Source organism: Misgurnus anguillicaudatus, chromosome 24 (genome assembly GCF_027580225.2).
Source record: "Misgurnus anguillicaudatus chromosome 24, ASM2758022v2, whole genome shotgun sequence".
Taxonomy (NCBI): Eukaryota; Metazoa; Chordata; class Actinopteri; order Cypriniformes; family Cobitidae; genus Misgurnus; species Misgurnus anguillicaudatus.
The window spans coordinates 27,952,472-28,096,650 of record NC_073360.2 but is presented as its reverse complement, the minus strand read 5'-3'; the positions used below and the strand labels follow the sequence as shown (position 1 = coordinate 28,096,650).

The 144,179-nt window shown below is 37.5% G+C and overlaps 3 protein-coding genes across 13 annotated transcripts in view; 1 reads left to right on the top strand and 2 right to left on the bottom strand.

Annotated features, from left to right (window-relative positions):
• nbeab (neurobeachin b) overlaps positions 1 to 74,253 on the top strand; it is a 359,639-nt gene extending 285,386 nt beyond the window's left edge. For both annotated transcript variants that reach the window (XM_055196954.2, XM_055196955.2), the window contains 17 exons: positions 7,098 to 7,215; positions 9,992 to 10,094; positions 11,142 to 11,257; positions 16,897 to 17,009; positions 26,007 to 26,144; positions 29,337 to 29,456; positions 35,294 to 35,446; positions 44,722 to 44,892; positions 54,897 to 54,986; positions 55,896 to 56,088; positions 58,420 to 58,491; positions 58,904 to 59,059; positions 60,097 to 60,267; positions 70,192 to 70,293; positions 70,396 to 70,592; positions 72,514 to 72,665; positions 72,744 to 74,253. In XM_055196954.2, the coding sequence (XP_055052929.2) occupies positions 7,098 to 7,215; positions 9,992 to 10,094; positions 11,142 to 11,257; positions 16,897 to 17,009; positions 26,007 to 26,144; positions 29,337 to 29,456; positions 35,294 to 35,446; positions 44,722 to 44,892; positions 54,897 to 54,986; positions 55,896 to 56,088; positions 58,420 to 58,491; positions 58,904 to 59,059; positions 60,097 to 60,267; positions 70,192 to 70,293; positions 70,396 to 70,592; positions 72,514 to 72,665; positions 72,744 to 72,834 (2,256 nt within the window). In that variant the 3' untranslated portion in view covers positions 72,835 to 74,253. The remainder of the gene's footprint in view (positions 1 to 7,097; positions 7,216 to 9,991; positions 10,095 to 11,141; positions 11,258 to 16,896; positions 17,010 to 26,006; positions 26,145 to 29,336; positions 29,457 to 35,293; positions 35,447 to 44,721; positions 44,893 to 54,896; positions 54,987 to 55,895; positions 56,089 to 58,419; positions 58,492 to 58,903; positions 59,060 to 60,096; positions 60,268 to 70,191; positions 70,294 to 70,395; positions 70,593 to 72,513; positions 72,666 to 72,743) is intronic.
• Positions 74,254 to 76,986: 2,733 nt separating this feature from the next.
• On the bottom strand, positions 76,987 to 114,730 carry dclk1b (doublecortin-like kinase 1b). Of its 6 annotated transcripts, XM_055196958.2 has the most exons (17): positions 114,370 to 114,697; positions 113,569 to 113,953; positions 111,085 to 111,425; positions 97,224 to 97,323; positions 95,906 to 96,022; positions 88,545 to 88,639; positions 86,274 to 86,361; positions 85,855 to 86,024; positions 85,617 to 85,736; positions 85,069 to 85,215; positions 84,796 to 84,929; positions 84,631 to 84,708; positions 84,249 to 84,345; positions 84,072 to 84,152; positions 83,296 to 83,409; positions 79,014 to 79,087; positions 78,325 to 78,527 (listed from the first exon to the last, which is right to left on the bottom strand). In XM_055196958.2, the coding sequence occupies exons 2-17, from the start codon at positions 113,924 to 113,926 to the stop codon at positions 78,470 to 78,472; spliced, it is 2,172 nt and encodes a 723-aa protein (XP_055052933.1). In that variant the 5' UTR covers positions 113,927 to 113,953; positions 114,370 to 114,697; the 3' UTR covers positions 78,325 to 78,469. The 6 variants fall into 6 exon arrangements, with proteins under 6 accessions (XP_055052932.1, XP_055052931.1, XP_055052935.1 ...); XM_055196957.2 differs by lacking the exon at positions 79,014 to 79,087 and having other exon boundaries at positions 76,987 to 78,527; positions 88,545 to 88,627; positions 114,370 to 114,691; XM_055196956.2 differs by lacking the exon at positions 79,014 to 79,087 and having other exon boundaries at positions 76,987 to 78,527; positions 114,370 to 114,690.
• A 6,349-nt stretch (positions 114,731 to 121,079) lies between these two features.
• On the bottom strand, positions 121,080 to 132,759 carry spartb (spartin b). 5 transcript variants are annotated; one of them, XM_073863554.1, is made up of 9 exons: positions 132,670 to 132,759; positions 130,883 to 131,679; positions 127,822 to 128,088; positions 126,653 to 126,791; positions 125,022 to 125,216; positions 124,051 to 124,209; positions 123,811 to 123,901; positions 123,621 to 123,665; positions 121,080 to 122,718 (listed from the first exon to the last, which is right to left on the bottom strand). In XM_073863554.1, the coding sequence occupies exons 2-9, from the start codon at positions 131,675 to 131,677 to the stop codon at positions 122,517 to 122,519; spliced, it is 1,893 nt and encodes a 630-aa protein (XP_073719655.1). In that variant the 5' UTR covers positions 131,678 to 131,679; positions 132,670 to 132,759; the 3' UTR covers positions 121,080 to 122,516. The 5 variants fall into 5 exon arrangements, with proteins under 5 accessions (XP_073719655.1, XP_055052925.2, XP_055052927.2 ...); XM_055196950.2 differs by having other exon boundaries at positions 132,593 to 132,746; XM_055196952.2 differs by having other exon boundaries at positions 127,891 to 128,088; positions 132,593 to 132,746.
• Positions 132,760 to 144,179: the final 11,420 nt, after the last annotated feature.

The window sequence follows — 144,179 nt, the reverse complement described above, 5'->3', positions numbered from 1 at the left end:
GATTTTAGTTTTTATTCCTATCCCTTAATTATTTGTAGCTTTTTTAAGCTTGACAGCTTGTAGTCACTGTATGTGTTCTTGGTATCCCTTAAACATTTCTAAGAAATTCTCTTTCTGTATTCGATGAAAGATACAGTAAAAAGGGCATATAACATCAGTCCCTCCAAAAAAACGCGATTATGTGATCGCATGATTCAATGCATAATCATCCAAAGTCCGCATATTTATGCGGCGGTCGCATTTTTTAAATATTCCACACACTTTAAAAAATACTTTGCTGCCTTAAAATTTGTTGTTAAATCAACTCAGATTTACAAGTCATTTGAACTTACTATTATTTATCTTGACTAGAGATGAGTTGTTATAACTACAGGTGAGTTGTTATAACTTATAAAATTAAGCTGACTTTTCGCAACTATATTTTATACGTTTTTTACAGTGCACGTTCGCCGCATAAATTGCAGATTTCTGCATGCAAAATATGTGGGGCTTGCATGATTTCATAACCCCTGCATTTTCATAGCAAAAAGTCACATATATCTTAGCAGAAAGCTGAAAAATGTTGCATTTACTTCACACAAGCGCAGCGTCCATTGTTGCCATGGGAACGTTATGAAGTGACGTAATTACGCGACGTGAACATCAACGAAAAGCTGCAAAAGCTGCAAACAGTTTTTGCAAGTTCTCGCAATTTTTGCAAGTTCCCTATTTCATTGCATAAAATTGCATAAAAATCCCGCATATTCCATCGCATTTTTTTAGAAAACGTGCCGCAAGATCAAGGATTTTCACAAAAAAACTCCCTGTTTTTCTGGAAGGACTGTATAATGTTAACATACTAAATTCACTCTAAAAATGGTAGGTTGTGTTCAACCCAGCGTTGGGTCAAATTATGCTAGAAAAGTTTTATATTTGACCCAACTATGGGTTAAAACAACCCATTATTTTGGTAAACCTTTAATATGTTTGATAATTTACCTTCAATTACAACCCAACAGGAACAGGTTGAGAATATGTCCCTATTTGACCCAACACTTGGTTGAAAATAACAGCACTTTTTAGAAGATAAAACATGAAGGTAAATGTAAATGATCACAGAATTTTGATGTTTTCATTAAATATTTCTTTAATTGGCACATATATGTAAAATCCACTTTTACATGGTGTTTGGAAATAAATGTATGTTGGCACAACTACCACACAATAAAAACAATCCACTCACTCCTCCTTTTTAATCCCCATTAGACATGCTGTTTTGATTCTCTTGTTAATGTGATGTCACACAAACAAAGCCCCGCCCACAGCCACAGACTGACTGGTTACCTTTCTCCAAAAGCTTTTCTAAATTTGTTTGTTAGCAAGTTAGCACTAATGCGGCTAAATATACTATTGTCTCTGGCTGTATTCAAGGGAATCAGATCTATTACTAAAAAAGCAGTAGCTCATTTGCATTTAAAGGTACACACATGACAACAGCACTTTTTGGGGCATTTTGTACATGCTATAACAATGATCCATGGGGTTTTGTATGCTGAAACTTCACAGACACATTCAAGGCACACCTGAGACTTATATTACATTTTGTAAAAATGGGCATAATACTGTATGTGCCCTTTAAATGTTCCCATGCACTGATAAACAGGCATTTAGACAGGTTTATGTTAAGTTGAAGCTCTTTAGTACACATATTTTCTTCGCTCACTATTTCTGGTTGAGACAAGTGCTCTCACATTTCTAGACACACACACACACACACACACACACGCATGCATTCAGCCCCAGCACTGGAAGCCTATTAGAGAAATCTGCAGAGAGCCCAGCAGAGGTGCTATGATGGCAGGTTGTCAGTGCGACAGACGACCCCCTTTATAAACATATCAGTCACGCTGGCTGTTATATCCCCGGCCAGACTCTGCACACATTTGACATGGAGAGGGATTGCACTCGCCTGTCTCGTGGGGGTGTGAAAAATTGTGTCCGGTTTAAAAATGACGAATCTTTTTGATGTATTCGCCTCTGTAATAATACTCCGTTCTGAGGGCAGTTTGGGGCACGAGACGTCCTTTGAAGAATAAGGATAGAGAAGAAGATTTGGCTTGGATGTCATTTTTGATAATTACTGTTAAGGGCAGCAAAACGAGAAGCATGGTGGGGTCGTGTTTTTTTGATAGGACCCCCCTCCAGGGGCCAATTGTTTGTTTACCAAAGCTGTATTTTTTATTGCATTCATAACAAAATGTGCATGCGTGCAATTGAATGCTATGTTAAATAATATAATAACTATTATAATATTTCTATTATATTATATTTACTTTTAGTATTATTTTAACAACTGACACTAAGATGTATGCGTTTTATTATTCAGAAACTCATACTGTAGGTGCATTACTTCTGACATGACATGAGTGCAGTAGTAGCCAGAATAGTTGTTTCAATGTTATGCATTTGTTAGGAGCCTTTGTACAACCTTTAACACTTGCATATGCAACAGACATAACCAGCGTAACATGAAGCGGGTAGCTGTCCGGCCCCTGAGTGTGCGTTGACAGGCCGTGAGGAGGAAAGTAAAATCTGGACCCTGTTTCGTGTTCTGTTTCTGTTGCTGGTGTGATTAGATTGGGGCAGAAGCCTCCAGCTGGCAGGCCTGTCTGGGACCCCGGGGCCGCTTGTCCCCAACACTCGTCACCATTGTGACACCACTGACAGGCAGCGGACAGCCCAGCCAGACAGGTTCATTAAGCCCCATTTTTTACAGCTGGTCTCTCCCCCTTTCTCAGTTTCTCTCTCTCTCTCTCTCTCTCTCTCTCTCTCTCTCTCTGTGTGTGTGTTTTCTTACAAAGAAAACAGAAAGAGAGTAACGACTGCACTTTGTCAGAGACCTCTGTGTCTACAGGGCCACTGGCTTGTTGATGTTTGATGTGCCAGCTCTGATGTTATGACAAATTTTTTTCTGATGTGACCTATTTTCAGACACTTTTTCTCCAGCGGTATCTTTTGTTGTCGGGTAACCCTTTGGCCTGTGCTTTGTCACACGAGGAGACAGGCAAGGGCATGTGGAGATGCATATGAATGTGAATGAGTCCACTGCAACACAGAGTTATTTTTTTTTTTTTCATTTTTGTCTGTATTGTTTTATTTTGTTCTTTTTTTTGTTTTAAGCACAAATACTATTATTGATGCGGATTGAAACATACGATTAGGACTAAAGGGGTTGCATACCGGATGCGCCGCGTCGAGTCGCGTCTAGTAGTGTTCTAGTTCTCGAGATGTCTCAGGACCACTTTTTAAACGTCTTGGTCTCGTCTTGGAATCGACAGCATTTTTACTCGGTCTCGTCTCGTTCTCAGACAAAGAGGACTCGGAATTTTATTTCAAGACCGGTCAAGACCACAACTGATGGCACATCACAAATTTATTTTTTATCATTAATTTTATGCAGTTTATTCAGGTTTGGCATATGATGTTAGCATTGTTTAAGCATTGTTTAATTTTCTCCCAATGACAGTTTTTCTAATTTTATTACTAAAAACACCTGCATTGTGTTAAGTGGATGGCAAGCCATGGAAAGACAGTTCAGAATAAATGGTTAAGTTGATTTCAGCTTTTTAGTGTTTGTTCACTTTTATTTGCTTATAGACAAAGATAAAATCCCACATATCTGCAATGACTTTGATTATTTTATCAACTTCTCTGATGGCACACACGCACACACACACGCACGCATACACACACACGCACACATATAGACAAGAAGTGCCTAATTATTTGCAAATTTCACAAGTGTTTTAATGCAGTGACTTGGACTTGTCTTGGTCTTGACTTGGTCTCGGCCTGTCTTGGTCTTGACTTGGTCTCGACCCTTTAAAGTCTTGGTCTTGTCTCGGTCTCGGCCTGTCTTGGTCTTAGTCATGACTTGGTCTCAGTTTAGGTGGTCTTGACTACAACACTAGCATCTAGGACAACTCGGAGGTATCGTCCACCGGAAGTGCACATAAAGAAGCGCAAGCTTAGTCAGATAGCGTCTACTTCAAAATGCAAAATATACGTTAGCAGCCAATGTTAATGATTTGGGACAAATATGATGTTATTTAATGTTAAACTATGTGAGTGGCACTCTGTGGCGCGACAGGGATTTTAACAACTTCCTGAGTTGTAGCTGGGCGCCGCGGACAGGGGCCACCTGCTGGCGCCGGTGTGTGTATACTCATAGAAAACAATGTGTTTGATTTTTTAAAGAACGGCACGACACTGAGCTGCGCGTCCGGTGTGCGACACCCTTTAATATAAGGGAATGTAAATTATTACTTTTTACATAGTATTTACAAGTAATATCAACATTTACACACATGAAGGTGCCATAAAAGAACCATGACAGAAAAACTTTAAACTGAATGGTTCTTTGGGGAACCTTTTACCACCAGTGACACCGGTGACTTCTTTTTTCGAGGGCGCACGATGCGAAGTTCGTCACAACATGTATGTAGCCCGTCTTGTGTGTGTTTCGTAATTTCAAAATGTGTTCGGCGCGTCGAGTGAACCTGTGTGCATCACGTGTCTTGTCAAAATAAGTGCCTGCTGCAGACGCATCTAAAGGGTTTATAATAAAAGAGACGCTCGCGTTTGTCAGATACTCGCATAATCTCATGCGTAATCAGAGCTTACTGTTAAGGGAGTGTCTTGCGTGTATTTTGTAAACGTAAGCGTCTCTTTTATCATAAACGGTTTTGACGCGTGTGCAGCAGGCACTTATTTTGACAAAACACGCAATGCACATGGTTCACATGACGCAACAAACACATATTTTGAAAACACGAGCGACACACATGACACTCCAAACACTTTTTTGAAATAGTGCCCCTCGGAAGAGCAGTCACTAGCCGCCACTGTTTACCACCTTTATTTTTAAGAGTGTACGTATGAAACTTCACCTTGAACATGAATTTAAAAAACTCAATTGTGTAACTTGTTAAAGCTCCCGTTCTGTCTGTGATTTTGAAGCTTTGATTGTGTTTATAGTGGGCAATATAACATGTGTTCATGTTTCACGTGTAAAAAAACGCTGTATTTTTCACACAATTTACTTATCTGTATAGCGCTGTTTTCACTGTCCTCAAAACAGGCTGATGTCTTCCTTGTTATGTGAAGTTCCTCCTTCAGAAATACGTAACAAGTTCTGATTGTGTAGTTTGTTTAGTGTGCTGTGATTCGATAGCAGCTTAGCTTAGCAGAGCCGTTTCAGCCAAAGCTGGTGACTGACGTAAACATGTGGGCGGAGTTTACGAACTGTTTTACTGACGTCATTAAAGCAGGAAATAGAGGGCTGTAGTCCAAACTGACCGTTCGTTGTAGGCTTTTAAAGAGGAATTCTATTGAAGAAAATATATTGCCTGGCAGTGACCTTTGAGCTTTATCATTTCACAGGTATTATTTATGCTATTATAGCAACATTACACACTAACTAAAGCTTAAAAAATGGTATCAGGAAGAACGTGAACTTTAAAGAGAGGTGTGCCATTACTTTTCTAAGTGAATATTTTCATAATAAAGTGGGTGAAATTAGCATGTTTTTATAATATTAATAATCTTTCGTAACATCTTAGCAACCCTTATACTGTAGCTTATGCTGCATTCATGCCGTATCGTAATCATCGTTGCTTTGAAATGACAAAATGTGATGTTTTACTTGAAGCTGATGAAGTTCACAGACTTGAGATTATGTGGTTCTGCATGAAGTTGCAGCGGTCACACAAGTAGAAAAAAAGAAAAGTCGTAATTACGAGTGTTACAAAGATGCAAACACTTTTTACATGATGTAATCTTGTAACTATGGTAATTACGACATGGAATGGTCGCACTCTCATTTTGGTGTTTTTCTGAGACATTATAATGAGATTATACTTTTATGTAGTGTATTTGGTGCTTACTAACCCCCCTTATTGGCACACACAAACTGTGAAGGTTTCCCATTCTTTGCTCCGCACCCTGCCCTTATTTTCTGATTCTCTATTGTTCCCTGCATGTGTCTCCATTGTTCTCTCAGCACGTGAGCTGTCACTAAACCCCTAATGCCAAACCCACAAGCTCCCAGTTTCCTCTAACTGCCCATCTACTAAACTCCTAACAGCCCTGTTTTCCACACAACCTGTCTCTTTCAGCTAAACTCTTGCTGAGGTGTCAAGCAGGGTGCAAACCTAAGGAGAGTCTGTCTGTTTTTTGGTGGTTTATATGGAGTTGAGGGTACCTGCGGATGGTAAGCGTTTCGTTTTAATCCATTTTTAATTGAGCCCCAGAGACTCCCATGTGACAGAAGGCCCTTCCGCGACGGCGGTGAGCACTATTCCAATGAGAAATCAAGCGAGACCGGTTGGGTTGTTTGGGGCTTTTAGTCGCTCTGAACGAGAATTAGCTTCAGGTGCCACAGACACGGTGTCCTTTATTTCGCAAAATCCTTCTTTTTCCACAAATCCTTCCTGAATCCCAGAAAAGGCCCTTATCTATGTGCCACAAGGCATCTTCCATTTGTGCTTGATGTGTGCTAGTATGTCCGTTAAAGCGGTAGGTGGGGAAAATCGAGTCTGGCTTATTCTCATCTGTCAGGATGAAGTTCTTGATCTTGCCTCCGAGGGCCTCGGGGGTCTCGCTGGAGATTCTCACTAATGATCCCCCTCTTGCGCCGGCCCTGTGTTAGTATTGATTATTTACGCCCGCCCGACCCCGCGGGGACTGTGTTCCAACAACATCAGCCCACAGGAGAGAGACGTGTCAAAAAATTGGAGGAAAGGAGGTGCGTTGGGAACTTCCCCCATTATCAACATGAATCGACGCCTTATAGAGATGCATCCATTTTGAAAAAGAAAAACAAAGCCAGTCCTGTCATCTTTTCACTTTTGGCTGCGGTGGATGGCGGCCAACATTTTTGAAGAGACTGGAATGTTTCAGAGTTGCTTCATAGCTAAAAGATTGGAGTGACAATCAAACCATAACTTTGGAATGTGTTTCCTGTGCAATGATCATAACACGTGGCACTGTATTCAATAACTGGTCAATAAGTTATATGTATAAGTAACGTATGTATGTTTTATTTCTTTTTTGCGTAGGTGCTGGTTTACTCAGAGGGGCTTCATGGCAAATGGATGTTCAGCGAGATTCGAGCGGTGTTCTCCAGACGTTTTCTACTTCAGAACACTGCGCTGGAGATCTTCATGGCCAATAGAAGTATTTTAATAATTTTTTTCTGTGTTTTCATTGAATGCAATAACACACTACTAGCTTGGTCAAGTATGCTGGTCAATCAAGTTTTGCTGCTACACTCCTAAAAATAATGCAATGCCATAGAAGAACCATTTTTGGCTGAATGGTTCCTTGAAGAACATTGAACATTCATTGAATCTTTCTGTTTGTTATTTAGTTATTGGACATATGTGACCTGCCTGTAAATGTGCCCAGCTTAAGTCATTTTTCTATATAAAATCAACATAAAGAACATTCTGTAAAATATAACCTTGATATCTTTAATATTGACTGAGTAAGGTCATGTCAAAGATTAAAATCAATATCAAACTTTGATGCTCCTTATCTCATTATTAGATTATAAGACTTTAGACTGGATTGCACAGGCAGGTTCCCATATATATCCAATAATTCATGCACTTGGTTGTCACAGAAACTTGTGTTTAGTATTAGAGTCTGAGAGAAAGATAAAAATGTCCAACAGTGGCAGCAAACACAAGAGACTGTATAGTATTTGTTTTCACTTTTGTAGGTTTCAAGTGACTTGCAATAGCTTAAGTGGACTAAAGTGACATGTTGACATATTCAGTGAATTTATACCAGTTATTAACTGTATGCTAGTCCCAAACTGTCGTTATTTTTTGCCATCATAAAAATGCAGAAGAATACAACTCCTGGATTTACAATTGTACATCATAAAAATCCTGAAACCTTAATACCAAAAATAATTGTATTTGTTAACATTATTAAATGTATTAGCTAATATGAACTAACAATGGGCAATAGTTTGTCAACATTATGTATTCATTATTTATTATTGTTAGTTAATGCCAATACAATTGTTCATGTTAGTTCAATATGCAATTACTAATAATAATAGTTTACTTTTAAATTATGAAATTATGAACTAAAATTATTAAATGCCAGCCTGATCTCACACGAATTCTTATGTATTTCACGATTTGGCTAATTCCTATTAATTCGAGGTGAATCATGCTAAAACGTATGATTATTATAACAATAACAATAATGAAACTCTACGCTTAAGTCCAATGTCACAGGGGCAAAAACAAGTCGTACAAAAATATAAATGTGTTCGTACGAAAATACATACGAATTGGCATTAAATTGCATTGGAAATGCGGCATTGTTTATTGCTACCCTATCTCACGGCAAGTCGTGTTATAGCCACAAAATGCTTAATTCATTTATTTGGTCTATTGACAAGAATTTTCTGTTTTTTGTGCCCTAGGAGCATGAATGCCTTTTTCGTGGCACACAGCACGAATTTCTAGAAACAGTTTTTAGAAACAGTCTTTTTTTTTTAGAAAAAGTCATTTTATAATTTTTTTCCTCATTGTTTTTCCTATTTTTAAATCATTGTCGCTTGGGGTTAGGGTTAGATTCGGGGTTTGTGTTAGGATGTAATTTTATGCATTGGTTTCTACATGTTTTTCATCCGCTTTTAAATCTATTCTCGCCTGTAGTTGGGGTTAGAGTTGGGGTTTGGATGTCGTAGAAAGTGATTCTAACCCAAAGCGACAATGTTTTAAAAAAAATAGGACAAAACAATGAGAAAACAAATTATAAAATTCCACGATACAGAAAGTCGTGTCACATCTGTTTCTAGAAATGCGTGCTGTGTGCCACGTAAGGAATAATTGACGACGGGCCATTGAATTATAAGAAAATAATGCACACCTAGGTGGTAATGCGGCACGACGCGAAGCGGATGTGCATTATTTTCAAATAATTCAAAGGACCGGAGTCAATTATTCCGCTTATACCATGGTTACCACAAACATTGCTCTGGTGCCTATTTTTAAGACATTTGATAAGTTAGGTGTGCGGTTTACAGAAAAATAATCAACACCCATAGAACATTTCTCAGCCAATCAGAATGCAGCATTCAACAGACCCGTGGTATAAGAAAAAGATATTCATGCCCCAGGGGCACGAAAAACAGCGATAATTCATGTCAATAGCATGAATACATTAATCAAAAAATTCGTGATAACACAAATTTCTGTGAAATTGGGAATTTTTTGTATTGTTAGTTAATGTTAGCTACTGCCTGTGATATTCCAATTAAATATCAAAATTACCCCACGATGTACTCAGCCTCAAGCAATCCACATGTCCATCATCTTTTAGACAAACACATTTGGAGTTATTTTAGTAAATGTCCTTGTTTTCCAAGCTTATAATGGAAGAAAACAGGGACCAGGGAACAACTTCTGACTTTAAACCCCCCAAAAATGCATTCATCCTTCACAGAGGTAATAATAAAAGGGGTTAATAATAAGATCTTCTGCGGGTAATTGATGCGATTTTGTAAGAAAACATCCATATTTCAAACTTTATAAACTATAATTACTAGCTTACGGTAATGACGCCATCTCACGTAATTTTACATTTAGCGTAGTGAGCGCTTGTTGCCATGGGAACGTTGCACAATTACTCCTGTGAATCGCGTGACCCCAAGATGCCGTCGTTACCGTAAGCTAGTTTTTACAGTTCATAAAGATTGAAATATGGATATTTTTCTTACAAAATTTGATCATCAATTACCCGCAGAAGACCTTTATTAACTCATTAGAGCCGCGTTGATTACTTCTGTGAAGGATAGATGCACTTTTTGGGGGTTTTAAGTCAGAAGTTGTTCCCTGATCCCTGTTTTATACCATTATAAAGCTTGGAAGAGCAAATTTTGTGTGTAAAAAAAAAACCGTTAAATATGTGATGTCATTTTATTTTTCAGCATCAGTCATGTTTAACTTCCCTGATCAGTCTACGGTGAAGAAGGTGGTCTACAGTCTTCCACGCGTGGGGGTCGGCACAAGTTATGGCCTTCCACAGGCCAGGCAAGTCTGTTTCTAGTTCCTCCTAGAACACCTGCACTTGGTTGCCTTTAAGAATATTGCCCAAAACAATGTTTACAGTGTCTTTTATTTAGTTTAATAAGTCTAGCATGATGATCACATCAACCGTCAAAAACGCTTTATTCTGGATATATTCCTTTGCTGGGTAATTGTTTAGAATAGTTTGCGGTGGAGGTAATGACTTACGGCACTGAAGTTTTTGCTCATTTGTCCCTGACTGAACCTACCAAATCCCTTGCCAACCCACCAAGTCTCTCAGATAAAGTATAGGCTACTCGCACTCAGTTAAATACTTCTTGACCTTTTTGGTGTTGATGGCCAAAAAAAATGAGACTCCCAACTTGATTACATTTATCAATAGTCCCTTGTTGTTATGATCATATTCTGTGGTATCCCTATACTGTGCTTTTTAAGTTTAGATAATTTCCATTATTTTTTCAAATGTTAAAATCAAATGTTTAACTCCAGGGAAGCTGGAAAATTAGTGAGAAAATGAGAAAGCGGAGTGTCCCTTTAATAAATACTGCACTTTCCCTGTCTACCCTTACTACACTTTTACTAATACCTTATATACATTTTACTGCTTATTTATTCATTAAAGAAAAAGTACAGGTAGGGTGCACAAAATTAAACCAATACACATGCAAAAAAATGCAAGGTTTGCACATGAATCTCTGAGAAAGGTTAAATTTAGGCATTGCACCAGAATTATCTGTTGCTCTCAGATTAGTAGCATGTGTGCTGTACATACTTCAAGAGCAAAGACACGCATTATAGTCATCTGCAAAGAATCTCTCTCGCTGGAAACGATGCATTCAGTACACACCACAGTAAAGACCGTGGCAGCTTTGCGTGTCTGCGCTGGTGTATGCCTCTATCTGTTTGTACTCTTTTTGTCTGATTTTGGATGCAAAACGTTACATTGTCATATTCTGAGTTATAAGCCATCTGCTGTCCGCAATAATCCTAGTAAATGAAAACAAATGTGCGGTTGAGCCAGAGCCTTGCTTATTATTGCTTTTTTTGCAGGCGGATCTCTCTGGCCACCCCTCGTCAACTCTTCAAATCCTCTAACATGACTCAACGCTGGCAAAGACGAGAGATCTCAAACTTTGAGTACCTGATGTTCCTTAATACCATCGCAGGTTAGATGTACTCCATTGACAGATTCTTTATTTATATTTTTTCTGCTTCCAAACCATCCTACTTTTGAATTTTTTTTATGCAGCTTCTTAAAGGATTAGTCCATTTTCTTAAAAAAAATCCAGATAATTTACTCACCACCATGTCATCCAAAATGTTGATGTCTTTCTTTGTTCAGTCAAGAAGAAATTATGTTTTTTGAGGAAAACATTCCAGGATTTTTCTCATTTTAATGGACTTTAATGGACCCCAAGACGTAACAGTTAATGCAGTTCAAAATTGCAGTTTCAAAGGACTCCAAACGATCTCAAACAAGGCATAAGGGTCTTATCTAGCGAAACGATTGACATTTTTGGCAAGAAAAATAAAAAATCTGCACCACAACTCCTCGTCTTCCTCCGGTCCTGTGACACGCCAGTGCGACCTCACGTAATCGCGTAATGACGTGGAAAGATCACGTGTTACATATATGAAATGCACATTTCCGGACCATTGTAAACAATAAACTGACACAAAGAAATTCATTTAATATCATTCCACATACAACAACGTCAGAGTGGTCCTCTTTCTCCACACTTGTAAACACTGGGGCGTAGTTTCGCATACGTCCTCCGTGACCTCTTGACATGATGACGTATTACATGAGGTCGCGGTGGCGAGTCACACGACCGGGGGAAGATGAGAAGTTGTGGTTTAAAAGTGCATATTTTTTATTTTTCTTGTCAAAAGTGACAATCGTTTCGCTATATAAGACCCTTATGCCTCGTTTGAGATCGTTTACGGCGCATTCACACGGGACGTCAGCGTTAACGCTTAACGGAAGGCTTGTCTGAAGCGTGGCCAACATCCAATCACAGTGGCCGCTACACATGCTCCGTTCTTCCATAAACGTAATTGGCTGGCTCTGTCTAGGTAATTTGCGTAAGGCGATTTGATTGGCTGACGCACGCGTTGCCGCTTGAAAAGTTGAGAAATGTTCAACTTCTGCCGCGAGCAATGGCAGTGACGAGGCGCCGACGGATCCAGAATTCAGTTCGGCAACGCATGATGTCACCCATTAAAAGTGAATGGGAAGCGTTAACGCTGACGCCCCGTGTGAATGCGCCGTTAGAGTCCTTTGAAACTGCAATTTTAAACTGAATTAAAACTGTTAAGTGTTGGGGTCCATTAAAGTCCATTAAAATGAGAAAAATCCTGGAATGTTTTCCTCAAGAAAACATAATTTCTTCTCGACTGAACAAAGAAAGACATCAACATTTTGGATGACATGGTGGTGAGTAAATAATCTGGATTTTTTTTTTTTTTTTAAATAGACTAATCCTTTAAGGTCTCACCCTGAGATGATTTTAAAACAATATTAATGGCTGCTTTTTCTTCATTATTTCATCCAAGTCATTCATTAAAAAAATGATTTAGTGTTCTAGTAAAAAAAAATGTATGGCACATTTTTATGCTGGCACACATATTTTATTTTTTTGTATACAAACGTAATTGCAAACATTTAAACATACATCTTCAGAAAATGATTTTAAGATCATTAAAACATTTCAGTCAAGTGTTTTGAAACTTTTGAAGCATTTTTCTGTGCCTGTGTTATGCGGTAAAAACATTTGCAGTCTTGCGTTGTAAAAAAGTCTCTGCCACACAATAATTACTGTATTTTCCTCATTATTTATTTAGGAGCTATATTCTCTCTCCTTTAGACAAAGAGCTTTGGACTCCTCTGGATAATTAGTATGGTTGAGCGTATTTAAGTGTGTGCAGAGTTGAAATATACTGTAACAAAGTCTCTGATCTGAACTAGTGAGAACTCACCACACACACACACACACACACACACACCTTCTCTTGACACTGAAATGTGTCATCTCTGCTCGCGCTGCATATTCATGCATATTTATATTTAGCTCCGGCGTGACTTCGAAACATTATTGTCAGCTAATTAGATGTAAGGCAGAGTTGGAACGGGGTAAAATTCATTAAAGGCAAGAGTGGTAATGACCTGGGCTGACAGAGGTGTCAGCAAAGCCCGGGTCCACAGACAGGAAGGAGAGGGGTGTTAATGTGGAGCCGGTCCTCTCCTAATTAAACGCTATTGCAGTGATATTAACATCTTCCACCCGGGTCTCGGTCCTGTCAGCTCAACCTCCCCTCATCTCAACCTTTCTCTTTCACTCGGCCTCTCTTTACAATGTGGCATTAACCTGGTTAATCAAGACTACCTCATAGTAGACCCAGCCTATCTTGAGATTGTTACGCTGAGGGTTTGGGATGGATTTGGTCTGTGTCAGTGTATGCATCTGAATATGAATAGACTATGCATCCCGTATTATTTCTTTTTTTTTATTGAACTATATACTTATTATATAATCCTTTAATTGTCCACATGGCTCAATGTCTTACAACAGTTAAACAGTAGGCCACAACTCCTTTGTCTTCCTGTTAGTGCGTTTTGATACAGCTAGTGTACCGTAAGTTGATTTGGCTATTAGGTACAGTTAGTCAATTCAGCGATTAGCCATTATGGTTAGCTAAAACAGTCAGCGCAGAGCCCCCTCACCGGCACTATCCCGCCCCCTCAGATCACCATAAATGTTGAATTGGATTTTAATGATAAAATTTTATTTAAAAATCACATTTGCCTTGTGTATTGTCTTCCTAAAGTGAATTTTATAGTCTAATTATTTAACAAAACAAAAAAATCAAGTGTGCATGTATTCTACCGTGACATTAATAAACACATGCCCACTCCATGGCTTGTTACACTTCAAGCGGCGCCACTAGAACTGTGAGGCGATGGCGTCAAAGCGCCGCGAGAGCGAGACGAAATTACACTTTGCATGATTTCTCGAATCGTTCTCGCGGTACTTTGACGTCTTCCGGCTGTCAGTTCTTGCAGCGCCGCATGGAGTTGAACAAGCCTTTTGTGTTGATGGCTTGACGCACGTCGACAATGAGCCCGCGTTCTCAGTCTCAGGGGACGTACCAAAGCTATATGTATTTTCTAGCTTGGGGAATTAAATGCATTTTGTGTGATCGCCCCCTCTGGTATTTAAGACGCCCCCTAATCAGCGCTCGGCTGGCGCCGGCACTGAGTCAGCGGTTGCGGATAGCTAAAACAGGGAACTTTTCTGGTTGATACACTTAGCGATTACAGCTAGCTGATACAGTTAAATGTTACTGTCAGCTAAACCAGTTAGCGGTTACAGTTAGTTGATGCATTGAACGTTTTTGGCTAATACAGTTAGCGGTTACGGCTAGCTGATATTGTAGGGTGACCAACCATACGTGCCATTCTTCCCGGACGCTTCCTGTCCAGGATTTCAGGGGGGGTCTTCCGGAAGTCATATTTGTCGACCGCATACGTCATAGAGGATTATTATTATTATTACAGAAAAGCAACCCCTACATTTTAAAGTAAGAATGAAACTACGATTGTATGTCTTATGTTTTTAACTGAAAAATAGCCACAAAATAGCCACAAAAAATGTGATTAATTTATTCGTGTCCGTGGCACGAAATTCAGCTTTTTTCGTGCCTTGAGCGAGAATGTAATTTTATGTATTGTTTTCTCTTTTTTGGCCTATTTTTAAAGCATTGTCGCTTGGGGTTGGGGCTAGATTTAGACTTTTTTATGTTTTTCTTCCGCTTTTAAAACTATTCTCGCCTGGAGTTGGGGTTAGATAAAAATGTAACAGAAAGGGATTCTAACCCCAAGCGACAATGGTAAGAAAATAAATAAAAAAAACAATAAGAAAAAAATGCATAAAATGAAACGGAAAAAAAAAACACAGACACAAAAAAATATTTATAGAAATTCGTGACACAAAAAAGACATTTGTGCTCAAGGCACGAAAAAAAGCTGAATTTCGTGCTATGGACGCAAATAAATAAATCTAAATTTTTTGTGACTATAACTGTCTATAGCTTGTACAGATCTGTGAGACCTGTTAAAGTGGGTGCAGTTTGCTGACATGGTTAGTGGATAAAGTTAGTTGATACAGTTAGTGGATATGGTTAGTTGGTACAATTAGCTGATACAGGTAGTGAGTGCATTTAATAAAGTTGTGGGTGCATTTAATAAATACTTGTTCTGTTAATTGCATCAAAACTAATCTGCTCATTGTATTAATACACTTGATGGCTTCATAAATCATGAAAGTGTTTGTGTCTGTACTCTTTAAGAGCTGACTGTTTAGGAGGTAGATTAATGATGATAATTTGTGATGGGTCTGGTAATAAGCCCACAGACTTTTCACATATGCTAGAATATCAACTTCAACCATCATGAAGGGGTCTAAAAAACCTTCAGAATCTTCAGGAAACTCCACACATCGTCTTTAGATACCTAAAATCATTTACTTCAGTGGGACTCCTTGTGGGTTAAGATAACCGTGGGTGATTTTACCAAGGTTAAGAATCAGATTTCATATCCGACAACCCTGCTCTTTGCGCATTCTCCCACAATTCCACAGGAAATGTCAGATCTGTGTTGTTTTTATTTATAGTTATCCCACTTTAAAGATAAAAATTGCCACTGTATCTCTTTGTTGCTTGCGTATGATAGTGTTTTATAGCCCTCTCTCATAATTGGTTCTCCTGTGGCAGTTTCAACCATCTGAGATCCATATTCCTACAACCAAAGATTAAGAGGGAGAGTGAAAAAATTAGACAAATGCACATCTGGCGTCTCTTGCATTGCTGCATAAGTGCTCCATCATAGATACTTCATATAGATTTCCACGGTTACCACAAATCTCTGACCAATCAGAGAAGGTGCCTGACCGTATCAAACGGAGGCATCAAGGGCACCATGTCAATTTCTAGAAGAAAATGCCTTTAATTACCCCTTTACTTCCAAATTTGCAGCAAGCAATGTGACTTTATCCGTTAAAACAATGTGGTCAAAATATCACATCTTTAAGAAGCCTCCAGCGCTGTCATGTAGTCATTAGCAAGTCCAAGCACATCAATATTTTCTTGTTAATCTTTGCTAAAAGCAAATTATTGTATTACTGTACGTGCCTCAGTATTATGAAAACCTCAGGTATTTTTTTAATCACTGGAAACAATTGAATTTAAAGGTGCAGTGTGTAATTTTTAGAAGGATCTCTTGACAGAAATGCAAAATAATATACAAAACTATACTATCAGAGGTGTATAAAGACCTTTTTATAATGAACCGTTATGTTTTTATTACCTTAGAATGAGACGTTTTTATCTACATACATTCCCCTTACATGGAAGCCGCCATTTTGTGCCGCCATGTTTCTACAGAAGCCCGTAATGGACAAACTTTTTTTACCATTTTGTCCCCGACAATAACGTGTTTTTGCGGTGGTAGGCTTCTCTATGCGTTTTAAAAGCGAGGGGTTAGCAGTGGACTGAGCCGTTGGTTGGAATTCGCAACCTCACCACTAGATGCTACTAATATTTACACACTGCACCTTTAATGTCCCATAACAGTTTTTTTCGTTTTCTTCTTAATTTTTAAAGACACTACCACATTATGAATTAATGGCATAAGATTAACAGCACATCTTTGTTTTTATTGCTAATGCTAATGAAGCCCTGCAAAAATGGTCACTTTAATAAAATGTATTTTGGGTTCCCTGTGTATTCACTTCTTTCCATCTTTCAGGACGGACTTACAATGATCTGAACCAGTATCCTGTTTTCCCATGGGTGCTCACTAACTACGAATCCGAAGAACTGGATCTTACAGTTCCTGGCAACTTCAGGGATCTTTCAAAGGTGCAACGCACACACACAGATGTATAATTTTATATCTTGTATAGATTTTATATTTGCTCATCTATTCGCTTATTGGCATACATTATAAGCTGTTAGTCAAACGTATAGCTATTAAGTGAGAACTATAATCTTAGCTCTTACCCAATCTGCATTCAGCACCAGTAATATCTCCTTTATAATAGCACTGTACTCCTTGAACATGTCAGTATGGGACCAGGTGGGCAGACGAAGACCCCTGGCCCGACTTAGACAGTGATGTATTGTAATATATGCTTGTGACATCCACTCTCTGCTGTTTACCAGCTTGAGTTGCCTTCATTAGCAGGGGTTCACAGGCCTGCGGCGGTCCTGATGCATGTCCTTGGCTAGCCTGGGGCTGTAACCTCTGAAGATTCACCAGTGCTCATACAAAAACAGGGGCTTTAACCTGCCTCCCTAGTGCCTTGCTGTAAAGACCCCGGCCTTTGTTGTATAATGTATGAAGGGGCGGACGGCCTTGTAGATTGAAAGGAGTGAGTGTGTGCTGTTTTTAATAATGAAGTAGGTGGCATTTTTGCAAATATGAGTCTTTTTCCAAAACTGCATCCAAACTGATCTAGCAGATGCCTCCATATGTTCTCAAAGCAAACAATTCCATCTTGCATGGCAAATGCGCGTCTGGGAAAACACAAAGTTGGCCTGCCGGTTCTTCCGAACACACCCTCCGTCAAATTCTCACCTGCGCTATTCCCAGAGCCCCAGACACGCAAACCGTTCCCTGGCGTCCCGTCTCGTGACCCGCCTAGCAGGAAGCAGCTGCCAGTCAAATTGGTGCGAATGCCCTCCAGCGTCGCGGTGATGGGCAGCATTGTGCAGCGCTGCTGAAATATCCTGCTTGATATGTACCATAATTCCCCTCTCAACCCCGCCTACGATACACACCTGAAGTTATTGCACCAATAGCGTGTGCATTCAACTGTGCGCCAAATAACCGAAAAACAGGTCTCTGGGTGCCTCGGGCTAAGACTAGCACATTTTTGCATGGCAGCTACATTGACACGGCCGACAGATTTATTAGAATCTAATGATTATTTCCTTTTTGACTGACAGGTGGCTGATAGAAAAGGGAAGCCGTCTCGCTCGCAGCTATTAATTGGCGCGTGCTAATGCGAAGCCATCATACGCGAGGCTCTCTCAGAGCCAACTCTCGGCCGCGATTTCACGTTCCTCCACTTCTTTTGTGCGGCTTTGACAGGAAATTAGATGAAGTGTCTCCAACGGCTCTTTTTGAGCGGCTACCGAGGTATAGAAGAGAACTGACAGCAAACATAATTACCTGAGTTGTGCAAATCTCTTGTTATGAATGTCTGATTGTTCATGCGAACATAATTCCAGTTGACTAGACTTGAACTTACACAATTATCTCACCCGATACAAATCTTCATGTATCACTCAACAGTTTCTCATAAGTTTATTATTTATTTATTTTTGAATTTTTCACTAAACCTTTTGTAGCACCTTTATTTTAAAAGTGCAAAGAGATGAATTATGGGTAACGCAGACCAGCCTAATCTGACTCCTTTACTTTCAGACATTTTTCCTCTATTGACTCATTTCAGAGACGCATCTGTTTTGTTTTGACCTGCGGGAGCTTTATTGCATTACTCTGAAGCTGTGTGTTGCGCTTTCAGCCGCTTATGAGGACAGTGAAAACAAGTGCAACTCCTCCTGACAGCATGTTGCCGGCACACAGTTCCTTAATGTAATTTTCTCTGATATATGAAATGCAGAATGCGAGTCTCCGGGGTAGATTGTGCTGATAGCGCCGCATGACGGCACTCTGCGGCTTTGCCATCAATAAACGACTACAGAACTCAGGGCTTATCTTTTGAACATGAGAAAGTTGCCCGTGGAAGCGTAATTGTTCTCGAGGTTGTGGTTTGCATGCAGAAAAACAAGGTAAACAGTGTGAGGGGAAGATTGGGTTGGAATATTGTTTTGTGGTTTGTCGTCATTATATTTCATGAGCTTCACAGGGCGGAGCTGTCAGAGGCTATTTTATAAGAAATGACATGTTCTTTTTAGACATTCATTCCGATGCAGTTACATGATTTAAATGCATGTAAACTATAATGACAGACGATTTATATGTCTTATGGTACTTGTTTCAAAATATGTAAGCAAATGGTTACAATCATAAGATGGTATTGCTTACAAATCCACTGATGTTATCTGAAATTTACAGCGTATTGTAAGAGACAAAATATAGCATATTTTTCATTCCAAATTTTCTTTAAAAAAATCCAGATAGTTTACTCACCACCACATCATTCAAAATGTTGATGTCTTTCTTTGTTCAGTCAAGAAGAAATTATGTTTTTTGAGGAAAACATTCCAGGATTTTTTATTTTATTTTAATGGACCCCAACACTTAACAGTTTTCATGTAGTTAAAAATTGTTGTTTCAAAGGACACTAAGTGATCTCAAACGAGGCATAAGAGTCTTATCTAGCGAAACAATTGTCTTTTTTGGCAAGGAAAATAAAAAATATGCACTTTTAAACCACAACTTCTCGTTTTCCTCCGGTCCTGTGACGCGCCAGTGCCACCTCACGTGTCATCACGTTAAGAGGTTACGGATGACGTATCGAAACTACGCACCAGTGTTTACAAGTGTGTTGAAAGAGGACCGTTCCGACATTTTTGTATGTGGAATGATACTAATTAATGTCTTTGTGTCAGTTTATTGTCTAAAAATGGTCCGCAAATGTGCGTTTCATATATGCAACACGTGACCTTTCCACGGCATTACGCAATACCTTGAGGTCACGCTGGCTCATCACACGACCGGAGAAAGAAGAGAAGTTGTGGTTTAAAAGTGCATATTTTTTATTTTTCTTGCCAAAAATGAGAATCGTTTCGCTAGATAAGACCCTTATGCCTCGTTTAAGATCGTTTAGAGTTCTTTGAAACTGCAATTTTAAACTGCATTAAAACTGTTATGTGTTGGGGTCCATTAAAGTCCATTAAAATGAGAAAAATCCTGGAATGTTTTACATATATTTATCATAATTTCTTCTCTACTAAACAAAGAAAGACATCAACATTTTGGATGACATGGTGGTGAGTAAATTATCTGGATTTTTTTTAAGAAAATGGACTAATCCTTTAAGTCTTATTGTTAAGGATGACCTTAAAAGGATAGTTCGCCTCAAAATGAAATTCGGTCATTATTATCTCATTATCAAGTTAGGTTACAAACCTGTATAAATTTTGTTATTCTTCTGAACACAAATGAAGATATTTGTAATCAATCATGAAGCAGGAGCACCATTGACTTCCATAGTACAAATAAATAATACTATGGAGGTCAATGGTGCTCAAAAACCATTTGCTCAAAATATATTCCTTTGTGTTTAGCAGAACAAAGAAATATACAGGTTTGTAACAACTTGACGGTGCGTAAATGATGACAGAATTTTCATTTTTGGGTGAACTATCTCTTTAAATTAAACACATTTTCTCTAGTAGTCAAATTTACAGCTTTTACAGTATGTAACTTTTAAACTGCAACCTCCCGTATTAAGCAAATGGCTTTTTAATTTTTAGATAATTCGTTTATTTAACAGATATTGTGGTTGGATAGGTGTGTCTGGTGGGGATTTGAAAAGACTTGGTTTAATTAGGCCACAAGGGATTTATTTAAACTCTTCATTAAATACTTGAATAAGATGTGTCATATCGTACACGCGTGTGACCTTTATTTTGTGCCTGCAGATATTGTCCTCGTTATGATTAATGAATTGGGAATCAACCATTACAATTTTACACCTCTAATTAGTTCTAATCTTTTGCTCTTTTATATTCTAAAACAAAACAGCTATGGCTGTGCTTGTATGACTTATAACTTACTGTACTCGATCACATGTCGAAAAGACCCAATCTTCCTAAATCCATCTTATAAGTTGGAATTTTAAAAGCACTCTTAATTATAAAGCAATGGGAACTCTGTCATACTGTATGGACGTCTTCCAGTCATGTGCTTTAAACATGTTTTCAAAATTCTCCATCCAGACTTTTTATCTTTCACAGGACATGCAAAAATTTGGTTCGTTAGAAGTTGGGACGCTATAAGCGCATGCTGCATGGTGTTTCCTTCGGGTAGTTTTGGGAACGGGAGTCTGGAAAGCTTTACATTTGCACAAACTCCTGTTTTATATTTAACACTGATTCCCCACAGAGTCTTAAGTAAGACAATTACATGGTTACTTGTTCACCCTATTAAGTGCACTCAGCATGTGATTGAACATTGAATAGGAAATAGTAAATTGTTTTGGCTATAGTACGATTACAATAGATGTTTTTTAACATAAATGTAGTTAGTATATATGATCTGATTATGAGATTAGGAGCAACAAAGTTTGATTTCATTCATTTCAAATTTATTTCAATCTTTGGCATGACTTTACTCAGGCAGTATTAAAGAGATATCACAGTTATATTTGAAGAGTTTGATTCCAAAACGCAATAAATCCATTTTGAATAATTTGGGAAAAATTTTTTTTCTATAACAAGAAAGATGAAAACCACTATTTTCTGTTACAAACTTTCACATAGCATTTTTAGGTTATAATAACATTAAAAATTCAAATCCAGTTGAGAATAAATAATTTTTTGAGGAAAACATTCCAGGATTTTTCTCATTTTGATGGACCCAACATTTAACGGTTTTAATGCAGTTTAAAATTGCACTTTCAAAGGACTCTAAATGATCTCAAACGAGGCATAAGGGTCTTATCTAGCAAAACGATTGTCATTTTTGGCAAGAAAAATAAAAAATATGCACTTTTAAACCACAACTTCTCGTCTTCCTCCGGTCCTGTAACACGTCAATGTAATTGTGTAATGACGTTGAAAGGTCACGCATTACATATATGAAACGCACATTTGCGGACCATTTTAAACAATAAACTGACACAAAGACATTAATTAGTATCATTCGACATACAACAACTTTGGAACGGCCCTCTTTCTCCACACTTGTAAACACTGGGACGTAGTTTTGCATATGTCATCCGTGACCTCTTGATGTGACCTCTTGTATTGCTGCGTGAGGTGGCGCTGGCGCATCACAGGACCGGAGGAAGACGAGAAGTTGTGGTTTAAAAGTGCATATTTTTTATTTTTCTTGCCAAAATTGACAAGCGTTTCACTAGATAAGACCCTTATGTCTCGTGTGAGATCATTCAGAGTCCTTTGAAACCTCAATTTTAAACTGCATTAAAACTGTTAAGTGTTGGGGTCCATGAAAGTCCATTAAAATGAGAATCCTGGAATGTTTTCCTCAAAAAACATCATTTCTTCTCGACTGGACAAAGAAAGATATCAACATTTTGGATGACATGGGGGTGAGTAAATTATCTGGATTTATTATTATTATTTTTTTTAGAAAATTGACTAATCCTTTAACATTATGTAGGATATGATTTTATGTAAATCACAAAAACGTTTTGTACTTTTTTTGTGCAAAGTATTCTAATGTTTTTTTTTTTCTTTTGCATACTTTAGAGTAAATTTTACATTATTTTTACTAAACAACTATATTTCCACAAAACACCTTTACATAACTAAAAACAAAGATGGGCAGTATTGGAGCTCTTCATCATCCACTGAAAAACATTAGTGCTGCCTCTGTTTCACAGTTGCCATGTTAAGCCGGGCAAACGATTTGTGTTATGCCAAGTGCAATATTTCCCCGTTTAAGTGTCTCTTTTTTCTGCCATGAGATGGACTCATCTTGCAGCCAGCTCTTGACTGGTCCCACTAAGAAGGCTTTTACAGCGTGCTAGACATCCTGTGGCTGGCCGCCCAATCATGGTCAGCCCTGGACGTCACATGGCGGGTCATTATCACCTCATAAATCGCAGCAGATCTCCATAAACTTCTCTTTCATTCGCCTTAACCGTGCTAACATCAGTGTGGATGGTCATTAAAAAAGTAAAGGGAATGAAAAGGAGGAATGGGGAGAGTGGGAAGAAAATACAAAGTTATTGTAAAAAAGCAGCTGTATCATCCTATCTAAGTATGCTCAATTTTTTTTCAGAAATCCCAGGAAACCAAATGATAAGTGTTTTGTGGTGTTTTTCCTCAAAAATGCTATACATATCGTTCCTTAAGATATTTATGACATTATGCTAGTCAAAAATTCCCACACTCCTCAAAACAACCAGCTCCTCTCCCACGCTCACACTCTTTGGGATTTACAAGGAAGTATTGATCTTCAGGGCCAGTCTCGTCCTGTTCGTCAATAACACGTAGTATATTAATATTGACTGACTTTGTCACCTGCTACCACTGTTGATTGAAAAGCCATGGAGGCTATTTTTTAGCTTCATTAATGAAGTGATGGCTGTTATGTTAAAAATTGGGAACAGCTTTAATTACGCTGTGCTTCATGAGATGTTTTAAAGAAATATTTGTTTGTGAGATGAATATACAGTAACATCTGAAGTACAAAATGATTTGAATGGCATTTGTAAAATAAATTAGTTTGATAGAGATCATTTTTATAATTCTTATAATTTTGTGCCATAGTGTACATTTTGTTGTTTTACTTTTAAAACCAAATTCCCAAATTTTAGTTTTCGTATTTCAAATTAGATTATAAAATGTTTATTTTTGCACACATCTGTGAATCAGATCAGTGGCTAATGAAAGGCTGGACCTTTTAATGAATGCCAGTAAAGTGAATTATTAAATAAATAAATAAAACACTTGCTATTACATCAGTCTGTAAACAGAAACATTTATGAATAGTGATATTGTGGTTATTTTGCGTCTTTAATGGATTTATTCTTGCACTTCTGTTTCAGTTCCATCCTTTTGTGTTTCGTTTTCAGTGTTTGATGTCCAATAAAAGTATCTGTGAAGAAGCCATTACAAGATTTATACTGCAGCATGCAAATTTATTACAAATTGTTTATGTTGTATCAAGACAGGTTTATCAACATGTGTATGCATATGAGAAAGAAAGATAACAGGAAAGACTTACAAGGTTCAGTGAATGCCTGTTTATTGTAGACATTGTCCAGGATTTTTCTGAGTGTTTTAACTGCAGTGGATGGTCAGGGCAGAGCGGTGTGTATGTACAGGGTGTAAATCAGGTCAGACAAGGTTAAGCCAGGCCACATTACTTTGCTGTCTTTAGCTGAGGTCTTTCAGATTGTCTTGTACACAAACAGAAACAGAAACTCTCAGATTCACATGCAGCTCACATCCAATAGACAAACACAATCTGCATTGAAACTAAATTTGAAGGCGCATGAATATGCAAACTCTGAAAATACACATTAAACATTAATGTCAACAGAAGTGCTGTTTGTAATCCATTTTACTTCCGTAATGTGACACGTTCAAAGTGAAACAGGATGTTCTATAAGGAAAAACATAGGGAAGTATGTATCAGATGTATATAACAGTTGTTGCATGGGAGGGGTTGGAAATTATTGATGACATCATCAGACAAATCACATGATGTGTATTCAGAATGAAAACTATGATCAGTAGATTTTATGTCAATACAAGACTAGACTGCATTGTAAGTTTTTATTGCTTACTTCTGTGTACATCAGAATCCGGTGCACCAGCGAGTACAGATGGATCCATAGAGAAGTCCACTAAATGAACTTAAATGGGGATAGTAATTTAGTGTGACATACAAACATCATGAAAAATATGCTTGATTCACATCAGTGCAGTTCAAAGTTCTGCTTACTGTGGGTTCACACCAAATGCGTTTGAGGCTTTAAATTTGTGTCTAATGTGCGTGCGTAGTTGGGTGCTTGAACATTTGGACATTACTTTTCGCGTGAAAGCCGCACGTGAAATTCTAGTCATCGAGACATTTACGCGAAAATTCGCGTCATGGGAGGGGCTTCTGCTTCTGCGACTCTGCTTGCTTCCTATAATCACGTAACTACCAAAGCAAGCTCCTGATTGGCTAGCGCGGCAAATTTTTCCGCCAAAGTTCACATTTTTCAATTTGCACGTTTCTCTTGCCAACGCTCAAATGAGGTGGAATCGCGTCTACCATGCTAAACGCCTCATTCACGCTGCGAGAACTCCAGACACGCATCAACGCGTCTTTACATTGACTTAACATTGAAATCACTCGCTCTTGACACCTCTTCCACGGATGGTGTGAACTCTGAATTGTGTTACTCCATGTAATGCAAATTTTTCGCTCGAGTTGAATATTTTCAACTTGGGCGTAGATGCGTTTGAGGCGAATAGTGCTTGTTTTTGCGACAAACGAGCCGCAATATCGCGTCATTCACATCGCGTCACGTGTTTACACGTCTGATCTCGTCTTTGCATTGACTTTGCATCTACTTGCGCAAATCATTGAACTCGCGTCTGGTGTGAACCTACAGTTAAGGGGGTCGCACACTAGACACGCAGCGTCGCGCCGTTCTAAAAAAAATCTAACACATTGTTTTCTATGAGTATACGCACACCGGTGGTGCCTGTCCACGCCACCCAGCTATGACTCAGGAAGTTGCTCAAATCCCTGTCGCGCTACTCACATTGTTTAACATTAAATAATGATTTACAGTGGCTGCTAATGTAAATAAGCATTTTGAAGTAGACGCTATCTGATGAAGCTTGCGCTATTTAATGTGCACTTCCGGTTTACGATACCTCCGAGTTGTCCTAGACGAGAATCAACACAGCGCGGCGCTGAGCTGCGCGTCTGGTGTGCGACCCCCTTTAGACTCCATCATCAAACATTCATACAGACTGCACTGCACGCACATACACACACACACACACACACTTGAGCAAAGAAAGCTCTCAGCTCTACAGATATAATGTGTGCTGTAAGTCTTCTTTATGTGACGCTTGGTAATTGTTCGTGTACAGAAACAACACGGCTTCTATTTAATTGCAGGTAAAAGTTTCACATGCACAAATATTTAAACTTACTCAGTTTGATTTGTTTCCAATGTCTTTCCCTAGCCAATCGGAGCGTTGAATCCAAAGCGTGCGGCATTCTACGCTGAGCGCTATGAATCATGGGATGAGGAAACTCCGCCCTGCCACTATTCATCTCACTATTCCACTGCAGCCTCAACTCTTCATTGGCTTGTCAGAATCGTAAGTGTTTCGATTGGATGGATGCAAGGAATATGATTCCCCTTAACATCTGGGAAGTAGTTAACTCAGCAGCTGTGATGGCAGCAAGCCGTATCTGGATCGTATTATGCCTTTTGTGAAATGTTGTGTTTTATTGTGCTGGTTAGTATTTTGTATAAGGAAGTATTATTTCCTCAAATGTAATCTTTTAACTAAACAGCAAAATCAATGTACACTGCTGGTGTATATATGGTGGTACTCGTATATACACCAGCAATGTACATTTAACACTGTGTATTTTCTCAAATATACGTTTTATGTTTAAATTTTGGGAATTATGCTGTCAAAAGTCTGGGTATTTAATAAGCTCTATCATACAACTTGTCAGTACACAGTATACCAAGCCCGGATCACATCATTGTCAATCAAAGCTCAGGTTAGCACATCCTTTCACTGCAGAAACATCTCAATTCACGAGCCTCATGTTCCACTACAGAGGACCAGTGAGAGGATTTCACAGGCTGGTAAACAGGCATATGTGAGAGGCAAGTCAAAAAGCTCTGTGTAATGATTTACGGTCTGGCACGTGACAACTTTATGCGTCTCAGACAGCACGCAGAGCCCTGGGAAACATGTCCATCATTGTCTCCTGCTAACATCCTCACTTATCCTAAGTGTCTAATACAGTGCTGATTTGAGACCAGTGGTGCACAACAGCCTAAAAAATGTTTATGGATTGTTTTGGAATTGAGTGTCTGGATTATTGGGATTTCTTAGTGGTTACATGTTGTGTTTTTGACGTTTGTGACATAATGCATTTTCTTAATTTTTACCAGAACCCAAATCAGACAGATTTTGAAATCTGCTTTTTAACTCTTTCCCCGCCATTGACGAGTTAACGCGTCAATTAAGAGAAAACACTTCGCTGGCAATTACGAGTATTTCCGGCAATCCTTAATATCGCTATTATCCACCAATTGGCGCTTTTCTGCAACTTATAAAACCCGAAAATATTGCCCTTGGGCAAACAGCTGTATGTCCGTTTATGTTTTGAGGATCGCTCTGAATCCAATCTCTATCAAAAGTCCTTCACAAAAATGGAATTATCTCAGCTTTTTGCTCAAAATTTGGTGTTTTTAAAGAAACCTTCCCATATTTGAGAGGGGATAAAAAGATAACTAATAAAACTATTTTTTGATGTTTGAAAGCACACTGCAAAAAAATGACTTTCTTACTTAGTATTTTTGTCTTTTTTCAGTAAAATATCTAAAAATTCTTAAATTAAGATGTATTTTATTGATAAGCAAAATGACCTAGGAAAATAAGTCTGCACTGCAAAAAATTATTTTCAAGAAAAAATTTCTAAAAATATCTAAAAATTCTTAAATTAAGATGCTTTTTCTTGATGAGCAAAACAACCCAACAAAATAAATCTAGTTTTAGACCAAAAATATCAAAAAGTGATTTTGTGCATAAAACAAGCAAAAAAAAAAACAAAAAAAAATCTGCCAATGGGGTAAGCAAAACAATCTTGAACATTTTTCTTAAACACTAAATTCAAGAAAATTTCGAAAAAAAAAATATTTTTTTGCTTGTTTTAAACACAAAATCACTTTTTAAAAAACTAGACTTATTTTCTTGGGTCGTTTTGCTCATCAAGAAAAAGCATCTTAATTTAATAATTTTTAGATGTTTTTACTGAAAACAAGACAAAAATAGTAAGATTTTTTGCAGTGTAGTTTTTAGTCAAAAAATATAAACTTTAAGTAAATTAGTGCTTAAAACAAGCAAAAAAATCTGCCAAAGGAATAAGAAACATTTTCTTGAAATAAGTTTAATTTTTTTCCATAAACACTTAAATCAAGAAAAATGTCTTATTCCATTGTTAGATTTTTTTGCTTGTTTTAAGCACTAATATACTTAAATTTTATATTTTTTGTATAAAAACTAGACCTATTTTCCTAGGTCATTTTGCTCATCACGAAAATACATCTTAATTTAAGAATTTTTAGTTATTCTTACTGAAAACAAGACAAAAATACTAAGTAAGAAATTATTTTTTTTGCAGTACATAGGGTCTGTTCTTTCATTTGATATATTATATGTTTATATATTTATAGAAGAAATTTTTCTGGAAAGCATTAAACTTCATGAAAAATGCTGGCGCTGGCTAGCAACTTTTTTTTAAACGCTGGTGGGGAAAGAGTTAATTAAAGAAAAATAATGGATTAGCTACCCCCAAAATCTCCTTTTGTGTTTTGTGAAAGAAAGCTTTATGGGTTAAAAATGACATAAGAGCAGGTATATGTGTGATCCTGCTTGTGGAGATGTCAAATTGCCCTTCTCTCAGCGTGTGTATAGATCAACGTGTGTATAGTTTTTGGACTGTGGAACAAAACCACATACTGTAATACCCAGAGTAAACCAATGCTGACACAGGGAGAACATGTAAACTTCACACAGAAAGACCTCCTGACCCAGCCAGGGCTTAAACCGGGGACCTGTCTGGGATGGCCACTGTGCTGCCCCAAACATCTATATAGTGTATTTTTTCATCTATCCATTTAAATTTTTATCGCATAATAAAAACATTGCACTTGGTTCTTCCCATGCGACCTATTTCGTTGATAATGATGATTTTGAAGAGTCCCCTGGCAGCTCTCACACCAGACTTGACTGAGGCTGCAGATACCATCATCTTTTCCCCAGGCTTATCCAGCATCTCCATGTCAACTCCTCATACTGCCAACCCAGACTGATGACCCTGAATCTGCCAATTAGAGCCGGAGCTGAGCTCCTCAGCCAACAGGCCATATAATTAACTTCGCCACGGGCACTGTTACAGAAAATGAGCGAAGAAAAAACCCTTCCACAAACTCTTCATAATCTGACAGACGATTCGCTACATTGAGATGTTTGTGCAAACTGAACGTTTCCCAGAGCAGTGCAGAGCACCCCATCAAGAGATTGAATCCAATTACCATAGAAATAAATCTAGATCAATTTACTGGATTTTGTCCGACTGATGTTTTTGCTGATGTATAGCATTAGCACTTTGCGAAAGCGGCACAAAAACAAGTGGCTAATTAGCAGTCAGAATAAACAACTCGCGAGATCTCCACGACTGTTTTCAGACTTTTGGAAAGATGTTTTGGATGAACAAAAGTTTTAGAAAAAAATTGACAATGTTGTTTTGTGTCTGCTCAATTGCAGGAGCCTTTCACCACGTTTTTCCTTAATGCCAACGGCAACAAGTTCGATCACCCAAACCGCACTTTCTCCGGTATTGCCCGCTCATGGCGACACTGCCAACGCGACACTGCAGATGTGAAGGTAAGGATGTGTCATCTAGTGCATTTTTTATTACCCTGCAGCATCTAAACAAGTTTATGTCATTGCAAGCTAGTCATTAGTGTGTCTGGGTGTTAAATGCATGAAGTTGTGTCGACATTACGGTCTACAACTGCAAAGAATTAAATAAACAGTTACTGAAAGAGTTTGTTCAGTTTCTCTTCAACACAGTCAATCAAATAAAACTGGTATCATCCAGTTCGCAAAAAGAAACATGTCGTGTTAACTTTAAATCAAGATTGTACTGTTTTGTTTTACGCTAGCACAACGTAAATGTGTTTTATGTTTTCAAATGTGGGATTTTGTGAAATCAACATTTTTCTCCGAAACGTTTAAAATGAAGTATTGTTTAACGTGTGCATATTTCAAAGTAGCGTCACTTCATCACTATAATGGTTGTTCCCCGTTGCCTGTGAGCCCCTCTCTGCAGCACAGCACGCACACTTGCGCTGACCTAAAAGTGTCATACTTCTCCTGCACACTTCATGACGGGTTAGCTTCGCCCTGGGCAATTAATAAAGCATTAATGACAAAAGCTATTTAAAATGTAGTCTTTTATGTAAAGGCAGGGCTTTTTACTACCCCAGGCTGGGGAACAGCATTCAGCACACGAGGTGCAGGCGATATGCACAGCAAGTAAACGGCCGTACAAAGAAATACTAGGTATGTTAGCAAATAAAGGCCTTTTTGAAGCACTCCAGTGTCTGCGTGGATCATGTTAAACAACGTAAATGGTCGCTAATCTGTTCGGACAAAAATATAAGGATTTTTCTGTCTTTGCTTGTATACCAGTTGTTTTTTATTATGTATGAGCAGCATAAATTTTGTGATGAAATATCTTGTTTGTATTACCTTTTAAACAGGCAAATCTAATGTAATATTTTATGTTAAAACACACATTTTTGTCGTACTCTGAAAAAGACGTTTTAATACCACATTAAACTGTTTAGCATCCATGCAAAACAAAATGGCAAACTGTGCTTCTTTTTGAAAAACCTTTAATATCGTTTAAAAAAAGTAAATAAATAAAAATGCCAAAAGTAGTGATGGGATCCACTGGTGTGTAGAAATGTGTCACATTAAGACTGTAATGATTTTGTTTTTGTTTGCCATTTTGTATTTGCATTAATGCTAAACAGTTTAATGTGGTATTTAAAACTCTTTTTCAAAGTATGACAAAAAAAATGTGTTTTAAAATACTGCATCATTTTATGTGTGTGCATGCCTTTATTGTGCTCATTGTTTGCAGGAGTTTGCCATGTAGCACTTCAATTATCTTTATTACCCATAATTCTCTGCTCCTGAAATGTTGCAATGCAGCATTTACAATTAGGTGTTTAGCCAATGCTGTTATCCAAAGTTTTTTTTACAATTGAGGGAGCATTTAACATTTTGTCTAAGCAGGGAATATATAACGGTTTCTGGCTCTTTGGTGCTTTTAGATTATGTTTCACCCCCTAATCTATATAAATGACTGGATTGCGCATGACGTCACAACTGTGAAGCCACCGCGCCGCCATGTTGGTATACCCAAACATTCCATTAAATCAATGGACGTTATCAGATTTTAATGATAAACATCACTTTACTAGTTTTTGTTTTTATATCTGAAGTTACCCTGTACATTATTACAACACAAACGTCCTAAGCATGTACATAGTTATTTACTGAAAGTTGTACATTTTGCTTTTTTATCAGTTATTATATTCATCTTCATTACAGTATCAGATCAGTGGGCGACCGCAGCATATTATTAATGACAAACGTGCTCATTCTGAAATCTAAATAAATATGCTTTGTAACGTATGTGCATGCAATCATTTGATGGTTTTTTAATTGTTATCTAACATTACAAGTTACCTAAACTTATTTAGAGAAATAACGCTGACCGTGTGGCTGAATGTCAAAAAAAACGTTATTTATACCCGTGTCATTAACAGAATGCACCAGACACACTCACCTTAAAGTTTTTTTCATAAATCTCTTATCCTGCCCGATTAAAACATAAACATGGCAAATAACACCAGAATTAACAATTAATGTATGTACACATATCCTAAAAATGAATCTTGTGTGACTGATATGCTGTAAAGCGGGTGAAATTAGATCATGATTTTAAATGGAAGTCAATGACGCTCTCTGCCGGTTGGGTATACCAAGATGGCCGCTCGAACTCTGCGCTGGCTTCACCTCACGCTGTTACGTAAGCGATCTATGTGCAATCCAGTCATTTATATAGATCAGTGGTTTCAGCTCATGTTTGTCCAGTAAAAGTCAATTTTGCACTACTACTGTTCATGCATAATTTTCTAATGTATCAGTACTAGGGGTGCACCGATATATCTGCCGATGATGCTTGCTTTGCTTCTCAATGAATTACGGTGAAATGCCGCTACATCCAAAAGCCAGAGGGCGCTCTCATGTAGAGAACTCAATATGGGATGTAGACGAAGAACCATATATGACCATAGTATATGTATAATAAAGGCTAGATGTCTTACGGTTGGAGTCTCTGGCTGCGTCCGAAAACTCTAAATTGCTGCCTTCTGAGGCAGCTTTCCAAGGCAGGAAGGCATCAAGGCATGTCCGAATTCAATGTTTGGTTTACTTCCTGTCTCCTGAGATACCTATGCGTGGACATACATTAGGAATGTGATTGGTCGAGCCTGGTCGAGTTCGAAAAAATAAAATGGTGGCCAAGGACGCGACTGGAGCACCAATTGAGTGTAAATAAAGGTAGGTTTTCACTTTTTACACATTTAATTGCATTTGTAGCGAGAAATTAGTATTGTAGTTTTCAAATATGTGATTAGTTATCACAAAGGCGCTCTCTGTTTAAATTTCAAACACGCTGCCTTTGAAGTGTGTCCGAAAGTCTTTCTCTGAGCTGCCTTCATGCCTCCGAAGTCATTTCCCCATGAGGCAGCGAGGCATCGAGTCACTGCCTTGAGTTTTCGGACGCAGCGTCTAACGTCATCACAGGCGTCCATCTTGTCTCAGTCAGCTCGCTCACTCGTAGCATTGTGTTTTAAAGGTGCATTTACTTTTAAATAACCATAACTTGCTCATTTTTCTAATGATTTTCAAATGGTTTTGTTTCTTACAAACATTATTAATGTGGCTATAATTCTGGATGCTTGAACATGTTTCATAAGTATACAGTGTCATAGGTACATATCTGATGTTTATAACAAACCAAACCGTTTGAAAAATGGTAGAAAATTGAGCAAGTTATGGTTATTAAAAAGTACATGCATCTTAAAATATAATGCTATGAGTGAGTAAGCTGACTCAGACAAGATGGCCGCCGCAGACGTCGACCTCCAGCAGCCCGGGCAAGACATCTAGCCTTTATTATACATATCTATATGGCTATGACATGCAGCTCCATATTGCTGTTCTTCAAACCTTTTCAGGTATTTTCATGGTAATAAAGAATATGTATAATAATTATGTTTGACAAGTGTTACTTTTTCCAATGTATGTTATAACGACTCAAACTAACAGTGATATCAGATCGATAAGGACAGACTGATCAAAAGCCGTAGTACATGAAATAGCTGTAGATAATATTGGCTGTGCGATTCAGAATAGTTATCGGCCACGTATTATTAGTGTATATCTGCATTTATCGGTGCACCCCTAATCAGTATTATGCCATATTTCACTATTTATCCCTTTTTAAGTACTGCTGAATTATTAAACGGATAGTTCCAGTCCCTGATTTTGATTGGTCAATAGCCGTTTTATTTACGATAAACACATTTACCTGTACGACCGCTGTACCCAATGGGCAGCACCCTCAGCAACGTAAACATATGTGAAAAGTCGGGCAGGGACTACTATTTTGTCGGGAGTAAGGCTTTTTAGTTTTTCTTCATAACAATTTAGTTGATATTGTTGTAACCATTTTATAATATGTTTTATTTTTATATATTCGATTCTGTATTTACAGTAAAGCTGTTTTGCTGCAATGCGAAATTGTGAAAGCGCTATAGAAATAAATCGGAAATTTTTAATTTTCTTTAAAAATATTCAGTAATAAATATGAAATTTTTAAGATTGTGAGAACCATACATTCAGTCAAATCTGTCCAAACTTTGAACTGCACTGTAAAAAAATGCAGCATTTTTTTTAAATCAACATATATTTTTATGTCACTTTAACTCAAAAAAATTAAGTCCAACCATTTCAACTTATTTTATAAGCCAACTTGTCACAGGTCAAAACTTAAAATAGCAGGTTAAATTGACTTACAAAACCAAGTTGTTTTAACTTCATGTTTCTTTTTTTACAGTGTGGTGCTTTAGATATAGTTACAAGTCCACGGATTGGCATCCCATACAAATGTAAAGAACGTTATTGTAATAATTTGCTAAGTATCAAAATGTCCAAGCATTGTCAAATACTTCAACAAATGCTAGTCACCAGCCTGCTAAGAGCAAAAGAGTAGCTTTCCTTCAAATCCTCAGCAGTTTCTCAATAATCTGTTAGCATAGCTCCGTCTGAAGGAGCAGGATGAGCAGTCTGCCCCGTGACAGCTCTCCAGGAGGGTGTCATTAGGGTGAACAGTGTAAAGTGGGAGACTTGAGTGTGATTGACTTGTCAGCCCATTATGAGGCTGCGGAGGAATTATTGGTCTGTGAGTGAAGACGTGTATCACGACACCAGCTTAAGACTGAACAACTACCTGCAAAGTTTATAAAGCCAGAGTCTTGGGAAAGGATGGCGCTTGGTCCGGCTTATTTGTTGCTTTTGAGGTTAAGTTTAAACTTGCCTTGCTGACTGGATTGTGGCCTTGAAGCTAAATGTTGTCTTTGTTTATGTGGGCTGCCGAAAAATAAGATATTTGAGACATTTGGACTGAAATAGTGTATTTTCAACTACTGACCTATCACCACTAGCAGCTTAAACAAGCAACTTTTATTGTAGACTTGTTTGCCTCATGACCCTACACCAACATTTTTTGGTGGTTTGAAGAACTACGACTGCACCATACACCACTGGGGTTTAGTAAAATGATTTATATTTCAAACTCAAATTTAAAACAAACTTGATCTGTGTTATTTTAAATGGAAAACAACCTGTCATGTTAAATATTTGGGTGCAGAATGAGGTCTTAAATGGTTTTATTAAAAGACAAGCACTTTTGAGTGACACTAAACAGAGATGAGGTCACATTCCTCGTGTGCACACACCCCAATGTACAGAGGCATCTCTCACAGGGAATTATGGGTAATTTGCAGTGATATGGCGGTGAGAACACAGAAACATTAGGAATGTGGCACCCTCGGTAGATAAAAGACTGTCAAGGTCAGGGAAATGAGTAATGCTTATAGTGCATTTTCAGCAGTAAAATAAAAGCAATGGCTGTCCACTGAAAGTCTAAAGCTTTCATTTGTTTCTTTTAAAGTTTGTGGTGAGTATTTCCATCTTCTAGCTGGAGGCACAAAAAGCCAAACTTGCCCCATAGCTCAACAAATACAGCAAATCCGTCCTTCAGCTCACTTTAAACTGACGCAACCACAAGTTTCCTGTCATCTCTCGTGTTTATTTTGTATTTTTACCCTCCCCCATCTTCGTGCGTTCGCCACATTCCCACAGTCTGGGAAAATCAGTGTTAAATGTTCTCTGATGGTCCTTTATCAGTCTCCTGGGCTTGCTTTCAAAGCTTGTCTGAAACTGGGCCAACATTTTATTTCATTGGCCTGTAAAACATGCAGCGTAAAATGTCTTTGTATTTCTGTCTGCAATAAATCAATTTAGGATTGCTGGATATTTAATTGACTGAAACTTGTTTATCTGTCTGTCTGTCTTAGGAGTTAATTCCTGAGTTCTTCTATCTACCAGAGATGTTTGTGAACAGTAATGGCTACTGTATGGGTGACAGGGATGACGGTGTTCCTGTCTGTGGTGTTGAACTACCAGCATGGGCAAAGAAACCAGAGGACTTTGTCAGAATTAACAGAATGGTAAGTCAACTTAAGAACGGCGTATGGTCTGTTTTTTTACATGAACATACGCACACAGTTACAAAGTCGCAAAGTATAGTTTGACTCATACGGATGATTCTCACGAAATCCAGATTTAGAAGGTGTCCAGCATCAGATTTTAAAAAGCCCTTGAAACCAATTCTTTTTGCACATATAAGATTAAGGTCTGAACTTACTATAACCATTATTTTTAGTGGATTAAAAAATATTTCCTATAGAATTATTTAAATTTTTTTAGATTATCATTATAAAACATTATTATTACCGCAACATGATATTACATTAAATAAATGCATTTACAAACTCATGTTTCGGTAATGAGAACTAAAAAGTTGCCTCATACTATGACAAACAAAACTTTAACTTTTATCTGGAGAGAAAAAATAAGAACTGCTTACCTGGTAGCCATCTTGAGTGTCACAGATAATTATACCCCTTCCAACTAATATTTTTTGAAAATATTAGTTCATTGATGGCTTAAACAATGATTGAAAATTGTTGTGGAGGATGACACATTTATATTCCTTATTATTGTCTCTACATTTATAAATGATCACCAAATACCACATGTTTTTTTACTGTAAATGTTTATAGTATAACATGCACTGAAGCTTTTATTTTTTTACATTTTTTAATTATAAATATTTCCATGTCAAAGAACTCAAATCCAGTCATGGGCACGTTGCTGCAATGAAAATTTTGAAAAAAATGGTTTGTATGATGTCATTTGAAATCTTGTGCAAAATAGTACATGAAGAGATGTTTGTAACTGATTGCTTCTTATTTTGATACTCTTACTTTGCATTTACTTTTTTTATCAAAATGTTTCATGACACCTCGTAAGTCTAATTTTGCGAATCACCCATACGTGTACACAGACGTTCAACGCATGCGCTTTGTGAGAAAATGCAATGCATCTCCTGGGCTACACCCTACATTCTCCTGTAGACGCATGCACGGCCTACGGGTACAATTTACGCGAGGTTGGAAAAATCAGGTGGTACGTGTACGGTACGCACACACTCTTCTGATGATGTCATAGACTACTTTAGGGATACAGAGTTCTTCAACCACCACATGGAGGACGTTAAATGGCAATTTTTGTTTATTTTATGTTCTCCCAAGCCAGTAAAGTACAAGGTGCTCACCGGTGCAAAAACAAAAGGAATTCAAAAGGGCAAAAATTATAGGAAAAACACTTCAATATATAAATAAACAATAACCTTGGATCAGGTATAACAATTAAATCAGAATACTAAGCAGATACTGCTTTCACTACCACCCATCATAGACTAGCCTGCCCTAGTGATGGTCGCTTTCGAAGCACGCTTCATGAGGCTTCGAAACTTTTACAAATCTTTTGTTTCGAATTAATTGGTTCGGAGCTTGTTTCAAACTGGCCAAGTCACGTGATTTTAGCAAACAAGGCTTAATTTCGTCATTGTTTCAAACTGTTTCGAAACGTTTCGAAAATCCAATGATTCACCACTAGGGGGAGTTGATCACATGACCAGTGTCTAACATGGTTAGGTGAACTCAAGTAATTTTTATTATGCAAGTTCCTAAAACATGCATCCTTCTGACTAATGACAAAATGTGCATAATTAAAAGGGTAGTTAGTCTTAAAGGACAAGTTCGGTATTTTACACTTAAAGCCCTGTTTTCAGATTGTTTATGATGAAATAGAACGGTTTTGACTGAAATTTCGACATTTGCGGCTGCCCCGAGAATTTTTGGGTGTTTGTGTTTCAGCTCCTACCTTTACAATGGGTTTAATGGTGCACTGGAACAATCCTTTCTAAAATGCATTAAACTTTCGTTTACAAAGACGTGAAACTTATCGAGTGGTCAGGGGTGTTCAATGATATGCTCACACAAAAATCGCGTTAAAAGATGCTTTCCAACAGCTGTTTTAGCATTCGTTGTTAACTTGTGGACCTATTTTTCCAAACGCCCCACACCCGTACATTCTTCCGCTTAGAGCTTGAATAATAGACACTCCAGCCCAGTTGGTGGCGCTAATCCGCCATTGCCAATTGCAAGAATAGAAACAAAGTTCCCGGCGCGGAGTAATACCATACCCCACAGCACAACTAATACAAGTCAATGGAGTTGGCAAAAACTACGATAAAACCTGTTGGAATGCGTATTTTGCAGCGATTTTTGTGTGAGCATACCAGTGAACACCCCTGACCACTCGGCGAGCCCCACGTCCCTGCAAACGAAAGCCCAATGCATTCCAGGAAGGACCGCTCCAGTGCACCACCAAACACACTGTACAGGTAGGAGCCGAAACACAAACACCCAAAAATTCTCTGGGAAGCCGCATATGTCGAAATTTCAGTCAAAACCGTTCTATTTCATCATAAACAATCTGAAAACAGGGCTTTAAGTGTAAAATACCGAACTTGTCCTTTAATGATTCGTTTGCCCTAAATAAAACTAAAAACACATAATTAATTATTTTGTAAAAAAAAGTGTAAAATTTTTTTGTACGGATCTGCTTTTACACTATTTTGACCAGCAGGTGTTGCCAGCGTGTGTAGTGTTTCGAACACTTCGAAAAACTGATTCAATTTTCGAAGCAATTGGTTCAATTGATTCGAAGCTTCGAAAAGCTTTAGGTGTGTTGGACTTTATGCGGCGCTGCGCAGACCGATCGGCGGCTGACTTGAAGCAGTGCATTCTGGTTAGTAATTTTGTCCGACTTCAGCTGGCGCTGCAGGCACGTGACTGTTTCATATGGTTTTTAAGTACCGCGAGAGCGTTTCGAGAGTAGCCGGCTAGCTCAGCCGGTGCAGCTTCTCCAGAGCGGGTGCACGGAGTTGTGATGATGACACAGCTTTACGTGATTGGCCACCTCACTGCTGACAACGATCACGTGCGTTTCAAGTTTAATCCAACCTTTAGATCCACTAATAAACATTTTAAATTTTTGTTTTAAAACAGGAAAAAACACGGTAATATGCATAAATATGTTATATTGTGTCGTGTAATAAAATAAAAATGAAAATAACAAACTCTATCGGTATTTTAATAATATATGCTTGTTTCCCGTTATTTTCGGGTATACAGTATAAGCAGCAAGCAAAATATTCGATATCAAATGTTTTTGGTTGCAACTTTTTATTAAAAGATTTGTTTGTATCAAATTCAGTTCCTCCCTCGACTGGAAGCGGCAAACCTCGCCGATCGGTCTGCGCAGCCCCGGATGATCTCGAACACACCTAATGTTTCCTCATCAGTTCGGCCCACCTCTTTGTAGTGATGGTCGTTTTCGAAGCACTGCTTCATGAGGCTTCGAAACATTTACAAATCTTTTGTTTCGAATCTTTGGTTCGGAGCTTGTTTCAAACTGGCCCAAGTCACGTGATTTTAGCAAACGAGGCTTCATTACGTCATAACTGTTTCGAAACGTTTCGAAAATGCAATGGTTCACCACTAGGGGGAGTTGATCACATGACCAGTGTCTAATATGTTTAGGTGAACTCGGGTCAATTTTATTATGAAAGTTCATAAAACATTTATCCTTCTGACTAATAACACTGCCATTTTGTCTACTTTTTGTCTATAGACAGATTTAATGACAAGAATGTGCATAATTAAAAGGGTAGTTCGTTTTAATGATTTGTTTGCCCTAAATAAAACTAAAAACACATAATAGAGTTTTAACTATGTCTTAAGTTAAATAATTTTTTAAACATATTTTAATGCAAATCTTGCTATTATTTTGTTAAAAAATGTGTAAAAAGTTTGGGCATATCTGCTTTTACACTATTTTGACCAGCAGGGGTCGCCAGCGTGTGTGGTGTTTCGAACTGCTTCGAAAAACTGAATCAATTTTCGAAGCAATTGGTTCAATTGATTCGAAGCTTCGAAAAGCTTCATTTCTCCCATCACTACTTCCTTGTGTCTGAATTTATACACATGGGTACAACGATTTTCCAGCAAAAATTAACCTGGGGAAGTATTAAGGCCATGAGCCATTAAATATCAAATATCAAGTAAAAAGAATTAGAATTAGAAGATCAAGAAACCCCATTTCCTTCCACCCACAAATTTAAATAGCACAGCACAAACGTCATTTCTACAATAATTGTTGAAAGAAAACATCAATAACCTCATCAACACAGTTCCACCCCTTACCCACCATACTTGGTATCTCCCACTCCCATGATGCAACACAGAACAGGTATAAAAAGAACAAAAAAGGCCATTCTGGTCTTTTACTCAAATCAAGATGGCTGCCACCATGTATGCTGATCCAGGTAATAGTCCATAGTTTGAAAAAAGTTTAAATGTCCACTAGGTTTGTGCTCAGCTGTATGTTTGGTGTATGGTGGCAAATGTGTTTGTGTAATCCATCTCTCCCTTTGCTAGTACCTTAAGGTAAATAAAGAGTCTTTAAAAAAAACCAAATATGTGTTCATGTGTTCCTAAAGGGCTAACCAGGGTAATACAGGGAACAGAGGGCAGCTCTGTGACAGATGACAAAAATTGTATTACGCGCACCGTACACGGACCCTTACGTATGTGTAAAAAATGGACTATACTTCGGCCTTTACTACATGGACTATAAAACTTTCTAACGTATACAGCACACTGTCATTAAAAATGGTCCCAGGCTGTAACTGGGGTTGTACTCTTTAGTTTTACTAATATGAACTCTTTAGGTGCAAATGTGTGTTTTACTGCCCCAGTCGCAGCTAGGGAGCCTTTTTTGTTCATTTTATCTGACAGTGTACCACATTTAAGTCCATTTAGAATTTCGGTATGGTTCCCAATAGTTCCCCTGAATATTAAAATGTGAACTAGTCAGGAGACACAAAATCCAATAAGATTTAATATTATCAATGTGCCTAATATAATCTAATGCAATTTGTGATTTTACAAGGCAGTTGTTTCTCATACAATTTTATTTGTATGTTTTTGTATGATGTGCGAAAGCACCTAGTTGCATTGGGTTTTAGAGATGGAGCTTCATTATGACTTTTTCTGATAATCATCCATTTTTGTTTGATTCACTTCATATGAATTCATACAAATTTTCAATGAGATCATGCTGATGTGCTGCCATATTTAAAGCATGATCTGTATGTTTACAGTAACACATGACCGCATTGATCGCTAAACAACCCAAAATAATAATGTTTTCTCTTGTGTTCCCTGAGGTTGAACTCATAACCTTTTGCGATGCTAACGCAATGTTCTACCACTAAGCTACAGGAACAGTCCTATATTTATAAATTCATACATTTTAAATGACATGAGAGTGAGTAAATAATAATACCAGATGATGGTACTGGTAGTACGTGAAACCGGATGGTACTTCCATCCCGTTTCACTGAGATCACCCTCATTCGTTCATTTTTTGATAAAGAATCCGTGTCCTCTGCAGGCTTCTGTTTGCTGCTTTTTCATAGTGAAGGTTGTTACATAGAGCCAGGCTCGATACTAATGTAATCTACCTCTGACCTTAATGATGTCACCCTGCCTGGCCCATGCAATGTCCCTTATAATGTTACCCTAATGCTGGCTTCATCAATCATGATTTGGCTCCTAGAAGACAGAACCTTACGAATATGTGTGCATGTCCATGGGTCCCTGTAGACTAGTTTGGGATAGAAATCTTGTACTGGCTCTTATAATGGTTTTGCGTTGCACATGTATCTATAAAACACAGTGACCCAAAGGGAGATATGGGAATTGTATATGCTTCAGGGTGTGTAAATTGAGAATGTACGTGGTTGTGGACTGTAGAGTCACAGTTCTGCCCTATTGAAGTATTAGGGTTGTGTTTTGGGCCGGGATGTCTGATGAGATTGTGTATGTGTGTGTGCTGCAGGAAACACAATTGACCTTTTCAGTTGCAGTGACAGTGGTGTGGTGTGTGTCTTGTGCACGTGACCTTTCCTCCAGCCTCTCTCATTTTTTTTCTGGTTTAACACATTCAGCTATTCTGACAAACACAAACATCCAGACATTAAACACTCTTTAAAATTTGGGTGCTACACGATGTGATTGAAGAACCATTTTTGGCTGTATGGTTCCATAAAGAACCCTTTAACATCTAATAAACCTTTCGGTTTCACAAACACTTCCTTTACAATCTAAAGAAAGGGTTTTTTAGATTGTAAAAAAGAAATGTAAAAAAATGTTTTTACCTGAAAGATTCCTTGGAGAACCAAAAATATTTCTTATATAATAAAGCAATAAACCCCAAGAAGCAGTGGGTTACCAGTATATAATAGCTAAGGGGCGTTGTTAGGCACGACGCGAAGCGGAGTTATAAAGCTGTTATAAAATGCACTGTAACCCCACTGCTTCGCGGGGGTTATTGTGTTTATAAAACAGTTAATTTATATGCATAACGTTAGCGGAATTTTGTAAAATAAAACACAAATAATTTGTAATTATATTAGTACAAATATTACTCTTCCGCCAAACCAAGTAGTTCCTCAGAATCAAGTGTGACAGAAACGGAGCGCAGTTCCCAACCAACACATACGCAGCAAAGACACAATGAAAATATGATTTAAGACTGTGGTGTTTATTTTTATAAATCAACATTCATCTAATTTATACATTAACATTTATATCGCGCAACTGTTGAAGTGATGATCAAATATGCTTGGAAGCATGCTTAACTCTTTTCTCGTCACCCAGTTTTAGTTTAATGCCTTGCAGAAAAATTATCTTCTTTAAATAAACATAAAATATCAAATGAAAGAACAGACCATCCGCTTTCAAAAAAAAAAAAAAAAACGTTTCATCCTACCTTCATTTGTTCTCTTATCACCTCTCAAATTTTTTAGCTAAAAGCAGAGATAATTCCATTTTTGTGAAGAACTTTTGTAAGATATCAGATTCAGAGCCTGATGAAAACACACTGTTTTCAGTGTTGTTGAGTAAATGCGTCACTCAGTACGTTTACATGCACAGCATAAGCAGATAACTATCAAAAATCTGCTTATTACATATATTTCATGCGTTTACATGCAAATCAATAAGCCGGCTATGCAGACAACTGCGTTTACATGGGACTTGCAGAATTATCAGTTTTCTCGCAGGCAGTGACGTCACCACCTATCGTACACAATAGTCGTTTAAAAAGTCAATGGCATATCTGTCTTAAGCTGTAATGTTGCATCTCTTCTCGTGTCTGCAGAACCTGTAAATGTAACATGAGCTGCTATTTTAACAGTTTCTCTGCCAACTGCTTTAGTCGAGCGGAGACTTTTATGCGTTACTTTGCGCTTCCGTGTGTGACGTTTATCTGTCACACGTGGAGACATGCGCACATGGACAAAACCGTGAGAAAGCCGGTTAAGGTGTTTACATGCCACGCGAAATCGGGGTAATGAGCAAAAAACTACCTGTGCCGATCGGTTTTTGCTTACGCCGTTTATGGACTTTCCCCGATAAAAGAAAACCATTTTACGCGTTTACATGACCCCACTTGTTATCAGTTTATTAAGCATAATCGGCGTAAGACTGTGCATGTAAACGCACTCCGTGTTTAAGTTGGGTAAGATCGCCACCCAGTGGATAATAGCAGAAATATGAATTTGAGTTAGAAACTCCTCAGGGAGAGTTTTATTGATCTAATCTTTATTGATGAGATGACTCAACAACATTTATTGAAATTTATCTGGATATCGCCATAATTGTGCACTTGTATACAAATTAAAAATATGATTAAAGAGTGTGGTAATAATTTATATTATAATAATTTATTATAACATGTTAAAATGGCCACTTTGTAGGCCTGAGCAAAAATGTGCCGTTTGTTGGGTGTGTCTTTTAAAATGCAAATGAGTTGATGAAATGCAAACACTGATCGCAATGATGGTGGTTTGTTGCAATTGAAACTCAATTATTGTGCTGTCAATAATTTTTTCTCTCTTTTCTAAATGTCAGTGCCGTAGTTGGACAGTGAAGATTAAGGGGCGGTATTATTGTAATTGGCCTTGCTACCTACCTCACAAAACAGACAAAATCTGAAAGACCTAATTTTTTACATGCTTGCAAAGAATGGCTTACCCGAACAAAGTTACTGGGCTGGTTTTTTTCACATTTTCTAGGTTGAGAGAAGCACTGGGGACAGAATTATAGCACTTAAACATGAAAAAAGTCAGATTTTCATGCTATGAGCCCATACGAATGCCTACGAACACAAATTACTTCAAAACATCTTAAGTCAATCAAACTATTTGCTATATGCGCTTTACATGATTTGAAATCTGTCAGTCATTCTAAACCTGTTTGACTATCTTTTAAATGAAACCCAAGAGCAGATTTGTCAAACATCTTGCGACACGCCTATGATGTTTCAGTGTTTGACCTTTTATATTTTTGCAGGAGATTCTGTAAAAATATATTTTGAAGAAAATCAGTCACACAAGTCTAGGCTCGGTAAATGATGAGAAAGTTTTTATACCTGGGTGAACTATTTATGTAGACACTGCATAAAAATGATTATATATAAATCAACGTTTAGGAAATATTAAGTGTATTTTATGGTTTCATTGCTTTTCATGGTTTTGGTGCGTTTTAATAGTGTGTCTTTCTATGTCTTTGTGGTGCTCTCTTGTTGTTAATTCCCCTCCTCATCTTTGTGCATCTTTTTCAGTCTCTCTCTCTTTCTTTATCTCTCTCTCTCTTTTTCTTCCTCCTCCAACCGCCATTTCTTTCTGTCTTTCTTTCACTTAGTTTTCCCATCTTTGCATGTGTCACTTGCGATTGTAATGACATGCCCTGCGGGTAACTCTGGCCCTGTGCACTACAGCTCGCTCTGATGCTAATGGCTGTTATTCCTGATGTGAGTGTGTAAATTTCAGCAGCGTGTCCTGAATGTTTTTATGAGAAAAACATAGTGTTTATGTATAGGTTCTTTAACTTTTTTAAATCTTTCATACGTACAGTAAATAAGTTTCTATATCATCGAGCATTACATCCCCAAACAACAAGTTGGAGATAGTTTTTTTACTGCATTTTTCCCATGTGTATGTCTGTGGAGCTTAGAGTCAGATTTTCTTTGCATTACGGTGCATTATTGCTTCAAGAAGACACTTGGGTTTATTCGCTCAGTGTGTGAGAGTTTTTTATGTGTTTATGTTTCAAACCCTCTTATGTTGGTCTCTGGCGGTTCTGCCTTCTAAAGCAGAAAACATTGCCGGGAGTGTATGTTTGTCTGTGCATGCATGTTGTGTATGTGTACCTTTCACCTCTAATTGCCCCGCTCTCTTTGACAGGCCCTGGAAAGCGAGTTTGTGTCGTGTCAGCTGCACCAGTGGATTGACCTTATTTTTGGCTACAAGCAACGCGGGCCCGAGGCAGCGCGAGCGCTCAACGTCTTTCACCACCTGACCTACGAGGGCTCCGTCAACCTCGACAGCCTCGCCAGTGATCCCCTGCTGTGTGAGGTGGGTCGTCCTGGCAACCTCGCCATGACAACAGTGTCCTCACAAAAGATGCTTTTTTGTATTTAGAGTTTGTCAGTAAAAAGTAGCTAAATAAATGTTGCCACTATACAAAACATTTTTTCTTTAACACTAAATTCAAGAAAAATTTGCTTATCCCATTGGCAGATTTTTTTTTGCTTGTTTTATGCACAAAATCACTTAAATTTGATATTTTTGGTCTAAAACCTAGACTTATTTTCTTGTGTCGTTTTCCTCATCAAGAAAAAGCATCTTCATTTAAGAATTTTTACTAAGAAAAATACTAAGAATTTTTTTTCTTGAAAATAATCTTTTGCAGTCTAAACACTAAATTCAAGAACAATTTGCTTACCCCATTGGCAGATTTTTTTTTGCTTGTTTTATGCACGGGATCACTTAAATTTGATATTTTGGGGCTAAAAACTAGACTTATTTTCTTTGGTCGTGTGACTCAACAAGAGAAAGTATCTTAATTTAAGAATTTTTAAGAAAAATACTAAGAATTTTTTTTCTTGAAAATAATCTTTTGCAGTCTAAACACTAAATTCAAGAACAATTTGCTTACCCCATTGGCAGATTTTTGCTTGTGTTATGCACAAAATAACTTAAATTTGATATTTTTGGTCTAAAAACTAGACTTTTAGGGTCGTTTTGCTCATCATCTTAATTTAAGAATTTTTAGATATTTTTACTGAAAACGAGACAAAAATTCTAAGAATTTTTTTTCTTGAAATTAATCTTTTGCGGTCTAAACACTAAATTCAAGAACAATTTGCTTACCCCATTGGCAGATTTTTTTGCTTGTGTTATGCACAAAATAACTTAAATTTGATATTTTTGGTCTAAAAACTAGACTTTTAGGGTTGTTTTGCTCATCATCTTAATTTAAGAATTTTTCGATATTTTTACTGAAAACAAGACAAAAATTCTATTTTTTGCAGTGTGTAGCCTCTTTCACACAGTAATTTCGATAAATTACCATGAATTTACCAGAATGATTTTAGTGACACTCCGTCTTTTTACCAGCATTATTCACACATCAGTATCAACCGGTAAACTCGGTGAGAAAGCGGAAGTTTCCTGTGACGTGCGATGAGCTCAGTGTTGTATTTGTAAACAATGGTGGGTTATGACTTCATATCCACAGTCCGTATTTTGTTGTTTTCACCTCTGTGGCAAACGCTGACAGTCGCGAAATTGCTAACTGGCGCTACCTGCGTCTTGAAGAGCAGTAATAAGTGTACTAAGGACGTCGACAATCCGGCAAATAGTTGGTAAGCTGTTTTAAATTACTTTGGTGAAGAAATGTGGACGATACTTTCAGTTGTGCTCGACTTTTAAACAGCGTGCGCGTGGAAACGTCTGTAAACAAAACGCGTAATCTGTATCAAAACGCTATGATTGTCCCGGAGCTGTCAGCGTGGTCTGACATCATCCATTTTAAATGCCGGTAATCTTTATTTTACGTTACTGGTAATCTTACAACCTCTCTTACTGGTAAATTGGCAGCACTGATTGACCAGAAAGGTTCTGTTCACACATAATTTACCAGTAAATTACCAGTAAAGACTGTATGTGTGAAAGCGACTTATGCAAACTTGAAGTATTTGATTTTTATGAATTAAAATATTGACAGGTTACCGATTTTTGTTTTTACACCTCTTGGCACTATACGTTTTCAAAAGTAATACATTTATGCGTTTGGCACACACTTTTATGCAAAACAACTTTTATCGTTTTTTATTGCCGTGGGCACTAACCTACAACATTTTCATCGGTTACGCAATCCTCTATCAATTGAGCTATAGGAACACAATATTCATAATATCAGCCTTTCATCAACCACAGATCAAGCACATAATAAGCACTGACGTTCTTGCACGAATGAACACAGTTTCTTTTGAATATATCAGATAGACCATCTGTACATGTCAGTCATATCTTCAAATGCAAATGAGTGTTGTGGGAAAAAGAAACTCAAAATGCTGACTCAGACACTTTAAGCTCAAATTAACGAATGAAGTCAAACATGCAAATTAATAATAATATGTAAAAATAAATATACGTATGTAAAGATTCACTGTTGCTTGTAATGCAAAAATTAGGCACTTTCCCCTTCAAGGACTTTTAAGGATTGAGTATTCATTTGAAAACACGTGAAATATAACAAAATAATGAAATGATTGTTGGTATTTATTCATTTAAAAAAATGAATTCACCAAGCAATTACGATGTAAATCAATGTTATTGATTTTCCACACAATACTCTTTATTGATTGGTTGAAGGTTTTGCAATGACTTAATTGTGTATGTGGATATGATTCCAATTTAACAGTAGCAGCTGGTAGGCAGTGTGTTTTTTTTTTTTTTTTTGCAGTGTATGCCCCATCTCTCCCATCCACCTACCCTCTCTCTCACTCACATTCCCTCTATCTCTCTCGCTCCCTGTGATGCCCACCATCTGCTGTCTGCAAAACAAGTCATTTATATACTGTCACTTCCAGGACTGCCTTTATTTGTCAAGTGACCACTATGCAAATCCCTCACTGAACAGGGGGGCTAATTATCAAACAATATGGAGAAAGCTCTGCTCTTCATCATTTACCGCTGCATTCCAGACGAGGGCTATTTTTCTTGCTTTCATGTGGTCGCTTTCTTCGCAAGTGGTCCGGCGCTTTGAGCGCGATGCTGGCTGACAGCCTGGTTTGTTAGCCTCAGAAAAGCCAGAGAAGCTGCTTTTATTTGTCAGTTGTTGACGTTTGAGCTCGTGTTGTGGATCCGCCCCTATTTGGATGAATAATAGAGTTTATAATGCTTATGTCATCCAAGCAACTTGCCTTCAGACGTTTAAACGGCAAGGAATGTTGAACTAACTTGACTCTTTAAATGTGAAACAGAATGCTTTGAATGTGAAACAGAAAACAAGTTATTCAATGCCACTTGAGTATCAAGAACAAATGATTTTGACCTCAAAATACACCAGATTTGCTATTTTTGTGTCTTTTTTTGACCAGGCCGCAGAGGTGACGCAAAGTGGGAGAAACGCTTGTATGCTATCTTGCTTAGAAATGTGACTGTCACCTTCAAGCTATTGATTCATTCCCCAGTGACAGGTGCATCCACCGCTCTGACATTAAGCACTGCAATTACGGTCTTAAAATGTCAAAATGTGGAGTTAAGGGTCATAACTCCTTCCAGAGTCAAATCAAAATGGCAGCAGTTGATGGAGTCTCTGGACTCTAGTTGGTAGGAAATCTGTGTTTACGGAGAAAGGACATCCCACACTGTTGTCATTGCAGCGTTAAGTACAGATATGTATACATTTGGTACCAATATGTACTTTGGAGATACTAATATGCATCTTTGATGTACTAAAGCTTTGTTTATACTCGCGCTTTGGTCCGCAAAGCAAGCCTCCGCGGATCGCGCTCGCGTGTCTCACCAAACGGATGAGGCGTTTATAGTTAACGTGCTAGCTGTTGCACTATTCTTAAATATGTCTTTATTAAACATTATAATTTCATTAACGTTTTTACTAAACAAAGAGTATGCCTACAGACATCTTAAGGTTTGTATTTTATTCCTCGTCCAGTGGTTCATTTAATAAAAATATAAGCCAAACATTCTGAATCATGTAAAAGTGTTTTAAACTGCAAAGTTTCCATACATTACTTCCAGAGTGTCAGATAAATATATACATTGTTTTGCTTGGATTGATCAAAGAGATACGTCACAGGCTTGCCTGCTCGGACAGAATCGGCTCGAGTTCGGTCATTTTTCGTTACAAAAAATGCCGTGCACACCATGCGAAATGGGGTCTCGCGCACGACCGCCCACTCCACGTTGACGTCATTTTTGCCACGCGCACCAACGCGCCTGTGCGGAGGCATATACATGTAAATCTCCCCAAAACCATTTAGTATAATTTTTAGGGTTTCTTCATTGGCTTGGCAAGTGAAATGTGTATTTGAAGAATTTGGTTTGAAAACGCAATGAATTCATTTTAAGCAAAAATGTGTTTTCTATACCAAGAAAGTGACAAGATGAAAACCACTATTTTCTTTTACAAACTTTCGCATAGCATCTTTAGGTTATAATAACATAAAAAGTTCAAATACATAATTTAATTTTCAAAGATATTATAAAAACTGATTCTTTTTTCCGCAAAAAGTTTTTTTTTTCAAAATGCTATAAATCTATTGAATCAATATATAAATGTGCATTCATCTTTGCCATGTTATATTCATTTAGTTGACTAGTGGTATACACTGATTAAAAAACTAAACATTAATGGCATTAATGAAAACACTTAATTTTTATTAAGAACACTGTCATTGCTGCTGTCATCCTTAGGACGTCGTCGCTGAACTTTTTTGACAGCGATCAGTTGTACAGTGTTTTGGTCCTGCTCAATTTTCGTTGGCTTCAAGTAAAATAAGATCCTCTGGGGTCAATGTGTTAGCATGACAGAAGCTTGATGCTGTTTTGTGAGAACAAAATTACGTAAATTATTCGAATTTGATGACTTACGTTTCTTTCCCGCCACAGAAAACCACCACAGGTTTATCAATGGCATCAAAATTACTATTTTGTTTTTGTTTGTTTGTTGATCACGAAGTACAAAGTTGATGAGGAAATCTAGGATTCTGCATATTCAAAGTGCAACCATTATTGTTTACAATGCGTGGAATGGTGCGCTGTGATTGGTTAAGCATATTTATTGCAGAACTGGCATTTGATGCGGTTTAAAAAAAAGATGACAGAATAACACGGCGGATATCGGATTTTGTGTAAAAATTAAGAATTTACTTTTTAATACTGACCTGATACAATACTGATTTTGGCGGTAACTAATAAAAAAGGGGTTTATCACGTTTTGGAACCAAACTTTTCATTTTTAGTGTTTAAATACTCTGTCCTGTCTCAGCTTTATATCCAGACAATAAGTAAGCCTGATTGGTCTGATTGTTTGACAGTAGTTGCCCTTACAAGCAAACTTGCAAAAGAAATACTTTTGAAGATTGATGTACTTTCACACCACTGAAAGGTACTGTAAGTCCAGAGATAAAGCTGTGATTGACAGGTTATGATCAATGTCTTGTGTGCATTTCAGCATAGCAAGGTGGGGCGATCAATGTACAGCTTATGCTGAAGGTGTTGCTTATCAGCCGCAAAGAGCAGAGGCTTAACATGGATTATAGTAATGAAGCTGTCTGTTAAGCCTAAAGATTTCTTATTGTGATAAAATGTGATTTTCTACTGAGCTACAGTAGGATGAGCAACCAATTGACACTGTGGCTGTGTTGACGCATCACATGACATGTCCCACACATAACCTTAGCCGGTGAGTTTGACTCTATATATGAGCTGCCAAAGGTGAAATGTTTGTATTAAAATGAACACATTTCCATGACAGCACTCATCTTTGCTAGTATTTATAAAAAAAATCTGGAATTCCTACTAGTTTCCCAAACCAGTGTTGTCTGTCTATATTCACCAGTTTTTGACTCCTGGAAGACATTCTTTCTTTCCTTCTTTTAACCGCTCTCCAAACTTTGTTGGATGGCAGAAATATAGTGATACTTTCCACATGGCTGCGTTTTTCTCTCAGATCTCCAGATCGGATTACATTATTTGAGCAGACATCGTGACCCCTGTTCCCGAACCTAACCTAAAATAGCTATAATGCCAGCACATTATTATTTGACAGACAGCATTGTAAAACTGCGCAGACTGACATTTAATTGTTGCCAAATGTGATGGCAGTGAGTCATGAGAGTTCTGCTTGTGTTTTTGCTGAAAGGTTTAGGCCCAGATCACTCGCCAAGATCATCTCTTCCTATTTTAGGTATTTCTGTAAGAGTTTATCTTTTAGTTTCTCTCATTTAGCTCACAATGTTATTTTTATTTATTTATGCACTTAAAGTGCTTCTTAGTCAGTGGTTCTCAAACTTTTTTCATGTGCGGCCCCCCTTGTGTACGGTGCATTCCTTCGCGCCCCCCCCCTCAAAGAAAATTTATGACAAAAACTGTTTACATGTTAATTAAACAAAACATATTAAGTTATACAAAGTAGTGCGGTTGGTTAGTAGTAGCCTTATTTTTTTAAGGTTTAATTACACAGAATTCATGATAAATGAATGTATTTTATAAAATGTCATAATACTGGGTCCCCCAGGCACCATCTCGCGGCCCCCCTTGGGGCCCCGGACCCCAATTTGAGAACCACTGTTCTAAGTGACCCTCAGGTTTACAATGAATAAATGAATTATACTTTTGACAAATATGTGACCCGTCACGGAAACCAGTGACACAAGTCAGCAGCACAACTTTCGAGACAACTTCGAGGGTTTTTTTTTCCAAAATTTGTGATTTTCGTTTTATTGCAGAATCTGTTAGTTGAGATCACAAAGAAGCCTCTCCATGTTTGAGATAGCAGTTTTTGTATATTTAAAGCGTACATTTTGCAGTTGAAATCGGCTTGTTTTCCTGGAGATTCTAGCGTGCGTGCAGCGCCGGGCATCGTTGTCTGTGTGTATTTACATACTGGATAAGCGGCTTTTGTTTTTGCCCCCGCCCCCAAAGGGAACAGTCTATGATAATGTAAAGTCGAAGAAATAAAGGTACAAAAGCTGTCAGCTTTTTACACCTGGTCACTTCATGTGTTTTCTCTGATCAGATAGCTATCTGATTTATTAAAACAGTTCCATTTACATTTGGCCACATAAATGTGTCTTGGCAAAACGTATATCAATCCGATCTTTTACTCCTGCACAAAATGCAAATACACTATTTATTACTTAAAAAACTGAAGATGACTCTTACGCAACAAAACGCTTGAAATATTTGCTCACAATGCAACGCTGACAGGAGTTAACTTACAGGCTGTGAGTCTGAAGTGGGAGGAATTATGATAATGTCGGTCTTGTCGACATCACCAATCCCAGGAAGTAAACTATTGCCTACAATCCGTGTGTTTGTTGTAGTCCAAAAAAAGAGAATTACGTTGGAGTACTAATACTAATACACTTAATACACTTAATACATAACTTGTACTAATACACACTTACACACCAAAGGAAATTTAAAAACATGAATCGGACAATATTGGTGCTCTTTAAAATATCTGGCACCTTTACATTTGCATTTGGCAGACACTTTATCCAAAGTACAGTGAGTTTTAGAGTCCTGTAATATCACCTAAACCAAGGCAACAAAAAAGTGTTTACAGTAATTGAAACTTAGGAAGTTTAACTGAGTAATTGATTGCTACTTTTATTTTGTCTTAAGTTTTATGCCTAGTCATATGAATTATGACTTGATTAAGATTATAAATGTTCCAGCAAGTGAATGTCATAGCGTTTTTCAGCGGTTATGTCACATGAGCCAAACCGTATGTCAACAAACCATAAAGAACGGAAATCTCTTATTCATTTTTCACTCCACTCACATCCCTCATAGTTTCATTATGTTATGTAATGCTGACAGACGGATGTCACTGCGTTGGTTATTGATAGGCTGTTTGTATGCGTTTGCTTGTGCATGTGTGTGTAGAGCCCAGGAGATGTGGAGAGTTCGCACATGTGCCACTGTGCACGGTAACATTGACAGGCACCTACAAGCTCCCCTCGGCTGTTGTGTGGCTCTGATCGCATCAATCTTTCTTTGCCGAACCGAGCATCTCCCATAGTCAAACACAACATCTCTCCCTCAGAGCTCTAATGCTTGGACGTCCGCTTTATCAGTGTCACCATACCCTTTATATCTGAATGTTGAACTTGTCATATGACATACAGAGTCCTTTAAAGCCCTATGCTCTGAAGGAAAACACCACCATTTTCAATATTTTACTATGTTCTTACGTTAACTTAGACAAATTAATACATACCTATCTTTTTTGAATGCGTGCACTTAATCTTTGTACAGCGTGTCGTGAATGTGTTAGCATTTAGCCTAGCCCCATTCATTCCTTAGGATCCAAACAGGAAAAATTTAGAAGCCACCAAACACTTCCATGTTTTCCCTATTTAAAGTATGGTGGCACAAAATAAAACGTGGTGATTTTTTAAAGGTGCAGTGTGTAATTTTTAGAAGGATCTTTTGACAGAAATGCTAATTAATATACAACACTATATTATCAGGGGTGTATAAAGACCTTTCATAATGAACCGTTATGTGTTTATTACCTTAGAATGAGACGTTTTTATCTACATAAACCGAGGGTCCCCTTACATTGAAGTCGCCATTTTAGGCCGTCACGTTTCTACAGAAGCCCTTAGCGGACAAACTTTTTTACTAAGTTGTCTCCGACGATCACATGTTTGTCCGGTGGTGGCTACAGTAGCTCTTCTTTATGTGTTTTAAAAGCGAGGGGTGAGCAGTGGACTGAGCCGTTGTTTACAATTCACAACCTCACCACTAGATGCCGCTAAAATATACACACTGCACCTTTAAGCTGATAAAAGTGAGAACTATATTGTATGGCGGAAAAGCACTTAGTTTGCAGCACTTCCACCTTGGCGCGCAGTTACATCATCACTCCTGACTACTCCCCCTCTCGCTCAAACTTCGGTCAATATTACTGCACCCGAGGTGGAAGTACTGCAAAATAAGTGCTCTCCTGCCATACAATATAGTTTTCATTTTTTATCCACTTAAAAAATCGCCACGTTTTATTTTGTGCCACCATACTTACTGGTGTAACTACTCATGTAACAATCTTTAAATAAAGAAAACATGGAAGTGTTTGGTGGCTTCTAAATTCATCCCCGTTTGGATCCTAAGGAATGAATGGGGCTAGGCTAAATGCTAACACATTCACGAGGCGCTGTACAAAGATTAAGTGTACGCATTAAAAAAAGATAGATATGTATTAATTCATCTTGTTGAGGTAAAAACATAGTAAAATATTGAAAAATTGTGGTGTTTTCCTTTAATGCTATAATATTGGATGGATGGTAGACTGTCGCTTTGGATAAAACCATCCAAATGTATAAATGTAAATAAAAATGTAAACATCCCTTGACTCAATAGAGGCTCTAATTTGCATTTATGCATTTGGCAGATGCTTTTATTCAAAGTGGCCTATGCATTTCTATTTTACAGGTTTGTGTTTTTATCACATTATTTAGTATATCATTAGAAATAGTACTACCAGATACATGCATATTACTGTGTGTGTGCATCTTTGCTACAGCGTGTATTTGCTCTTTCTGCCCTTTGTCTCTGGCACAATAACATTAGAGAGGGAGGGTTCTGCCGCAGTCCCGGCTGCGCGTCAGTCCAGGTTAGCGTCTGCTTGGCGAGGGAGGGGTGGGGAGGTGCTGTACGTGGGCCCTGCTCCTAGAAATGGGAACAGTTAACTGAAGCATGTTAATAGGGAAAGGCCTGTCTCTTCTATACTAACACTCGGATGACTCTACAGGCTTTGGCAAAGCTGGAGGGTGGGGGGGTGGAGGATTTGCTTGCATTGTCAAGTAACGCATTGACCCATCACTTTGATGCCTATCGATAGTGACAGCCTCCTCTTTCTCTCTCTCTCTCTCTTGCTTGCTCTCACTTTTTTCTCTCTATCATTTGTCTTTTTGTTTCTCTTACATTCTTTCTTTTATCATCGTTTCTTTTTCGATACATTTCTTTGACTTTTGTTATCTTCTGCCTTTTCTGCATTCCTTTCTCACCTTTGATTCATCTTTAATCAATCTATGGCTCTCTCTCTCTTTCTCTCTCTCTTTCTCTTTCTCTCTCTCTCTTTCTGTGCATGTGTGTGTCTCTTTCTCCCTCTCTTTTGTTCTTTCTTTCCTCCATCTTTCTCCTCTCTCTCTCTCTGCCATGCTTGATTTTCTCTATCTTTCTCCCTCTCCCCTCACTCCTTCATTTCTCTCCGTCTCTCTCTCTCTCTCCGTCTCTCTCTCTCTCTCTCTCTCTCTCTCTCTCTCTCTCTCTCTCTCTCTCTCTCTCTCTCTCTCTCTCTCTCTCTGCTGCAGGCCACAGAGGCTCAGATCCAAAGCGTTGGACAGACGCCATCTCAGTTGCTCATCGAGCCACATCCTCCTCGCAGCTCCGCCATGCACCTGGTGAGAACTGTGTGTGTGTGTGTGTGTGTGTGTGTGTGTGTGTGTGTGTGTGTTAAAATCAGTGTGCTTGTGCACATGTGTGTGTGCCTGATTATTTCAAACAAGGTAGTAATGATGCCCGACCTTCAAACTGTTCCCAACGCCCAGCACAACAGCTTTACGTTCACACGCCCCTAAATTTTGGCAGTTTTAGTTTTGTGATCTGCTGTGGATTCACGAACATACTAAGTGAAACATTGAGTTTAAAGCATTGTCTAGCCACAGATGTCTTTGAAACTTATTCCAGGTACTCATTGGTCTTTTGCACAGCAACATTCACCAGACACGCGCACTTGCCCTTGCACAAATACGTAACGTACAGACTGGCATACTTCTGAGAGCACACGACTCCATCACAGCGGTCCTAAAGAAGTTATGTCGGGAGAACAGTGCTCCCTACTGGCCATATAAATAATTACAACCTCTAATGCCAATGAATCTTATCTGAAGCATCTCATCGGCACTGATATAGATGTCGTTTTTGGATGTTTGGTTATATTTCAGCCATCTTCCCAAAGTTAGATTTGGTAAAGCTGTCTATAAATAAGTCAATTGACTCTGTGATCAGCAGCATGTTCCTCAAAAGCAAAAACATCACAGGAGCAATAAAAAATTTTTAATGTTGGATTATATCTTTTATTCATTTACTAAACTGATTTTAATCGATCCTTCGCTCATATTATAGTTAGCTCCATACTGATCCATCCAGCCAATGCTCTTGTCATCAATTGATGATTTATACAATGATAAAGAATATCTGTTTTTATTTCATCTACCTTCTTTCAAACCTGATTTACACTACTGTCCTCTGAACTAATGACTCTTTTTATTTCTCCCTTCCTCTTTTCTATCCTTTGCCTTCTTCAACAGTGTTTCCTTCCACAGAATTCACTCATGTTTAAAGATCAGATGCAACAGGACGTCATCATGGTGTTAAAGTTTCCCTCAAACTCCCCAGTCACTCACGTGGCGGCCAACACGCTGCCTCACCTGACCCTCCCCGCCGTCGTCACCATCACCTGCAGCCGACTCTTCGCCGTCAACCGCTGGCACAACACTGTGGGTGAGTGACAACCGCTGGGTTTTGGGGCACTGGTTCTCTTCTTTATCTGGCTATTCTATGTTTGATATTTATGTTTTTACCTGTCTGTTTCTGCACACACGTACAGTATAAAAACATGATACATGCAGCAAGAGGTTCTTTAACCTTCTAATGCTGCGTTCACACCAGCCGCGGTAGAGGCGGCAAAAACGCGCTATTTGCACGTAGTTAGATGCTTGAACGTTTGAGTTTACTTGCTTCATTCGCGTGTGAAATTCTAGTCATTCGAGACATTCACATGGAAATTCGCGTCATGGGAGGGGCTTCTGCGACTCCGCTGAGCTTGCTATAATCACGTCACTACTACAAGTAGCAAGATCCTGATTGGTTAACGTGGCGCAGAAATCCACAGAATTTCAGATTTTTTAACTTGCGCTTTTCCCGCGGCAAAGCTCAATTCGTGTGGAACGCGCAGCGCAATTCGCGCCACGCGTACCGTGCCGCAGGATGCCTAAACGCGTCTTTGCATTGACTTAACATGTAAATCACTTGCGCTTGCCGCATCTACTGCATCTGGTGTGAACCCTACATAAGACCCGAGCTTTGTTTTGGCTTGCATTTTGGATTTCTTTCAGCTCTTTCGGGTTAGGAAGAACCAATAAATATAACAACCAAATATTTTTCTTTGAACATGAAGCAGTGTAAGTGTCCACGTTTGTGTACAACAGGTTCCAGTTACACAGAATTAAGTATTTAAGTATTATTTAATTATTATTATTATTACAGGTCTTTGGAGGTTAATAAAACATAGTTTAATTTTTCATCTTTAATGAAACCTTTGCTTTTCAAAATTAAGTACAGGTAGGTTAGTAAATGAAATCCAAAACTATTATTTGTATTTACAAAACTCTCTCGTCCACTTTGTCAACTTTATATTTCCAATACTGTATATAACTTTTAAATGCTTTAAATATGTGAAATTACTACAGACACCACTACGCATATTGGTAACAGTACGTGATGTCATTCACTGTGCCTTTAGCTGTTTTTGATAAATTACAAATTGCATTAAATTCAAACTGTTTTGTATTATGTATTCACAATTTTATTTTTATAGTTATTTTTATTTTATTTTAATGTTAATCTGTGATGTTTTGATAAAACATCTTTCTGCTATATTAATCCAGGACTAGGCCTTGCTTATATTACGACAATTAAGTAGTTTTTACAAACAAACCTTACACAAAAACAATACTGATGTGCATTTTGAGAGAAAACATTGGCACTGATATATGTTAAGATATGTCAGTGCAAGATATTTTTAAATTAAGGCAGCTCAAACATGCATTTTAGTCTGGGACCAGAATAAGTCCTGTCTGGGAAATCGCCCCATAATAGTCTATGGGGTGGTTTCCCGGACAGGGATTAGTTTAAACCAGGCCTAGACCTTAGTTTAATAAGGAAATATAACTAGTTTTAACAAAAATGCCTTACCAAAAACATTACTTGTGTGCATTTTGAGGCGAAACAAAAGGCACTGATGTATTTTAAGATATTTCAGTTCAAGTTGTATTCAGTTTGGACAGCTCTTACATTTATTTTAGTCTAGGACTAGTCTAATCCCTGTCCTGGAACCCCCCCAAATGCATATACACAACACCTGGAACAAAGTACAACGCAACAGATGATGAAATATAAAAATCCCCCCATGCAATGACAACATCCAATCACTTAATTTCTCCTAAAAAATTACATTTAACACACGCTCCAAAAAAAGCCCTGTCCACATGTTACCACTTGGCCATGTGTGAACAACATTACCCAACTAGCCGCTCTTCAGGAGCCCCCTCACCTGCAGGTCAGAGGCCGGGCGCCGTGGCGATGGGCTAAATTAGCCTATGACGGCCTCTCCATTCGCCTCACACCTCCCCAGCTGTCACGGCAACACACAGCGATGTTAGGACCAAACGTGGCAACCTCGTTCTCTCACACTGCTAATGGCTGCAGCTGCACCACCAGCCATGTGCCCCGGTCCCAAAAAATAATGAACGTAATAAGGCCACCACATTTTCCCAATGTGGCTTCCAGAGCACAAGATGGCTGTCTCTGCCCTGCAGGCCTGCCTCAAGGGTGCTATAGCTCTAGCCTGCCTGACACCAGAGAGAAAGAGAGAAATCAATAAGCACGCAAAAATCTGGCTGGTGGGCCCCCCCTGTTTTAGGGAAGGGGTCAGGAAGTGGACTTGAGCAGGTGTCTCTGGGATGAAATTTTGTGGGTTTTGAAAATAATAGGAGTAAATGCTTTAAACTATGTGTTTCTGACCTCTTTACTGCATGTGTGTGTGTGTCACAGGCCTTCGAGGAGCTCCAGGTTACTCATTAGAGCAGGCCCACCACTTACCCATTGAGATGGACCCTCTGATTGGTAGGTCACAAGCAGGTTAATGAAACATTTCCATTACATTAAATATCGCGACTTGCATCATGTTAAAGATGGTGTACATTGTAATATAAGGAATAATTGATGACGAGTCGTTGAATTAAAAAAAATAATGCACACCCAATGCGGCACAACGAAGCGTTATTTATTCAAATAATTCAAAGGTCCGAGATCAATTATTTCGCTTATACCACGTTTAACACAGACATTGCTCTGGTGGTTATTTTTAGACATTTGTCAGGTGAGGTGTGCGTTTATCAAAAAATAATGCATACCCGTAAAACAATTATCAACCAATCAGAATAAAGCATTCAACAGCCCTGTGGTATAACTGAATATAATGCTTGTAGACCTATAAAATGTTTGTGAATTATATGAATTTACATGTCTGTTCCAGCTAATAACTCGGGCACAAACAAGCGTCAGATCACTGATCTGGTTGACCAGAGTATTCAGATCAACACTCAGTGTTTCGTGGTAACAGCAGATAACCGGTACATCCTGGTGTGCGGTTTCTGGGACAAGAGTTTCCGTGTTTACTCCTCAGACACAGGTGAGAGATTACTGTACTGTATGTGCTGACATGGCAAAGACTCTGGCATGAATTTTGGAAAGTGTTGCATAATTTGGGTGTGAAATATTATAATTTATTATAACTTAGCATGTTGAGAATTGTGCAAAAAAAAAATACATTTTATCAGTGACGGTGTTGCAGATTTGCAACCCATGGTTAGGGCAAACCATTTGGACAGACCCCCAAACCCACAGGGAGCGTACCCTTTAAAAAGTTCCTAATATGTTCCATTTAGGTAAAGATACACTATATTGCCAAAAGTTTTGGGACATCTGCCTTTATATGCACATGAACGTGAATGATACCCCATTCTTAATCCATAGGGTTTAATATGTAGATGGCCCACCCTTTGCAGCCATAACAGCCTCAACTTTTTTTGAAAGACTTTCTACAAGTGTGTTTATGGAAATTTTTGACCATTCTTCTAAAAAAACATTTGTAAGGTCAGATACTGATGTTGGCCTCGCTTGTAGTCTTTGCTCGAATTCATCCCAAAGATTGGGTTTAGGTCAGGACTCTGTGCAGGCCAGTCAAGTTCCTCCACACCAAACTCGCTCATCCATGTCTTTATGGATCTTGCTTTGTGCACAGTCATGTTGGAACAGGAAGTGGCCATCCCCAAACTGTCCCCACAAACTTGGGTGCATTAAATTGTCCAAAATGTCTTGGTATGATGAAGCATTAAGAGTTTCTTTCACTGAAAGTGATTGGATTTGGAGGGGTGTCCCAAAACTTTTGGCAATATAGAGTATGTATACATTTGGTACCAATATCTACCTGTGAAGTACTTATACGCACTCTTTAGGTACAAAGGTGTACTTTTTGAAAGGGTACTGACCCAGTGACTACTTTTGTACTTTTTTCTAAGAGTGTGAGATTATAGTAAGCCATTCAGGTTTTTCTAGATCAGTTTAAACCAACGCTTTTTACCCAGCCATGGGTTGAAACATCCAAGGATTTTAAGAGTGTATTCCCATGTCTCCCGGCCTGACCATCACATGTGTTTTGATGTGCAGGCAAACTCACACAGATAGTGTTTGGACACTGGGATGTGGTCACATGTCTGGCCCGCTCAGAATCGTATATCGGCGGCGACTGCTACGTTGTGTCCGGATCCAGAGACGCTACACTGCTTCTGTGGTACTGGAGCGGGCGACACCATATCATAGGAGACAACCCTAATAACAGTGAGTACATCTCAGCAACCTCAGCAACATAAACTCACTCATGCATGACCTAACCATGAAGTGTTCAAGATTACAGAGTCATGATGCCAACATAGATAAAGGAATGGATGATGGATCGGTAGATAGATTGATATTTAGGCATTTTGCGCTTTTAGACACTTTTATCCAAAGCAACTTAAAGAAGTGATAAAAACAATAGCGCAAGATTTAATGATAGTAAGGAAGTGTAATAGTATTTTTTTTTCTTTTAGAATAACAAGCCATATTTTTATTTATGTATGCACTTTTTAAAGAGCACCTATTGTCTGATTCACGTTTTTACATTTCGTTTGGTGTGTAAGTGTGTATTAGTACATGTTAGCGATATGCTAAAAAGGTACAAACCCCAAAGTAACGTTGACGCGAGTTATCGTCTCCAACGTAAATCTCTTTTTTGGACTACAACAAACACACGGATTGTAGGCAACAGTTTACTTCCTGGGATTGGTGATGTAGACAAGACCGACATTATCATAATTCCTCTGGCTTCAGACTCACACCCTGTAAGTGAATTTTTTAAACATGGTAAGGAGCGTCACATTTCTGGCTGACATCAGAGGTATTCAGGCCAATCACAATGTACAGATTAGCTGGCCAAGTAGGGACACAGAGCTTTTCAAATCCATGCGTTTCAGAAAGAGAGTGAATTTTTTTTACGTATTAACTAACATTACTGTAGAAAAAGTAATGTTAAAGGACAAGTTCGGTATTTTGTACTTAAAGCCCTGTTTTCAGATTGTTTATGATGAAATTGAACGGTTTTGACTGAAATGTGGACATATGATGCTGGCCCGAGAATTTTTGGGTGTTTCTTGTTTCACCTCCCACCTCTATAATGGCTGTATAGGTGCACTGGAACAATCCTTCCTAAAATGCATTAAACTTTCGTTTACAAAGACGTGAAACTCACCGAGTGGTCAGGGGTGTTCACAAAAATCGCTGCAAAAGATGCTTTCCAACAGGTGTTTTACCATTCGTTGTAAACTTGTGGACCTATTTTTCCAAACGCCTCACACCTGTATATTCTTCCGCTGAGAGCTTGAATAATAGAAACTCCAGCCCAGTTGGTGGCACTAATCCGCCTTTGCCAATTGCAAGAATACAAACAAAGTTCCCGGCGCGGAGTAATACCGTACCTCACAGCACATCTAATACAAGTCAATGGAGTTGGACAAAAACTACGATAAAATCTGTTGATAAGCATCTTTTGCAGAGATTTTTGTGTGAGCATATCAGTGAACACCCCTGACCACTCGGTGAGTTGAAGGATTGTTCCAGTGCACCTATGCATCCATTGTAGAGGTGGGAGGTGATAGAACAAACACCCGAAAATTCTCGGGCCAGCATCATATGTCCAAATTTCAGCCAAAACTGTTCTATTTCATCATAAACAATCTGAAAACAGGGCTTTAAAGGTAGGGTAACAGATTTGATCCTGAAACATTTTTTGTTATGCTGGTTAAAAGTCTCCCTACATCCCGACAGCAATCACCGCGCCAAGTTGTCCAAATGCACCTGCAGAAATTTATGTCATCTGTGAAAGGCGCAGGACCAAAAAATGTTCAACAAATCATAGACCTCGGTCCGAACGGACGTTTCCATTTTTGTCCCTCATACGTAAGCATAATTTGAATGCCAACCGCGCAGCGAGTCCACGCAGACACCAGACGTCATCGGCGCTTTCACGTGCGCTCACCTCCTGCCTGTAAACAGTGAGAACAGCAAACTTTTCTGCTAAATTGACAACCTACACAGGAGGCACAGAACTAAAGGCGTCTTTTAAAACAACAATAGCAAAAACTGCCTGGATCAGCAAGAGCAAAACCCCAAATGAACATCAGTAACTTTACTGCTTTACCACGAGATGCAAACAGCTGCAGGACGCAAAGAGTGGTTGCACAGTTTATTTTGGTAAGGTAGGTACGCGATATGTTTGTATTGAGATGGATTCAGATATTCTACTTTGATGAAACATTGTGTTGCTTATGAAATTTGTGTTCGTTTACAGATTAGCGTAACGATATAGTTACTACGTCTACACAACCGAACGTGTGCTTAAACTAATTCTGATGTAAACCAGTTGTTTGGTTATTTTGGAAGTGTTATTCGACTTTGTACTGCAAAGTTTTCTCACTGCTGAATGAGACATGAGATGTGACCGTCTGATCTGTGCGTGTTTTGGAAGAGGCGTGACTTTGGATGGCGGTTTGACTTGAGGGTGGGATCGGGATTTCATTGCTAGGCGGCTACCGTTAGCATTTTTCAAAATGTGTTACCCTACCTTTAAGTGTAAAATACCCAACTTGTCCTTTAACAAAATTAACCTTATTATAAAGTGTTACCACTTTTTAGTAGCAACAACCGAAAACATGTTAATAAGAACAGAGTTTGTGTTTTTACTTGTAGTGTTTGTGCATGTGTGTACTGTATGTGTGCTGTGTAAATGTGTTGTCCTCATTGCAGTATGTGTTGTTTGTAAATGTCAGAAGCTGTGTTTTTAGGTGAGCGTGTTCTCTCATTATCTTTGGTGATGCTCAGACACTTCATTAAGGATTTCAGCCTGGCTGCCTCCAATTAGCCACGTACAGCCCTGCCTCTGAAAACACAACTCCCATGATATTCACACATAACTGCTTACTGTGTGCCCCTAATAATACAGTTGTGAACAAAGAACTAGTTATATATTTAATTACACTGCAAAAAATGACTTTCTTATTTAGTATTTTTGTCTTGTTTTCAGTAAAAATATCTTTAAGATGTATTTTCTTGATAAGCAAAATGACCTAGGAAAATAAGTCTAGTTTTTAGACAAAAAATATAAACTTTAAGTAATTTAGTGCTTAAAACAAGCAAAAAAAAAATCTGCCAATGGAATAAGAAAAATTTCTTGAAATAAGTTTACTTTTTTCATAAACACTTAATTCAAGAAATTTTTTCTTATTCCATTGGCAGATTTTTTGCTTGTTTTAACCATAAATTTGCTTAAATTTGACTGATTTTCCTAGCTCATTTTTCTCAACAACAAAATACATCTTAATTTAAGAATTTTTAGATATTTTTACTGAAAACGAGTAAGAAAGTCACTTTTTGGAGTGAAGATGCAAAAAATTAGTTTTCAAGAAAAATTCTTAGTATTTTGTCTTGTTTTCAGTAAAAATATCTAAAAATTCTAAAATTAAGATGCTTTGTCTTGATGAGCAAAACAACCCAAGAAAATAATTCTAGTTTTTAGACCAAAAATATCAAATTTAAGTGATTTTATGCACAAAATATCTGCCAATGGGGTAAGCAAATTTTTCTTGAATTTAGTGTTTAAGAAAAATGTTCAAGATTTTTTAAGAATTAGATATTTTTACTGAAAACAAGACAAAATACTAAAAAATATTTTTCTTAAATAATTTTTTGCAGTGTAAGCCTTATGCATAACTTCATCAAGCTCACATGATGCCAATAGCTTTAAATGCGTCCCAAAACATAATAATGTAACAAAAATGTATGAAGAGTTCGTTGCAAAACGAGAGAAATCAGTTTTTTAACATTTTTGTCAAAACATATTTATTATTATGTTATCAAGTCGTCATTTTGTTTTATGGTGCTACTTAGCTGTATTTTTTAAGTTATGAAGGTTTAAATCAAAACAAACCAACTGCAGTTGAATTGATATTAATTGAAATGTACAACCAAAAAACGAGATTTCTGACAAATTAAGAAAACGGTGGTTATCTCGTTTTGCAACGAAACTCTTCATATAGAGCAATAGAAAAATACAATCTAATTACAATAATAATAATAATATGTTTTATGTCAAGTTGCTATTTATAAAATTTGTATTGTTCCGTATTAAATTAGTGTGTGAAATGTATTGCATGGATTAGGATTGTGTGGAGTGCACATTCTCATGTTCAAAGGGTTTGTCTTATAGCCCGCTATTCTAGAAAATAAACAGTGCACTCTAGTGGTGCATTTTTTCTATTTATTTATTTTGTAGCAAAAGATTGAACTTAAAACAGATTTTTTTTTTCGATCCATGGTTGGATAAAGTATGGACAAACACAACTGTTGTTTTTAATTAAACTACAAAATGTCCATATTTGGCCCAACCATAAGGTAAAATAGTTTCTTGATTTTTAGTGGGGCTTAAACATTTGGATTTAAAACTCTTATATTCTTCTAGTTATTTAAAATGAAATGATGTTTAAAGAAAGTTTAGACACTTTCTAAACTTGCGGTAGTAAATAGTATGCGTTTATGTCAGAGGTAAATTCAGCCGTGTTGCATCAAGCCTCTCTCCGCTTTTTTATGCGTCTTTCAATGAAGTGTCGGGACCTCTATGAATATTCAGCGGATATCCAAGTACGGGGCCCTGCGGCACTCCGACATGGTGTAGAAATTGATTTCACAGTTGCCCGAGAAAGCAGGAGCGTGTCTTAAATGTGCAATGATTAAAATTCCGTCCGGCTCAATCAAGGCCCCGGCGCTTCACGACTTCAGCAGCCGTTCTCCAATTTACACCTCTTAATTGTGTTGCTGTACTGCCAGGGACCCAGGAGGTTTCCAGGGTTTGGAAGGACCCGGTTGCCGACTGATTAAATCTTTTGTGGTGAAGGTGATCCGGGGTCTCCCATGGGATCCGGTGCTGACACACGTCCCACCCGGATCACTCACAGCTGGGCTTAGTGCTGTCAGACGGTCCCCTGTGGAGGGCGCAGTGAATGCGGATTGTATTGATTAAGACCTCAGTAACCTTTGATTGCTTGCAGACTTTTAAGAACATCTGGATTTGGACTGGTCATTTTATTGATTTCTGGGTTTATTTAACAGTGCTGTGCATGCAAAGTAATGATCTGGGTCTTAATTATGTGGATGTTAATATACTTAATGTTAATTGAAAACTGAAAGAGTCTTTTTAGCCAGTTCTTTTACTCAATATTTACAGCTGCTTATAGACGGTTTCAGCAGTAACAACATAAACAAACGGCTTTCGTGGAACACGCGTAACTTCCGGGACACTTTGCTAAGAATAAATAACAACAAAGTCCTTTTAGAGTGGTTTATTTCTGATAACAAGCAAAATAAACAACAGGTAGATTACCTTAGTTCATATTTCATAGCTTAAGCGTAAAAAAAAAAATCACAGAGCTAACATTGCTGTGTAAAATGTGTACTATAATGTATACTAGGTTAACTACAAAGCGGCTGCCAAACCTCCCTTCACATAGTGGTGATCCGTGATCGCCGTCTCCTCCTGTCTTTAGGAAACCAAAACATTTGTTGTTTTTGACAATGTATTTGTTCCAGAGTTCATTTTAGCCACTAGTCAGACCATTAAACAAACATAAACCGGAAGTAAAGTTCAGACCAGATGTGTAACCGTGACAATGCACGTGCATCCAATGAAACTGTCTATAGTTCACCCACATATAAAAATTCTCTCGTCTCTCAATTTGCTCACCCTCATGCCATCCCAGATGTATATGACTTTCCTTCTTCAGTTAAACACAAACAAATAATTTTATATCAAAATGCCATCATGTTATTACTGTATGTAATATGGCGCCCAACATGGTGAAGCTTTAAAACCACATTCATCCAGTTATCCTTAAAGGAACAGTATGTAAGAAATTTAAATCAATTAATCATAAAATGGCCCTGATATGTCACTAGACATTAAGAAATCATTTTCATTTCAAATACTTATAACACTGACAACAGTGGTATGGCCAGGATATTATCATTTAAAAAGTGGAGTTGCATCTCTCAACTGATGTTTATGTTGTCATTTTGTGTATTGGCCACCAGTTGTGTGATTGCAGTACCAGTTTTAGCCACAAGTTTTATTATTGCAATACCAGTTTTGGCCACAATCCTACATACTGTTCCTTTAAATGACTTCAATAAGTATACTGCAAAAAATGACGTTCTTACTTAGTTTTTTTGTCTTATTTTTGTAGATAATTTTGTTCAAGAAAAATATGATATTTGTACTGAAAACAAGTCTAGTTTTTAGACAAAAATATACAATTTAAGTGAATTTGTGCTTAAAACAAGCAAAAAATCTGCCTATGGGGTTAGAAAAAAAAATATTTATTTTAAACACTTAATTTAAATTTTTGCTTGTTTAAAGCACCAATTCACTTAAATTGTATATTGTTTTGTCTTAAATCTAACTTATTTCTTAGGTAATTTTGGTCATCAAGAAAATGCTATTTTAATGTAAGAATTTTTAGATATTTGTATTGAAAACCAGACAAAAATACTAAGGAAGAAAGTCATTTTTTTGCAGTGTAAATAAGAGCAAATGTTTTGAACAATTGATATGTTGCATATCCATACAAAAATACAGATCACCGGAGTTTGTTTAAATCTGTCGGCATGTTGATAACTTTAAATCTCATTGGTTCTTGCATATCCTGTGACCAGATACACATATAACCAGTAGTCACGAGACATGAGAACCACTGAGATTTAAAGTTATCAGTGTGCCACCATATTGTACCGAGCCCCTAAGGTGACATTGGAGTAAAAATCAAAAGTTTAGTCATGTGCTCACACGAAACCTTCATGTGCAGAATTGTTTTTAAAGTTTAGTTTCGCACGCGTGAAACTAAACGCGGTAGCTTCACGTGATCACGCGGTAGTTTCGTGTGAGCATGCGATAGTTTTTAGACAAAAAACATTAACTTTAAGTAAATTACTGCTTAAAACAAGCAAAAAATCTGCCAATGCAATAAGAAATTTGTTTCTCTTGATTCAAGAAAAAAATTCTTATTCCATTGGCAATTTTTTGCTGTCTAAAAACTAGACTTATTTTCCTAGGTCATTTTGCTCATTAAGAAAATACATCTTGATTTAAGATGTATTTTTAGATATTTTTTACTGAAAACAAGATGCTTTTTCTTGAATTTAGTGTTTGATGTTCAAGCAGGCAGATTTTTTTGCTCGTTTTATGCACAAAATCACTTAAATTTGATATTTTATGTCTAAGAACTACACTTATTTTCTTGGGTTGTTTTGCTCATCAAGAAAAAGCGTCTTAATTTAAGAATTTTTAGATATTTTACTGAAAACAAGACAAAAATACTAAGAAAACTTTTTCTTGTAAATCATTTTTTGCAGTGTAGTCATGCGTAAGCTCGGTGTAGGTTATTTGTAGCCTGTGCGTAGATCTGCCTAGCCTGACGTGCATCTCGCAAAATTTCTAACAGCGCGTCATTTCTACGCGGACTGCAAGCGCTGTGATTGGTCCACCAGAACTCCTCCCGTCCCGGTATTTTCGCTTGAGACGGTGAAAGCAAAGATGAGCTAAGTTGAGGAGTGATTTAACTCAAACTGCAACAAAAGTCACTGTTTATTTACTTCTATCATTGCTAGTCTTCTCAAATCATACACAACAAGTTGCTGTTTCTTCTTCGGTTGTGGGTTAACTTGGCAAGCTTTTTTTTTGACAGTCGCGCCGCTACTGTGGTTACACGCGTGGATACTGCCTACCAGCGGTCTGGGCGTGTGTTTGCACGTTGACGCGGACGATGACGCAATAGTATAAATGGAAAACGACACGGAACCTACGCCGTCGTGGCTAACGCGTAGAACCTACGCACAACTATAACGAGCCCTTTACTTTTTAAAGTTGATCCAGCTTTTATTACAGTGTGAAACTTGCTGTGCTAATCTGTACCCATGTTTTCATGGATATAAGAGGTTTTCATATTTGAGCGAATTATTACATACTGTATCACATTATTTTACATGCATTTAAATGTTCAAATGTGATTTTGTCATTAGGGTAAAGTTTTTAGTTTTGTTAAGTTCAAAGGTTTAGGATCACTGAAACAGTTAAAACCCTTACATAAGCCTTCACAGAAATCATGGTTTAATCCATGCAGAAACATTATGTTGATCCCTCCAGCTAATAATTACTGTTTTGCTTCCTCAGTGCACAAATCAAGCTAATTACTCCACAGGCTCATTTCACTATGCTCGAATTGCTTCTCTAACTTAGAGAAGTGTCTACAAATACACGCATTTCCTCGAGCGTGATGGGTAGAGCCACAGGAGGGCCATCAGACGGTGTAATGATGTTGCCTGGTCCTTCTCAAACAAACAGCTCTTGAAATTACAGTACACCCATGATCTGTACAATAAACCAAATTTAATGATGGCGTGTGATTGCATTTTTCAAAGTTAATATCACATTTGGTTACACTTTTAATCATCCTTTAGACAGTAAAGTAATGCTGCATCTTCAGTACATCTCAGTACAACTCTTATTAGAGTATCAGTTGAGTTCTAGTAGACTGTTATGGGTTAGAGTAAGTTTACATGCACTTGATCCTAAATGTAGGATCCTAAGTGTAGGTGTTCCTTAAAGTCATCAGATTGTCAAAGGAGACCATCGAAAAGATTTTTCTGTTTTGTTCACTGATTTTAAATAAAGATTTTTGCTTTTTTTACCCTTTCGTAGTAGTTTATTGACCTGTCCAGCTGGTGCTGTGGTACGACAGGTGTCTTTAAATGACCTCATATCACCTCTTCCCTCCTCCTCGTTCATCATGTGACAGTGTTGGGTTTGGGCGTAGGGTCTTCTGCAGACCAGCTGTTCTAGTTTGCTCAAATTATATTGTGCATTGAAGTGTAGTGTTTTTAATGTAGTCACATGACAGTATGTGTGCTGTAAGAATATGGTACTTCATTAGCTGTTTAATGACAAGCATCATTATCAGGTTTAAGGATTTATTCAGCCTTACAATAATAATGTAGCTCAAATCATATGACTTTCTTTTCTAAATGGTACCATGGAAGAATGCCTTAGATTTGCAATAAAGGTTCAAAAAATGAACTAAAGCTGTCACTGGGACAATACCCTTTTAAAACATTCCTCATATGTGAGGTACCAATATCTGTGAGGTAACATTTGAGGTACTAATATACATTATTTAGGCACAAATGTGTATTTTTTGAAAGTGTGCCACCCCAGTGACAGCTTTTGTCCCCTTTTTTGCGTGCAATTTCAAATTTGGGTACAAAGGTGTACCTTTTTGAAAGGGTACGTACAGCTTTGGTACCTTTATTTCCGAGAGTGTAACAATGTGCCATAAACCAACCTTAGAAACTGGACAGTGACACACTGAAAAAAAAATGATTCATTTAATTGACTCAATTTTTTAAGGTAAGGGGTTGCATGTAATTTCTTTAAGCTACATTTAAACAAAAAATTGTACAATTAAATAAAATAAAAAACTTTTGTTTAAATGCACTGCAAAAAATGATTTTCAAGAAAAAAATCTTAGTATTTTTGTCTTGTTTTCAGCAAAAATATCTAAAAAATCTTAAATTAAGATACCTTTTCTTGATGAGCAAAATTACCCAAGAAAATAAGTCTAGTTTTTAGACCAAAAATATCAAATTGTGATTTTGTGCATAAACAAGCCAAAACATCTGCCAATGGGGTAAACAAATTTTTCTTGAATTTAATGTTTAAGAAAAAATTTTAAGATTTTTTGTTTACCCCATTGACCGATTTTTTTGCTTGTTTTATGCACAAAATCACTTGAATTTGATATTTTTGGTCTAAAAACTGGACTTGTTTTCTTGGGTCGTTTTGCTCATCAAGAAAATGCATCTTAATTTAAAAAATGTTAGATATTTTTACTGAAAACAAGATAAAAATACTAAGAACATTTTTCTTGCAAATCATTTTTTTGCAGTGTGTAGCATAAATAAATTAAATTGAATGAATATTTTTTTCAGTGCACCCTGGAAACAAACCATAACACCCATATCACCGCTCTGATTTTTGCACAGGCAAGCACCGTACATGAACGTACATTTTATCAACAGAGTTGTGTATTTCGGTGTACCACTGAGTAATGGTATTGTCTTTGGCAGGTGATTATCCAGCACCCCGTGCAGTTCTGACCGGTCATGACTATGAGGTGGTGTGTGTTTCTGTGTGCGCTGAGCTGGGAATTGTTATAAGTGGAGCAAAAGGTTTGTGTTACAGCGGATATGAAGTAACCAACATGCATTTGCAATAAATAATGTGTAACCTGTTGTGTTTCTGATCATTAATATATGTGTTTATCTGATCAGAGGGACCGTGTCTGGTTCACACCATCACCGGTGATCTTCTGAGGGCTCTGGAGGGCCCAGACAACTGTGTGTTTCCTCGTCTGATCTCAGTGTCCAGTGAGGGCCACTGCATCATTTACTATGACAGGGGTCAGTTCTGTAACTTCAGCATCAATGGTCAACTGCTGGCCCAAATGGAGATCAATGACTCCACACGTGTAAGTTCTCAACACTTCTCATGCGTGTTGATATGGTTGTGTTAAACATGAGATTAAGACTATGCACTGCAAAAAATGACTTTCTTACTTCGTATTTTTGTCTTGTTTTCAGTAAAAAATATCTAAAAATTCTTCTATTAAGATGTATTTTCTTGTTGAGCAAAATGCCCTAGGAAAATAAGTCAAAAAATGTCAAATTTAAGTGTATTTGTGCATAAAACAAGCAAAAAAATCTGCCAATGGGGTAAGCAAAAAATCTTGAAAATTTTTCTTAAACACTAAATTCAAGAAAAATTTGCTTAATCGATTGGCAGATTTTTTTTGCTTGTTTTATGCACAAAATAAAACTTGACATTTTTTGTCTAAAAACTAAACTAATTTTCTTGGGTCGTTTTGCTCATCAGGAAAAAACATCTTAATTTAAGAATTTTTAGATTTTTTTTGCTGAAAACAAGACAAAAATACTAAGTAAAATTTTTCTTAAGTCATTTTTTGCAGTTTATGGCTGAAGTTGTGTTCCTGTATTAGTGTAAATTCTGGTAAATTATTCAATTGTGTGTCTCCAAAGTCAATTTTTGTGATTTACTTCTTCATGAAATCATCCTACATAATGTATAAAACATTCTGTGAACATTGCAAAAAATGACTTTCTTACTTAAAATTTTTGTGTTGTTTTCAGTAGATCAAAAAATTCTTAAATTAAGATGGATTTTCTTGATGAGCAAAATGACCTAAGAAAATAAGTCTAGTTTTTAGACAAAACATATAAACTTTAATTAAATTAGTGCTTTAAACAAGCAAAAAAATCTGCCATTGGAATAAGAAAAAAAATCTTAAAATAAATTAACTTTTTTCATAAAAACTTAATCCAGGAAATGTTTTCTTATTCCACTGGCAGATTTTTTTGCTTGTTTAATTTTTTCTTTTTAAACTTACATTTTATATTTTTGTCTAAAAACAACACTGCAGAAATAGATTTTTAAGAAAAAGATTCTTAGCTTTTTTGTCTTGTTTTCAGTGAAAATATAGAAATTTTTTTAAATTAAGATGCTTTCTCTTGATAAGCAAAACGACCCAAGAAAATAAGTCTAGTTTTTATGCCAAAAATATCAAATTTAAGTGATTTTGTGCACAAGACAAGCAAAAAAAAAACTGCCAATGGGGTAAGCAAATTTTTCTTGAATTTTTCTTGAATTCAGTGTTTTCTTGAATTTTGTTTGCTTACCCCATTGGCAGTTTTTTTTTTTTTTTTTTGCTTGAAAATGTAATATTATTTATATATAAAATAATTGATAAAAGTGAAAAGTTGAATCAACTTAAAAAAAACTTCTAAGTTTTCACTTAGGGTATTTTTCACTTAAACATAAGTTGAAAAAAACATTTTGTTACCAATTGAAGTAATTTTTTAAGTTGATCCAACTTTTTACAGTGCATAAAGTATACTTTATTTTTACCTGGGATACCAACATGAACATTTTTAAAAACAGTAAAGTTGTCCTTAAATCTTTTTACTTAATGTAGCTTTACCTTATGTTGAAATGTCCCTGATAAAATAATTATTTTGATGAACAGTTTCAATTAGAAACATTTATCATTGTTTAATAATAAGTAATGGTGGTTGCAATTTAGCAAACGCTACATATTTATTTGACTTGTTTATAGTACAAATTCACTGAATTTGTATATTTTTTGTCTAAAAACTAGACTTATTTTCATAGGTCATTTTTCTCATCAAGAAAATACATCTTTATTTAAGAATTTTTAGATATTTGTACTGAAAACAAGACAAAAATAAGTAATTTGCAGTGTACAGGTAGGGGAATTTAAATAATAATAATAACATTTTCTAGTGTATATGTTTGGAAACAGGAAGTAACACGCTCCTGATGCAATTTTAAGAATATGTTAATATATTTCTCAGGCTGTTCTCCTGAGCAGCGATGGGCAGAATTTAGTGACCGGAGGAGACAATGGAGTGGTGGAGGTGTGGCAAGCCTGCGACTTCAAGCAGCTCTATGTCTACCCCGGCTGTGACGCTGGCATCCGAGCAATGGATCTGTCACATGATCAGAGGTTTGGCTTTGGTTTCACCATGCACAACACTTTCAAATTCAGTCGGACGCTCACAGCACTCAATCTTTTCTCTTCCAGGACTCTGGTCACAGGCATGGCATCTGGTAGCTTTGTGGCTTTCAACATTGATTTTAACCGCTGGCACATCGAGCATCAAAACAGGTACTGAGAGAAATCAGCCAATGACAGACAGGCTGCTCCCGTCTCAGAAAATGCGTGACATCACAGGAGCTCACGTCATGGGGCAGAGCAACGCAGAAGAAGAAATGGAGATCAAGAAATAACAAAAGTGAGAATTCAGAGCAGTTTATGTAATGTTTTAAAAGTGAGATTTCTGCTGTTTGGCGATACGCATGAAGTCTTCAAAAATGCACAGGAGCGATGGATGGATGATGATTTTAAAATAAATAGCGAGAGCACAGACGGAGGCCAGCACATTTAATTTTTTTTTCTTATTTGATCGAAATATGATCTTAGTATCACCTGAGCCAGCTACGAGTAGGTTTGAAACAGGCTTTTACTTGTAGTCCTGTCATTTCAAATGTGAAAGCAACATTTTGCATAGAGAACCGATAACAGTATTTTTATGGGGTTTAATTTTTTACCTGCTTGCAGCATATATCGCTTTCTTTGTTTTTGTTTTTTATAATAATTTGGGGAAAAAACTTGCCAAACTCCTCTGATGCTGAGCTTATGATATAAAACCTGTTTATTTAAAACATTCGTGTGGTGTGCTACTTTCTACTGTCTGTCTAGTATTCCTGCATTTGACATCAAAAGTTTTTTGATATGATTAATGTGAGGAAAAAGCTCTTTTGTTTACCGTGACGTGCTGTATTTGAATGTTGAGTAAGTCTGTGTGAGGATGAAAGATTTGTCTGTCGTGAATGTATTTTATTTCTAATTGTTAACCAGGTTAATCTGGAGATGTACTGTATGATGTACTGTATGCAGCATTAAAAACCTTTAAGGAAATGTGTTGTCCTTGTTGGCTTTATGTCTATAAATGTTAAGCACTAAATGAGGATAAACGCTGATGGTGCTGAGAAAGTCCAACTGGACAAAATCATTTGTAATTCCAAACATTTTTGTGTAGTTTTTACATATCTTTGATTTTTTTCCCGGCACCAATATCTGCACTGTAAACAGAAAAAAATATCATTGTAATGTTACTCTTGTAAGCAATACATTGTGTAGTGTTTTCTGTATGTGCATCTTTGAATCTATTACATAATGTAAATCAAATCTATAATTCAGAGTTTCTGGATGAAAATAAGAAAACTGATCTATTTTTAATTGTTGTAGTGCAACTATGTGCTATATAAGCAGTTAAAACATGGTGGCTATTACTTCTGTTTCTTTTATCTCATTTGTTTCTACATGAAGATGATGCCATGATTAATATTTTAGTTACAAGAATAGCAATTTAGATTTGATATCCCAGGTAAAAAATAGAGCAATAAAATAGACTTTAAGTACACTTAGTAAAAGTAATATTTTCATGCACTAATTTTGTACTTAAAATATACAAAAAATCTTAAAATAAATCAAATAAGACTGTAAAAAGTGAAGGTTGGATTTACTTAAATTACCAATTGAAGTAATTTTTAAGTTAATCCAACTTTTACAGTGTAGTATTTATCAAGTGCATTGAAACACTGATACTTTTAATCAGTATATTTGTAGTGTATAACTTTTACACTTTTATTTAGCATGAAAATAACAATGTACTACAAATTTACTTGCTGGTGTTTTAAGTATTCTTTTTTGAAAATAATTGATAAAAGTGAAATGTTGGATCAACTTAAAAAAATACTTCTAAGTTTTAAAGTATTTTTCACTTAAACATATACGTTGAAAAAAAATTATGTTACCAATTGAAGTATTTTTTTTAAGTGTGATCCACATTTTTACAGTGCATAAATATACTTTATTTTTACCTGGGATAAAAACATGAACAATTTTAAACAGTAAAGTCATTTTCCTTAATGGAGCTTTATCTTATGTTGAAATGTCTCTGATAAAATAATAGTTTTGATGAACAGTTTCAAACATTAAACATTGTATAATAATAAGCAATGGTGCTTGCAATTCAGCAAATGTGTTACATATTCATTTGACTTATTTTTAAATTTTTTTGGTTAAACATTATCAGTTGTCACGTATGGTCCAGGTGAATCATTGTGAAGAAAAACATCTTTGTTATAATAAAAGATTATCAAATGTATTGAGTGATGTGCATTGCATCAATATCAACATGCGTGTGTGCAAATAATCCAAAAAGTGGTGCAAAAGCCTTGAAGAATAAAACATCCGAGCACAAAACACAGAAAGTGAGACGGGTTTCTGCTTGAGAAATCATTTATTCACAGGTTTGGCTTGTTGCTGAATGCTTCGTTTACTGCTACTTGAAAGCAAAGGCTCTTAAATGACATTTAATGCAAGTAACAACTGACAAATCATGGATCAACATTTGACAAATATACAACCTGATCTTTAATGCTCCGTCACTGAATTTTGCATGTGATCTTTAATGCTCTACAGCACTAAGACTGACTTACCAAACTTGAACAGCCTCTACCCAAAAATAAAGAGGATCTTCGTTTGTTTAACTTTTGAATAGCTTTTGAATAATTTGAAAAGCAAACAGCAGAATGAAATTTTTTTTAAATTAAAAAGCAATTTCATGCCTTATCTTAGCTATACTACATTCTTTGACTTTTGTGCTTTTTAGTCTCCCATTATGATTGTACCTAAAGCCTTCGCATGCTACAGGCTCCGGTAAGCTGTATACCTTAAATTTAGTTGTTAAATATATAAGGCAACACATGTATTGTAATCAAGACAGGTCTTTTTAGAAACTAGCTGCTCGTGATGGGGTTGGGTACACTCTCAAAAAAGGTACAAAAGTTGTCACTGGGGCAACTGAAAGGTACACATCGGTACCCTTAAAGTACATATCTGTACCTAAATGATACATAGCAGGGGCCTCATTTATCACAATGCTGCATAGAAACCATCCTACATTTGATCTTACGATCGTGTGATTTTTTAAACGGAAAATGCGCGTACCCCTTTCTTTCAGATGTGAAAATTATAAATCCCAAATGATCTTGAACTTGTGCGCAGCTGAGCAGTTTCAGATCTCGGCCTTTAAACATTGCCATAGACATATAAAAGAGCGCTTGCCAATGTTTATACCCAATTTCGAGCAGCAAGAATGGCTTATATTGCCAAAAACCTGCAGTAATCGGACAAGCAAAAGTGCGTACGTCTGCTCAGACCCTGACGTGGCGCTAAGCACTTTTCCACGTCAGTTTTTATAAATATGGACTTTGCGGTGGATTTTTGCATACGCACACTTTACGATTAAATCTGTGCGTATGCACGCTTTATAAATGAGGCCCCAGATCTTTTTAAAAGGTACCGTCCAACACTGTAAAAAATGTACAAAAGTTGTTACTGCGCTGTAAAAAAAATCCTTGTTGCACTTAAATTTTTAAGTTTAGTCAACTTGAATTTACAATAATTAAGTTCAAGTTGCTATAAATTATAAAAATGAAGATAACATTAACTTTATTTTTTGAATTTATGACAACTCCTCACTAGTCAAGAAACTTGAAATGAATTTTTAAATTTAAGTTTATTAAAATAATAAAAGGTATCCCGCACACTATTAACTTGCAAAATATGAAAAATATTTATTGCGAAGTTTCGATCATATGCCTGAGGAAGATCTTATCGAAACGTTGTCAATTATGTTTGGACTTCATTGTCTGTTTATCCAACGCACCTATCCGGAACTAAAAGGTGTGTGACATTTTTCTTCTTAAAATTAAAAAAAAATGCAACAAGGATTATTTTAAAGCGCAGTGACAACTTTTGTCAATTTTTTCTTATTGTAAAGTGACTGTTATCAGTTAAAATATCACTCAAATTGACCACAAGCAAAATTAAATTTTTTTGAAAGATAAATGGTCAATAAAACACTGTTAAAAATAAATACTTCAATTGGTAACACCTAAAAGTTTTTTCAACCTAAAAGTTTTACTTTAGGAGAAAAACATATTTTTTAGGTGTTACCAATTGAAGTATTTTTTAAGTTGATCCAACTTTTCACTTTTTACAGTGAAGTCAGAAACAATTTTTTTTTTAGTCTAGTTTAGTCACATTGTTTTTGTGTCAGTTCCTTGAAGCATAAACTGCTTTCATTACAAAAAGTGATGATGTTGATCTCTGAATGCATTCAAAGATGTTTCGGCACTCCAAATTTTTTTATAGAGTGTAAACCTTACCCATCAAAAAAAAAAAAAAAAAAAAAAAACATTATTGGTCAAACATAAAATGTTTAAACGTTTGTTGATGTAAAATGTATTCTCTTGTTTGGCCATTGTATGACCAAAATGACATTTTATATACTAAACAAATGAGATCATTACATTCTTTTCATGTTACCAAATAAGGCATAAGATTAGCCCAAATATCTAATGATACCCCAAAACCTGGCAGACATTTTAATGTGTCTTTGTGATATATAACAAGACGCATCAAAATGAATAACAAACAAGCTTTTTGTACATTCTTTTCTCTTATCAAATGACAGGAAGTAGCTGTACAGTCTATCTATCATAATGACAGAACCAAAGAAAGAGATTATAGCAGCAAAGCTGACCTACCCCAAGTTTCTAGACACGTCAAAATCAGCACCCATCTCTTGTTAACAAGCACTTCTATAGCCATACGTACATCAAAAAGAGGTCTAACTATTCAAGCGTGTACACATTATATAAAGAACATCTCACAGACAAGACAAAAAAACAAACCACGCGTTTTTCAATGGAAATGCTGAAATATGCAAATATGCTGAAATGTACAAACCTTAAAATATTAAAGGTCATACAAAAGGTAAAAACCCACATACAAGATTTTGAAAGAAAAGATGCTAAAATCCCAGGTTTATTATAGGGATTAAAAGGAATACACGGATGCCCAATGTGCTTTTTAAAGCCTTTACGGTGTGAAGATGACTTACTTAGCTGCATTTCTCACAATTCAACACTAGAGGGCACACCATTAGATAAGGTTGCTTGAAAAATAAGGCAGATGTTGACATAATCTAAACACATCTCTTATAGCACCAAACACTCAGTATTGAAGGAAAATCTATTAACTACTACTTCTGAAATCAATACCCTGCTGAAAAAACATAGAAGATAGGTTTTAAACACCATTAAATATTACCTGACCAAAAAGACATTACATAAGAGTTTTTATGATGGCATTTGGTGCCAAATAATTGTATTTGTAATGAAATCCATTACGATTTGTATTATTTCAGCAGGGTAAGTTTCTTCTTTGGGCAAACCACAAAAAAATGCCATGGATTACCAAAATGTTACACCTATTATGGGTGTGTGCAACCCTTACAGATTCTGAAACCCCATCCATTCCCAGCTAACCACTTCATGTAACAAATATCATTTTAAAAATACAGAAATGATCCCTCACGACAAACTGTTTTATTTTGTTCAGTAATTCTGTTCAAAACAAAACACTCAAATGGACTCTCATGAATGAACTTTCATCACGTGTCATTCATAATTCACTTTACCTTTTTGCAATCAAACGCTTCAATTCATTACACAGAAAAACAGCTGGCTGTTAAAACGGTGAGTTTGGAGAGCGAACCGTCTCGGCTGAGCTGGGAGAAATGTCATCAGACTCCGAAGTGAATTCGGCCGGGGAGAGGCTGGAGAAGGTCGCGGCGCTGGAGATGTTCTGGGTGGCGCGGGGACCGGTGGCTTTCACATCCTGGTGGCGTCTTCGTCTGAAAACCTGCCTCTCCTTATCAAGAGGGGTGGTCTGGGGAACAGAGGGCACGCGAAAATGAGCAGTTTCCCTAAAATCATGTGAATGTGGACCAAATAGCGGTGTGGACAGGAATGTAAGTGCAAAAATTAAAAAGTGTCATCTCTAATGTAACCTAGTTGATCCTAGTTCACCTTAACAAAGCACAAAACAAAATGCAAAGCACAGTGCCCACAAACACACAAATGTGCACACTGCATTCTGTAAACCGCATACATCCAGCACATATTTAAGTCCTTGTGCAATGCATGCTGGGTCTGTGATGACAAAGATAAAAGCAGAGCAAAGCGAAAGACCAATGCTGGCAAAAGCGAAGCGATATTGCAAAGCACAACAGCTATGCTAACTGTGAAATGAATGAAGAAACGCATCACTCCACATCATAGCAACAGGCCAGATGTGAAAGTGGGGTGGGGTTATGAAGACTGCCAGCACGTTGCCTTGGAAACACTGCCAGTTTGGGGTACCCTGTGGCCATACCTTATCCAATACATCCCTGGAAGCGGGTAGCAGTCCAAAGACTCAGAGCGTTTGATGGTAAACCCTTCGTCCGGCTGAGCAGAAAGAAACTTTCATTACTTTCATTATTAAAAACAGCACAAGCTTTAAGCTATAAAGTGCTGTCAGTTATACACGAGCTTAATGTGTTGCCAAGTGTTTACATAATTTTTATGTTTCCGCAATAATCGAACATCTATAAGCACTCTTTAATGTTTAGAAACTGTATATTTGTATAATTTTAAGTGAAGCAAATGAAATAAACATTTAAAGCAATGTACAAAACAAAAAGTAAAAAGAAACAAAAACAACTAGCAATAAAATAACAAAAAGATCAAAACAAAGCAGACTGTGGATGTATTTTGAATGGTCTCTTGTTTGTCTGTGCATTTGTGTGTACATGGATGTGGTAACGTGTATGATAAACATAATAAAGTATTCTTGAGTGACTTCAATTGGATTCAGTCCCTGACAACAGTGCTGACAGTCTTTATATAAGCAGAAAGCAGAAGGATGGGGGAGAAATGTCACCGCTGTTATAGAAGAGAACACAATAATGTCAGAAAAGATGAAATGAAAGAAGAACTGATCATCCAGAACGCAATACAGAATTGTCAAAACTTTCTGTGAGCACATTCAAGTGCAATGTACTGCAAACAATTTCCACCAAACTTAATTTTTTCATAAAAAAAAACCCCAATACTTACCCCCGTGTCATCCAAGATGTCTATGTCCCTCTTTCCCTAGTCGAAAATAAATAAAGTTTTTTTAAGGAAAACACTCCAGGATTCTTCTCCATATAGTGGACCTCAACAGTTTACGGTTTCAATGTTGTTCAAAATTACAGTTTCAATGCAACTTCAAAGGGCTCTAAACGATCCCAAACGAGGCATACGTGTCTTATCTAGCGAAACGATAGTCATTTTCACCCAACAAAATAAGTATTTTCCTTTTAAACCCCAACTTCCCAACTTCTCTTGCACTAGCCGTGTGGCGCGCCAGTGCACCCTTACGTATTAAGTAATCACATATTAAGTATTAAGTATTAAGTAATCACGTCGAAAGGTCACCATTACATATTTGAAACGCACAATTGCCGACCATTTTAAACAATAAATTGACACAAAGACATTAATTAGTATCATTCCACATACAACAACATAAACATAAACACTAGAGTGGGAGTTTCGATACGTCATGCATGACCTTTTGACATGATTACGTAATATGTAAGTTCGCACTGGCGCGTCCCGCGGCTAGTGCAAGATGAAAAGTTGTAGTTTAAAAGGACATTCTTTTTTTGGTGAAAATGATGATTGTTGCGCTGTCTCATGAAATTATGTAGGGGAGAGCGGGGCGAAAGTACCAACAATATCTCACAAGTGTACTTTATCAATACCAGGTGGAATTTTGAAATTTTAATTTCACTTTAAACATAAGTAGTGAATTGTTACTTTCGAACCCACCTGCAGGGACGAAAGTAACACAACAAAACAAGATAGATTTTTTGTGTTACACTTGTTTTTATTAAATATACATGACTATGACCTCGTTAAAGCAACACTATGTAGTTTCCATGTAAAAATGACTTACAGCTCCCCCATGTGGTTGAAAAGCGCAACAGTTCCTGGTATCAGACACTCTTCTGCAGGCAGGGGGAGGGGCGGGGCTGTGTGCTCTACCCTCCACACCCACTTTCAGAGTGTGCTTGTAGCAGCTAGGAGGCTGCTCAGGTTGCAGCAACAGTACAATTTGTCCAGTTAAAAGTTGTTCTATCACTGAGATAATTTTAGGGACATTATATAAATGTAAAAAAACTACATAGTGTTGCTTTAATATGTAACTGCAAACATATTTTGTAATTCATCTTTGTAAAAAATAATAATGAAATTAATTTTATCAAATATTTCAAAAACAACCAACAGTACAAACTTAAACTGTTGAAAATAAAAAAACAATTTCAACAGTTTGAATAATATAAATTTTTAACATATACAACACTATAAGCAGGACAAAAGTAACATGTGTTACTTTCGACCCGACAGGATCTCCTGACATTTAAACACGATTTACTTTTATTTTGAAAAACTTTGAGAAGGCAAACTTCAGGATGTGTTTGGTCACTAAATTATCTGTAGATTGATCAGTACTTTAACGCATAAAACCAGAAACACAACGCGTTATAAGAACAAAATGACTGCTTTAGGAATTTACTTTTCATGGTTGAAAATCGCTTTCTGGATCTACATGCAGATAACGGTGAGTAAATAGCGTGATATTTGTCAGCTCTGTCAGGGGTTGTGTGCCTTGGATGCAAATGTTATCAGAGCTCGGAGAAAATCGTTTTGTTACTTTTGTCCCGCCTTACTTTTGCCCTGGTTCTCCCCTACCTATAGTCACGTAATTTTTTTATTCTTTTTCGTGATACTGTCACAAATTTCCGAATTTTTTTGTGATCGTATCATGAATTTCTGTTTATGTGTCATTGTCACGTATTGGTTACTCAACTGTTTTGTCCTATTTTCTTACCAATGTCGCCAAGGGTTACCAAGGGTTAGATTTACATAAAATTGCATCCTTACCCAAACCCAACTCTAACGTCAGGCGACAATGGTTTAAAAATCAGAAAATATAAAAAAATAAATCAGAAAAAAATACAAACCAATACTTAAAGTGACTTTCTAATGCAAAGACCAAACCCAACCCTAAACTGAAACGACAATGGTTTAAAAATAGAAAAAAGCAGTTGAGTAACCTATACGTGACACATAAATAGAAATTCGTAATATGATCACAAAAAACGCGGAAATTCATTACAGTATCACAAAAAAGAATTAAAAAATGATGTATAGGTACATCATTTCGTGAGACTAGGTAGCTTCGCTAGAAAAGACCCTAATGCCTCGGTTGGGATCGTTTAGAGCTCTTTGAAGCTGCATTAAAACTGCGATTTTTAAACTGCATTGAAACTGTTGATGCCCAACAAAGTTCACTATATGGAGAAAAATCCTGGAATGTTTTCCTCAAAAAACGTAATTTCTTCTTGACCGAACAAAGAAAGACACAAACATCCTGGATGACATGGGGGCAAGTAAATTATTTAGATTTTTTTTTTGAAAATTGAATATTCCTTTAAGGCTTGTTCACACTGAAAGAGTGACGCAACAACATGGCTGGAATTGTAAAGAAAACTAAAACCGCATAAAACTATTTTACCGCAAAACAATTACAGCACAGAAATTCGACAAAAGCTATCACTGGGGTGGTACCCTTTCAAAAAGTACAGCTTTGAACCTAAATGGTGCATATTGGTACCAAATCTGTACATATCTGTACCTAAAGTGTACATATTAGGACCTTTTAAAGGGTACTGCCCCCATGACAGCTTTGTATGTTTTATCTGAGAGTGCCAGTGTCTACAGTTCAATGCCCATCTGAAACATTTGTTTTGGACATAATTAAAAGCCTTTTACATTAAAACCTGAAACTGTGCATTAAAGGTGCTCTAAACGAATTCATCTCCTTACTATCTGCTTGCTGCCTGTCCGCTGATCAAACTGTAAAAAAACGTGATCTCTGTAGACAGCCCAGGCTTAACAAAATGAAATAAAAACAATGTGGCAAAACCTACCACCACGAAACATAACAAAGTTTTCAAGCCAATAAACGACAAGAAGGATTTGAGGGTGGGGGTTAGGCGCGTTCATGAAAGCACGGAAGGGAGGGGGAGGAGTTATCTACGCTCCGTTTGTTTGAAAACAGTTCAAACATCAACAAAAAGTAACGTCACACAGATTCGCTTAGAGCGCCTTTAAAGGGGACATTTCACAAGAATTTTTTAAAGATGTCAAATAAATCTGTGGTGTCCGCAGACTACTTATGTGAAGCTCTAGCTTAAAATACCATATAGACATGCTATAATAAATTGTTAAAATTGCCACTTTGTAGGTGTGACCAAAATATGCCGTTTTGTTTGTGTTCCTTTTAAATGCGAATGAGCTGATCTCTGCACTAAATTGCAGTGTCGTGGTTGGATCACAAGGGGTGCCAGATTTCAATGACTTATTCTGTTCATATGCTTGCAGAGAATGGTTTACCAAAACTAAATTACTGGTGTAATCTTTTTCACATTTTCTAGATTGATAAAAGCACTGGGGACACAATTATAGCACTTAAACATGGAAAAAGTTAGAATTTCATGGAAGAAAAAAATCAAGTTAAACTTGTTTGAACTTGAAAAGTTAACTGATAGAAAGATTCTTACTACTATGACGGAGACTCCAGCGGAGCTGCTGTTGGGTTTGGGGACCGTGTGGAAATGTTTTTTAATCTTGCCAGCCACAGACAACTGGTGTTCATTCTCACACAATTTCTCATCCTGCAGAAGAAAAAAAATAGTTTTTTATTTATTAACACGTTTACATTCAGTGTTGTATCTTTAGTCTGGCACATATACTGAAATAGTATCATATTAAAGGTGGGGTGCGTGATTTTTGAAAAACACTTTGGAAAAGGGAGTCGGGCCGACTACTGTACCAAATCACACTTGTAGCCAATCAGCAGTAAGAGTGTCTACTAATCAACATCATTGCCTGGGTTGCGTATATGTGTGGTGCGGGTCTATCAAAAGAAGGTCCAGATTCTATTGGGGTAGGGTCGTGTTTGTTTAGGTGATTTCAAATGTCAACATTGGCTTTCAGAGATCATGCACCCCGCCTTTAATGTATTTACATTAATGGATTTACACAAAGTCAATCTGAACATTACAATTTAATTAAAACGTTTAAAGGCTTGAATGTAGGAGGCAATAAAACATTTATCTTTTTATTATTGTTTAATAAATATTTAATTTTTATATTAAAAATTACTAAACAATAAATGGCATGCAGACTGAGAGTTGCGGAGCCCTGCTAAAAATTTAAGATTTAGCAAATCAGTCTATATTCTATTGTGGCTTATAATATAAATTATATTATTCACAAAACTAGTATTATTTTTTATATACTTTGTTTCATAAAGCATGAGCAGATGTCATCTTACATTGACCCAGGGATGATCTAGCACCTGCATGGCTGTGTATCTCTGATCTTCCTCCACCTGTAGCATGCAGGTTATAAGGTCCTGCAAAGAGAAATAAATTTAAATTTATTATTGTTTTTATTTTTTTAAGAAAAACACATACATACAGTACGATACATTGTGTAACGGCACACTGACCTTTGCAGAGTCAGATACGTTATCCCAGTACGGAAGAGGGAAATCCAGCTGTCCCGTTAAAATCTGATCGAAAAAACCTTCCTGATCCTCTGTGCTCCTAAATGAAAAAGTCATGTAAAGTGTTATGAATTAAGTTATGAAGAATAAACTGTAGATGGTGTATTAAAAAAAAAAAACATTACATAATCTGGCCACTAGAGGGAGTGAGACATCACAATCTACAGTAGGTGCAGCTATGATCCGAATGGAAATCTAGTGTACTACTTTCTGACAACACCATCTGTAATATTCTATATCTATTGTCAACATATAGCAGACAGGGGGAGTGTGCAGAAAACATCATCATTTTAAATCACGAATCTCATAATAATGCTCTGCTTACCCACGAAACGGAGGAAACCCACAAAGCAGAATGTATGTAATGACCCCAGCGGCCCAGATATCAACCTTTAACCCATACCTGCAACAACATGAGAAAAGTCTTAAACAGATTTACAACCAGATTGTCATAGTATGTTAGTATAGTGTTTATGATGATGTGACATACCCCGTCTCCGCAACGATCTCCGGAGCTACATAGGTGGGTGTGCCACATATTGTGTAGAGGGGTCCATCTACAACTGTTGCCAAGCCAAAATCTCCCAACTTCAGAGACTTGCTTCCATCTTGGTGTTCAAAGACCTAAATCATGATAACTCATTGCGTTTAAGGGCATATCGCATCTGTCTCTCTAAGATGTGTCAATCCAAGAAGCGTTTACTGTACTGTAAGTGACACTATAACATTTCAGTAACAAGATGCAATACTGTAAAACACAAACCAGGAGATTCTCAGGTTTAATGTCGCGGTGAACAATGTTAAGGCTGTGCAGATATTTGATAGCGCTGGACAGATTATACAGCATCCCGCTGGCATCCCGTTCTGTGTACTTATTGGAGGAAGTGATGGCATCGAAGAGGTCACCACCCTGTTCACACACATTTATTTGATCATATTAATAAGGAAATCACATAGACTAACATTGTTTTTATACAAGGATTATTTTCTGTTCATAAACCCAGCCCTAAACCTAAACCTGGTTGAACAAGTTATCATTATTGAATTTCAAGTAAAACATTATTCAACCAATTTATTTTCACTTTTTTTCTACATCTGAAGATCACACATGTTATTTTGGGCTAAACCACAATAATAAATATTTGTTTTTTACACATACAGTATAGATGACACAAACATTCAATGTCACAGTTCTGTGTTCTTTGTCTAATTTTAGAAAATAGTTTCCAAACAAATCTATGCAAATCACTATATGCCGAAAAATATCTCTGTAGAGTTAAAGTTCATGAAGAGATGTCGCACAGGTTTTACCTTGACCAGCTCCATCACCAGGTAGAGTTCATTGTAAGTGTCCATTTCCTCAATCAGTAAAACAATATTAGGATGCTTTACTTTCCGAAGAATAGACACCTCATTCTGGATCATGTGCTCCTACAACCAGAGACACATATAAAGCCATATGATGTAATACAGATCAAAATGTATATAATGTCTTTATAATATGTGCTATTCCGATATGAATAATTTTGCATGCTTAATGTAGTCTCACCTTCCCCCTGCATTTGCTCTTGTTAATGATCTTCAGTGCATACTCTCGTCCTGTGGATCTCTCTACGCACTCTCGGACCACAGCGAAGTTCCCATCTCCGATCATTCTTCCGACTTTGTACCTCTCGGCTATTGAAGAAGGAACCTGAGGACAATCTTCCATCAGCTCAGCTAGAGGAACAAGGATTACATTTACATATGTCACATTCAGATGGTGATGATGATCATTATAGATAACTCGAATTCAGATCATGACAGTCAAAAATTGCCCCATGCAAAATCAGCTATTAGGTCTCTATTCCAGTTTTGTGTTGATTATGCATTAGATAGTTAGTGGATGAAGAGAAGACTAAGCAAAAACTAACTCGATTAAAACTTCAATCAAAAACTTTCTGACATTCGATTAGCTAAGGATCTCACCTTCACTGCCAGGCCCGTCACCCTCGTCCATAGAGCTGCACACCTTGGTGGAGGCAAGAGAGAGGGAGGAGCCACTATGTTGAGAGCCCTGTCAATCATGAGTGGGTGACAGCAGGTACACAAACACAAAACAGTGGCATTAAAATGTGTCTCGTTAATTATAAGGGATATCTACAGTACAATAAAGCATCTAGTATAAAAGATGTATCATTAAAGGAAAATTAAAAGATCAGTTTCTATGGAGACTTGAAAACCGAGCAAGTGACATTAAGTTTAATAGATTGACACATGAGTTGACATTATTCCTGCCTGCTGTGTTATCCAAGAAACGCTGTTTTTATTATAACACCAATTATTCACAATCAAGATTAACTAATAATGAAAATGACCAATGTATTTGCTGTACTGTTAATTCAAACAGATGTTAACTGCAGCAAAAAATACTGCAAAGTTGTGCCTTTTTGTCTTCAGGCAATGCATTTACATTTCAAATAACACCAATCAATCATTTGTGACCATAGACAACAAAACCATTCGCAGCCCGGGTTTATTTGTAGCAATAGCCAACAATACATTGTATGGGTCAAAATTATCAACTTTTTATAAGATTATGTTGCATGAAGATATTTTTTAAATTTCCTACTCTAAATATATCAAAAAATGTAATTATCATAGTACTATGTGTTGCTAAGGACTTGTTAAAGGTAATTTTTTTGCAACCACATATTCCAGATTTTCAAATAGTTGTATCCCGGCCAAATATCCTAACAAACCATATCAATGGAAAGCTTATTTATTCAGCTTTCAGATGATGTATAAATCTCAAGTGACCCTTTAAATCTATAAAAAAATGGCCTCTTATGACTGGTTTGGTGGTCCAGGGTCACATTTGAGTAGAACAAATGTTGATCATAGACATGGGCCGGTATGAGATTTTGGAGATTTGATGAGTTTGGATGATAACCTTAAGCAAAATAACACGGTTTCACGGGGGTTGCAGTATTTTCATTGTAACACTAAAACCTTTTTATTTTCAAATGTCTGGGTATACAAACAATTTTTTAACTGTACACAATACATTTTATTTTGAAAGGGGACATTTCACAAGACTTTTTAAAGATGTAAAATAATAAATCTTTTGTGTCCCCAGAGTATGTATGTCAAGTTGTATCTCAAAACACCATATAGATAATATATTATAGCATATTAAAACTGCTGATTTGGGTGTGTCCTTTTAAATGCAAATGAGCTGATCTCTGCACTTAATGTCAGCGATGTGGTTGGATAGTCCAGATTAAGGGAAAGTATTATCCCCTTCTGCCACCATAAGGGGGCCAAATTTCAATTAGCTATTTTTTCTCATGCTTGCAGAGAATGGTTTACCAAAACTAAATTACTGGGTTGATCACATTTTCTAAGGACTGGGGAGCCAATTATAGCACTTAAACATGAAAAAAGTCAGATTATCACGATATGTGCCCTTTTAAGCAAAATGAAGCATGTATGCCATGTAAAAATAAAGCCTTTAATTTATAATATTCTTTCAAAAAATATATTTTGTAATATATATTAAATGTAAACATGAAACGAATTACATGACTTAATGATTTAATTAATTTTGAGTAAACAAAGCTCATATCTTGGAATTGGTATCACATAAAATTTTAGTGGTCTTTAAAACCTCTGTATACCTTGAAACTGGTTAACGGCCCATGCCTAGTTGATCAATAGCATGAAATTCAAAAATTGTTAAGTTCATGCCATTAACACATACTGTATGCATAAAATAATCTAGTAATCCAGAAAGAGCTCACTGTTGTGATCATGTGGGTATAATCAATCTTTATTGAATATAATGTTGATTATACGTTAATATGAACATTGTTAATTTAGGTTAATTTTTAATTAGCATTAAAAAGCGTTTGGAGCAAACTATGTAATATTTTCAAACAAAGACTGATTTTACTGATTTTGTGTTACTGCTGGGAAGCTGCCAGGTCAAGAGATTCGTCTGTTGCTAGGACACATTTTGGCTAAACATGGATTAATTCAGTACGGGCGTATATGCAATAGAAATTGATTCAGTATTGTATTTGCAAAGGTTTTTGTAGTAATAAAATTAGAACTAATATAATATGAAAGCTGATTTTTTTTAAACACACTGTAAATAAAAGTGACTTTCACATTCTAAAAAATGATTTTCAAGCCATTGCAGATATCATTAGAAGTCATTACAGATGATGAAATGATGTGAAATGAGTAACAGCTTACCCTTCGTTTCCTCAGGCTGGCTGGACTGGTGGGTGATGGACTGGGAGATTTGCCTGACCGTGGAGTTGACAGTTGACTACCCGCTGTACCGTTAGCTGAAAGAGATTCAGCTTTAGTTACTGTTACAGATGTCACAAAGCCTAGACAATTTCTTGCATGGTCACAAAATGAAAGAAAAAGCAATATACTTCTCGTCAAGTCTATACTGTATATGTTCACAGCTTTACATTATTTGATGAATTAGATCAGTAAGCAAAAATTAGACTTCAGGATGCATTCAGTTAAATGGTGTTACAAAGTTGCACAGTATTTTTAAACAAATAACCGGCACCTTCTGCATGATATAAAATAAACGCTCATATTATTCATCAATATGATAAAAAAACTTGCATTAGAATAACAATAATTAATACCCTTTTATCAAATACGATGCCAATAAAAACCTAACCCGAGCAGCAAGCAGACATAAAATACCAAAGCTCACATCTAAACACAATCAAATAAATGGTTCATACAAATGCACATCACAAATTCTCTCTCTCTATCCTACCTGCTACAGAGTACAGCAGGCTGTCCAAATAAACCACAATGCCTCCAGTGCTCATATTCACCATCAGACAGTTCGAGCATGAATGAATGTAAGAGAGCCGGATGAGATGTATAAGAGTGACTGCTGGTTGCTCATAGGCACACTGAGTCTTCTGCAATGCTTGAGTCATGAAGACCCACATGGGGAGGAGCTTATCTCATCAATATGCCATATCGTAGTTGCAACACTGTTTGTGTGGGTGACTACAAACAGATCCCCAGATCTCAATGCAAAACCATGCAGAGATGTTTCTGAATGGCGTGAGTGCATGACGTGGTTTTTTAAAGTACCCCAAGCACAAAACAAAAACTGTTTGACTCATCCACAAATGTGATTTTTTTTTTTCAAAACGTCTTTCTTTTCATTTGTGCCAGAACATGCACCGTGAAAAACAAACTGCAGTCATTTGTGGTTTTATGTCAGCGTGTGCTGAATAAGGCGCTCTCGCACCATCTGCGCTACGCTATCATGACATAATTCAGCATGAGGAAAGAGTGGGAATGCATCACTGTGTTATATTGGGACCGAAAACAGATCTTAAGGGCTATCGGATCAGTCGTCATTTGTGTGTGCGCTGAAGAACAAACTGCGTGAGTAAAAGTGACCCGTGTGGAGTAAACAACTGAGTCATTTCAGCTCAGGGGGAAGCTGATAGTGACAGGAAAGAGACAACTTCATGGTGCTCAGAGAGGTGATGTTACAGTATACTCTGAGATTATTTATTGTTTTTATTTTTTTTTTTGGCCATTTTTTCTTTATTTTTAGAGATTTTTTTTAAGTGTCAAAAAACTCTTTCATCCGAGATAGCAGATGACTCCATGCCGGATCTGCACCGGATTCACGCCGAATGCGGCAGCTCCGGTGCAGATCCGGTCAAGAGTCATCTGCCTTCTTGGATAGCTCAGGAGTTCTTAGTTGTGTTTCATTTAAGTAGAAACAAGGTGGATACAAATTTAAAATACATTAATAGTATGAAGTTGTACATTTTTTTAAAGTGTAGGTATATAATTTGGATGAGAAATGTTGGAGTTCATATTGAAATCTACTTTAATTGGCAAATATGAGCTTAGTTTGAGACATTGTGGAGATCTCTTTTGAAACTCTGTGGAGACATTTGTGCATTTTTTAGTTCCTCGTGAAAAATATTTGAGATGCAGGAGACTTAAGCAAAAGTTGCTCTCTATGGGGCGATTTCGCGGACATGGATTAGCTTAAGCCAGGACTAGGCCTTAGTTTAATTAGGAAATATAACTAGTTTTAACAAACATGCCTTACTAAAAACATTACTTGTGTGCATGTTGAGGCAAAACAAAGAGCACTGATGTATTTTAAGATATGTCAGTGTAAGTTGTTTTCAGTTTGGACAACTCATACATTTATTTTAGTCTAGGACTAGTCTAATCCCTGTCCTGGAAACTGCCCCTATATATTTTATCTCACTGATGTCTAGGAAAAATTCTTATAGGATGTCTATTATTGCAAAGACTACTTAGATGCACTTTTAAATGAGTTTAACTCTTTCCCTGCCATTGACGAGTTATCTCGTCAATTAAGAGAAAACATTTGCATAAAAAATGTGTTTCTGATTCATTTTTGTGTTCATCTGCAATACCGCGATTATCCACTAGACGGCGCACTTACCCAATTTATGGAAAAACTTAATCAAAAACGTTATTTACAAATTTTAAACTCTGTGTATGTTTTGATAATCAATCTGAATCTGATCTCTAACAAAATTCCTTCACAAAAATGCAATTATTTAAGCTTTTTGCTAAATCAAAATATTTTTTAAGATAAATACCCATATTTAAGAGTTTATAAAAAATATAGATAGAATGAAACGTTATTTTTCCCGTTTTGTTTGTTAGAAAGCAGAGGTAGAGGTCTACACGGAAGACCCGAGACCCGAAGACCCGGGACCCGTACGGGTTTGGGTCTATATTTTAAATGATCAGCCGGGTCCGGGTCGGGTCTCAATCTATTACTTCGGGTCCCGGGTCTGTTTAACATTGTGGGTAATACAAGAGGTCAATCGGACTCGGAGAACACACACTCACATTTAAATAAAATATTTCAAAATCAGCAACAAAAACTTGAACTGTCGCATACATTTTTTCTATGACGCTAAAATTGCGTTAAAACGTTTATATTTGGTTGCTCCAACCAGGCAGCTAACGCGCATGTGCTCTTTTAATGTGTCTCTTGCTGCGTCCGAAACCGCCTACTTCATACTATATAGTACGCGAAAAGCAGTAGGTGACGCGAGTAGTATGTCCGAATACATAGTATTTGAAAAACAGTATGTGAAAAGTACCCGGATGACCTACTACTTCCGGTTAGATTTTGCAGTGTGCATACGATGGACACTTCACTATCCCATGATGCCCCGGGAGATGAGTTATCCAACGAAGACGAGGCATGCGGCTGTTGAAATGACGTGATGACGACTTACGTCACGTGATGTAGCAACATGGCGGATGTACAGTAGTACGTCCGAATCTCATTCATACTACCAGGATTCATACTTTACAGTACCTACTGTTTTAACGCCAAGTAAGTAGGTGCTTCATCTAATTCAGTACCTACTATACAGTATGCGGTTTCGGACGCAGCCTCTGGCTACCAGTCAGGAGCTTCTCCAGTGAGACGCAATGACTTTACCTTTGACAATTGGCTCTTTTATTTAGAAGGCGGGACCTATTCATATTCCGCCGTACCGGGCATTTTGCACTGACTTCTCAAATTTTTATAATAATATTATAAATTGACCTTCTTGCTGTTATATCTAAAGTTTTTGCGACTCTGCTCAAAGAGCACAGAGATGATAGCAAAGAAGCAAAGCTAACGAAAGCAGCCATGGCACTGAACGAGCAATTGTTATTATAATCCAAATGGGCAAACATTATTAAGCAAGTTGACCCGATACACAACAAATGTAAAACTGCGTTATTAATCACCATGACTGTAAAGTGGACTTTAAAAGCTGGAATAAGCATTAAACATTTCAATCGTCAAGAGAGGAATAACATGGATGGAACCGTCTTGGAAATAAGGATTGTGCATCACACAGTCAGGTAACGTACAAGGAGGGAGAAGACTAACTTCTATGGGTAAGACAAAAAGTTTAATTTTCGCTACTTGTTTATTGACGTATTAATAACATTTAGCTAAAGAAAATTTGCCGGTCGGGTCTGTGTCTTCGCGGACGGGCTCGGGTCCAGATTTTAAATAATAGACGGGTCCGGGTCGGATCCGGGTCCAGCTTTTAAATAATAGACGGGTCCGGGTCAGATCCGGGTCCAGCTTTTAAATAATAGACGGGTCCGGGTCGGTTCCGGGTCCAGCTTTCAAAACAACAGACGGGTCCGGGTCGGTTCAGTGTAGCACATTTGCGGGTCTGATCGGGTTCGGGTAGGAATTTTTGGACCCGTGTAGACCTCTAAGCAGAGGGTATGTTCTTTCATTTGATATATTTGTATGATTATATATTTTTAGAAGAAATTTTCCTAGAAGCCAATTTGTAAAACTTTTTAAAAAAATGTCTGGTGGGGAATTAGTTAATATCAGATCAATTATGACCAATTTATTTATGAAAAGTTACCACTTTTAATATCAAACTCTCACCACGTTGACAAATAAATCCCCCTAAATTAAGCAATATCCCCTCTAAACAGTTTGCCCCAGTCAAAGTCGTTTACAGCCAACAACGTTGTTTTCCTGCCCTGTGTCAAACATTTTGGGAAATGAGGTTGAAACTCAGCACCAGTTCATTAGCAAACAGCACGCACGGCAAGCCAATTCGGAGTACTCTGTCATTTTGTGCCGAACAAAAGTTACCGGCTGTAATTTGCAACCTGAAACACAATAATTATTTTGTTTTTGTTGATGTTCTTGACATGTCTATATAAAGCTTCCTAAATAATGAAAGCCCGGTCAGATAAATACCTGGCACATAAACATCAGGAAATGATGATTCACAATTCATTACTCCAGTTCATAGAAAAAATGAATCCTGGATCAAATCCATGTTCAGTTCTGTGCTTTTGTACGATTAGGAATAAATACGAGCAATTGTGTTTGAGAGGTGATCGTTTGGAAAACACAGACCAGAGGACAAATGAGTAACCACAGGTGTCTGGGAACTACATGTACAAAGTGTCAGAAACAACACCGCTCACGGAGGATGCGCAATGCGTTACACTGCAGTGTCAATGTGTCAGGAACAAATGGAGGCATTGGAGAAATACTACAGTTTTAGAAAACCCAAAGTGGTCTCTCAGATTGGTTAAATGAGTCTGTTTTGCTAGTTTAAGAAGGGCTATGTGAAAATTATAAAAGTTTTAGTTTTTCTTCAGCAGGCAGTGCTCAAAAACTGAAATGATCTTACAGGATCTGCAAAATGTATTTATAATCATCCATGTAGAAGTTAGTCACAGATATGGTTTGACATCACTGAAGCAATATCCGAAAGCACCAGTGTAAAAAATGTGATTAGATGATAAACAACTCCAATGGGATCATTACGGTGACCCATTTAACCAAACAAAACTGTTAATTGATGCAAGAGCTTGTTAGAGATGAATGTGAGTGAAGTTGTCGGCTTAATTCGATGTTTATTAGTGACTTTGCTTTTCAAACACATCTTCCTTCTCAGTCAGCCATCAAAATCTGGAGACAATGTGAACATCACTACACGCCCGCAACATTCGCATACATATTTAAAAGCTACTGTACTATGAATTACGTATGTGTGCTGCAAATAATTAAAGGATTAGTCTATTTTCTTATAAAAAAATCCAGATAATCCACTCACCACCATGTCATCCAAAATGCCGATGTCTGTCTTTGTTCCATCGAGAAAAAATTATGTTTTTTGAGGAAAACATTGCAGGAATTTTCTCATTTTAATGGAATTTAATGGACCCCAATATTTAACAGTTTTAATGCAGTTCAAAATTGCAATTTCAAAACAATCCCAAACAAGTCACAAGGGTCCCACCCAGCGAAACAATTGTCATTTTTGACAAGAAAAATAAAAAAGATGCACCCCCAAACCACAACCTCTCCTCCTCCTCCGGTCCTGCGACGCGCCAGCGGATGACGTATTCGAAACTACGCTCCAGTGTTTACAAGTGTGAAAAAAGAAGACCGTTCTGACGTTGTTATATGGAATGATACTAATTAATGTCTTTGTGTCAGTTTATTGTTTAAAATGGTCTGCAAATGTGCGTTTAATATATGTAACGCGTGACTTTTCGACGTCATTACGCAATTATGTGAGGTCGCGCTGGCTCGTCACACAGCCGGAGGAAGAAGAGAAGCTGTGGTTTAAAAGTGCATATTTTCTATTTTTCTTGCCAAGGGTGACAATCGTTTCACTGGATGGGACCCTTGTGCCTCGTTTGGGATCGTTTGGAGTCCTTTGAAGCTGCAATTTTGAACTGCATTGGGACTGTTAAGTGTTGGGGTCCATTGGGGTCCATTAAGGTGGGAGAGATCCTGGAATGTTTTCCTCAAAAAACATGGTTTCTTCTCGACTGAACAAAGATAATCAACATTTTAGATGACATGGTGGTGAGCAAATTATCTGGATTTTTTCAAAGAAAATGGACTAATCTTTAAGCAGTCGTTTAACTATGTCCCCGCCATTGACAAGTTATCTCGTCAATTAAGAGATAACATTTGCATAAGCTTACATGTCTCTGAAGAATTTTCATGTTAATCTGCAATACTGCGATTACTTACCCAATTTATGAAAAAAACTGAAGCCAAAACATTATTTACTACTTTTAACCTTTAAGTTTTGATAATCGTTCTGAATCTGATATCTAACAAAATTCAGTTACAAAAATGCAATTATTTCAGCCTTTTGCTAAAAAGTTTGCATTTTTAAAGACAAAGACCCTTAAGAGTTTATAAGCAGATTAACAAATATAGATAGGATGAAACGTTTTTCCTCTTTTGTTTGTTTTTTGTCTGTTTGAAAGCAGAGGGTCTGTTCTTTCCTTTGATATATTTGTATGTTTATATATTTATAGAAGAAAAAATTCCTGGAAAGCATTTTGTGAAACTTTTGTGAAAATCACAAAAAAAATGCTGGCGGGCAACTTTAAAAAAAATGGCTGGCAGCGAATGAGTTAAAAATGATAAAACGCCCCCGAAAACCTGCATGTTTAATGTGCGTCATGTAAAAATACGATCTATTCATTTATTAATAAACAGCCATCTCATCGATATTGCAGTTAAAGGCAGGGTGCATGATCTCTGAAAGCCAATGTTGACATTTGAAATTACCTAAACAAACACACCCCTACCCCAACAGAATCTAGACCTTCTTTTGATAGACCCACCCCACAAATACGCAAACAAAGCAAAGATGTCGGTTAGTAGACACGCCCCTTACTGCTGATTGGCTACAAGTGTGTTTTGGTACTCAGCCCGACTCCCTTTTCCAAAGTGTTTTACAAAAATCCAGCACCCCGCCTTTAAATAAAGATTTATAATAAATATAAATTTTTCGTGTAGCCGACAAGTATTTTAGGTGTCGTCTAAGTAGCAGCTGTACAGTTTAGTCGACTAGTTTCGCACATCCCTACTATGAATTCAGTAAATGCAATGAATCGGTTGACAAGTACCCAGTTTAGATTTCATGAGTCACTCCTACACACATCAGTGTCATCCTAAAACACCCAACAATCTTTGATGACATCATGTTTGCAAACATCACAACGGTGTCATGTTCTTTAGCTGACACAAAAACATTTATTCCCACCTGAGCCGCTGGATCCTGGAGATTTGCTTCTTCTCGAAGGTCCACCACTGCGAGGAGAGCAGCGACCCTGCATTGAAGATATGCGGCCGTATGACTGCGATTTCGCCACCCTGCACTCTGAGTAAGGCAAAAGACACTGCTGTTAATGTTGGGCTCAATTAAGTTTTTTTTATTGTAAGAAATCATGAAGTATATGTCTTCTGTATCTGTACTCTTTTATACTTTAATACTAGGTTGACAAGGTAAGTCATTTTTAGAAACCTACAAAACTTTTGTCCTGACATACATTTAATTAGATGTCAGATTCTCACTGTAACTTGCACCTGCACCCTGTCAGAAAAATGGTTAAAAAATGGTTCCTAGCTGTCACTCAGGCAGTACCCTTAAACAGGCCCCAATACCTGTATGTACCATTTAGGTCCAGACATGTATACATTTGGAACCAATATAAGTCTCATATTTCTATTTTATTAATACCTCTGAAAAAATCCAAAAAAATGGTTCTGGTTTGGGGGGATAGTGCCCCCTGGCCCCCCAAACTCCCCTATGTGAAAGAATAACACCCCAGTAACAGCGAGGGACCGTTTTTTGGCATTTTTTTCTGACAGTGCACATAACATCCACTCAGGCTTTCCACAATAAGGTGGATATGCGTGTAAATTGCATACACCATAAATACCACCTTAGGGGTCAGTTGCCTTTTTTCTCCCTATTCCTGGCACCTGGTCTTTCTGTTTCTGTAAAACAGAGGGACACATCTGTGTGTGCACCACTTGATGTCAGTACAGATCAATCTACTGCAATCTCTGTCTGACCCGAGCCAGTCAATGTGATCTGTATTAAGGTCCGACGGGTTGGTTTGTTATCAGACCTGAGGTATTGAACAAGTTCCTCGTGTAGTATCACATTTTTAATCCTTTAGTATAAATCTCTGTCATACACTGTAAAAACTCCTTGTTGCACTTAAATGTTTAAATTTAATTTAATTTTAACTTAATTTATAATTCATTTCAACTTTGCTTGACTAGTGAGGAGTTGCTAGTGTGAGAAGTTTTAAATTAAATTTAAACACTTAAGTGCAACAAGCATTTTCTCCCCAATAGGATTTTAAAACGGCTTATAGTCCGATGCATGTTATTGTATTGTAAGTATTTTATTTAGTATTCCAAATTAGTTATGGCATGTATTTATAAGACTTTACATTTATGCATTTAGCAGACACTTTTATGCAAAGTGCACTCAAGGTCAAGGGACTAAGCGTTGATCTTTTAAAGCAGATTAGTTGGTTGTTTTGATGAACATTACTAGACAATCTTACCACTATCATCCAGCAGGAAGTCATCCTGGTAGCGAAACTTCTCTGGCCCGCAGGCAATGAATATATCATCTTCACCAAAAAAGTCCTGAAGGCACATGACCTGCGACCATAAACATACTTCATTTTAGTATAAATCTTCAACAGGTTTTTGGCAGCCAACTTTGTCATTTTCATATAACAATATAAAATAACACACATTTATAATAATACAAGAAATATGCACAAAGAATAGAGTGCATTAGCCTGTAATTTATACATAACATAACGCTTTTATCTTTTAAATTAAAATTATAAATTATACAGTATTTACTTATATAGGTTACAGTATCCCAGATCTCAAGGCAAAACATTTGGAGGCAGTATTAAATCAGTGAGCAATTAATCGACTAAAAACATAATGCAATTTGAAACCGCTTTCTGAAATGAAATATAAATTAAATGAAATATAAAATAAGTAAAGATATAGAAATGCTCACTTTGTCCATTATGAAATTAGGTTGCAAACACAATAATGCATTCATCCAAAGAAAATAATTCACTCTTCATATCATATCAATCAAAGTAATTGATGCCTCAAACAAGTGTGACATTTGCTTTTTAAAGGTCACTACTCAAATACTACAATGTATCATATTCAGCTGTATGAATAAGACCAGTGAGGCGAGACATCTATGCATATCACTTTTAAGTATCATTCAAACATGCAGTACCAATAAGAATTTGTTGCTGTAGCAACAGTGATGTCATCATCATCATCAAGATGATCCAATCATGTGGCAAAAAGTGACCAAACACTCCCACGGCCAATGCAAAAGTGAACAACCCAATATTAAGTGATGTAACAGAAATACAAATAACATCACTGAGGATAACTCAGACAATTATATAGTTTTCTGATCTGTTCAGAGCTACTGACAGCAGGGGTTTGGTTGATCTTATACAATTATTATTATTGTTGTTGTTATTGTTAGTAAATTATAAATAACCATTTAGTGCAGACAGCCATGTTCCCACGTGTCCTGTGGACTTTTTTTAGATAAAATATTTTTTTTAGATAAAAAATTGTCACTGCTTTGTAAGCAGAATTAATAATAATAAATAAAAGAAAGATAAATTAAAAAAAAAGGAAAATGGTCAAAATTGGAAGTAGATTAAAACTGGTGAGGGCTATTTTGTTATTTTTTGGTGTTGGTATTTGTTTTCTGTTTTTGTCTATGTCATGTCGGTGAGGCCATCAAATTTTAAATTGATAAATGCTTTAAAATAAGAATGGGGTAGGAGTCTATAAGAAATTTATTTCTTCATCCTACTCCTGTTCTTCTTGTCATAGAATGTATTTTGTTGTGTTTATTGGATTGTTGTTTGTGGCTTCTTGTGTTGCATTACCATGAAAAAATAAATAAATAAATGAAATAATGCTGAGGTGCTTAATAAAACAGATAGCCCTTTCGTTGAAATGTTTCTGAAGTGTCACAGCACTTTCTATTTAATCCAGCTTGAATTATGCTAAGCAAGACTGCCATGGATCATCCATATAATATATGTGGAGAGTGAATCACATTGATGTACATCTTTTAAATCAAGAAACATAAACTGTAGTCATTTTTAATACAGTACTGACAACACTGAGGCAACTGGATACCACTTTCTTTACAAATATGACAGTCTGTTGTATTTATTTATTAAGCAACTTGCTCCACCTACTGACCAGAAAGCAAACGTACAACACTGTAACAAAAAGTATAAATCCTGTAAAACATAAATCATGTCAAAACTAATTTCTATTTACTATTAACTTATTCAGTAATAAACACTATAAGCATTTTTCTTTGTGTAAAATAATAGTGTTTACCAAAATCTACTACCCAAAGTATTCAGCAGAATAAATTGAACATATGTATAGACGAAAAAACTATCTCATGATAACTAATTAAAACTAAATAATTTCGCCACGCTATTTTCACCCTATGATGTATTTCTCCTCATCACCACGAGGTGTCACTAGGAGTTTATTTAGTAGGAATCACAATCAGTAGCCTACTACAGCACAGGCTTTCTCCACAAGGGGGCCTCTCGATGACAAAAGAAGCATTAAAACAAGCCCATACCGCTAAAAACTCATAATATTTCTTAATATATATTTCTTAAGAATATAATTCTTTCTACACTCTCAGAAGAGATGATACAAAAGCTGTCCATGTGTCGGTACCCTTTAAAAAGGTCCTAGGAATATGTATACATTTGGAACCAATACATTAGGGTTACTAATATGCACTCTATAAACTGGGATAGTTCACCCAAAAATGAAAATTCTGTCATCATTTTCTCATCCTCATGTTGTTCTAAACCTGTATTAATTTATTTTTTCTGATGAACACAAACAAAGATATTTTGATAAATGATGGTAAGCACACATCTGATTGTAACCATTGACTTCCATAGTAGGAAAACGAATATTATGGAAGTATTGTAATAAATGATGAAGAGAGAATTTTGATAAATAATGGTAAGCACACAGTTGATGGTCCCTCATATATCATAATTTCATTTATCAAAAATATCTTCTTTTGTGTTCATCAGAAAAAAAATCATAAAGATTTAGAGAATGACATGAGGATAAGAAAATCATGACAGATTTTTTTTTTTGGGGGGGGGGGGGAACTATTCCTTTAAGTACAAAGGTCCACTTTTTAAAAGGGTAGGCCTATCGCCCGAGTGACGAGTTTGTACTTTGATTGTAAGATTAAAAGGTTTTGGGGCAAATTACAACATTTTGGTAATAAGCTTTTCAATGGCAATCGCCAACATTTTTAACTCTCAACATGTGCCACTCAGTAAACTCCTATTATATTCTCAACCTCAATTACCTGAAAGTAAAGCCTCATGCAAAACAACAGTCTGCAAATATCAAGCTCATATGTCATCAGATTACAGAGAGCATACAAGTAAATGAAATTTAATCTAATCTTAAAGATTAGAAAATCTTAAAATAGTTGGAAAAACATAGCTTTGATTAAAGACTATGGATGTTCTGGGTTTTAATCAGCCTGTTGGCATGAAATGCATGTATTAAGCTGGACTTATGGAACTTAAACACATACAAGCCAAATGATTTATGTTTTTAAATCATGTGTGCCATCTCAAATTGGAAATAAATCTGCTCCATCTGTAAAGCAAGTTGGATGCAAGTGAATAATATTCAGGGCACTGAATTTCTTCAAAAAAGACCAATGACTTTTAAAGTGACATGACACTATAGCATGTGAAAAAGACTGAAGACCTGGTTCAAAGGGCTATATCATACACCCGGCACAATGCAGTGCAATATGCGACGCAAGTCTCTTGCTAGTTTCAACCCGGCGCAATGATAATTTTCACGTCTACCGCCACGTTGTTTAAATAGCAAATGCATTTGCGCCCATGGGCATTCTGGCATTGTTGGCGCGTTGCTATTTTGAGGCAACTAAAATAGACTACGCCATTGACCAACAAAAACCTGGTCTAAAGTCTTAAGTCAATGGCACAATATTATTTTTGTTATTTAAAGAGCGCATTAGTAATATGCGCCTATAAATGGGACGACAATGTGGGCTTGCTTATCACATACATGAATGCGCAGCAGCACAAAAATGCTTTTAAATATGAAAGATTAAAGGATTGAAATGTAAAAGATTATTATTGAGTCTCTCTGACATAAATGAGGACCGATTATGAGACGTTAGAAGGCGCAAATTACTCATTACAGGAATAGGAACAACCCTTTTCGACCGTGCGCTCGGCGCACAAACCATTTTTCCCGTCGTTAAATTAGCAAAAGTGGCATTGGACACGCCCATTTAGACCGTGCACCGTGCGTTTTAGACAATGTGCTTAGATCGTTTAAATAGGGCCCAGAAACTTTGCTTAAACCTAAATACTGTAAATGTAAAACATCTTTCATGTCCAAATTAGCCTGGTGCCAGATGATCTTAGCCCCGCCCACAACATTTTAAAAGATGGGAAGATCGGTCTGGGGTTTCTCCATTGAGGAGCTACTATGCGAGACCCAAAGCTGGTCGATCAATCAAATTATCAGGGCAGGCTTTATATAGATCAACAGTAACGTAATCAACCACGTCACCAAAGAGCGCGTGTGTTTAATCTGTTTACAACGAAATGGCTGCCGCTGGAGAATTCAGATGTGTGGATTGGATTCTGACAATGAGTCTGTTCTAAAAGATATTGACAGAGCATTGATTTTAAAACAGGAACAGAGAAACCCGATCAAGGCATTTGTTGATCGGAAAGATGTTTTTGCCGTCCTTTCTAAGGGATTCGGCAAAAGTTGGTCGCACTTATGGAGGACCAAGTTAAAGAAGCAACTGAAATGGGTATCACGGCGATGCAACTGGGCGTGCATGACGAGATGGATATAATTAGCGGTCGTTGCAAGCTTCTTTTCGGAAGCCCGGAATCGTGGAGGGACATGCTAGGCTCCGATATTTTTCAAGCAAACGTAATGGGTATCGTCGTGGATGAAGTTCAAATAATGTACAAATGGTAAGAGATAGTCTGACTGTATGACTTAGTAAATACTTAATGTTGTGATATAAATGAAATGTTGTAAACATAGTAGGTGTTGATGTACATTTGCTAACTCAGACTTAGTATAATCACAATGTTAGTGTCATTGTAGCGAAATAACTAGCAGTTCGGTCAGGCTGCAAAAGATGTCATTTCAACATACTGTACGTTACACACTCCCTTGCTCTGATTGGTCGTCTATCCAATTGAGTGCAGAGGCATTTTTCGGTTGAGACACGCCTCATAATCATAGCCCAATGGAGCGGTATCAGACTCAAATTCTGACTATGTCCAAATAGTAGTTCCTCAAATTTCCTAAAGAATTCAGGCCAGAAATATTGATTTCGATCAATGCATCATCCGTGAAGCTCTGTCATAAATAAATCAGGGTGATCCAAAGATGTGACCTTCTGTGGAGTGATGCTAGAAGCGTTAATGAGCATCTCCTGCAGGTTTATGTCCTGTTCGACAGAAAGCTTTTACTTTGGCTTCCTCTCAAACAGACCATAGCTTTGACACAGCTCTTATGCAAAGCCATTACTGACACTTATCTACAGATCAGTAATGCAAAAGATGTTAGAGAGAAAAACATCAAGCCTCAGTTTAGGCTGTCATATCCGAGTAAATCACACCTTGTTTCACTAAATCATGAAAAAGGTCAAATGATCTACAGTAAAAGATACAAAAATCACAAATTCTGAAACATGGCTGTGTGCCGGGTGAAAGCATCAACACTATGCTGCTTTCTCTTTCTCATAATGTTATTTGTCTCCTGAATAAGTCTGGGTGTTATGAATTGATGCACATGAATAATTCACTAGATTTTCAAGAATTCTGTTCTACAATACGCTTGTAGCTAAGGAACGAATCTGTATTTTTGCTTGAACCCCATATCTAATGATCTAAAACATCTAGACAGTGTACAAATATTGACACACATTCATTGGAAACAGATGGTTTTAATGATTCTACTGACACAGCACACTAGATCTAAAAATATGTTTTATTTTGAAAATGCATTTAACTTTTTGTGCGTGCAGCCCCAACATCTCATTACACTAAAATTTTGCTATCACACTTTCAGATCTACCATTTCAGCAGGAAGAATTTTTCTTGTGAGAAACATTTGCATATTTGCTTGAAATGGGTACATTTAACAATGTAGTATAAAACGGAAAAGATTTTTACCTTGTTTTAAAATTTTACATAAACAAGACAATGCTGTCCACGAAGATGATTGAATACACTGTATTATTCTAAAGAGCAATAAATACAAACGATAAAGACAGCAAAAGCGTAGAGCAGTTTTGTTTAAACAGACGATAAGGGCTATTACTACAATTGACCCTCACCATGGACTATAAAGCATCAACTTAAAGGAATAGTCTACTCATTTTCAATATTAAAATATGTTATTACCTTAACTAAGAATTGTTGATACATCCCTCTATCAACTGTGTGCGTGCACGTAAGCACTGGAGCGCGCTGCGACACTTCGATAGCATTTAGCTTAGCCCCATTCATTCAATGGTACCATTTAGAGATAAAGTTATAAGTGACCAAACACATCAACGTTTTTCCTATTTAAGACGAGTAGTTATATGAGCAAGTATGGTGGCACAAAATAAAACGTAGCGCTTTTCTAAGCGGATTTAAAAGAGGAACTAAATTTTATGGCGTAATAGCACTTTTGGGAGTACTTCAACTCGCCTGAAAAGTCCGCTCCCCTTCTCACTCTCATAATGGGAGAGGGAGGGTGTTACTGCGCCGAGTCGAAGTACTCCCAAAAGTGCTATTACACCATAACATGTAGCTCCTCTTTTAAATCCGCTTAGAAAAGCGCTACGTTTTATTTTGTACCACCAAACTTGCTCGTATAACTACTCGTCTTAAATAGAAAAAACGCTGATGTGTTTGGTCACTTCTAACTTTATCTCTAAATGGTCCCATTGAATGAATGGGCTAAGCTAAATGCTATCGAAGCGTCGCAGCGCGCTCCAGCGCTTACGTGCACGCACACAGATGATAGAGGGATGTATCAACAATTCTTAGTTAAGGTAATAACATATTTTAATATTGAAAATGAGTAGACTATTCCATTAAACTTTTGTTAAACACAGAGCTTATTTTTTGTGACAACCAAAAGTCTATGGGAAAAATGAATAGGCTTTCTGGGGACAGAACCAGTGTCCTGCTTACTTCCGGGTTGGCCTACAAAGATGTGACTTTTTTTCCTTTTTTGTGCGAGATGTCGGATTCAATAGCCAGCCGGTAGAAAACAGTGTTGTGGGAGCACACATTAAACATGATTTAAACAGTTAGGTACATATTTACTACACCTGCCATGTATGTATGACCTTCCAGTGGAAGGATGAAATTAAAAAGTGGCCTGATATCATATGAAGATATATTCAGTTATTTCATGTTGTTACTCGTGGGTGACTGGTCTTCAATGTCCAACTATAAAAGACATACCTATCTTTACAATGGGAAAGTCAGTCATGTGTTTGTACATGGAATTCACCAAGAATTCAGGTGATGGTTTAAAATGTCACAACTGTCCCTGTGGTGTGAGGTTTGTTTAAACAGCAATTTTTAATTGACTTGTTTGAGTTTTTATGGTGACACATCAAGCTTCACACGGTCCGACAGTCAGCAGCATCTTTATCATTCAACACATTGTAAGTTATTTGAACAAACCATAATAAACATATTAAACTACTACATGTATTCAGTATTGGTTTTGTTTTATGAAAATAGTATTACATTGCTTCTTACGCACTAGATAGAGACATGACCTTATGAAATTATTTGCTTTTTCATGTAAAACATAACAAAAGTAGGCGCAAACACAATAAGAAGAACTATTATAAACATTAACTAATAAGCAGTTTATGTCATATATATATTCTGTCTGTAATCGCATTTTCGTAATAATATATATACAGTGGCAGAATAAACAAACCAGCATATTTTTTATCAGTATAATATTAGTTGTTTTTAAACAATTACTATATTAATTGTTTACTGTCAGTTTCTATGAAAGGTTTTACTGGATATGGATACAGATGGGTGCATGTCACATACACATTTAGCTCTTGTGCGTGCATTATGGTTAAAACAAATGTTTTGTAGAAATTTACTGTGTTTGTATCAGCTATAATGGCAACCCCATAACTGCACAAACTATGCTGGTCTTCTGGGATTTCATAATAAACATTAAAAAGCCAGTCAAAACGACACACTCGTGTCCCTCGCAATATGACTATCATTAGCATTAGTGGCTCACCGGAAGTCTTACACAAAAAAGCTAAAAGATGGCAGCACCCAGATCATTTACTCAAAAATAAGGTAAATTCCAGACGTTTACTTCCACGTCATCATTATCACAGATTCACAGTTACGTAATTTACACGGATCGACAACAATGCGTCATTCTCAAAAACGCGCACTTTAAAATGCGTTTTCAAAAGTTTGCAATTCCAAGACCCCAATATAGGGCCCTATAAAATCTGTTTTATTTTTTCCCAAATTCCGTTTTATTTTTTCCCAAATTCCGTTTTCTCCGTTTTAATTTTTGCAAATTCCGTTTTATCCGTTTTAATTTTTGGCAATTATATTTTTTACCCTTTACTTTTATTTTAGTCATAAAAAGAGTGTGCCTTTTAATGTTAATGATTAAAATGTAAATGATTTGGGGGGAAAACTGGATAACAGAATTACTTAATGACTATAAAAGATGCATTTACACACGCACATACACACGCGCGCGCACGCGCACACACAACTCAATTCAATGCATTGGTGTTTTAGTGTTGTTGCAGGAGGCTACAACAAGGTGTCAAAGCAGTGGTGCCTTCAGAAGTGCCTTAAACACATCAATCCAGCGGAACGCGATCCATATTTTATACACAATCGCTTGAAATGCATATAACTTTAGAAACATACACAGGATAGTGATCTGACTTAGGAAAGCATGAGCATGCAGCTCTTTGCACGTGCGAGCGAAAGAGAGACAGAGAGCGGCGCCATGATGCAGATGATTATATTTTAAATGCGAGGGATAGTTAGTTTGCCTCAGCTCGCTTGAAATGCATAAAACTGAACAAATGCATGAGGATTTGTGTTCGCACTTCGGACAGATGCATGAGCGCGTGCACATGAGAGAGGTACAGTGAGACAGACATGGATGAGAGAGTGCATGTATCTTTCTGCGCTCACCGTGAACAGAGTGTTGACTAAACTTCCCAACTAACAGTTCTCCGGTCACATAAAAGTCATGTGAGACCTGCTCGGAACTAAGTGCTTAGCGTCGAATTTCTTAATTTTTTCGCTGACGAAAGCTGAGTCGTGGAGAGCCGCTTCGCCATGGTTTCAGTGTTTTGGAGGAGGTCTGAAACGACGGGAGGGGGCGTGTCGCCCAGATTTACTTCCCCCGGTCTGCATTTCCCCCAGACATACGTTCGTCTCCCACACAAAAACATAATTTTATTCAAAATATGTAAAATTCCGCGAAATTCCGCGTTTATACTAGATTCCGTGTTAATTAGCCAATTCCGCGATTCCGTCCGCGATTCCGTGATCGCGGAAATTATAGGGCCCTACCAATACTACGTTGTTGTGTCAAAACGTTTCGGTTGAAAATGTTGTCGTGTAAACAAGCTATACTGTAAGTAGCGTGAATTAAAATCAGGATGAATCTTGTTATCCTTCTGTAGTAAAACTACATTTCTTTTTGCTTTTAATTTGCTTGTTTTGAATAAATACAATTTATTGCAGAATGCAGGTTTAATCTTAAACAAACCCATGCATTATTCATGCACAAATTCATTAAAGCCCCAATAAAACGGCGGGTTTGTGGTTTTAAATCTAGTCTGTGCAAGCTTTTGGATATTAAAAACGAAGATGTGAATGAGATGGTCCTACTCTAGTTTCTAAATGAAAAAATGCCAACACAGCAAGAAAACTGACTGTCAAGGTCATTCATAAAGACTTTAAAAGGGTGTGGCCACCGTAAAACATACAAAACACAAAATAACATTGTGATAAAATGACATAATTTACACGTTACCACAGTACAGCCCAGCATGCCCTATATGATTAACCACTCGAATACACATTTCATTAAGGTCTGCTCTCGATGACACTGAATGTACTGCTATAATTCATTTCACCCCTGTTGAGACTTTATAGCGATGGAGGGGCAACCACAGTTCAAACACAGCCAGAAGACAGCAGTGGAACAATAGATCACCATTGCACAAAGCATGCTGATGTAATTACTTAAACATCCTAGACTAGAGCAAATAAGATTTCCTAATATTCATGCTGTAAAAATGCATTCACCAGCAAAGATAAAGCAGACAGATAAATGCTGGAGCCAAGACAGGATTGATTTCCTCTTCACACCGACCCTCAGTGACACAGCAGCAGCAGAAAGAGCTGACACATGTCACATTAATGCCTTGCAGAGCATTGATCTAGATAAACCCCCGCTGTTAACACTCAGACGCCTCTTATTTGGAAAACCCCACCCTGCACCCACCATACCATCCAAGACCTCCATAACACAGGTTAACACATGGAGCCAAATGTGGTGCTGAATCTGTAAAACGTGGACTGATGATGCAAAAAAAATTACGCTCTATAAAATGCTTGGTTGTTTCAACCCTTACTTTGGAAACATATGGACGAACATAATATATGGATTAACAGGTTAATTTAAACCTTATGCTTGAGTTTGTCCATATTTTACCTAACCATGGGTTGCATTTTTAGTGAGGTGAGGGTGCATTTTCAACATAATTAATAAATTAAAGGAAAACACCACCATTTTTCAATATATTTTTACTATGTTCTTACCTCAACTTGGATGAATTAATACATACATATCTTTTTGAATGCGTGCACTTAATCTAAGTACAGCGCGTCATGAATGTGTTAGCATTTAGACTAGCCCCATTCATTCCTTAGGATCCAAACAGGGATAAATTAAGTAGCCACTTCCATGTATTCGCTATAAAAAGACTGTTACATGAGTAGATACACGAGAAAGTATGGTGGCACAAAATAACTTGGCGCGCAGTAAGATCCTCACTCCTGACTACTCCCCCTCTCGCTCAAACTTCCGTCAATATTACTGCGCCTATGCTCAAAGTGCTCTTCTGCCATACAATAAAGTTCTCAATTTTTATCTTCTTAAAAAATCACCATGTTTTATTTTGTGCTACCATACTTACTTGTATCTTTAAATAGGGAAAACATAGAAGTGTTTGGTGGCTTCTAAATTCATCCCTGTTTGGATCCTAAGGAATGAATGGGGCTAGGCTAAATGCTAACACATTTACAACGCACTGTACTTAGATTAAGGGCACACATTGAAAAAAGATAGGTGTGTATTAATTTGTCTAAGTTGAGGTACGAACATAGTAAAATATTGAAAAACGGTAGTGTTTTCCTTTAACACTCATTTAAAGGTGCACTGTGTAGATTCTTAGGGGCGTTTTGTTGCTTAATGCCGGGTATGGCAACATATTAAAAATAAACCATATAATCTGCACTTGACAATAACAAACGCCTGATTAAAATCAAAGACTCTTAATGTTTCACAGTGACCTTTCATCAGTAAATTGAAGTGTCTATAGAGGACAGTTATGCAAGTCCAGCAGAGGCAGATTATGAGTAATGACTTGCTCCATAAATGCAACTCAGCACATTGCAATGACGTCCGGCCCCATTGCACACCTACTTTACAGTGGAAAGAGTTTACTGTCAGGACAAGCTGCACATTGACATGGATTACAGATCTGATCTTACAAACATGAGTTCAAATCAAGGGTCAGGCTTTGGCTGCTTATACATTTACGGCTTGTAGTCTGGAAACGAAAAAATATGAATCACAAATATTTCATTTGATTTTCTAATCAACGGAGATATTCTTTTTAGCTCTGAGTAGGCTGAAAAAATACAACCGAGTTCACGTGAACAAAGAGAGCAGGGTGCAATATTGCATATTAAAATGGTAGCATGTGCCAGCCGAATGAATTTCATTTAGATAAACAAGATAAAAACGTATTATGATATATACAGTAACAATTGAGGGGGATTTAGAAGGTAAATGTCTGTTTGTAGGCTGTATTATAAAAAATAAAGGAGCCTGTCACAAGAAGCGGATAGAAAAATGATGGATAATAGTAAGCCACAATTTTAATTTAGACCAAACAGTACATAAAAATCCAAGCTACAGATATAACAGCCAGTCAATCTTAAAATGACTCCATCAGACTGAAGCAGGTACAGGTTTCACTCCTCCATCTGGAGCACTTAAACTAAAAGTGCTGAATGGTCTGACTCATCACAAAAGATAAATGTTTGTCAACATATCACCAACATTTACACTCAAATACCTTTAAAAGCCTGCATCGCTAGCTCTAAATGATCTTCTGCCATGAAAAAATAAAGGATGGGATGTACAGTAATGACTAAGGCCAGGATTTCTTCAATTAAGTGAAAATGTATTTGCAAGATTTTGATGCTTTTTTTTTCTTTAAAGGCGGGGTGCGTGATTTCTGAAAAACACTTTGGAAAAGGGAGTCGGGCCGAGTGCCAAAACACACTTGTAGCCAATCAGCAGTAAGGGGCGTGTCTACTAACTGACATCGATGCCTGGGTTGCGTATGTGTGGGGCGGGTCTATCAAAAGAAGGTCCAGATTCTATTGGCACTCTAAAAACAAACGGTGCTATATAGCACCAAAAGTGGTTCTTTGCTCGTAATCATAGAAGAACCGTTTTTAGTGCCATATAGCACCAGTGAAGCACCTGTGTAGAACCAAATAGTGCTATGTAGAACCATATGTGGTGCTATATGGCCCCTATTTGGTTCTACACAGGTGCTTCACTTGTGCTTCACCGGTGCTATATGGCACTAAAAATGGTTCTTCTATGATTACGAGCAAAGAACCACTTTTGGTGCTATATAGCACCGTTTGTTTTTAGAGTGTAGGGGCGTATTTGTTTAGGTGATTTAAAATATCAACATTTCAGAGATCATGCACCCCGCCTTTAAGTAGATATTTGACTGTGTACAAATACTGAATGTATAATTTTGAAATCAAATCTCTTGGTACTGTACATCAACACACACTACAGCAGTATTCTGAGTGGTGCATGTTTTTATAACAGAAAATACACAGCCATGTGTATCGCTGGAAACCTGAGCATCCTTCATCCCAATGCCCAGGCTTACTACAACACCACTACTGCATCCCTCCTGCTGCAGAGGCTGTTCCTAAGCAACCACTCCCAGCAACCACATTGCCATAGAAACCGACAGAGGTTTGATAAAAGATATCAAGCAGAAGGAAAAGGTCTATGCATTATTGGGATGTGAAAGAATTGGTGATGCTTTCAAGCTGGACAGATCTGTTTAAAAAATGTCCCACTGCGATCAATACAATTTTCAGTAATGGTTATAATATCTTGCATTTTTATTAATCTAAATGAATAACACCGTTTAAAAGACCAATGCAGGGTGATATGATGGAGATATATAAATGCTACCAATTTAAAACCTTGAAAACAGATATTGTTTATTATCTATTGACAAGATTATTGGTGGATTGCATATAAACTGTCAAAAAAAGCAGTTTGCAAAGCGGCATAGTTATCAGCAATCGCTAAATCTCAAAATCACCAGTCAGTATTTTACTACGTAAAGGGATAGTTCACCCAAAAATGAAAATTTTGTCATCATTTACTCACTGTCATGTTGTTACAAACCTGTATAAATTTCTTTGTTCTGATGAACACAAAGGAAGATTTTGAGGAATGTTTGTAACCAAACCAATCATGAGCCCCATTGACTTCCATAGTATTATTTTTCATACTATGGAAATCAATGGGGCTTCTAATCGGTTTGCTCAAAATATCTTCCGTTGTGTTCATCAGAACAAAGAAATGTATACAGGTTTGTAACAACATGACAGTGAGTAAATAATAACATAATTTTATTTTTGGGTGAACTATCCCTTTAAACAGAATATATTTTAAAGTGACCAGAAAAGCTTTTTTAAACAGACAGAGAGAAAGGTAGTGAGGACACTGCTTGCATTTGTCCTACAGTCTATAAGGAGAACAGACCTCTTAAAGACCATGATTCATGAGCGACTTCACCTTAAGAGAAACAAGGGCACTCAAGAGACTAGCTTAAGATGATCTTCTTCCAAATGGTATTTTCAACTAAACAAATCTATTGTTATTGCTGCAACCACCTGACTTAAAATTACATGCTGTACCTACCAATTTACCATCCACTGTATATAACCTCTTGACCGCCCCCGAGTCCAGTTTGATAGCATCGGTGATGTCCGTGAGAACCTGCTCAAAGGTATGAGCCGTCTTCTTGTTGAGCAGGATGCGCACGGCCTTCCGAGGCTTCACCCCGCTACGGATTATGGTCACCAGTTTTGGCCGGATGAAATCCTTATTATCCTTCGTTTCCATAGAGCCGCCCTTTGCGCTGGCCAGAGAGGTGGGCCCACGTCCAGATGCAGTGGTCCTTACCGACCAATTGGGGTTGACGTTTTTGGTGTATTCCAGGTTTTTGTAAGGCTCAATTGATCCACACACATAGCTCTCACCTGTAATACATAAAAACAGAAATAAACAGAAGTTAAAGAGCTACCAGACCCAGCAAAGGTTTATTTATTAACCCAACATGTCTGTCCAATATTTACCCAGGAAAACGCCATTGTTTTTCAATATTTCACTATGTTCTTACCTCAACTTATATGAATTAATACATACCTATCTGTTTTTAATGCGTACACTTAATCTTTGTATAGCGCGTTGTGAATGTGTTAGCATTTAGCCTAGCCCCATTCATTCCTTAGGATCCAAACAGGGATAAATTTAGAAGCCACCAAACACTTCCATGTTTCAGAGGATAAAAAATGACAATTATATTGTATTGGTGGAAGAGGACCTACTTTGCCGAACTTCAACCTCAGGCGCAGTAATATTGATGGAAGTTTGAGCGAGAGGTCGAAGTGCTGCAAACTAAGTGCTCTTTTGCCATACAATATAGTTCTCATTTTTTATCTTCTTAAAAAAATTGCCAAGTTTTATTTTGTGCCACCATACTTACCCATGTAACTACTCATGTAACCGTCTTTAAATAGGAAAAACATGGAAGTGTTTGGTGGCTTCTAAATTTATCCTTGTTTGGATCCTAAGGAATGAATGGGGCTAGGCTAAATGCTAACACATTCACAACGCGCTATACAAAGATTAAGTGTACGCATTAAAAACAGATAGGTATGTATTAATTAATCTAAGTTGAGGTAAGAACATAGTAAAATATTGAAAAATGGTGGTGTTTTCCTTTAACATAACTCATCAGAATTAAGAAGGGAAAGTTCACGCAGAAATAAAAATTCTGTAATCATTTACCCACTCTTATGTTTTTACAAATCTGTATGAATTTCTTTCTTCTGATGAACACGAAGGAATATATTTAAAGGGATGTTTGTAACCGAACCATTCGTGAGCTCTATTTACTTCCATAGTAGGAAAAATAATACTATAGATACTATAGAAGTAATGGGGCTCACCAACTGTTTGATTATGAACATTCCTCAAAATATTTTCCTTCGGGTTTATCAGAACAAAGAAATATTTACAGGTTTATACCTACATGAGAGTGAGTAAATGATGACAGAATTTTCATTTTTGGGTGAACTATCCCTTTAACACACATTTGATGGCACCCAATAGGTGCCGTCGACTGTGTGGTTACCATCATTTATCAAAATACCTTATTTTGCATTCCACAGAATAAAACTCAAGAGGGTGAGTAACAATGACAAAATTTCATTTTTGGGTGAACTATCCCTTTAATAAAGCATGTGCACAACTAAACAGCACAAGACGGCTTGAACTGCATTAAAGGGACATTTCACAAGACTTTTTTAAAGATGTAAAATAAATTTTTTGTGTCCCCAAAGTGGGTATGTGTGTTTTAGCTAGAGATAATTTATTATAGCAAGTTAAAATTGCCACTTTGTAGGTGTGAGCAAAAACTTGCAGTTTTTGGGTGTTTCCTTTAAAATGCAAATGAGCTGATCTCTGCACTAAATGGCAGTGCCTTGGCTGGATAGTGCAGATTAAAGGGTGGTATTATCCCCTTCTGACATCACAAGGGGAGCCCGATTTCAATGACCTATTTTTTCACATGCTTGCAGAGAATGGTTTATCAAAACTAAGTTACTGGGGACCCAATTATAGCACTTAAACATGAAAAGTCAGATTTTCATGATATGTCCACTTTAAGGCACTGTTGAAATGCCCAATGTGTCTCATCATTCAAATTCAAACCATTTCATGCACAATTAAAGTGAAGCACAGTTCAAATGTAAAGACCTAAGCTTAAGGTTTGATTTATTGTTCAACACTGAAAGGAAGGGAGTGGTATAGAGATGCAAAAGTTGTAAAATATTAATGAGCATTTTAAAATGATTCTGCCCTCCATTACAATTACAAACTACAGAGATCCCACAAATGATAAAACCAGGGGATATACTGTACATGAGTTATCCTAAAATCATTATCTAGATAAGTGTAATTCATAAAACTATAAATCCTATGTGAAAGCGTTTTCACTGGTTTACACATCCATATGCAGGACAGAGATCACCAACACGAGACACATGCAGACTCAGCATCAGGATTACATGTCAAGTTAAATCAGGACACAAAACTTAATCGTGTCGCCTCCACCCTCACCTTCCACCAGCTGATCCATGCTGGCGATCCTGGACCCATCAATGGAGTAAATGGTCCGGACCCCTTGGGGCAGATTAACATTATCTGACAGGGAGCGGGTGAGGTCTGCAAGTAAAGCATCGAAAGACCTGAATCTGTCGTTCGAGATGGCGTACACGATGCCTTTGAAGTAGCGGTCCCCGTTGCGGTAGAACCGGACCTTCTTTGCTTTTTTCTCGGAGCTGAGAGCCTGCAGGGTCCGGGTTCGGTACAGACTGCAGTGGGCGCTGTGCGTGGGGCTGGGCAGCCCGTTTCCACGTGAACCCGCCCGGCTGTATCTGTGTGCTTTGTCCCGTTCGTCGAAATGCTCCAACTCCATTGCAACACCCGTGGCTGTTGTAGCCTTCTGGAAATGTGAAATAATGTAATGCTTCTTTCACCATTATTACGATATATTTAATTGACATATATTATGATGTTTTATTCAATTCATAGTGCTTTTCACAGTGTTGCATTGTTTGAAAGCAGCCTTACGCAAAATACACATAAACATAAGTACAATAAAGATAGTGAAATCATTAAACATTTAAAATACAATGTACAGTTTTTTCATTAGATGAATGAAATTCATAGATAATTGTTTTTGTGTCTCATACACAAAATAATTGTATATTCACAGGCCTTAAGGAATAGCGAAGATAGGGTACACGCCTAAATCGTGTTTTATAAACCAATATTAATTTAATAATATAAATAAAACGCATTATCATGATGCACCTTGCTTACCCCTCCCTATACCCCCAAAAAAGATATGCATCTTACTTTTGCGCGTTTAAATATCCAACGACCACAGTCGCTATGAAATCCTATGAAATCTAATGGCTTGTCATCTCATCCAGGGGATACTGAATATGTTTTTTAAGAGCAGGAGGAGATCATCATGAGGTCTTTGTGAGCACTGGTCCCAGTCAAGTGCTGTGTGATGCTGCTGGCTGGGGAGGATGGGCTGCAGCCGGTGTCTGTCTGCTCTCTCGCGTTTATTTGCATTGGACCATCCCTCATTGCAACCGTAAGCCTTTGTCGTAGTCCTGTAAGGAAGCTCTCAGTGAATGAAGAGACACCACGTTTGTGTCTTAAAACCTAGTTAGCTGCCTGCTAGTTGTAGAAATGCTGCTTTGTGCATGCGTTCTTCCGGTAACTGTTAAGTACAGTGACTTTAAATTGTAATTTATTGAATAACGCACATTATGGAATTTTTTTCATTAATTTATCTAATGAATAGTAATAGGGATGAATATAATCGCAAGTGCTGTAACTGCACTCTTCACATCATGCAGTGTCACACCCACTATTGTGCACGGTACTGTATGACTTCATCGGTTTCAAATAAAGCTGGCTTCCTTCCATGCAGTGGATCTCAACCTTTTTTGACACCAAGACCCCCTCACTTACAATATATATCGAACAAAATATTAGTTGTTATAAAATATCCAAACACTACTTTACGTTTTAGCTTATTTTAATGCTTATTTTGATTTAGTTTTAAATAAATTTAATGATACGGGCTAATCCTGTCCCTTGAGAAACACTGGTTTGGTGCACCAACATTTTTAAAAGAATATATTAATAATTTTATACTTTTAAAGAGAGCAAACTGCACAAAAATGAAAAAAAAAATCTCTACATAAATCCTTTCACTACAGGTATGCTTCAGGTCTGAATGCATGAACGCTGGTTACGAATGTAACCGTGGTTCTATGAATAGTGGAAGACCGCCAGAGGCATAAACAGAGTGGAAATATCATGCGCTCGCGCATTGGTTACGAGAACTTATTGATTGGTTGTCATCCTATGACCTCATGACCCATATAAAAACCTATCACAACGTCATGAACTTTCTCAATGGTCATTCTCGCCAGACCGAGTGACCAAAGACTCTGGCGGTCTTCCACTATTCATAGAACCACGGTTACATTCGTAACCAGCGTTCTATTTCATAGCTCCAGACCGCCAGAGGCATAAACAGAGTGGAAGACTGATACCACCAAGTCACGAGGAATGTAATAAAGACATTAGACAGAATAAACTCAACATCTTTATTAACAAATATACAAACAAAAAATCACATCACACTGAACCAGTCAGTATGGCAGAAGAGACAGGCGGTAGTGAAACCACATTTAGTCTGTAAAACCTTGAAAAAGTGCACGGCGACGACCAAGTTGCCGCGGAACAAATGTCAGCAATAGAGATCCCCTTCAACGCAGCCCAAGAAGTTGCAACACCGCGCGTCGAATGACATCTCACAGAATTTGGAGCAGACCTGCCCATCGCACTGTAAGCACCACTAATGGCCTCTGTGACCCAGTGTGCCAATCTTTGTCTCGACAGGGCCGCCCCCTTCCGACACGCACCAAAACGAACACACAACTGATCCGTTGTGCGCCACGGAGCGGTCACTTCAACATAGCGCCGCAAAGAACGTACCGGGCATAGCATCCGTCGAGAAGCGTCCGTAGGTTGAAACGCTGATAGAGACAATGGTTGGTTGATGAACTGAGGAGTCAACACTTTAGGCAGGAAGACAGGATTAGGCCAAAGTGTGACTAGGTTAAAGTCAGGGCCCCATCTCAAACAATGAGCACTCACAGAAAGGGCATGTAGTTCACTGACCCTTTTTGCAGAAGTTATGGCCAACAAGAAAGCGGTCTTAACCGAAAGCCACTTAAGCTCGGCATGCTCCAAAGGTTCAAACGGCGGTAAGCATAGGCCATCCAAAACGATATTTAAATCCCAAGGGGCAAAGTCTAGCCGCGCACGGGGATGTAGACGCCGTGCGCCTTTGAGAAAAGCCACCACTAAAGCGTGCGCGCCCAAGGAAACACCATCCACTGGAGTCCGATAAGCTGAAAGTGCAGCAACATAAACTCTCAGCGTAGCTGGGGAACGCCCATCGTCTAAGAGCGTTTGTAGGAACTCAAGAATGGCAGAGATAGAACAGCCATAGGGGTCCAGCGCTCTTTCTGTACACCAAGTGACAAACAGCTTCCATCTGTTGTCGTACATCGTCCTAGTGGATAACGCACGAGCATTCAGGACAGTGTGTTTGACCCTGTCTGAACAGGCCAAGACTTCCCGACTCCTCCCAGCGGCCAAACCCAGAGTTTCAGCCTCTCCGGGCAGGGGTGCCACAAGGAGCCCTCCATCTGGGACAGCAAGTCCCTCCTCAGGGGCAGCGGTCTGGTCGGTCCCGTCGTGAGAGCCAGAAGCAGATGAAACCATGGCATGCTCGGCCATTTGGGAGCAATCAGAAGTACCTTGTGTCTTTTCTCCCGGACCCGACTGAGTACCGCCCAGATCAAAGCTGTCGGCGGAAAAGCATACAGCACTGAGTCCGGCCATTCGTGAGCCAGGGCGTCTCTGCCCAGCGATCCGTGCTCCGTCCGTTCCGAGAACCACAGAGGACAATGAGTCGTGTCTCTGGAGGCGAACAGATCCACTGTCGCCTTGCCGTATGTATTCCAAATCCTTTGCACAACCTCTTTGTGCAGTTGCCAGTCCGTCGGCCTCGGTCCCCCCCGAGACAGCGAATCTGCTGCAATGTTGAGGCGGCCGGGGACGTGCGTCGCCCGCAGGGAAAGAAGACGCGGCTCCGCCCAAGTCAGGAGTTTCTGTGTCAGGCGCAGAGAAGGCAGTGATCTCGTGCCGCCCTGGTGATTTATATGGAACACTACCGACGTGTTGTCCGTCCTGACCAGAACATGCTTTCCCATCAGAACAGTTTCGAAGTGCTTGAGTGTCAGGAGAACCGCCTGTAGCTCTAGAACATTGATGTGACACCTCAGTAGATGCGGCTCCCACAGGCCGTTCACACCTTGATGTTGCCACACGCCGCCCCAGCCTGAAAGGGAGGCGTCCGTCGTGACCACCTCTCTGCGTGACGGGGGTGGACCCATCCGGACACCCGACCGTAGAAAATCGTCCTGCCGCAACCGGGCAAGGGAAAGATGACCGGACCCCGAGATTCGTACAAGGGTTCGACGGTTGCGGACTGCTGATAGGCGGAGAGCGATCAGCCATCGCTGAAAAGGGCGTAGGTGAAGCAGACCCAAGCGGATCACTGTGGATGCTGCCGTGAGCAGACCCGCCAGTCTCAGCAGACGAATGTAAGGTATCCGGTGTCCCAAGCGGACACCCTGTAAGGTGTGGTGTATCACCGACCTCCTGGCATCGGTAAGAGAGGCTCGCATCGTCCGTGAGTCCAGATGCATGCCTAAGAAGTGTACTGACTGTGTAGGAGTGAGGTGGCATTTCTCCCAGTTGACACTGAAGCCCAGTGCTTCGATGTGTCTCAGCAGGCGGTCGGTGTCGGCGACACAATAGCCAGTCGTCCAAATAGGGAAGTACAAACACACCGTCCTGTTGCAGGGGCTCTAAGGCAATCTGCACACATTTTGTGAAAACACGGGGGGCCAGAGAGAGCCCGAATGGAAGGACCTTGAACTGGTAGGTCTTGTGTAGAAAGCTGAACCTTAGGAACTGTCTGTGCTCCACTGCAATGGGCACATGAAAATAGGCATCTTTCAGGTCCACGGTAACGAACCACACACCTGGAACAACGGCTCGAATTACATCGGCCGTGCGCAACATGCGGAACGGTAGGCGTTTTAAGAACCTGTTTAGGCGCCTTAAATCCAGGATGGGTCTGAACCCTCCATCCTTTTTGGGAACTAGAAAGTAGCGGGAATAGAAACCTCCCGAACACAGCAGAGGGTTTACCTCCTCTATGGCATTCCTCTGCATTAAACTTTGAACCTCCGCGATAAGGGTGAGGCGTTGTCGTACGTCTGAAACTGACGTGTGACAAACTCGGGTGTAAGAGGGAGGCCGACGGCGAAACTGTAGTCTGTAACCCTTCTCGAGAGTCTCGAGAAGCCAGGCGTTGGATGTTATGTCTCTCCAGCACTGCATTTGAGATGCGGAAAAACCCGTCGCCGTCGACCCGAGTCCGTCAGCGGCGCCTAGCCGGAAATTCTGAAGGCTTGGGGGGGCGCTGATATGGTGGTTGCCTCATCGGCATAGGGTGTGAGCGTGTACCCGCAGTGCTACGGTGTAGCGGAGGGGCAGGGCGATTGTGTCGACCACGAGAGAAGCGGTTGGAAGACCCAACAGGTCCACGTTGCGAAGTGGGGGCCAGACGAGGCGGACGTATGGCCGGTTGCGGATCCTTAAATTGTGTGCGTCGTTCCACATGATGCGAACGGGACTCCGACACACGCACCCGTCTTTCTAGAGCTTCCTGAGCAGCCGGTCCGAAAAATTACCCGGTGTCAAGGGTAGCTGCCGTAGATTATTACGACAGACCTCTGGTAAGGGAGATTGGGCTAACCAAACTTGGCGTCGCATGTATGCAAGGAGGCCCAGGGCTCTCCCGCAGTCACCGGCTATAGCGCCAAGAGCCTGGAGAGAGGCGTCCATTAAGCTAGCCACTGTGTCATCATGGTTAGCGAAATCCAGGGACGAGTGTAACGCCAAAAGCAAATGCCCCATTGAGTTGCCAATACGCCCCAGTCTGGCCACTGTGTTATACGTCTTGACCAGTACGTCGTCCGTATGTCTGCACTCTTTGTTAGGACAGCGTACATCCTGTCGCAGGGCTTCGTCTGGCGAGACGATGAGAGAAGCCACACAGGGCTCCAAAGACGGCATCGAACCGAGGCCTACTGTGTCAGGTGCGGACATGTCTGCCAGCATGCGGGTAACACGGTCAGGCCGAAACGACAACGCTGATTGAAAAGCAGCTGATACTACCTCCGTAAAATCTTTGCAGTGTGGCAGCCGTGCATCCTTTACCCCAGGCACCGAGCGGCACAACATGTTGGTTGGACCTGCAGACGCCGCTGGGACATCCAGCTCCAGTTTCGCCAACGCACTCTTTAAGGTGTCACGTAAAGAGAGTGCTGCGGAGGACGCCTCACTTCCCGTCCCCGGTTCGCTGCCACTGGCCGAGGGGAGCGAAGAAGACTGGGCAGGTGGCAACATAGCGTCGGACATAGGCTGACTAAAAGACTCACTGACGAGCGAATTCGTTGCTGCCACAGATACGGCGTCGCACCCATCAACATCCGTTGAAAGAAAAGGTGAGCGATTAGTAGCGTCGGTTTGAGCGGTACATTCCCTTACCTCCGTGTGGCATTCGTTAACCGCTGAAGCAGCTGATCCGGCCAACAATGATTGTATCTGTTGCACCGTAGCAGTCAGCTCGTCCATGCGTTTCGCCAGCGTAGATGATGACTTTTTTTAGTTTCGGTTGTCCGCCGCCGTCATCGTGGTGCTTGCGTTTACGTTTACTTTCGCCCGTCAGAGCACACGTGACTCGATTTCCCGATGCAGGGCGAACAAACGTTGAACAGACGTTGTTGGCGCAGCTCGACAGGCATAATACTGCATTCCGGGCAGGGGTTAGACAACGCGTCCTGCAGATGTTCTTTACCCAGGCACGACGGGCAGCGGTCATGTCCGTCCAGCATGTCCATTGTGGTGAGGCACTGCGAGCAAGACGCATGCTCCATGGTAACCGTTCCACGAGCGATCCGCCGACCGCGTGATACAGGCGTCGAGCAAAGCTATCAAGCGGGCGTAGTAACGTCGCACGAGGGAACCCGGGGAAACCGCAGGTACTCGATGCGAGAGGTTAAAAGTTAGGCGAGGGAACCCTGGTAAACCAATAGGTACTCGCCGTCAATGCAGCCGCAAGAAGATCAACACGGTTTACCTGTCCGGTGTCAAATATCCTGTCGTGTGACCCACGCGAGAGAGCCTTGTAAAACCAAGAGGTACTCGCTGGAAGACGCGACTCCGTTAGCGATCCAATAGTAGAGTAATGCAATAATCCAAATCAATCCAGTTGCTAACAGCTAAGTGGGGAGCGAATCGCCAGCCCAAATAAGCTGCACACAGAACGAAGTTCTCACCAAGCGAGAATGACAAAGAGAAAGTTCATGACGTTGTGATAGGTTTTTATATGGGTCATGAGGTCATAGGATGACAACCAATCAATAAGTTCTCGTAACCAATGCGCGAGCGCATGATATTTCCACTCTGTTTATGCCTCTGGCGGTCTGGAGCTATGAAATAGAACATTTATGCTATTTCGTATCCATAACATTTCTTTGCAATCCTATATTCGTATAGTCAGCTCTAAAAATTTTAAATTAAAATGTAGATTTTATGGCTAAGAAAATATGAAAAATATCATTTTCAAAAATGTTAAGGCTTTAATAAGATGAGAACACATCATTTGATCTCACATAAAACAGCTAATAATTTGAGTACCAGACATAAAATCAGTTTATTGTTACCACTAGATGGCAGAACTGCATCTTAATTGCAATTAATATGAATACAGCAGCAATTCATGTCAGTTTACAAGTGGCAGTTACTGATATAGATCAATATCTAATAACTACATACTGATAAATGTAACAATAAAAAAATACACTGCAAACAAATAATTGTACAAGACACTATGCTTTAAATAAATAATTTTTTATTGTGTCAGATAACCACAGGCTATTAGATTCTGACAGTCAGCAAAACAACAGTCAGTTGACATTAATGGTTAAACATTAAATACAATTAAATAAGACACGGCAATAAAGATTTCGGTCTGTCACATTTCAAAATTATATTTGTCTACAAGTATTACATTATACAGGTAATGAAACTATAAACAAAAAGAAAACAAACCCATAAAATTTCAATAATATCTTCACTCTAAAAATGTCTATGGTTATTTTTGACCCATGTTGGGTAAATATTGAACAGAACACCCAATGCTGGGTTGTTTTAACCCAACTGCTGGGTTATTATAACCAATGGTTGCATATCAACAACCCAACATTGGGTCATTTTTAACCCAGCATGTGTTCTGTCCAATATTTACCAAACATGGGTCACAAATTACAAAGCCATTTTTAGAGTGTTTGAGGTGTCAACCTGTAAACTTGGAGAACTACTAACCAGAATCTTAACATGGTGTAATACACACAAATACACACATGGTGTGTTACAGTTGAACATAGTTAGTATGAAATGTGTCTCTGTTTTTTAAAATTTTATTAAAACATAAATTATTATATTTAATTATTTTTTTAACTATTTCCACAAAGGTTTTAGATTACATTGTATATCTGATTTTAAAATATTAAACATTGTAATCAGACTGTTCAGATGCTTGTATATTAATTGAATACTTTGCACTCATCTTCCAAATAAATATCCAAATCCGTTCCTCACAGGGGGTGTTGACTGCTTTTTGGAAGTACAAACTGCAGATCTATAGCATTTTAATATAATGCTATACACAGCTTAGTAATAATAAATAAACTTATATATTAAATACAAGAATATTATATTTGTTAAGGCTCCATGGGACAACAGGAAAAAGTAAACATTTGGATATAAACTTTCAGGAGTCCATTTATAATAAATGAAACGTACAGTAATTATGGATGTTTTCATATTTTTAGCTAAATGGTGGATCCAATTAGGTTTACATCAAGGTTACATTGCTGGTGAAATGTAAGGCAAGTTCAGAAAAAACTGTACGGCAGTAGAGACAACTTTTAAAGTGCATTTACCACAGTGAATAAAGTATGCGGGTGCATTAAAAATAAATGTTTTAACTGAAAAACAGCTTGCACTGACATATTAAAAATATATATAATTGCCTTTTTTTTTGTTGCAGTGAATGTTTGTAAAACAAACTTAATTGTCCTAGTAATATCTAAGGCCTAGTCCTGGTTTAATTAAACCCTGCAGTGGTCTTGTTAAAGCCTTTGGAGTCATTCACGTAAACAAATAACATCAAAATGATCCACCCGGTTCATTCTTTATTTTTGAAAGCATGATTTTTGGTTTGCTCTTACAAATGGACACCAAATGGAAAGTGGTCTGAACCTTCTGAGCTATTTTTGGTCTTTATGTTTTTCAACTTCACTACCTTTCTCACTGACTTTATAGTCTGCCAGAATGGCATGGGCGGTCTCTTTGCCAGTCTTCTTGACCATTGCCTTGACTCCCAGGTTGTCGATGTTGAATGCGGTGACGCCCACATTGATGGCCGAGTTGACAGCGTGATCTGTGGCCTGGCCCGCTGCAGGCCCATACCTTGATTACAGATAACCCAGATTGAGTAAATTATGTGAAGAGAGATATCAAGCTGATGGAGTGAGTTTTGTGAGACTCGAGTATTTCCAAAGCAAAGCGAAGCAGTTAGTCAAGCAAGGTATTGCATTTTCTGGAGAACATTTCGATTTGGAATGTAAAATTATTTTAGCACATGCTTGTTTTTGAATTTAAAAGATTCAATGTGATTTACAGAAATGTCAATGTCAAATTAAAATTTGGTAAATACTTTTGTGAGAGGGTTTAAGAGAGCAAAAACTTAAAAAGTTTCAGCCTAGATTAAATTCCAGTGGGGTCTAAAAGTCTGAGACCACATTCTGAAAATCATATTCAGTTTACTCAAATTGTTTAATAATAAAGTCTTAATGAAAAAAGCCGTATTACATAAAAATAAGGCAAAAGGCAAAAAATCTGAAGTGTGGTTTTAGTCTTCTTGACCCCACTATAATTCCAAACCATTCCCGATTCTTTGTGTATTCTTATTTAACCCAAATGCACGGTAACTCGCTTTAGATAAAAGCCCTTGCCAAATGTATTAATACAATGCAGTGCATATGTAGCATACATTTCCACTTATTTAAGCACCTCATTGCACTTTCAAATGATGCATTGTCATACCTGTAGTTAAAGGCAAGCTCAGAGCTCCAAAACAATATGATGAATTATTTTCAGCTGTTAGGTTCAGATATTTATTGCATTAAACTGTGGATCAGTGCACACAGTAAGGATGCTAACGGAGGTCTCTAAATCATTATTTATAATAAATCATTAGCATTGCATGCAGAAGTTGACCTTATTAAGACACCCAAATCAGCCACATTAGCTTTAGCCATGCTTTTGAGCATTAAGGTCATTTTGTAGGGTTAAGGGTAAAATATTTCTACTTTTTTTCATTTGGAGGGACTGAAATGTTCTCTAGACCCCTAAATCTGCAAACAAATATATATGCAAGAAAATTGTGTGAGTGCATTTGAGCTTTTAACTATTTGTCATTAAAGTAATTTGTGCACTGTTGCAAACAACATTAGTATGATCAACTTAAGCAGCAAAAGATTTGAGAATCTGAAGACTTACTTATGTTTTACTGTGGTAACCGTCTCTGTAGCAACACTCTTTGCAATGTTTTTTGCTGCAACCTCCAACCCAGTCCACATTGTTGCAAATCCTGTAAACACAAAATCCTTTGTTAGCATTGCTCATTCATTTATTTTGAACTAATTTATTTTGATCCAAGGAAACTTATGCATGATATGATCCTAACAGAAAATAGAAATACCCGTTAATTAAATTTAAGGTTAAAGGAGTAAATTTTACCTTGAACCCCACTTGCTGCGACCACCATAGCACCATCAATATTGGAGCGGCCATCCTTGTCTGTCTTTACAGACTCTGGGATAAGCTTTCCTCCGTGCTTCTTGACATGAGGCGCCAACTCTCGGCCAACGTGGCCAGCGACAGTGCACAGCCCATCCACTGAAACAGTACAGGGGTCAATGACGTGAATTATTTTGTGTCCGTATGGTTCAATTAAATGTAAAAGGGTTAAAATATCAAAATAAATTTGCAGATTACTTGCATACATTCTCTTTTTTGAGGACAAAGTCTAAAATTTGTGGTATTATTTCATTTTGAAAGAATATTTGGGGGATAATTGCAAAAATGTCAATGTGGTGTAACCGGTCTGTGTCAATTGGTGTAACTAGTATTTTTTATAATGAAAATATCAATATATTTATAGAAAAAGTGGAATAAAATTTAATCATTTAGTTTAGTAAATTTTTTTCATACATTTTTACATCATTTGTCAAAGATTATTTAGAAAACAGCTGTTTTCAGCATATGTCCGGACAAATATTACAAAAACGCATTGAAATTTACATTTAGAAATAACTAATAAAATGATTTTTTTTTTTTGATGATTAACCTTACATGCCATCAAGGTGGATAAAATATTTAATATTTCTCATTCTTTGGCGATATTGTTGGTTACACCATTTGACATTTTCAGGTCCATTCAGTCTTAACTTACATAAAAATCGTGCAAATGTAATTTTTTATTGCATAAAATTAACATAAATACACTGTGTGCATTGAAATAAACCTGATGTGTGCTTTTAAAAGAAGTTTATTTTTTTTTTAAATTTCTCATCTTGCCAAACTGTTTTTGGAGCTGTCAATGATTTGTTTCCCGTATATTTATTGATAACCTTTATTACTTTAAATTGACAATTCAGGGTACTCTCAGCAACAGTGAATTAATAAAAAAAACTTTAAAAAATCCTTACCGAGGAACTGGCTGACCTTCACTGCGCCTCCTGTGGCTTGTTTGGCTACATTAAGGCTTCTCGTTAGGGTCGGGCTGACATGAGTTGGTTTGTCTTCTGGCGTGATGTGCTCTCGTAGTTTGGACGCACCTTTATGAATGGCTTTTCCAGTGTACTCTGCTCCCTTCACCAGGCCCCAGCTTAGCCATGAAGCCCCTGTAAATACAGTTAAGTAAGTATTTTAATACAGAAAAGTAAACCTATCGTGTTACTGTAGCTTAACTGGTAGAGCATGATGTGTGTGCAAACATGCATCAGATGATCAAATGCAAACATTGGATGCACTAAAAAGTCACTTAGACCTTCAGAAAGATTTAGAGTAGATCAGAACATCTAAAGAGTAATGCTGCGTACACACCAAAGGCGAAGCATTGCGTTCCTCGCTCTAGATTACTTGCGCGATTCATTGGGGTGTACACACCAAACGCGAATTCAATGATTTGCGAAAGTAGATTACATACAAAGTCAATGCAAAAACGCGAATAGACGAGAATTGATGCAAACAGACACAAACTTGAACAGGGGAATGTGAATAACGTGATTTGGGCGGGGCGATTGTCATGAAAACACGCGCTATTTGTGTATTCATGCAAGTTGAAAATATTCAACACGAGCGAAAAATCCGCATGACATGAAGTTAAATCCCGCGAGTAATCTAGAGCGATAAACGTGATGCTTCACGTTTGGTGTGTACGCAGCATAACTTCGTGTCATGCAAACTCTTTTCTTGAGTATTTTCAAGTTGCGGAAAAATGTGTTTGAGACGAAAAGCACATGTTTTCGCGGCAATCGCACCGTCTGGGCAAAAATCCTTGATTTTGCAGCCCATTTTCTTAATAATGCGATGGTATATGTGGGATATTTATGCAATTTTGTGCAATGAAATTGCGGGAACTTGCAAAAACTGCGGGAACTTGCAAAAACTGCGGGAACTTGCAAAAACTGCGGAAACTTGCAAAAACTGCGGGAACTTGCAAAAACTGCGGGAACTTGCAAAAACTGTTTGCAGCTTTTGAATGATGTTCACGTCACATAATCATGTCACTACATAACGTTCCCATGGCAATAGGGGACATGACTGCGCTTGTGTGAAGTAAATGCAAAAAAATTTCAACTTTCTACTAAGATATATGTGGGGGGATTATGAAATCATGCAAGCCCTGCGTATTTTGTGCACGGAAATTTGCAATTTATGCCGGCGAAAGTGCAGCGTATTTGAAAAATGTATAAATATAAATATGAGGACTTTGGCTGATTATGCGTTGAATCATGCGATCGGATAATCGCGTTTTTCTGGAGGGACTGCATTGTATGTAATCTACTAGTGCAAATCGTTAAATTCGCGTTTGGTGTGTACGCCCCAAAAGCCGCCCAAAACATACTAAACGATAATAAATATAAATTAACAGAATACTGCAATACCACTACAACCCACCGGGGGTCGTGGCCCACTGTTTGGGAAATAGCCGTAGATAAGCCTCTGCCAAACGTTTGTTTCAATGAAAGCATTAAAGCATTAAGTCATCTTCGAAAGGGTGTTGTAGGCATGAGACAAAGCATACTATATATTAAAGCTAGACAGGAGCTCTTACCTGTCAGAATTCCCTGTGCCACCTTCTCGCTCCATTCAGGGAGTACCATCTCCCCCTCTTCAGCAGAGGGTGCTGCTTCAGATGGACTTATTGGTACCTTCTGGCCCAGGTTAATGGTATCCTCTGCATCCTCTGATACCTTGGTGACACGGGATATTGAGCAACAGTTAAAACATAGCATTATTAAAAATGTACAATCAAATGGTGACCTTGAGCATGTGAGCATTAGACAGTATTGTATATAAAGGGGGTAGGGAATGTTTTTGTTTTTTCTTTTTGCTAAAAAAAATATTTTTGTCTCCAAACATTGTTCTTGAGCCAGTAAGTCAGCAGGGCCTGGTACAACAACCTGTTATTTCCTCAACAATGAGGGTGTTTGTTGTTGCCCCTCCTTTACAGGATCTGTGACACTTGGCTGCAAGCTCAGTAGCAGCCGTTTACATTTTTTAAGCTGGTTTTAGCTGGTCTCCTAGTCTGGCCAGTCACTTTTTAGTCCTTTTTACTACTCCTTGATCCTTGAACCTTTAATGTGTCAGCTTAGGACATAATCTTAAATAAGCAAAGACCAGCATATAGAATACACTATTCTGTTAAAAGGATTACAGGTAATTTATTTTACAAACATTGCAAACAGTGGTGTGTGCCAACTAAAATACTGTGCGCAAGCCAAAGCCAGCTCATTATTTCCTGATTTACAAACATTGCGCCTTTTTTTGGTAAAACGCTCATCCTATGAGGCAGCGAAAGCAGCAAAAAGCTTATAGGCATTGTAACATCCACATGAATGGCCAAGACCAGTAAACAATAAAAATACAGCAGGGCTCAACGCAAGGATTTACAGTATTCTACTGGCCCGGTTGGCACTTGTCATTCAATGGTGTTACAATGCTTTAGTACCTTGTTAAATAAATCTCTCAACCCCTCAAACACACCTGTAATCTGTGAAGATAGTAAAGGGTTAATAAAGCAAGCCAATGTGTATCCAGTGCATATGAGAAAATTATGCAAAAGTTTACCACCTGCTAGTCTGTTGCAATAAAGACAAACTGAAAATACCATACATCCAGCAAACACCTCACAGAACCAACAACCAGCAAAACATTGGAATTAATAAAGCAAGGGATGGGTGAGTGACACGCAAACTGTTATAAAGAGTCGATCGGCCACACCTGCTCGGATGCCTCAGCTGCCCCCTGTGCTATTGAGGTAGGGCTGCAAGGGACACAGGGGGAGCTCACCTGGACACGCAGGTCAGTCATCTGAGAGAGAAGGTCCTGGAAGAGCTCACGTTCCTTCTGAGGAAGCTCGGAGGAGAGGACCACCCCAACGTAGGAGCCAGGGGTGGGAGCCATCATGTCTGGGAACATGTAGACCCCTGTGCTGCAGAGCAGGACTGGAGAGTCGGTGGCCATTAAAGGGTAAACCCAGTCACAAACCTGAAATTATAAAACATATACCATTATGATGACTATACGATTACAAAGCTTGATTCTGATTGGCCAGTCATGACAATCTGAGGTTTGTTATTCCCTCCATGTGCCTGAAACTAATAATACAGTCTCATCCAGGTACTTAAAGTCATCTGGACTGGTAAAGTTTAATATTTCAAATTTAAATATGCGTATTTAAGATGACATGCCAATATTTACAAATGTTTTAACCAAATGCATGTTTGTCTACTCTTTTTTAAACTTTCCATCTTGGCTTCAAAACCTGAATAATATTCATTCTGCCCTCATGACTGCTAGCGTTTAATTGGATTAGAGTCAAATCTAAAAGCAAAGCAACTGGAGGTTTTGTATGCAGCATGATGACAGCTAATCTACAACCCCAATATCGCTGTGGAAAGATTACATGGTCCATTATGAATTAAGGGGTTGTCAGACCAAAACAAGAATTTAGATGTCACGCAAGGCTTTCGTATAGATTATGACATCTTATCCTGTGTGTATTTATTATTAGACATGTTAGACGTGTTGTAAACCGGGTTGAGTAAACAGTACATAGTGCAAATAGCACAGTACAGTTTCTCATGAAGGATCAATTCAAGAAAATTCCTTTGATAAGGTCATAAGACTTGTCACCCGATCATTCCAGTACACCGGACAAAAGGGTGACTGGGGATTTCCTGCAATGACATCACTCAGTGAAAGCCTATTGGATTGAAGCAGTGAGCCCACAGTCACATGACACTACTACTGTAGGACACAAGGGACGAGACAGACTTCATTAAAGACAACGATCTCAAATGCACCATGAGCTTTAGAGCTAGACAAAGGTTGGGAAAGTAGGTTACAGGACACAGTGACTTTCAAATCAAACCTCAATGGACTGGGCTTACCAAACGCCTGGCATTCATTTCTGTGTACGTAAGAGATAATGATTTGATGTGAAAGTAAGGCACATAATGCTTGTTTGGTAGGGCTGTCAAACGATTAATCACGATTAATCGCATACAAAACAAACGTTTGTGTTTTTGCATAATATATGTGTGTGTCTGTGTACTGTGTGTAATTATTATGTATATATAAATATACATACATACATACATACATGGATGTATATGAGAATGTGAATATATATATATTTTTTTATATTTTATATTATATAATAAATTTAAACATATATGATATATATATATATATAACATTTTGCTTAAATTTATACGTATTTGTGTGTGTGTGTGTGTGTGTGTGTGTTTATATACACACAGTACACACACATATTATGCGAATACGAACTTTTATTTTGTATGCAATTAATCGCAATTAATCAATTGTCAGCCCTATTGTTTGGGCATAAGGCATCGTGTCATCTCTATATATTATACTATAGATTAAGCTAAAGGGAGACTGTTAACCAAAATCTGAAAAAACTGTATTGAAATGTTAGATAATATCTTATAACCAAGGCCGTAACCATATCTTGAACATTGTGGGGACCCAAAACATTTAGGGCACTATATATGTATATTAAAAACATCAAATATTGGAACAATTTGGTAGTTTCTGATTATTGGGGAGGCATGTCCCCCTTAATGTCTGCTATGCGTATTGCCCTGCTAACACAACAGTAAGGCTACAAAACGATTAGTTGCATATAATAATTATTTATATATAAATATCGTTTTTTAATAAAAAATATTTTAAAAATCTATTTATATATTAAATATTCATAATTAAATAAAATATTAATTATATAAATATAAAAATGTATAAACACTAGTGCTGGGCAAAGATTAATCGTGATTAATTGTATACAAAAAAAAAAGTGATTTCTGGCATAATATATGAGTGTGTGCTGTGTGTAATTATTATGTATATATAAATACACACACACACACACACACACGCACGCACGCACGCACACACACACACACACACACACAAATTCATGTATTTAAGAAACATTTACATGTGTGTAATATATATATATATATATATATAGTTTTATATATTATATATTATATATAAATCAAAAAAGTTATATATAAATTAAAAAATTCTGAAATGAATATATGTATGTGAGTGTGGTTAAATATACATAATATTTACACACACAAATCACTTTTATTTTGTATACAACTAATCGTGATTAATCTTTGCCCAGCACTAAACACACATGTAAATAATTCTTAAATATATACTGGCATATATATAATTAAAGGCGGAGTCCACTATGTTTGAAAAACGCTTTGGAAAAGGAGACGGGCCGACTACCAAAACACACTTATAGCCAATCAGCAGTAAGGAGCGTGTCTACTAACCGACATCCTTGCCGGGTTGCGTATGTGTGGGGCGGGTCTATCAACAGAAGGTCCAGATTCTATTGGGGTAGGGGCGTGTTTGTTTAGGTGATTTCAAATATCAACACTGGCTTTTAAACATCGTGGACTCCGCCTTTAATATACAGATATATGATTTAAACAAAAACTTTAATTCTGCAAACAACCAGTCGCAATTAATCATTTTGCAGCCTAGAACAACAGTCAGAGAAAATCTCATGAAATCTGTCTAAAATCTAAATTATAATTTGGTCTATTATACTGTATTATTACAGTAACAGGTTTTTCGATTTTTCGCATTGCTGTAATGACAACGTAAAAAAAAAACATAATGGTCTTTCAATCTATATAAAAATGTAGACCCTATAATTTTTTTTCTTTTTGGGGTAAACCAACAAATTTCTCAGTGGCATTTAGATCTTCAAGCACAATTTATACTTTCTTACCTGCAGAAACCCAGGTGGCCTGTTTGGTAATCTATCGGAGCTTTCATTGGTGAACTTCACCATACGCAGGTACCCTGGGTAAGAGGGAGCGCTTACATGTCCATCAGGGGTAACGAAAAAGATCTGCACCCCTTGAGGAAGGTAAAAGAGCTCCTCTCCATCCTCCCCCAAACTCTGAGGAGAAGGTGTAGAATTAGACATGTAACTGTAAAACTCATCGCTAACGAGAGAGAGCTCGCCAGAGTCCGTTCCATAAGAAATGCTCAAGTGCCCGTCAGCGGCTTGTGGGGTGTATGCAGGGGGCTGTTCAGCTAGGATATTATGTTGTGCTGTGGGTGAGATGGGGGCGTACCCTTGAACCCCCGACGGAAGCCCTCCCACAGCGCCTGCGGCCCCATGCAGCTGTGGTGGTGCAGGCCTCTCTGGCATTGGTTTCGGGACATCGGGGTAAAGCTTTTGGGGGGGTGCGTCAGACGTGGTCTCAGCCGAGGGGTCCTGGGTGGTCTCCAGTATGGCTAGACGGGTGGTGATGTTGTTGAGGGTCTCTTGCATCTTACGCTGCATCTGTCTAGCCGACTCCCAGGTTTGACCCACACACTCTACGCCCTGAGTGGGCACACTAAGTGCCCTGAGGAGGTGCTGTCGTCCTTGTTGATACAGTTTTAGGGCTTCCGCCCTGTTCCCCGCCTCATCCGACGTGAGAGCTTTATTGATGCAATCAAACGCCCTCTCGTAGCCATCTTTGATCACCTGCTGTCTTGCTTGATCGAAGGCATCCTGTTTTGCTTGCTCCATGCCTGAAATGAGAAGAACAAAAGAGGAATGTTGTCAGCTCTGTGTTTTTTAGTAATATATCCTACAAAAGTCTACATAACCAATAAACCACATTATTTCCTTATCATGCCACACAATCAGGCAGTATAGGCAGATCTGGTGACTTGCTTATGTCACTGACGTCAAAATAAGTCGGTGTTTGCATCCCATTTTACTACATCTGACATATTTTTTATTATTAAATGGGACATTTAGTACATGGAGGACAGGATTTTATCTATTGGGAATTATTAATGACTTATATTATTAATATTTTATAAAAGCAGATGCTGATTATTCCAGTTGGTTGGGATAAAATAAAATAAGGGGAAATAAGCAACAAATGTTTTTAAATCTGCATGACATAAGGAAAAGCAAATAACAAAGCAAAATGGTCATGAACATTTTGGCACCTAGCATGGTTTTACTGTATGAACCTTGAATTTTTGTAGTAACGCTAGTACTATTGCATGTAGTAAATACCATGAAATATTAATATGGTATTTATTCAGTACTTTCGTACAAGACAAGTTTACCATCTAAAACAGTGTAATGTTGTTTAGAATCAGAATAACTCAGCAGGTGATCTTCTGTTTATTAAGTAAATTACGTTCTAATAAACATCAGTATCATTAGAGTATACAAAATATAATGCGTCACACACGTGGGCGTTCATAAACAAGACACATCGTTTAGTGACATCTTAAATTAAAGACTTGATTCTAGTTTATCAAGTGAATTTGAGGTCTTTTAAAGAGTTTGACCACAACAAAAGCCAATACAGTCGCTAGCTAACATTATTAAGTTATTGTTATATAACCCAAACATCGACAAGCCTTCTTTTTCACCTCGCTACTTAAAGATCGTTTACGAAAAACAGCTGCCTTTGTAACTCACCAGGAGACGAGCAAAATTAAGTTTATGAAGAAGTTAAATGTGTGTGTTCCGGGTTGTTTGAAGATAAGCTTTCTGACCTGACAGCTCAGATGCCCCTTGACTCACGCGTAATGTCACGTGATACACGGACCAAAGACGTTTTTCTAAACATAGCGCGCCGTCCTTACATGCACTTCCGTGTTGATCACGCGCGACGTCTCTGATTGGTCACTGTTGTTGTACGTAACGGCTATGGATTTGACGTAGCCACGTAATGTAGCTGGCAAAGAATAATGGGAATAAAATATAAATATGTCAAATGTATAAAATATATATTAACACGTGTTCGTTAACAGACACGAGAAAAACAAAACAAACAAAAAAGAAAGAAAAAATACTGTACATTTATATAGCATAAAATGTATGCTAATACATTTGATTTTATTATTAAACGTTCTTGGACTTGACAACTAGATTTAAGATAAGATACATTTTATTTTAAATACTGTACCTGTCCATTTTTACGTATTCAATATATAGACATGTAAGCCTAATAGAAAGTATACACACTATATTTTATACAGTCAGGTATTAGTATGGTGACAATGAAGTGATGTTTGAAACCTTGAAGTATGTCCAGGTTTTATCCGCTTTCCAAATTAATTGACATTTTAAGTCTCATAATTAGGCTACTGATCATACAGTGCATTTTGTCATAAGGTAGCAATAAGCTACGGGGCGGATCCGCAACGGATCCAGACCGGAGCTGCCGACTTCGGATTTGGAGCGGATCCGGAGCTTATTGCTATCATTTTAAGTAGGATCTCATTTTTGAAAAACTTCTAAGGTTTCCAAAACGGTCTTATTGCACAACAAACAGATTATTATCAGTAACCTTATCACTGAGAATTTAAGCAGCCATTGAGTCTTACCTAAACATTTTCTTCAACTGATCAGCAGAGTGCGCTGTATCACTTAACCTTAGCCCTCATCTGTACAAGGAGTAGGGTAAAATGGTGTGCCTTTTTTATATTGCCAAGAGTGTCCTGGGATGGACTGGCCATCTATCCATTCTGTGTCCTGCTGGCATACTAAAATGCTGTAGTGGTCCCCAATCTTCCCACAAGAAGGGTGTTTGGAGGATGGATGTTCCAGTGGTATTTCAAGTTTTTTCAGGAGACTGCCCATCTCCTGTTTTTCCACTGGAATGTATGGAAAACACCTGGAGCAGGTGGTGAGCTGAATTTTAGGGAAATCCCTGGCAGATGTAGGGATTTAGCTTTGTGATATTCGATAAAGACAGACACACAGATAGACAGGCCGTAAGTTTAACATTAGTAACGCCATCCGGAAACCAGATGAACAGCAAAACATGCTTCCCAACAGAACAAAACAGACGAGACCGTGCTGGAAAACCCCACATCTGCACGCATGTGGCACACACAGACGGGCAACTAAAAACATGTTAACATGAAGCATGTGCAAGGTGTGCAACTATAGGGACATGACATCACTATGTGCATGACCTCACACCACTGGCAAACTAAACAGATGCATATGTCTGCACTATATCACAGGGCAAATAAAGAAGGAATTCACATAAAGTTTATTGTGCAGTAAATCTTTGTATACTGCCAAAGGAGTGTTTATATAAGTTCATGCAATAATCCAGGTTCGCATACTATCTTAAATGTTTGTGTTAAACATATTATATTTTTGATGCATTTGCATTCATATTGTCCTAAGACCATATTAGAAAGTCACCATGCTCTCTGGGGGACTGCATGGGTCACATTTGACACCCTGAGCTTCTATTGAAAGGGTTGCTTAGGGTTTAATGGTATATTTACACAGATTTACACGCAGTGGTGTGTTGTAAATCTGGATCAGATGGAAACCATATGGACTGTTGACCACCAGGATCACCAACACTGCATTACAGTGCATAAAACAACAGAAAAATGAAATTATGCCAAGTTTAAAAGACAAAAAAAAGCTTTAAATACGTTAATTTTTACATGTGGGTTTAATGTTGTGTAGAGGTATATTTTTGCTACTGCACCTGAAGCTGCGTTAGAAATGGGGTGGGAAAACTCTTCATAAAAATATATTTGTTGGGGATGGATTGATTTATTGTTCTCTTAGACTTACTGTCTTTTTCTTCATCCAGAAAGCTGACCCTGAGACATAAGTTGAGAGGTAAAACAAGCCCAGTTAGGAATGTTTTCATTATTAAAACCATGTCACGTAAAATATAGTGTAAACTATGTGGTTAATACACAGAATGACAAAGGGGATAGTAAAGTATTTATTATCTTAAATTTCCATAAAAGTACACTGCACTGACAAATTGTGCATGAAAAGAAAATATGCAGCATTTTTGACAAATCAACATATATTTTCATCTTACTCTAACTTAAAAAATTAAGTTCAACTTGATTTTATAAGTTATGTCAACTTTTCACAGCTAAAACTTAAAAAAGTAGGTTGCATTAAATTCCAAAACTAAGTTGTTTTAACTTCATGCTGCATATTTCTTACAGTGAAAAACCACACTGTAAAAAAACTTTGCTGCCTTACATTTTTTGGTTTAATCAACTCAGATTTACAAGTCATGTCAACAGAGATGAGTTGTCACAACTTATAAACTATAGTTGAGAAAAGTCACCTTTACAACTCACCTGTAGTTATAACAACTCATCTCTAGTCAAGATAAATAATATTAAGTTGAAATGACTTGTAGATCCGGGTTGATTCGGCAAAAGAATTTGGGGCAGCAAAGTATTTTTTACAGTGCAACAATACAAAGATAAACTTTGATTATCTTTTTAATCCACTTCAAATGTTGACTAATATATTTGAAATTGATCTAAAGATCTAAAATTAATATGAAAATTAAATAAAAAATAAAGTTGAATGAGTTTAAGTTATTACAACTTTATTGCTATTTATAGCAACTTCTAAGTAGTCAAAAAAGTTTAAATTACTTGTTCAAAAGCAATAAATTTTTACAGTGTAAAACTTTAAGGAACCTAAAATATTCTTCGGATACAGGAAAGGTCTTTTGACTTGGATTTCTCTTTAACATTGATGTGTAAACCAAATTTCCTAATTGTTTGGAGGTGTGATTCATTTGTCATTAGGGGGCGCTGTTGGACAACAGGGGAAACACACGAAACGTTATATTTGTGAATATTATAAACAAACAGCATATGCTGTTTTTGTGGATCATAAAGTCTGCAGATCATAGTTAACCTCAGGTATGTAAGACTGACGTGACGAGGGTCTTCAGACACATATGTGCTGATGTGATAATGACTGGCTTGGTTATGTCTAAATATTTCTTCTGTGTTTCTTGGGATGGGAAAAGAACTGGATGTCCTGCTTGTTATTTATGTGACTAAAGTCTCACAAAAGACTAAAACGAGAAATAATTCATAGACGTGAGCGACGTTTACATAAAGCAAAACGTCATGTAACTTTAAAAGAGCAAAGTACTGTATATGCAGTATGGTTGCATCACACAGTTGGAGCGTACGGGAGCAGCTTTTACTTTACAAGATAAGTGAGGTAGTGTTGAAATAATTATATTTAATTGGATGGTGAGATGTGAATTATAGCCTAAGAACCTGTCACTGTACCATAATGATGATAACTTTAATTTTCAAATTATGTGAAATGTGCTATTAAGGGGTGGAGTTTGGGTCGTAAAATCAACTAAACAGCTGGAGTAGATGCAGGTCTGATAAGCAAAAGATTTGTGAAGGGATACGAAGTCAACATGGGTTGCTCAACGCCATTGCACCCTAGAGCCAAACTCTTGCATGCAGGGTCATTTAACCCTGTTTTCGATCCTTGATCAAATTTTTTTTGTTTAAAATACCCTTAACTCAAACTATTTTTACCCCTCAAATTAGTGTGAAATAATAGTTTACGAAGAATTAAAAAAAACTAAGCCCAAATCTAACATACACCCTAATCCTGCAATCTGATTGGTTGATGAAAATGTTGATCCAGGATCACGTTCACGCTGTTGGTCTGTCTGCAATTTCTCCCACTGTCCTCCTAATAAACACACATTAGGTTGTGTTGTGGCATGTTTTGGCTAGAAGTCTGAAAGGGTGTGGACTTGTGGTACTTTTCACTTTGAATTAATTTCTTTTGATCTGCACCATTGTCTTTCATGTGCATTTTATTGAGTTTGACAAGATGCGAATGAAGCTAATAAATTAATTAAAAAAATATGTGACCCTGCCTGCGAAAACAAACATACAAGTTCAATGATATAAGTCTCTTGAAATATGTTTTTCTCATTTTATACCATTTTCTTTGATTGGAACACTGCTCAGCTAACTTTAGTGAGTGTAAAAAGTGAATTAATAACATAAAATGTAAAAACTTTTAGATTTTTCTTATTGTCATCAACAAGTTATTTAATAAAACGAGTCATTTTTATAATTTATATTCAATTTTCATTAAAAAATTTAGCATTTTGCACGTGTCCCTGAGATTGCTGTCATTTTGGGGTAAACGCCCAACCGCCCCTTAAAGAAACCAACTGATGTAGTCAATGACATCCCGTCCTCCATTTGGTCTTTCGTCAGTGGAGGTTAATAATGCACACACATCTACACTTTCCCCCCCTTATTTTCATCATATTCTGTATGCCAGGTGTCAAGCTTAAAATGTCCACCCTGTCATTGTAAAATATAAATTAAAATAAAACTGCAGAAATCAAAATATGTATTTTAAAAAGTGCACAGTCAGCTTCAATGGTGAACCACTAAAAATGTCTATTCTGAAATGAAAATGTACATTGGATTTGCGTGACAGGGTGGACATTTTTTGTATTGTGTTTGCTTGCAGTTAATTTATTAAAAGTGCTGGAGTATCTGTAGGTAGATTTAGCGGCATCTGGCGGTGAGATTGTGAATTGCAACCAATGGCTCAGTGCACAGCTCACCCTTTCCTTTCGAAACACATAGAGAAGCTACGGTAGCCCTCACAGGACAAACATGGTGTCGTCTGAGACAACATAGTGAGACAGCATTTTTCTTGTTCTTTAGGGTTACTGTAGAAACATGGCTGTGCAAAATGGTTCTTCTTTATACACCACTGAAAATAGTTATGCATTGCATTTCTGTCAAGAGATCATCCTAAAAGTTAGGTGCACCCTCAAAAAAAAAAAGTAAAGTAATCTATGTAACCAGATTTCCAGGACTACCCTGAGAACTATTGTTGTGTCCTTAATAAGGGTCACATGATGTTCAACAAACCTTATGTCCTCCACTCCAGCAGCTGGACAGTCAAAAATGATCTGTGACAGTCAAAACATGATGTGTTTTGTGAAGAATTTTGGTCTGGATTGCACTCTTAAACTGTAGCACATGTGATCTTGCCTTCAAAGACCTGTACTTTTAATTAACATAATACCTCCTTAGAGCCGGCGGTTATCTGTTCCGTATGCAAGATTTGTCTGTCTGCTGTTAGGCTTACATAGATTTTGCTAAATTGTGACTTTAGTAGCAGAAAACAAAACAAAGGATCATATAGTATTAAAGGTTTGGTTGAAACTAAAGCATGTAGATAATTGGGACTGATTTCTTTCAGCCTCATAGATTACTACCATCGTGCTACCAGATGGTCAAACCAGCACCAAGCCCAGACTACAGTAATTCTGTCCAGAAATACACATACAGTATGTACATACACACACTTTACTACATTTTTTGATTATTTGAGTAGTGGTAGCTGCGTCATAGCTATGTCAATAAACTAAACACACTGTGGAAAGTTTTCTTACAATGTTTGATATGTTGTTTTAAGAAAAAGACCGAAAGTCATATCCTTTGCTGAAAGATTTGATCAAGACATACATACTGTACTGTACAAATATGGAAGTTTTAGCACAGGCCTTGTGACTCAGTGGCTGAGAACTTTCTTTAGTGATAAAGAGTTCATATGTGACTCTGGACCACAAAAGGGTCATTTTTTTAAACTGAGATTTATCATCTAAAAGCTGAAGAAATAAGCTTTCCATTTGACAATATTTGGCCGAGATACAACTATTCGAAAATCTGGAATCTGAGGGTGCAAAAAAGAAATAAAAGAAAATTGCCTTTAAAGTTGTCCAGATGTAGTTCTAGCAACACTAATAATATATATATATATATTTAAAAAAAAATTCTGAACATACTTAATATATTAAAATTACACTTTACTAAGCAGTGGCCTCCTGTGACTTCTTTTTTTGCGGGCGGTGATTCTAAACACATATTTTGACATGAGGAGCCACACACATGACAGGCTTACATATATGTTGTGACAAGCTTAGTTGAACCTTTTTAAAGGGTAAAAATTTTTTTCTGAGAGTGCATTGATCAGGTCAGATGTTTAACTGTCTCTGATTGGTATAAAAACGTCCTATCTGTATCGGTTACTTCTAATAATATGTCCATTATCTGTCCAACTGCACAACACTGTACAAAAAGATGTGTTTTTTCAACTTAAAAAAGTATGTGTTTGTGCTGTCTTAAAATATTGAGTTAATTTAACTTAAAAATATTAGTTAACTTAAAATATATACACTGTAAAAAATGATTTTGTGGTAAATTCTATTAAAAAAAAATATATTTTTATTTATTTGTTTTTTTATAAAAAAATATTATTCTGACCAAACTATGATTTTGTTTGTTTGTTTGTTTATAAGCACGAAGATTGATATTGTTAAACTGGAAACAGAAAGCTGCCCCCACATACAAAATTTTTATGGGGGATATAATGAAACATCTGGATCTAGAGAAAATCTGATTCTTCTTAAAAAACAAAGGGGAGGGTTTTCAGAGATATGGCAACCTTTTATAAATTACTTTGGTGATATTAATCCTAAAGGAATTGGTTGAATCGATCCACTGAGGTAAATGGTAATCTGAGTGAAGAAAAGGACTGAATTAATACGCGAGGTGGTCATTGGACTAATATCTTCAATTTTGTTTTACATGTATTGTTTCTAAATATTGTCTCTGCAGGTTTTTTTTACTTTTTTGTGTGGTGTTTTTTCCTCTGTAATTATATGTGTGAAATGAGTGAATATGTGGTGGTACTTGTTATATGTTTTGTATAGTTTTGATATGTTAAAAAAATCTACTAAATAAACTGTTAAAAAAATATATATTATTGTTTTTAACCAAATTTTGGTAAAAATAACATAAAAAGGTGAGTAATTCTAAATGAACACATTATTTAGTAAATTCAACAAAATTTTATCATGTAAAATTTGTAAGAAGAAAATTAAATTAGTAATTTTTGGTTGAAAGTACTTGAATTTTTTTAGTAAATATAACTAACTAGGTAGTGGACTATAAATAATAGGCTGTATTTACTTAAAAATATAGTGCATCATTTTGCATGCACTTTTTAAGTAAATTTTACATGGAATTTTAAGCAATTTAAGCAGTTTAAACTATTTCATTTAAGTTTAAATTTTAATTAATATATATCAATAGGTTTTATGCAAATTACATGTGTTTTAAATCAAAGTCATGCAATTAATTAAATTCCGTTTAATAATTAGGTTGGTTCTTTGTGCATGCACTGTAAAAAATTATTTTGTGGCTTAGTAAATTTACTAAATAAAATGAGTAAAATCTATTAAAAAATTTAATTCTTGTTTTTTAACCAAATTTTAGTAAAAATATCACAAAAAACTGTGAATAATTCTAATTCTACTATAACTGCAAACATAGAACACATTAAAGATCACAGGAGCTTAAAGATGTAGTGCACTCCAAATTGAAAAACCTCCCTCCAATTTAACTTTCATTATATGGAAAAAGCTTTCAAGATATCCCAACACAATCTGATCTTTACGTGTTTATGTATAATTCACATGAATTTGTACACTCACTTTTCAAGCAATTCACTTTTTTGGGGGTTGGGTAGTGAATTGGAAGCTGTAGTGCTTCCAGTTCTTCTAATAACTGTACGTTTTATTGCGATTCTCATTGTACAAGTTCATACTAAATCGTCACCTCGTAAAATAGTCACTTTTTCCTGTGAGGTCAGATTGGATGTTCCTAACCTGTGATGTTCCACACGGGTTTGAGGGCGATCAAATGTCGACCGATTTTTTAATTCTCGCTAAACTGTTATTTTGAGTCACGGCAAATAAATGCATTCAATACATTGCTATTGTGCTTTTTGTCGTAATCAAATCATTTGTAATAAACCGGCCAAATACTTTTCCAAATCAGGTGCAGACTTGTGGTTCTGTGCAGTTGAAGACAATTTCTTAAAATCACATGAAAACAATGAAATAAATGCTTAACATTCCTGTAGGGAGCACACAGCATGACCTTTCATTGTGCAATTCTATTTAATAATAAACGTACAGATAAAAACTTAAGAAAATCAATGCCGTCTGTTTACATAAAATGTTCCTCTTGTCCAAAGAAAACAACTTTCTTGTTCTCATTTTCCAGTGGAAATGTATAGAGTCTGCAGTAAAAAAATACAGTGAAAAATGTCTTCCTCTTGATCTTTATCAGTAATAGATATACAAAACATTGTTTACATACAGATTTTTTTGTTAAATTATGAGTCATTGGCTGGGAACATTTATTTAACTGATTATTGCGTTATTTCCTCTTTTTAATGAATAAACATTTATGCATTCGTTCCCTTGGGATATTTATGCAAAGTCATACTATTAAATTGGACAATTGTGGAAAATTTTTCATCACATTAAGAATGTCAGCACATTTCCGTCACTGACATGTTAACTCCATTCATGCTGGAATAACATGGATCATGTTTTTCATACAAACCTAATATAAAATTCATATTGTTATTTACAAATTGTACCTTTTTAGTCTTTGTGATCATTATAAGCTTTTCAATCTTTTCATTTCAGATTTGTTAATGATAACCTTTGTGTTTATGTATAAGATAAAGTGGTATTATACATTTCAAAACTCTTAATCCTTGCATTTGCTCCTGGGATTTGTTCCATGGCTAAAAAAATAGCAATGGTATATTTTTCCACTGACTCTGTTTATACCTGGCCAATGTAAGCTTGTTCTAAACATGTGCCAACATTTCTTCAACAGAAACTGTAACAGCCCCTGCTATAAATTAAAAGTGTGCTTCTTGGCACTGGTGTCGAATTCCATTATCTTTATATTAAAATGCATCATGCTAGCACAAAGGTAAAAATGCCTTAGGCTGCAAAACAGATCCTGTAACTATAGCAAAACCACATCACCTTTATCAAAAGAGATACAAAAGATATTAAAACAATATATTTAACATACCATAAAACAATAGGGTATATATTAGAGTATACTATTTCAAAAAGTAGAGAGAAAAATGGGGTCATAACATTTCAATCTGTAGCCCTGTAAGCAGCTTACTGTGTACACATGTTTCATCTGCACATGCACTTCAGTATGACATCACACATTACCTCAAATTTATTTAATATTTATTCTGATAAATCCCAACATTATTTTCAAGGAACAACAAATTGATCTCATTTTAAGTGTTGTGGTTCAAAATGATTTCATACTTTCACAGGCATGCATCTCATTGTCAAAGTTGAACTACGTAGCGGACATCTGTTTTAGTAATATTCTGTTCCCTTTTTCCAGGGAAAACGTTTTATTCGAAATGATCCTCACAAGTCATATGGACCACTTTCATATCCTTTTTAGAGTTCAACAGACCTACAGATTTTAAAACATATTTTTTTAGGTTAATTAAGAAACCAAGTACTAGTATGCTTCTTATTCAAGTCTTCTTCCAACCTTTGATTGTTTAAAAAAAAATGTGTATACCTATCAAATTGTATAAAATTTTTGAATTGCATGTAATTAAATGTATGCATACAAAATATCTTGCATTATATATAAAAGTTATTCTCCAAACAGTTGATGTTGCTGTTGGATCACTATAGGGACAAAGAGCTGGAAGATCGCTCTGTTTGTGCAGTCTCACGAAACAGATGGTGTATAGTGGAAACCTGGCCTTGGGCAACACAGGGAACCCCATCTACGTGGCTAACCGTTCCCTAACCATTCTCCTAATACTCTACCACAACCAATCAAGGGCAAGAAGAGGAGGAGGAGGAGGTCAGGAAGAGCTGTAGAACAGAGGAACAATAATAATGAAGAGTGATTGCTTTTAAGTTGTTTAAAATGGCTTCTCACAGATGGTCTAAAAGTAACCACAACCAAATCTCAGCTGTAAAATTACAATAACAAATTGCATTGAGCAGTCACTTAAATTAGACTTTAAATAACTTGTTTAAATACATAATGGTTGTGTAATGGTTTCATGTGAAAGTCAGCATTTGGGTCTCTGCCTGCCCACATCCTTATGGCAAAGTTGGAAGGAGGCAGAAGCGGAGACGATTCACCCCTTTCTAAAACTGTAACTTGATAATCGGATCTCTGACACATAAAAAATACATTTGGGGCGGTTTCCCGGACCAGGATTAGCTTAGTCCAGGACTAGGCCTTAGTTTAATTAGGAAATATAACTCGTTTTAACAAACATGCCTTACTAAAAACATTACCTGTGTGCATTTTGAGGTAAAACAAAGGGAACTGATGTATTTTAAGATATGTAAGTGCAAGTTGTTTTCAGTTTGGAGAGCTCTTAAATGTGTTTAAGTCTAGGACTAGTCTAATCCCTGTCCGGGAAACCTCCCCTTAATGTTTAGCTAAGTCTACATTTATGTTTACAAACATCATGAATGTTAGAGGCTTATTTACAAAATACACAACAGATGTACACAGGGCCGGAGTGGGACTCATTTTCAGCCCTGGAGTTTCATGCCTTACACCGGCCCACTTTAGTTCACGACTGACTATTAAAATAATATCTTTAAACCCTCAGTAGTATAAGTCTGCAGTAGTGCACTGTTCTCTGCAGCCTTGCAATTCACTGTATTTTTCAAATATATAATTTCATATTCCGTGCAAATGCAGTAAACAATTATAATTTTTGCCATAATTATGCAGCCCTACCATAAGACCATAATATTACTAAAGTAAACTTATTCAAAAACTAAAGGAAACAAATGTGTTTGTATTTTCCTCTATATTTCTATTTCTAAAAAATGGTGAGTCTTGAGATTAACTGTTGGGTTGATAACGTTTGGAAACCCCTGATATACAATACACAAGCAAGATTTATCAAGTAGGCCTATGCATTGGAAACAAATGGAAATAATCTGTATCTTTTTTTTAGTACTTAGATCATGTCTATTGCTAAATAACGTAGGCCTACATTGTGTTAAAAAAAAGAAAACATCATGGATATACTTTTGAAACTAATGAGTTTTGCATCAAATAGATTTTTGTTCCTCTTGCAATAAACGATGAATAATGACTATTCATAGAGAATTCATCTATGACTTGGATAAAAAAAATACGTTTAGAGGCCAGCCCGTTTGTATTAAGACGCGCTCAAGTTTATTTAAAATATAATAGACGCGCGGCCGGCAAGCGCACTCAAAAGACGCGCTCAAGTTTATATTAAAATATAGACGCGCGGCCGGCAAGCGCACTCAAAAGACGCGCTCAAGTTTATTTAAAATATAATAGAC

Bases quoted from the DNA above. Each gene is read 5' to 3' on its own strand.
- dclk1b (XM_055196956.2), bottom strand. From the start codon at position 113,926: ATGGAGTTGGAGCATTTCGACGAACGGGACAAAGCACACAGATACAGC. The intron at 97,324-111,084 runs GTAGGTACAGCA...TTATGGTCGCAG, and splicing joins ATACAGTGGATGGTAAATTG to GTCATGTGCCTTCAGGACTT. The intron at 86,362-88,544 runs GTAAGCTGTTAC...CATGATTGACAG, and splicing joins CCAGCCTGAGGAAACGAAGG to GGCTCTCAACATAGTGGCTC.
- spartb (XM_073863554.1), bottom strand. From the start codon at position 131,677: ATGGAGCAAGCAAAACAGGATGCCTTCGATCAAGCAAGACAGCAGGTG. The intron at 123,666-123,810 runs GTAAGTCTTCAG...ATTTGTTTGCAG, and splicing joins GTTACCACAGTAAAACATAA to ATTTAGGGGTCTAGAGAACA. The intron at 122,719-123,620 runs GTAGAAATATTT...TCTGTAATCAAG, and splicing joins GTCCCTCCAAATGAAAAAAA to GTATGGGCCTGCAGCGGGCC.